Genomic DNA, 134,297 nt, shown 5'->3' with positions numbered 1-134,297 from the left:
TAATGTTTTTTTATTATATTATGTTAGTCACCATACAGTACATCCCTGGTTTCTGATGTAAAGTTCGATGATTCATTAGTTGCGTATAACACCCAGTGCACCATGCAATACGTGCCCTCCTTACTACCCATCACCAGCCTATCCCATTCCCCCACCCCCTCCCCTCTGAAGCCCTCAGTTTGTTTCTCAGAGTCCATAGTCTCTCATACTTCATTCCCCCTTCTGATTACCCCCCTTTCTTTATCCCTTTCTTCTCCTACCGATCTTCCTAGTTCTTATGTTCCATAGATGAGAGAAACCATATGATAATTGTCTTTCTCTGCTTGAATTATTTCACTCAGCATTATCTCCTCCAGTGCCATCCATGTTGCAGCAAATGTTGAGAACTCGTTCTTTCTGATAGCTGAGTAATATTCCTTTGTATATATGGACCACAACTTCTTAATCCAGTCATCTGTTGAAGGGCACTAGCGTGAAAGATGGTATTCCATCCCTTTACTGTCAGTCTGAATGTATCTTTAAGTTCAAAATGAGTCTCTTGTAGACAGCAAATGGATGGGTCATGTCTTTTTATCCAATCTGCAACCCTGTGGCCTTTTATGGGAGCATTTAGGCCATTCACTTTGAGACTGATTATTGAGAGATATGATTTTAATGATGCCATGTTGCCAGTAAAGTCTTTGTTTCTATACGTTGTGACTTTCTGTTCTGTATCACTCTTGGGGCCTTTTTACCTTTATAGAACCCCCCTTAATATCTCCTGTAGGGCTGGTTTCATGGTTACAAAATTGGTCAATGACTGGCGATTCTGGAAGGTCTTTATTTCTCCATCAGTTCTGAATCACAGCCTTGCTGGATAAAGGATCCTTGGCTGCATGTTTTTCTCTGAAAGAGATTTAAGGATGCCCCCCCAACCCTTTCTCTCATTCCAGGTCTGTGTAGACAGGTCTGACGTAATTCTGATACCTTTGCCTTTGTACATGAGAAATTTCTTTGCCCTGGCCGCTTTCAATACTGTATCCTTGGATCTAATATTTGCGAATTGCACTATGACGTGACGTGGCGTAGGTTTGTCGTGGTTGAGCTTGGGAGGGGTCCTCTCTGCCTCTTGGACACGAATGTTTGTTTCCCTTGCTAGGTTAGGGAAGTTTTCAGCTACAATTTGTTCAAATATCTCTTCTAGACCTCTGTTTTTCTCCACCCCCTCAGGGATGCCAATGATTCTGACATTGGAACGTTTCATTGAGTCAGTAATCTCCCGTAACCTACATTCTTGAGCGTGGATTTTTTTAAGTCCAGATTCTCTTTTAGCTTTCTCTTCTACTAACCCATCCTCCAATTCGCTGATACGTTCTTCTGCCTCATTCACCCTCACCATCAGAGTCTCTAGTTTTGACTGCATTGGTCTCATAGAATTTTTAATTTCTGCCAGATTCACTCTCATTTCCGCCCTTAGAGATTCTATATTCTTATTAACATTTTCGTTAATACTTTTTTCAAGTCTACACATCATCTTGACCATTGTTACTCTGAATTCCATTTCTGATAATTAGGTTATATCCATATCCATTAGTTCTGTGGCAGAGGCCACAAACTCTGTCCTTTCTTTGCTGGGGGAGGATTTCTCCTTCTGGTCATTCCGATGAGGAGAGGTTGCGGGGTTGTCCAGAGCCCAAATTATTGACCGGGACCCAGGCCGTGCACCCTTGTTTTATAGGGATCTTAGGGATGTGGGCTTCTTGATTTTTCAGCCTGCCTTCTGGGGGAGGGGCCTGCCACGCCGATACTCAGGCAACCCTGTTTGGGTAGAGTCTCCGTGTCCCCTGAGAGGGGGGATGGGGATGGGCACACTGTGAGCTGGTATTTCCAGGCTTTTGTTCTCTGGCGGCTTTCCCTGGCGGTCTGCTGTGCCTCTTCTGAGAGTCAGAGCAGGAATGGCCGAATCTCAGCCTCTGTCTCAGAACAGAGGGATTGCAGACTGTTCTCCACTGATGTTCTGGTCACTTTAACTCTGTTTCTGTTGGTGCTGCTCAACCCTGCAGCGTCCCGGGATGTGCGCCCCACACCCGGCGTCCCAGCCCTCACTTCCGGGGCCGGCGCATCTCTGTCCTTTGTGTTTCTAACACCGCCAGCCGCCCCCGCGTGCTCCTGGAGCTCCCAGTCTCAGTCTGAATCCATTGAGCGCACCGGGATTCCGGAGTTCCGCGAGATGCCTGGTGGCGCGCGCTCCCGGCTCACGGTCCCAGTCTGCTCTTTTGTGGGTGCCGGTCCCCGAGTCCGCCTGTTCCCCCGTGCAGGTGGCTCCTGCTTCCCAGTGTCCGAACGTGGTGGCTCCCTCCCCCTTCCGTCTGTCCTCCGATATCTGTGCGCGGTTTCATGGTTCCCTGCTTCGTACCTCAATACTCAGCACTGGAGATGTTCATTTGTAGAGATCCAGATGCATCTTCCTGCGTCTCAGGCTGATTCCGAGGATGTTCGGGCTGGTCTGGTACCTATCCAACTCGACTCAGGACCGGCTGAAAAAGGGGTCCCCTACTCCTCCACCATCTTAACTCCCTCTCTGGCCTCCATGATTTCTGAAGAGAAATAGGCTGTTAATCATATTGAGGCTTTCATGTACATCATGAGTCACTTCTTTATGCTTTCAAAATTCTTTCTTTAGCTTTGGCTTTTGACCATTTGACTATAATGTATCTGTGTGGGTTCCTTGAGTTTATGCTTCTTGGAATTTGTTAGCTTCTTGGCCTGTAGATTCATGTATTTAATCAAATTTGGGAAGTTATCAGCCATTATTTCTTCAAATATTCTTTATTCCCCCCCCTCTTTTTTGTCTTCTCTCCCTCTGGAAATCCCAGTATGTATATGTTAATATGTTTGGTAGTGTCCCACCAGTTCCTTAGGCTCTATTAATTTTTCTTCATTCTTTTTTCTTCCTGCTCCTGAGAGTGGATAATCTGGATTGATCTATCTCTAGTTTCACTAACTCTTTCTTCTGCTTGCCCAAATCTTGCTCAAAACTCTTTTAGGGGATTTTTCTTTTTTCTTTTATTTAGTTTTTATTTAAATTCAATTAATTAACATATAATGTATTATTGGTTTCAGAGGTAGAGGTCAGTTATTCATTATATCATATATATATATATATATATATATATATATATATATATATATATATATATATATGTCAGTGCTCATTATATCACGTGCCCCCTTAATGTCCATCACCCTCTTACCTCATCCCCCACCCCTCCCCTCCAGCAACCCTGTTTGTTTCCTATGATTATGAGTCTCTTATTGTTTTTCTCCCTCTCTGATTTTGTCTTGTTTTATTTTTTCCTCTCTTTCCCTATGATCCTCTGTTTTGTTTCTTAAATTCCACATATCAGTGAGATCATATGATAATTGTCTTTCTCTGATTGACTTATTTCACTTAGTGTAATACCCTCTAGTTCCATCCATGTCCTTGCAAATGGCGAGATTTCATTTTTTGATGGCTGAGTAGTATTCCATTGTATATCTATACCACATTTCCTTTATCCATTCATCTGTCGATGGACGTCTGGGCTCTTTCCATAGTTTGTCTATTGTGGACATTGCTGCTATAAACATTGGGGTGCAGGTGCCCCTTTGGATCACTACATTTGTATCTTTGGGGTAAATACCAAGTAGCGCAATTGCTGGGTCACAGAGTAGCTCTATTTTCAACTTTCAGAGGAACCTTCATACTGTTTTCCAGAGTAGCTGCACCAGCTTGCATTCTCGCCAACAGTGTAAGAGGGTTCCTGTTTCTCCACAACCTTGTCAACATCTATCGTTTCCTGACTTGTTTTTTTTAGCCATTCTGACAGGTGTGAGGTGCTATCTCATTGTGGTTTTGATTTGTATTTTCTAGGGCATTTTTCATTTCACTTACTGTACTTTTCAACTCCAGAATTTCTTTTTGGTTCCTTTTTATAATTTTTATCTCTTAGTTGATGATCTCTATTTGGTATGGCAGTGTTCTACTGGTTTCCTATAATTCTTTGCTCTTGGCTTCCTTTAGCTCTTTGGACATATTTAAGACAGTTGATTTAAAGTCTTTGTCTAGTAAATCCAATGTTTCTTCAGGGAGCTTCTTCAGGCTATTTCTATTAATTTCTTTTTACTTGTGAATGAGCTGTACTTTCTGCTTTCTTTGCCTACCTTGAAATTTTTGTTGAAAACTGGATGTTCTGAATCTTATAATATGGGAGCCCTTGAAATATTATTCTCCCCACTCCCCAGGGTTTGTTTTTGCTTCTTGGTGTAGGTGGTTGTTGTTTGTTTGTTTGATAGTCTAAAGTATTTTTGTAAAGTCTTTATTCTGGAATATCGCCAATGAAGCTTGTATTCCATTAGCGAAGTGGTCAACTAGTATTTTGACAGAAATTCCTTAAATGTCTGGGGTCAAGAAAAGAAAAACAGAAGAGGAAAAAGAGAAAGAAAAAAGTACTCTCCCAATTTTTGCAGACTGGCTCTGTGTTGGGGGCCTCTTTCTATGCTTAGCCATATCCATTGACAATTCTGCTTTAGCCTTCAGTTCTTGCTCACACAAATCCTGAAGGTCAGCCAGAAGTGAAAGCTTAGATCTTCTCAGGCCTTTTCTGAACATGTGTGCAGCTCTGGACATGCATGTGGCTTTCTAGATTTCCCAGTATACCTGAGAGCTGTTAAAAACTCTTATTCTCCCACATATTTCCTTTCGCAGCTTCTTCTTTCCCAGGTTTTTCAGCCTATCTATTGGTTGTCCTGATGTTTATCTCTTTCCCAGGCTGCTACAGACGTTACTTCTGCCTTTAAATGCTTTCAGCAAAAGCTACCCAGGAAGCCCTGGGAATGCTTGAAGTCAGGGGAAATAAAGGCAGGCCCTCATACCAGCCCTTGAGGGAGCCACTAGTCTGGTTGAAACACACAAACACAATCTTTGGGAATAAGGTCCATATTGCTCCCTCTGGTGGTGTCAACTTCTCCCAGGAGTGCCGGATGTCATCTTCCTGGCTGCTGGGGACCTGGGGAGTGGGAAGTTGCTGGGCAGGTGATCAGAAACACCACTGCTGTTATATGTAACTAATGAGTCATTGAAAACTGCATCAAAAATGAATGATGTACTATAGAGTGGTTAACTGAACATAATTATGAAAAATAAAATAAATTCATAGTTATGTAGCACCTTTAACAACAAAAAAAGGAAATTCAGTATCCTCATCTATTATATGGAAATAAAGGTTCTTTTTGTATCTAAAAAAAAAAGAAGAAAAGAAACACCACTGCACTTTTACTGTAACAAGCCACTTCTTTTCAATTAAGCTTTTCTCTGCCTTTTTAAAGTTGTTCACTGGATTCCAGAGTTCCACGAAAGTTGACAGTTCTTACAACTAATTAGTTGTTTTGTGGAGTGATGGAACCCTGGAATTCCCTAGTCTGCGGTTTTTGGTAATGTCACTCAACAAGCATAGTTGCTGTAAATTTGTTATCTTCCCGAGTTCTTATAAAGCTGATTTTGAGAGTGTTTGCCAGTTTATTTCCTGCTTTTGTGAAAAGAAGGACTTTTGGAGTTTCCTAGTCTGTCATTTTTGCTGATGTCACTCAAACACAGGACTTTTTTGTGTCTGGACAAATTGCCCATCCAGTTTTATTCCACCAGAGAATCATTGCTGGAAGGAAACAACGTCTGGCCACTCTGACTTCTATATTGGCCTAGTGTTGACTCTCAGCTCCAGCATTTTCATTGGAGGAAGTTGTCTCTTAAAGAAGAGAGGACTTATTAAAATGACCAGCAGCACTTCTATTAGAGCAATCTCTACATTTTAAAAAAAATCATGATTTAGGGGCGCCTGGCTGGCTCAGTCAGAAGAGCATACATCTCTCGATCTTGGGGTTATGAGTTCAAACCCCACGGTGGGTGTAGAGCTTACTTAAAAATAAATAAACTTTTAAAAAATAATTTAAAAAATAAAAATAAAAAGGTTATTTAGCTTTTCTTCTCTCCTTCTTGCTTTTCTTTCCATTAGCACATTTTCTTCCTTTTACTTGTCTGTGTTTTCCTATTTCTTTGCAGTTAATATGCATGTCAATTTTATAATCAGAAAAAAATCAAGCTTTTTCAAAAACAGGTAAATATCTTGTTTCATAAATGGAATAAAAGAAGTTTCACGAATGTGATAGGAAAACATCCAAGCTCCTTACTAATGCTCGTGAAGAATAGTTACATTTTTCAATTGTCTTTTCATCTGAGGAAAAATATAAACAGTTGCAGTATTATTTTATTATATTACACTGTTCTAGAATTGATAGTTAATAATTATTCTGCCTTTCTTTAGGTCATGGTAGTCATACATACCTGAAAGAATGGTTCTGTTGGGTTGAACTAATATTCAGTAAGCACTCTTCAGTTTATAACCTATTGGAATTATATTTAACTCAATGTTCATATTTAAAAAAGCTTATTTTTTTTCAGAGATCACAGTCAGGTTTAGAATAAGCCAACAAAGATTCAGGATTTCTCTTTTTCTCAGATATTTTCAATAAAATTTCATTTCCTCCCATAATTACCTGTATACTTATACACAGAAATAGTCACATAAACATTACTTACTTTTCTATAATAAAAAAAATTATCTCAAGGATATATTTCTGTCTCTGCCCTACATTCAGATCCATTTCTGTGTAGCTAAGTCAAAAGCAAATTTAACTTCAGCTTTCATTGACTTGGCTTACAATTATAGTTGAGTCTCACTGTTCAAGGCCTACACTATGAGTAAACAACTTTCCCAGAAAAGATCTCCAAATGAGGGAACATTCTGGGAACAAATAACAGAAAGAGATAAGGGTAAAGTTGATGTCACACTCTAGAAATTGAGGCTGTCTGTGAACCTTTCAATAAAAGCCTGCCTTTTTGGTCTTCTCTTCTGGCAGAAGTAGAGCTTTCTGAATCATAGTGAAATAGAAATTAGATGTTTATCTACTGCTCATTTCTCTGGAAAACATGATGTATTTTCTTCTCATTTACCAGTCATTTGCACATATTTGCTGATACTTTGATTGGTGGGTCATAACATGTCAGAAATTATCAACCTAAAAAAAACTATCAATCTTGGCTCACTGGAATAATGATAACTACTAGGGCATCAATAAGAACTATCCTATTTTATAGCTGCTGTGGGATTTATTTAATTGGGAAAAAACATAGCACTAAACTGGAATTTGGTAGATGTTCAGAGTTTATATAGCACGTGTGTATGTATAAGAGCTTTCGATTCTTTACATGGGCTGGACTTGAAGAAGTATAGTGTATAAAAAAATAGTACAGATATGTTAAATTTTGTTTATAGTCATGTTCCCTCACTTAGTCATGAACTTTATGTCTCCTTTGCAGTAGCAATTGGAACAGCTACCAATTTTGTAACCTGTGCCTTTGCCCTAGCACCCCCTGGGTGCACTGACTATATTAGGTAAGCAGAATTAAGATGCTTCAATCTGGGACTTCTGTTAGCATCATCATAATTTTTATTCTATCTTTCTCATTCTTATTTTAATTTTTATACTCCCAAATTAGTTCTAACTGATAACATTTTACTTCGGCCCAAGATTCCTTATCTCTTTATTTAGGAGAAATTTTAAATTTTATCGTGTTTAGAAGATACTATATATTTCAACGAATATTTGCCCTTATACAAAGCCCTCCAACTGTAACATTGCTTAAAGTGTTACTTCTGCAATAACATTTCTTTAGTTAATTAATCTGTCTTACATGCCCTTTGTTGCTTCTTACTTTGTTCCTAGGACCATTTTATTGCTATCAGCCATTTCTATTCCTATCAAAACACTAGGAAAAAAATCTGTATGTTATAAGGGAATTGTAGTGGTCTTGGTCATTTTTACCAAGAATTTTTCCAAGAGTTGCCTAGCCTATGTCTGGTTTATTTACTTTTTGTCTGTTTCACCCTAGTTCACGTTTATCTTCCTACTTTTTTAAAAAAATTTTTTAAAAGATTTTATTTATATATTTGACAGAGAGAGAGACAGCCAGAGAGAGAGGGAACACAGGCAGGGGGAGTGGGAGAGGAAGAAGCAGGCTCCCAGCGGAGGAGCCTGATGTGGGGCTCGATCCCAGTACTCCAGGATCATGCCCTGAGCCAAAGGCAGACGCTTTATGACTGAGCCACCCAGGCGCCCCTTATTTTCCTACTTTTTGAATGAGTGATTGAATATGCATGGAAAGATGGGCTGCATCCTAAGTGTTCTGGGCTCTACAGTAATAGTAACCTATGCCCAACAGGGGGAGCGGAATTCTACCCTGTCACAGATGGTGGAGAAACTGAAAGATCCAGATACTGATTGAAGAAACTAAAACATAATTTCTAGTTAAAATTACGTAAAAACAAGTATGACCAAATATGGTTTATTCCAGCAATGAAGGTGGTTAGGTATAAGAAAATCTATCATCATAATCCATTATATCACCAAATTAAAGGAGGAAGCCCCTAGAATCAGTATTAGTTAGCATACAATATAACATAGTGGTATATTAGTTTCAGGTGTACAATATAGTGATTCAACACTTCCATACATCACCCAGTGCTCACCGCTGAAAGTGCACTTCTTAATCCCCATCACCTATTCATCCATCCCCCCCACCTTCCCTCTGATAACCATCTGTTTATTCTCTATTGTTAAGAGTCTGTTTCTTGATTTGCCTCTCTTTTTTTCTTCCCTTTGTTTTGTTTCTTAAATTTCACATATGAATGAAATCTCATAGTATTTCTTTCTCTGACTCACTTATTTCACTTAGCACAATGCTCTCAGCTCCTCCATGACATTGCAAATGGCAATATTTCATTCTTTTTGATGGCTGAGTAATATTCCAGTGTGTGTGTGTATGTGTGTGTGTGTGTGTGTGTGTGTGTGTGTGTGTGTGTAACACATCTTCCTTATCCATTCATCAGTCAATGGACACTTGGGCTGTTTCCATAGTTGGCTATTGTAGATAATGCTGCTATAAACATCGGGGTGCATATATCCCTTAAAATCAGTATTTTTGTATTCCTTGGGTAAATAACAAGTAGTGCAATTACTGGATCATAGGGTAGTTATATTTTTAACTTTTTGAGGAACCTCCATACTGTTTTCCAGAGTGGCTGCCCCAGTCTGCATTCCCACCGACAGTGCAAGAGGGTTCCCCTTTCCCCACATCCTCACCAACACCTGTTGTTTCTTGTGATGTGGATTTTAGACATTCTGACGGGTATACGGGGATAGTTTTGACTTGTATTTCTTTCATGATAAGTGATGTTGAGCATCTTTTCATGTGTTTATTTGTCTTCTTTGGAAAAATGTCTGTTCATGTCTTCTGCCCATTTTTAATCAGATTAATTGATTTTTGGGTGTTAAGTTTTATAAGTTCATAATAGATATTGAATACTAACCCTTTGCAAATATCTTCTCCCAAAAATGTCATTTGTGAATATCTTCTCCCATTCCACAGATTGCCATTTAGTTTTGTTGACTGTTTCATGTGCTTTGCAGAAGCTTTTTATTGTGACAGAATCCCAATAGTTTATTCTTGTTTTTGTTTCTCTTGCTTCAGGAGACATATACAGAAAGAAGTTGCTAGGGCCATATTCAAAGACGTTACTGCCTGTGATCTCCTCTAGAATTTTTATGGTTTCAGGTCTTACATTTAGGTCTTTAATACATTTTGAATTTATTTTTGTGTATGTAAGAAAGTGGCCCAGTTTCATTCTTTTTCATGTTGCTATCCAGTTCTCCCAAAACCATTTGTTGAAGGTACTGTCTTTTTCCCATTGGATATTCTTTCCTGCTTTGTCAAAGACTAATTGGCCTTATAGTTGTGAGTTATTTCTGGATTTTCCATTCTGTCCCATTGATCTATGTATCTGTTTTTGTGCCAGTACCATACTGTTTTGATCACTAAACCTTCATAACAAAATTTAAGTCCAGAACTGTAATGCCTCCAGCTTTGCCTTTCTTTTGCAAAGTTACCTTGGCTGTTTGGAGTCTTTTGTGATTCCATATAGGATACCATTTAGGATTGCTTTTTCTAGCTTTGTGAAAACTGCTGTTGGTATTTTGATGGGGATTGCATTAAATGTGTAGATAGCTTGGGTAGTATAGACATTTTAACAATGTTTGTTCTTCCGATCCATGAGTATGGAATAGTCTTTCCATTTCTTTGCATCATCTTCAATTTCTTTCATCAGTGTTTTATAGTTTTCAGATTACAGGGCTTTCATTTCTTTGGTTAGGTTTATTCCTAGGTATTTTATTGTTTTTGGTGCAATTATCAATGGGATTGATTTCTTAATTTCTCTTTCTGCTGCTTCATTGTTGGTGTATAGAAATGCAACAGATTTCTGTACATTGCTTTTGTATCCTGTGACTTTACTGAATTCTTTTCTCAATTCTAGTAGTTTTTTGGTGGAGTCTTTGGGTTTTCTGTATATGGTATCATGTCATCTGCAAATAATGAAAGTTTTACTTCTTCCTTGCTGATTTGGTTGCCTTTTATTTCTTTTTGTTGTCTCATTGTTGTGGCTAGGAATTTCAGTGCTATGTTGAATAAAAGTGGTGAAAGTGGATATCCTGTCTTTGACTGTAGAGGAAAATCTCTGTTTTTCCCCATGGAGGATACTAGCTGTGGGTTTTTCATACATGCCCTTTATTGTGTTGATGTATGTTCCTTCTGAACCTACTTTGTGAGGGTTTTTATCGTGAATGGATATTGTACTTTGTCAAATGTTTTTTTCTGCATCTATTGAGACGATCATACATTTCTTATCCTTTCTTTTATTAATGTGGTGTGTCACATTAATTGATTTGTGAATATTGAACCACACTTGCAACCTAGGAATAATTCCCCCTTGATCGTGGTGAATGATTTTTTAAGTGTATTGTTAGATTCAGTTTGTTAGTATTTTATTCGAAGATTTTGTTTATTTATTTGACAGAGAGAGAGAGCACAAGCAGGCAGAGGGGCAGGCAGAGGAAGAGGGAGGGGGAGGGGGAGAAGCAGGCTCCCTGCTGAGCAGGAAGCCCAAGGGACACGGGGCTTGATCCCAGGACTCTGGGATCATGACCCGAGCTGAATCCCGATCAAAATACCGAGGACATTTTTCAAAGAACTGGAACAAATAGTCCTTAAATTTGTATGGAAACAGAAAAGGCCCCGAATCTCCAAGGAACTGTTGAAAAGGAAAAACAAAGCTGGGGGCATCACAATGCCAGATTTCGAGCTGTACTACAAAGCTGTGATCACAAAGACAGCATGGTACTGGCACAAAAACAGACACATAGACCAATGGAACAGAATAGAAAGCCCAGAAATTGACCCTCGGCTCTTTGGGCAACTAATATTTGATAAAGCAGGAAAAAACATCCGGTGGGAAAAAAGACAGTCTCTTCAATAAATGGTGCTGGGAAAATTGGACAGCTACATGCAAAAGAATGAAACTTGACCACTATCTCACACCATACACAAAAATAAACTCCAAATGGATGAAAGACCTCGATGTGAGGCAGGAATCCATCAAAATTCTAGAGGAGAACATAGGCAGCAACCTCTACGACATCGGCCAAAACAACCTTTTTCATGACACATCCCCAAAGGCAAGAGAAACAAAAGATAAAATGAATTTATGGGACTTCATCAAGATTAAAAGTTTCTGCACAGCCAAGGAAACAGTCAGAAAAACTAAGAGGCAGCCCACAGAATGGGAGAATATATTTGCAAATGACACTACAGATAAAGGACTGGTATCCAAGATCTACAAAGAACTTCTCAAACTCAATATGCGAGAAACAAATAAACAAATCAAAAAATGGGCAGAAGATATGAACAGACACTTTTCCAATGAAGACATACAAATGGCTAACAGACACATGCAAAAATGTTCAAAATCATTAGCCATCAGGGAAATTCAAATCAAAACCACACTGAGATACCACCTTACACCAGTTAGAATGGCAAAAATAGACAAGGCAAGAAACAACAATTGTTGGAGAGGATGTGGAGAAAGGGGATCCCTCCTACATTGTTGGTGGGAATGCAAGTTGGTACAGCCACTCTGGAAAACAGTGTGGAGGTCCCTTAAAAAGTTAAAAATTGAGCTACCCTATGATCCAGCCATTGCACTACTGGGTGTTTACCCCAAAGATACAGACGTAGTGAAGAGAAGGGCCATATGCACCCCAATGTTCATAGCAGCAATGTCCACAATAGCTAAATCATGGAAGGAGCCGAGATGCCCTTCAACAGATGACTGGATTAAGAAGTTGTGGTCCATATATACAATGGAATATTACTCAGCTATCAGAAAGAACGAGTTCTCAACATTTGCTACAACATGGATGGCACTGGAGGAGATAATGCTGAGTGAAATAATTCAAGCAGAGAAAGACAATTATCATATGGTTTCTCTCATCTATGGAACATAAGAACTAGGATGATCGGTAGGGGAAGAAAGGGATAAAGAAAGGGGGGTAATCAGAAGGGGGAATGAAAGATGAGAGACTATGGACTATGAGAAACAAACTGAGGACCTCAGAGGGGAGGGGGGTGGGGGAATGGGATAGACCGGTGATGGGTAGTAAGGAGGGCACGTATTGCATGGTGCACTGGGTGTTATACGCAACTAAGGAATCATCGAGCCTTACATCGGAAACCGGGTATGTACTGTATGGTGACTAACATAATATAACAAAAAATCATTAAAAAAAAAAAATGACCCGAGCTGAAGGCAGACGCTTAACGAACTGAGCCACCCAGAAGCCCCTCGTTTTTTTAGTATTTTATTGAGAATTTTTGCATCCATTTTCATCAGGGACATTCGCCTACATTTTTCTTTTTTAGTGGAGTCTTTATCTGGTTTTGGTATCAGGGTAATGCTGGCCTCATAGAATGAATTTGGAAGTTTTCCTTCCTGTTCTATTGTTTGGAATAGTTTGAGAATAGGTATTAACTCTCCTTTAGATGGTAGAATTCACCTGTGAAGCCATTTGGCCCCAGACTTTTGTTTTTGGGAGTTTTTCTTTCTTTCTTTCTTTTTTTTTTTTTAATTACCGATTCATTTTCTTTGCTGGTTATCAGTCTGTTCAAATTCTATATTTCTTCCTGTTTCAGTTTTGGTAGTTTATATGTTTCTAGGAATTTATCCATTTCTTCCAGGTTGTCCAATTTGTTGGCATCTAGTTTTTCATAATAATCTCTTCTAATTATTTGTATTTCCATGGTGTTGGTTGTTATTTCTCCTCTCATTTGTGATTTTATTTATTTGGGTCCTTTCCTTCTTCTTTTTGATAAATCTGGCTAGGGGCTTATCAATTTTATTACTTTTTCGACAGAGCTGGCTCCTGGTTTCATTGTTCTGTTCTATTTTTTTTTTAGTTTCTATATCATTTATTTCTGCTCTAATCATTATTTTCTTCCTTTTGCTGGCTTTAGGTTTTGTTTGTTGTTCTTTTTCTAGCTCCTTTATGTGTAAGGATAGGTTATTTGAGATTTTTCTTGTTTCTTGAGGTAGGCCTGTATTGCTATATACTTCCCTCTTAGGACCACATTTGCTGCATCCCAAAGGCTTTGAACTGTTGTGTTTTCATTTTCATTTGTTTCCAAGTATTTTTAAATTTCTTCTTTGGTTTCCTGGTTGACCCATTCATTGTTTAGTAGCATGTTGTTTAACTTCCATGTATTTGTGGGCTTTCAAAATGCTTTCTTGTGTTTGACTTCCAGTTTCATAGTGTTGTGGTCAGAAAAGGGTCATGGTATGATTTCACTCTTTTTGTATTTGTTTAGGTCTGATTTCTGATCTAATATGTGGTGTATTCTGGAGAATGTCCCATATGCATTTGAAAAGAATGTGTATTCTGCTGTTTTAGGATGGAATGTTCTGAATATATCTTTTAAGTCCATCTGGTCCAGTGTATCATTCAAAGCCATTGTTTCATTGTTGATTTTCTGTTTAGATTATCTCTCCATTGATGTAAGTGCGGTGTTAAAGTCCCCTATTATTAGTTTCTTTATGTTTGTTATAGTTTTATACATTTGGTTGCTCCCATGTTGAGTGCATAAATATTTACAATTGCTATATCTTCTTGTTGTATTACCCCTTTTATTATGATATAGTGCCCTTCTTTGTCTCTTGTTACAGTCTTTGTTTTAGAGTCTAGTTTGTCTGATATAAGTATTGCTACTCGGGCTTTCTTTTGATACCTGTTTGTATGATAAATGTCTCTCCACTCCTTACTTTCAATCTGCAAGTGTCTTTAGGTCTAAAATGAGTCTCTTGTAGGCAGCATACAGATGGGTCTTTTTTCATCCATTCTGACACCCTATGTCCTTTCACTGGAGTGTTAAGTCCATTTGTATTCAAAATAATTATTGACAGATATGTATTTAGTGCTGTTTTATTACATGTTTTGTCATTGTTTCTGGAGATTCCTCTGATCCTTTCTTGTCTTTGTCACTTTTGGTCTCTCCATTCATAGAGTCCCCTTTAATATTTCTTGCAGGGCTAGTTTAATGGTTACAAATTCCTTTAGGTTTTGTTTGTTTGTTTGGTAAACTCTATCTCTTCTTCTATTCTGAATGCTAGTCTTGATGGATAGCTTATTCTTGACTGCAGATTTTTCCCATTCAACACTTTGAATATATCATGCTACTCCCTTCTGGCTTGCCAACTTTCTGTTGAGAAATTGCCAGCTAGCCTATGGGTCTTTCCTTGTAAGTTAAGTTATACTTTTGACTTGCTGCTTTTAAGATTTTTTCTTTATCACTATATTTTGAAAATTTAACTACAATATGTCTTAGTGTTGGCCTGCTTTTGTTGATTTTTATGGGGATTCTCTGTGCCTCCTGGATCTGGATGTCTGTTTCCTTCCTCAGATTAGGAAAGTTTCACGTATTATTTCTTCAAATAAATTTTCTGCTGCCTTTTCTCTCTCTTCTTCTGGGGCTCCTGTAATATGAATGTTATTATGTTTGATGGTGTCACTGAGATCCCTTAGTCTATTCACGTATTGCATAATTCTTTCTCTCTTGGGTTCAGCTTTATTATTTTCTATTATTTCATCTTCTAGGTCACTAATTCATTCCTCTGCTTCTTTTAGCCTACTGTCCATTCCATCAAGCCCATTTCCAATCTTATTTATTGCATTCTTCATTTCTTTTTTTTTAAAGATTTTATTTATTTATTTGACAGAGACAGAGATAGCCAGCGAGAGAGGGAACACAAGCAGGGGGAGTGGGAGAGGAAGAAGCAGGCTCACAGCAGAGGAGCCTGATGTGGGGCTCGATCCCATAACGCTGGGATCACGCCCTGAGCCAAAGGCAGACGCTTAACCGCTGTGCCACCCAGGCGCCCCTGCATTCTTCATTTCTGATTGATTCTTTTTTAATTCTTTTATCTCTGTGGTAAGGGTCTCACTGATGTGTTCTATTCTTTTCTCAAGCTCTGTGAGTATCTTATGATTGTTGTTTTAAATTCCCCATCAGGCATGTTACTTATATCTGTTTCACCTAGATCTCTGGCCGTGGCCTTATCTTTTTCTCTCATGTGGGATGAATTCCTCTGTCTGGCATTTTGTCTCTGTTTCTGCCTTCTCTGTGTTAGAAAAGCCAGTTATGTCTCCTGCTCCTTCTTCATTGTGGTCTCTTCTCTTCCTTTATTCGTGGTTTGTTTTGTCCAAAATTTACTAAGAGATTTAATCTTAAGTGTTCTCACCGCACAGACACACACACACAAAACATAACTGTGTGAAGTAACATATATGTTGATTGTGGTAATAATTTACTAATGTATACATATATCAAAACATCATCTTGTACACCTTGAACATATACAAATTTCATTTGTCAAGTATGTCTCAATAAAGACGGTAAAAAATTGTTTTATCTTTGTGTATGGTGTAAGAGAATGGTCCAGTTTCATTCTTCTCCATGTGGCTGTCCAATTTTCCCAGCACCATTTTTGAAGAGATTGTCTTTTTTCCACCAGATGTTTTTTCCTGCTTTGTCAAAGGTTAGTTGCCCAAAGAGCTGAGGGTCCATTTCTGGGTTCTCTATTCTGTTCCATTGATCTATGTGTCTTTTTGTGCCAGTACCATGCTGTCTTTGTGATCACAGCTTTGTAGTATAGCTTGAAATCTGGCATTGTGATGCCCTCAGCTTTTGTTTTCTTTTTCAACAATCCCCTGGCAATTCAGGGTCTTTTCTGGTTCCATACAAATTTTAGGATTGTTTGTTCCAGCTCTGTGAAAAATGTCGATGATATTTTGATAGGGTTTGCATTGAGAGTATAGATTGCTCTGGGCAGCATAGACATTTTAACAATGGTTATTCTTCCAATCCATGAGCATGGAATGTTTTCCCATCTCTTTGTGTCTTCATCAATTTTTTTCATAAGTGTTCTGTAGTTTCTAGAGTATAGAACCTCTACCTCTTTGGTTAGGTTTATTCCTACGTATCTTATGGGTTTTGGTGCTATTGTAAATGGAATCAGTTCCTGGATTTCCTTTTCTTCAGTCACATTGTTAGTGTATAGGAATGCAACTGATTTCTGAGCATTGATTTTGTATCCTGCCACGTTGCTGAATTGCTGTAAGAGTTCTAGTAATTCGGTGGTGGAGTCTTTTGGGTTTTCCATGTAAAGTATCATGTCATCTGCGAAGAGAGAGAGTTTGACTTCTTCTTTGCCAATTTGAATGCCTTTTGTTTCTTTTTGTTGTCTGATTGCATAGGACTTCTAGTACTATGTTGAACAAAAGTGGTGAAAGCGGGCATCCCTTTTGTGCTCCTGACCTTAAGGGAAAAGCTCCCAGTTTTTCCTCATTGAGGATGATATTTGCTGTGGGCTTTTCATAGATGGCTTTTATGATATTGAGGTATGTTCCCTCTATCTCTATATTTTGAAGAGTTTTAATTGGGAAAAGATGCTGTATTTTGTCAACTGCTTTTTCTGCATCAATTGAGAAGATCATGTGGTTCTTGTCTCTTCTTCTGCTAATGTGATCTATCACATTGATTGATTTGTGAATGTTGAACCACCCTTGCATCCCAGGAATAAACCCCACCTGGTCGTGGTGAATAATCCTTTTAATGTACTGTTGGATCCTATTGGCTAGGATCTTGTTGAGTATTTTGGCATCCATGTTGATAAGAGATATTTGTCTGTAATTCTCCTTTTTGATGGGGTCTTTGTCTGGTTTGGGGATCAGGGTAATGCTGGCCTCATAGAATGCATTTGGAAGTTTTCCTTCCATTCCTATTTTTTTGGAACAGCGGCAGTAAAATAGGTATGATTTCTTCTTTAAATGGCTTGTAGAATTCCCCTGGGAAGCCATCTGGCCCTGGACTCTTGATGAAAGACCTAAATGTGAGACAGTAATCCATCAAAATCCTAGAGAAGAACATAGGGAGTAACCTCTTTGACATTGGCCATAGTGACCTCTTTCAAGACATGTCTTTAAAGGCAAGGGAAACAAAAGCAAAAATGAACTTCTGGGATTTCATCAAGATAAAAAGCTTTTGCACAGCAAAGGAAACAGTCAACAAAACTAAGAGGCAACCCACTGAATGGGAGAAGATATTTGCAAATGACATTATGAATAAAGGGCTAGTATCCAAGATCTATAAAGAACTTCCAAACTCAACACCCAAAAAAACCAAATAATCCAGTCAATAAATGGGCAGAAGACATGAACAGACACTCCTCCAAAGAAGACATACAAATGGTTAAAAGACACATAAAAAATGTTCAACATCACTAGCCATCAGGGAAATATAAATCAAAACCACAATGAAATGACAACTTATACCTGTTAGAATGGCAAAAATTAACAAGCAAGAAACAACAAGTGTTGGCGAGGATGTAGAGAAAGGGGAACCCTCTTACACTGTTGTTGGGAACGGAAGCTGGTACAGCCACTCTGGAAAACAGTATGGAGGTTCTTCAAGACATTAAAAATAGAGCTACCCTATGACCCAGCAAATGCACTACTAGGTATTTACCCCAAGGATACAGATGTAGTGAAAAGAAGAGGCACATGCACCCTAATGTTCATAATAGTAATGTCCACAATAGCCAAACTGTGGAAGGAGCTGAGATGTCCTTCAACAGATGAATGGATAAAGAAGATGTCGTTCATATATACAATGGAACATTACTCAGCCATTGGGAAGGGTTCATCCTTCGCATCGACATGGATGGAACTGGAGGAGATTATGCTAAGTGAAATAAATCAAGCAGAGAAAGGCAATTATCATATGGTTTCACTCATGTGGAACATAAGGAATAGTGTGGAGGACCACAGGGGAGGGGAGGGAAAACTGATTGGGAAGAAATCAGAGAGGGAGACAAACCATGAGAGACTCTGGACTCTGGGAACCAAACTGAAGGTTACAGAAGGGAGGGAGGTGGGGGGATGGGGTAACCGGGTGATAGGTATTAAGGAGGGCAGTTGTGGTGATGAGCACTGGGTATTATATGCAACTAATGAATCGTTGAACACTACATCAAAAACTAATGATGTACTATATGTTGGCTAATTGATCATAATAATAAAGTATTTGTGAGAAAAAATAAAAACAAAAATAAATAAAATTACAATTCCAGTATTATTGCTAACAATTATGATTATTGAACTAATTGAATATTTCTGTGTGATTCTTTTTGTCTTTGGAGTATAGCCCATCATTTTAGTCAAATTACAGCGCTTTAAGGAAAACTAGAATAATTCTTTGTGTATTTCTGCCAACAACTAATATATATTTAGAGTCATTTGTTGTATTTCTGTTTTATTTTGTTTTCAACTATTAGGGATTTTTGTTTAAGTTTTGTTATAATCATGAAAAAAAATTACATGATTCCAAAGTCAAAACTATGAAAGACACATTCAGAGAAGTTTAGCTTTCATTCCTTACCCCCAATAGTCTGTTCCTTCTTCTTTGAGGTAACCATTTTTGTTAGCTCTTAGTTTATACTTTCATTGTTTATTTTTGAAAACATAGATAGCTATATGTTCTCATTTTCCCCCTTTATTTCATGAAAAGTAGCATGCAGTCTGCTTTTTCACTGAACGGTATATACTGGAGGTCATGCCATAGCAGCATACAGAAACCTTTCTTATTTATTTTTACAGCTGCATGGTATTCTATTGTTCCAATGTACCAAATTTTACCCGGAAAATCTCCTATGATGGAAATTTGGGTGATTTAAGACTGGCTATGTGGGGAAAGGGTTTTGTGAAATATTAGAAAACATATATGTCGACCTCTGCCTCCAGTTCCTGGCACAAAGCTCCTAAAACCCTTGTAATTTCCTAAGTGATAAGAGCATCAGTAGCATTTTCTTCTCTAATACTTGTTTTTTAACCCCAGTTCCTGACACGGAGCTCCTAAATCCCTAGTAATTTCCTGGGCGATAAGACTGTCTTTTATTTTAACAAGGCAACACTTAGTGGACTCCTGAACGACTTCATGATGGGAGGTAGCCATCAGAAAAACCATGCCATGATTACAAGCTTGGAACTTTCGTCCTGGGCCCCCCTCCTCCAGGAGGGGAAAGGGGATGGAAACGGAATTAATAATCCATCATCTTATGTAATGATGCCTCCATAAAAATCCGAATCATATAGGGCTTAGAGAGCTGCTGGGTTTGTGAACACATTTGCATATTTGGGGGGTGGCACATCCCAACTCAACAGGGACGAAAACTCCTGTGTTCAGGACCCTTCTGGACCTTGCCCTATATTTCTTTTCATCTAGCTGCTCAGTCATAGCGTTTATTATATCCTTTATAATAAACCGTTAAACCTAATTACATGTTTCCCTGAGTTCCATGAGCCATTCTATCAAATTACCAAACCACAGGAAGGGGTCAGGGGAACCCCAGTTTACAGCCGGTCGGTCAGAAGTTCAGGTGACAACGTGGGAGTTTGAACTGGTGTCTGAAGTGGGGCAGTCTTGTGGGAGTGAGCCCTTAACTTGTGGGATCTGATGCCTACTCTAGATAGTGTTAGAACCGAATTGAATTGCAGGACACCCAGCTGGTGTCAGAGAATTGCTTGATGTGTGGAAAACCCACACAGCTGGTGTCAGAAGTATTGTGTGGTAACAGTGTGAGAGTAAAGGAGAAACACAGGAGGAAGAATATTTTTTTTCCGTACAGGTATTCTTACACATTGATGGTAGAAATATTTAGTATCATAGTCATGGGAAGCAATCTGGCAATATTAAAAATGTTAAAGATGCATATTCTATGATCCCATTTTTTTAAATTTTTATTTATTTTATTTTTTAAAAGATTTTATTTATTTATTTGACAGAGATAGAGACAGCCAGCGAGAGAGGGAACACAAGCAGGGGGAGTGGGAGAGGAAGAAGCAGGCTCCCAGCGGAGGAGCCTGATGTGGGGCTCGATCCCAGAACGCCGGGATCACGCCCTGAGCCGAAGGCAGACGCTTAACCGCTGTGCCACCCAGGCGCCCCTATGATCCCATTTTAAAAACAATCTGTGATCAAAAGCATATCTATCTGTCTGTCTCTCTCTCTATCTATCCTTACCTAAGTATGGGGGAAATAGATAAATACTAAGTTGTTAATATGTGTGACAGGGGTAGAAATGGAGAAGAGTTGGGGTAGCCAAGCCAGAAAGAAGAAAAGAAAAGAGAGAGAAGAAAAGGGGGGAAAAGGTTATATATGTTGGCTAACAGAACATGATTTAAAAAAATAAAAGTAAAAATAAAACTAAAAAAAGAGAAAAGTTGTGGTTAATAAAGAAAGCATCCATGTATTCACATTTACACACTTAGGTAAAATTGTGTGGATATATGTGAAAATATTTTTTAATAATTTAGAAAATAAAATGGGGGGAAAGACCCCATGTCCTATAGCAGTATAAAATTTTAAACATTTTTCTTTGTTTAAGGATTTTACTTATTTATTTGAGAGGGAGAGAAAGAGCACAAGTGGGGTGAGGGGCAGAGGGAGAAGCAGACTCCCTGCTGAGCAGGGAGCCTGATGTGGGGCTGGATCCAGGGCTGGATCTCGGAACTCCGGGATCATGACCTGATCTGAAGGCAAGACGCTTAACCAACTGAATCACCCAGGCCCCCAGCAGTGTAAAATTTTAGATTTCTAGGAATAAAATGCATGTAAGGTCCTATATGGAAAGAATTTTGAATCTTTAATGAGAAACATAAAAGAAGACTTGAAAGAAGTATGCCATGTTGTGTGAGGAGAAGACTCAATATTGCAAAAATATCCTTACTCAAATTATTTGTAAGTGTAATGCAACCCCAGTAGGATTTTTATTTTGGAATTTGGTAAAATATTCTGAATTTCATCTAGGAGAAGAAACAGCCAGTTTTTGGAGATAACAGTGAGGGGCACTCGCTCTACTAGATATGAAGATGCATTCTAAAGTAACAATAAATAAGATAGTATGGCAACAGCACAAGAATAGGCAGTGGATAGGGTGACCAGACATCCCAGTTTGCCTGGGAGTGATGGGTTGCCCAGGACACAAAACTTTCAGTGCTAAAACTGAGACAGTTCTGAACAAACTGGAATGGTTGGCCATCCTAACAGTAGAAAAGAATGGAAAGTCCAGAAGGAAAACTTTAATAGGCAAGGGGGAATGACAAATCAGTGGGAAAAGGAAGGATTTGGGGGCGCCTGGGTGGCTTAGTCTGTTAAGCGTCTGTCTTCGGCTCCGGTCATGATCCCCGGGGTCCTGGGATCGAGCCCCTCATTGGGCTCCCTGCTCCGGGGGGAGCCTGCCTCTCCCTCTCCCTGACCCCCTCTCATACTCTCTCTCTCTCAAATAAATAAAATCTAAAAGAAGAAGAAGAAGAAGAATTTTGTAAGAGAGGGTTTCAGAGAAATGGCAACTATTTGGAAAAAATAATTTAGGCCCCTACTTCATACCATATACCAAAATAAATTCCATATGGATTGGTGAATTAGATATAAATATGAAAAGTGAAAACATGGAACAGTAAGAAATTATATAGGTAAACATTTCCCTCATGTGGGTATAAGGAAGAAATTTCTAAGTATAAAGACAGTAGAAGATATCACAGAAGAAAATGTTGATATACTTGAAGATATATATATTCTATATAGAGAATTTAATTTTTATACACATCAGAAAACAGCACACATAAATGAGAAAAGCAAATTATAAATTGGAAGTAAAAGATTTGCAAAAATATATGATAGACAAAAACAGCCACAGCCAAAGGAGCCTAAGGACACATGACGAGTAAATATATTGTGGTATCTTGGATGACATTTGGAACCAAAAAAGGGCAATAGGTGAAAAATAAGGAAATATGAACAAAATATGGACTTCAGTTAATAATAATGTATCAATATTGGTTCATTAATTGTGACAAATGTACCATACTAATGTAAGTTGTTGACAGCAGGGGAAACTGAGAGTGGGGTCTATGAAACGTCTCGGTACAATTGTCACAATTTTTCTTTCTTTTTTTTTAAGATTTTATTTTAAGTAATCTCTACACACAACATGGGGCTCAAACTCATGACCCAAGATCAAGAGTCACATGCTCCACCAACTAGCGAGCCAGCCAGGCATCCCATTCACAACTTCTGTAACTCTAAAGCTATTCTAAAATAAAAAGATTGTTTAAAAAAAATATATATATATGATATAAATACAGAGAACAAACCGATGGTTGCCAGAGGTGCAGGGGTGGGGAGGATGGGCAAAATAGGTGAAGGGGAATGGGAAATACAGACTTCCAGCTATGGAATAAATAAGTCATGGGGATAAAAGATACAGCACAGGGAACACAGTCAATTGTATTGTAATAGTGTTGTTCGGTAACAGACAGTAGCTACACTTTTGGCGAGCGTAGCATAAAATGTAATTATATAGACTTGTGGAATCACTATGTTGTACTTAAACTAATGTAACATTGTATATCAACTATAGTTCTCTCTCTCTCTATATATATATAATGTGACTATATATGAAAGTTAAAATATGACAATATATTATATGTAACATGTATACACATATAACATATATAATATATATAACATGCAAACAAATTAGAAAAAAGAACATCTTTAAAGAAACATGAGCAAAAGCATATAAATAGGTTGTCAATATGTGACAAGAAATGTTCAGGGGCGCCTGGTGGTTCAGTCGTTAAGCATCTGCCTTCGGCTCAGGTCATGATCCCAGGGTTCTAGGATCGAGCCCCACATCGGGCTCCCTGCTCAGAGGGAAGCCTTCTTCTCCCTCTCCCACTCCCCCTGCCTGTGTTCCCTGTCTCGCTTGTCTGTCTCTCTCTCTGTCAAATAAATAAATAAAATTTAAAAAAAGAAAAAGAAAAAAGAAATGTTCAACCTTACTCTCATACAGTACCAATGGTAGGTAAATGATTTTGACCTTTCTGGAAAGGAACTTGCCAGTATATAAGAGCTTCAAAATGTTCATACTTTTTGACTTAGTAAGTCCACTTCAGAGTAACTGCCTTAAAGGGTTTATCTAACTTGCACACAGTGTTTTATGGGAGAATATATTCTTCACTGGGTTATTTGTGATAGGAAATAAGTGGAAAAGATCTACATGTTCAACATATGGGGAATATGGTGGTGAGATTTATGATCTGTACATACTCTGGAGCCATTCAAATATGTCGAAGAAGAGGGTAGCATAACAATCAAGAGCATAGGTTTTGTTTTGTTTTTTTTTTAATATTTGATTTATTAGAGAGAGAGAGAGAGTGAGCACAAGCTGGGTAAGGGGCAGAGAGAGAAGCAGACTCGCCGCTGAGTGGGGAGTGCGATGCGGGGCTCGATCCCTGGTCTCCACGATCACGACCTGAGCAGAAGGCAGACGCATAACTGACTGAGCAACCCAGGCTCCAAGAACAGAGATTTTGAAAACAGATCTGGATTCAAGAGAGATCTGAATTCAAGTTGAAGCACCATCATTGACTGAGTGATTTGGGGCAAATAACTTCATAGTCTTTCTAAGCCCCACTTACCTGTAAAGTAGCGGCAATAAGAGTTTCAGCCCATGTGGGTTTTGTGAACATTCAGTGAGTTTATTCATGTGTTCAGCACAGTGCTTGGCAGGTAGCTCAGTAAATAGTATGTCACAATAATACTAGGATGTAGGTTTTTACAGATGAGAAAATGGGATCAGAGAGAAGAAGAGTCACTTACCCAAGTTCACATATTCACATGGCGAGTAAGTGGGAACTGGATTTAAACAGAAATTTTGACTTCAAAACCCATGTTCATACCCAAAACACTAAAATGTTAGTTATTTATGCTGTTGCAGCTGCTGCTGCTTACTGACACGGGAAAATGATTATGGAAAAATACTGAGTAAAAGAATAGAATACAAGATTCTATGTAGTATTATTCTGATTTTTCTTTGAAATTTATATATTTTTATATATATGGATATATATATATGCGTGGATAAAAGGCTGGAAGAAAATATGCCAATATATTAAAATGATTATCTTTTAAGTAAAGCGTTTAGAACAATCCTGACACATAAAAAATGGAAAGTATTATCATTATGATCATTTGTTTTGATGTTCTGAAGATCTGCCAAAATGGTCTAAATGTGAATTTAGTAGTATTTATCTCGCTCAGGACTTGGACTTCCTGAATCTGGGAATTCACATCTTTAATTCATCAGCTCTGGAACACCCTCAGTCATCACTTCTTTGAATATTACTTTTTTTCCCCATTTGTCATCTATGTGTCTTCACCTCTCTTTCATATTTTTATCTCTCTGTGCTGTTTTCTGTGTATCAGTATTCCAGTTTACCACGTTTTCTCTCTAGCTTTGCTCAATCTGTGGTTTAATCTGTCCGTTGAGGTTTTAGCTTTAAAAGTATTTTTTTCATTTCTGGAATTATTTTTTTTATTTGATCTTTTTTTTTTTTTTTTGTCAGTGAGGGCCAAGTGGCTGAAGAAGAAGAACATAGGGATGTGGAGGCCAGAGTCCGGCAGGATGACGAGCAGGTTCCCCAGCACCATGGTCAGGTAGGTACATGCCCAGGAACAGGGCAAAGAACATGCCTTGTGGCTCTAGCCAGATGCGGAGCCCCAAGAGAAGGAACTCGGACACATTAATCGGGTTCTCCAACCTTACGTTCATCTTCTGCTGGGGATAAAAGGACAGTGAAAAAAGCAGAAATCAACAAACGTTGATTTAACAGCAGGTAGATTGAAACGAGATCCTTTCTACTGATAAAAAAAAGTATTTGGTCTTTTTAAAAAATAATAGTGTCATTTTCTCATGTTTTCAATTATATCTGTAATCGCTTTATACAGAGTTACAGTGTTAGACGATTCTAACACTGAAGAGTTATCTGAAGATTTGGAGTCTCATCTTGCTGTTGTGTCTTCAGGCATTGGCTGTGGTGGGGTATTGCTTCATGTGTTTTGTTTTTTTTTTTTTTATTCTAAATCATGCTCAGTGTGGCTTTACCTGTGGGGACCTTGTGGAAGATTCGTCCCCCTAGAGCTGTTTTATATTGCTTCTGCCAGGTAGTTCAAGGGATATCAACAGCTAGGAACCACTTTCTACTAACATTTTGACCTGGAGCTTTCTTGGACCTTGCAGGGTACGTTTTAAATCCCAAACCCATGTGAAAGCAGGCTTGAGATTACAAATCCTCATAGGGAGACCTTTTTTCTGCCTTCCCAGATACCAGGCTGTCTCCCCTATGCTACTGAATGAAGTTTTGTCTAGTTCACCCTTATCATAGGGGTAGTCCCTAAAAGTTTCAACTTTCTAAAGGTGTCTTAGTTCCAACCCCCTGTCTTACTTAGGCCCAAGGCTCTGTTTCCTGCCTCTGCACGGTCTTCAAAACCTAAGCCACCTGCATCCCACCATTAAAGCAGCTAAAGCTTCAGCTCCTGCTAAATGCTCTGGTTTGGGGTTTTCCGCCTTGTGTTCGGACCCCTAGTGATTTCCTTTACTTACTTGCAGACTCAGCTATACATTTGAAAGGACGCTATATTTTATTTTGTATTTCTCCACGTTTTACAGTATGGGAAGCCTTTCAGGTTATTTTCACCACGTTACTGGAAATGGACATGAAAAGTTATTTTTTTTTAAGATTATTTATTTATTTATTTGACAGAGAGACAGCCGGCGAGAGAGGGAACACAGCAGGGGGAGTGGGAGAGGAAGAAGCAGGCTCCCAGCGGAGGAGCCCGATGTGGGACTCGATCCCGAAACGCCGGGATCACGCCCTGAGCCGAAGGCAGACGCCTAACGACTGCGCTACCCAGGCGTCCCTGAAAAGTTATTTTTAAAGGAAAATACTCTTAGGATGGCAGGCAGCACTGGCTGAGCTGTTGCTCCTTTATTGAGAAGGCCACCCCATCTCACGGAAGCATGTAAATGGATTTTTTCCTGCCCTACTCCACTTTAAAATATTTTTGCTTGCCTAAAAAAGAAAACGAAGCTGTCAACCTACCAGTTACCTGAGCTCTGCTGCCTCTTTTATTATTCTTTTTATCCAAGTCTTGGTGCATTTGGCAGAATACCAGATTTCTTGCCAGTTTCTTGCCAGGACTATAGTGAAGGTGGGGAGGATACATCTCACATATGTGCATGTATTATGAATGGGTCATTTTTAATATGAGAAAATCGATCAGATGAATGATTCTCCAGTTTTTTGGTGAGCTCGATTACAAAAGTAAAAGCTGTTTGGCATGCCTTTTAGAAAGGAGAGAGTAATTTATCTCCTTTCACACGTTTCAAGAATGAATGTATAATAGAATATGGATACAGAATAGGTTGTAAATGGGTGAATCTTGACTGGTTGGTCTTCCTTATTTTTTCCCCCTCTTCTCTTAGTCTTCAAAACCCAGCCTGTGTCTCAGAATTACCTTTCTACCTTAAAAATCTATCCGGTCTCCATCTCTAGACTTGTCCTTCAGTCCTTGGCACTGTTGTGATTGTAATCTTTCTGAAACAGGTGCTTAAAATACTTTAGATATTCCCCACCACCTTCAAAATAAAATGCGAACTCCTTAGCATGGTGTAACTAAATAGTCCATGTGTACCTCGTGATTCTTATCTCGAGATTCTCCAGGATCAACCTTGCACTTCAGTTGCACCAGATTACTAGCACTTCCCCCAAATTCTACATATTCTTATTAGGCCCAAGAAATACTTAATGAAAATATTATTGGTTTTAATGAAAATATTATCAATGAGTTTGCTTCCATTAAAGCCAGGAAAGTAAACTTTAATAAATTCTGGTCTTGGCATAAATAAAATATTTAACCTTAGTGCTGTGAGTTTTAATGTATCTACTTTTCTCAATTTTTCAACTGCTTTAATGTTCTGGAAAAAAATTAACCATTCAGGAATACATAAAAACATGTATATGGGGCCCACATTTGTCCTTTTGCCTCAGGCTCCAGTATGGCTCAGTATGGCACTTTCGTTGATCTTGTCCTTATTTAAAATTTTGATATTCTGTTCATCATGGATATTTGCATTAATCTTCATTGACAAATACTGAATTATCTAGATTATGGAGGTTTTCTTTTTGTATCCTCTTTTTTTTTTTTAAACTCTAGGAGCCATTCTTAATGGCTCTTTTCTTTCTTTCTTTTTTTTTTTTAAAGATTTTATTTATTAATTTGACATAGAGACAGCCAGTGAGAGAGGGAACACAAGCAGGGGGAGTGGGAGAGGAAGAAGCAAGCTCCTAGTGGAGGAGCCTGATGTGGGGCTCGATCCCAGAATGCTGGGATCATGCCCTGAGCCGAAGGCAGACGCTTAACGACTGTGCCACCCAGGCGCCCCTCTTTTTGTATCCTCTTAAATTCTGTGCACACGGTGAGTGCCTTATTCATCCCACCTTTATCCCACACTTGCTTGCGATCCTCAGGTATATAAATAATCTATTTGAGACTAGTGGGCATCTGAAAGCATTGCAGTTGAAATGCAGAGCTTTGATTCCTGAAAGTGGTTTCCATCACACCTCTCCACTTTTTAGTACAGAGTTCAAAGTTCTGAAGTGGGGAGAAATGTTATTTTTAAAATAATACTTATTTTTTGAATAGGCAATACATTCACATGATTCAAAACTCAAAAGGCATACAGAAAAGATGTGAAGTCTCCTCCCATCCTTACCCTCTAACCACCTAGCCCCTCTCCTTGGGGGCAACCAACGTTTAACAATATCCTTCAAGAGATAATTTATGCTTATTCAAGCAAATGTATACATATATTTTAGTCTCCCCCCTTTTACACAAATGGTAGCATGCTGTGTCTTGAATCTTGCTCTTTTAATTTAACTATGTATTGGAGCTCAATCCATATTGGTATATAAAGGGGTTCCTCGTCCATTTTTATAGCTGCATTGTTAAGTATCTCATTGTAGGAACATTATTTAATCCATATCTCAATGAGAGACACTTGGGTTGTTTCCAATCCCCTTCTATTACAATGCTGCAGTGAATAACTTTGTCATTTTGAACATGTGAGTCTATCTACAGGATGGATTCCTAGAAGTCAGATTTCTGGAATAGAAGGTTTGTACATATATAATTTGGTAGATATTATTAAACTGTTGTCCATGGGGATGGCACCAATTTACAGCCCCACCAGTAATGTAAGGACAACTGTTTCCTTACACCGTCCACACAACAGTATGTTATCAGGCTTTTGCTTTGCCAGTCGAACAGGTGAGAGATGATATCTCAGTGTAGGTTTTTAAATTTCTCTTAAATATAAACATCATTTCACATGTTCAAGAGCCATTTGTATTTCCATTTCTTTGAATTGTCTCTTCATATCCTTTGTCCATTTTTCTATTGAATGGTCTTTTATTGATTTGTAGAGGCCCTTTATATAATAAGGAAATTAGTCCTTTGTTGAAAAGTTTCAAATATTTGTTTCCTGTTTTTTTTTAACTTTGCTTATGCAAGTTTTTGCTGTTCAGAATTTTTTCTTAAGTAGACAAAATTAACCTTTTATTTTATGGCTTTTGAGTTTTGTGTGAAGTGGGGAAGCTTGATAAAAGCTCACTCAAGAACAAAGATGGTGGGGCGCCTGGGTGGCTCAGTCGTTAAGCGTCTGCCTTGGGCTCAGGGCGTGATCCTGGCGTTCTGGGATCGAGCCCCACATCAGGCTCCTCCGCTGGGAGCCTGCTTCTTCCTCTCCCACTCCCCCTGCCTGTGTTCCCTCTCTCGCTGGCTGTCTCTCTCTCTAATAAATAAATAAATAAAATCTTTTTTAAAAAAAGAATAAAGATGGAGGGGGATCTTAATAATCACTATTATTAGTAAGGAAGGGAATGTGACTAAGTTGACTGTTCGAAATTTCTAAAATTCCATAACCTTTGCAATTTTCCCATATTTATTCTGTATTTTGTCCCCATGTCTCTTTCCCTAGAGTAATTACAACAAAACCCTTAATATGTTGAAAGCCTATGTGCTTGTCTTGAATAGGAAGAATGTGGTGAATTGGGAATAGCAGTTAATCTGGTATGAAGAAGAATCCCAAAGTGTTGGCAGCTTTAAGAGGAAAGAAAGCATCCCTGGGACCTGCCTGAGGGAAGAAAAAAGAAGAAAGTGCTTGAAACATGGGGATCAGCTCTTTTGACCTGGTGGTGTAACCTGCCACATGATGATAATGAAAGATAGCTGTTTAGAAAAAGAACTAGACAAAAAAAAATTAACAGAACTAGACAGCATTGATAATGTTTCCTTTTTCATGACAAGGTACAACTAGCAATATCATGACCACATTAGATTTTTAATTTGAACAACACTGGTTCAGTACACAAGTCAGTCAGTCACATTATATAGAAAATGGCTTAAGCCTTATGGAAATGACTGTAGATCTCAAGTACAGTTTAACAAATATTGCTGAGTCCCTGACTCCCGTTTCCTTCTTTTTCCTTTTTGTCATTCTACTCCTGTCTCCCTTTAAAAAAATCTTTTTAAAAAAGTTTATAGAACATTGTATTTGTGAGTAATCTTTAAAATATTTCTGACTTTAGAGGTATGCTTATGTTCCTTAAATTGGAAGATGGCAATAAACATGTCCAGGGGTTACCCAGACACTGGGACTATGGAACTGGGGATAGCCATTTGTGTACCTTCCTCCCTGCAGCCTGTTCAACGTGATCAGTTGATACCTTCCTCTCTCCCTACTCACCTTTGCTGCCCTTTGAACCTCAAAGCATCCTCTCATTGACACATTATTCTACACCTTACCTCTCTTCCTATCACCTATTTTATTCTTTTCCATATTCCAGATTTCCCTCACAGCTCCCCCATATTCCTAATATGTCCCCACTTGCACTATCTGACTCCAATCCTCCAGTCTCTTGCCTGAATTAGTGAAATACTCTTACTACTGTTCTGCCTTAATCCAGCTACCATCCAGCTGCTAAAGTGATCTTTCTAAATACACACATGACGGTAAGGGGAGGACTTTCATTTATTTTAAACAATTCTATACTGTTTGAAAGTTTTAAAATGTGCATGTAGTACTGTTGTCTTTTTTAGAAAGTACAAATATCATTATATTACTCCACTGATTAAAATCCTCCAATAGTTTCCCATTGATTGCGAGATAAAACTCAAAAATTCTTAGTATCATATGCTCCATTAGCTCTGTCACTTCAGTTAGTCAACTTCATTAAGTGACTTCTTTCCTCTTGTTCTCCCAGATAATGACTCCGCCAGGGTTATCAAAGATGCTCAGCTCTGAAAAATAGTAATAAAAAGCTACCATTTAAACATCTAGTGTGTGCCAAGTGCTTTACGTGTGATCTCATCTTTCAACCCTGTGAGGTGGGCATTATCATTTCAGTTTTATAGATGAACTGGAGATCAGAGGTGAAGTGACGTCCCTAAGGTCACACAGGTGTTGGCAGGCAGAATCAGGATTTGAACCCAGTTCTGCCTGACTCTAAAACCATGCTCTTCCACTATACCGTGCTATCTCTAGAATGAAATGATCCGGTCACTCTGGCCCTACCTTTTAAAGAAACAGTACTTCCTGTCTTGAGGTAGGAAGTTAAGGAGGTAGTTTAACGTAGCTCAGACCATGAGTTCTGGGGTCAAACTGCCTGGATTCAAATACCGTCCCTATAACTTATTAGCCGTGTAACCTTGAATAAGTTAATTTCTCAGAGCCCCAGCTTCTCCATCTGTAAATGGGTATGGTTATCATAGTTCCTCTCTCCTAAGAGTTGTAATTTTTAAAAAGATGACCCACGTAAAATACTTTAGTAGAGTATGTGGCGAATAGTCATGCATACCCTCAGCGAAGCACAGCTGTTACATTGCAGATCCATCTCAAAATTCTGTTGGCCCCTTTGTTCACCTAGTTCCTGATCAGTACATCTGAATCCTGGCTTGCTATATCCTAATGGTCCCTTCTATGTATTTCTGGGTAACAGAAAGTATCATAAATATATTGTATAGGCTTTGCCTTTTTGAGTGATTTTAAGATATAGCTTGAGGGACGCCTGGGTGGCTCAGTCGGTTAAGCGTCTGCCTTTGGCTCAGGTTGTGATCCCAGGGTCCTGGGATCCCTCTGCCTCTTGTGAATAAATGAATAAATTCTTTAAAAAAAGAGCTGTAGATACACAACACGAATTTATTAGTTCATACATTAAATGGCTACCTGCTGAAATGTTCCTCATTTGCTAAGGTGTTACAGAATGCAATGATTTAATTGTCAAATTGCTTTAGCATTTCTTATAGGAGTACTACAAGTAGTAATTCAATTATTTTATCGCAGGATTTGTCATTTTTGCTGTGTGTAGTGACCAGTTCCACTTGCTTGCCTTCATAGTGGGACCTCGTGATGGCCCGAGTAACCTCCTACTGTAAATCTGCTCTTCTGTTGGCCCACCTTCCCTGTCAGGTATGAAGTTTAGGCATTGCCTTGAAGCAGCTGTTTTAGGGAAGCCAGTCACAAAGCCAGCCCTCAACTGGATACTCTCGACTTGTCTTGTGATTGATGTAGCACTCAAGTGAACTATCTGCACAAGGCCCTGGATATACTTTCAGTCCCTATGCAATCATGGCCATGCAATGTGTCTGCTTCTCTCACACCCGTCATCACCTTCTCTGCCATTCTTTTCAAAGAATGGAAGCATAGGCCCTCATTGGTTAGTACCACCTGTGGTTTCCTTACCATAGTTCTTGGCCTGTTTTCCTCCATACCTTTTGAGATGTCCCTTGTGGTCTGTATCTGTTGCCCTTTTGACTAGAGATCAATTAATCTAAGCAATACTCTTATTCTTCCATGGAATAAAAATGCAAGTTACCAGACTTTTCTGCATCAGCCTCTTTTGAGTCCAGAAGATGAAGCTGGAAGAAAGTATGAAGAGTCTTAAAAGAAGCACTATTGGGTGGTCTTTGAAATAAAATCTTGATATGGCAAGATTTTCTACTAAGATACTAAGAGGAATGAAAAGTGGTGTTTTTTTTTTTTTTTTAAAAAAGGACCACTGATTGCTTTGCATGTAAATGCTATCTTACATGGGGTTTATTGACTTGTATTTTTTTAAAAGATTTTATTTGAGAGAGAGAGAGAACAAGCAGTGGGGAGGGGCAGAGGGAGACAGAGAGAGAAGCAGACTTCCTGCTGAGCGGGAAGCCTGATGCAGGGCTCAATCCCAGGACCCTGGGATCATGACCTGAGCTGAAGGCGGACTCTTAACCAACTGAACCACCCAGGTGTCCTCTAACTTGTTATAAAATCTAAACTCCGTCTAGAGATTTGTTACATTAAATAAATACAAAGTTCTTGTTTGATTTCGTTGTATCTGTTATCCCTGATGTTCATTCAGACTCATGGGCAGGGGCCTTAGGGATAGTCTTGGTCCAGTTTTCACAGTATGTTTAATAAAACCCTAGAGGTCCTAAGACAGTGCCTTAGGCACCACAGGAGCAGGTGAAGGGGGGTGGGGGTGACAACAGTGGGCCTCTTCCAAAGCAGCTTTGCTTTTCTATTTTATATATTAGGCTTCCAAGTCAGATTTCATTTCAGGGAAAGAGTGTGCTAATTCAATCCTTTTGTTTCATACTTGGACTCTTAAGCATTCTACTCTGAATATTGCAATGAGAACTTGGAGTGTTATGAAGGCTGACAGTACCACCTTTGTATCAAGACTCTGAGGTTTCTGAGATTGACAAAAGCAAACAAAAGCTCAAATTGTTGCTCTGGTATACTTAACCTCCTTGACGATGGGGACAAATGTTCTACCTTTTCTTTCTCCCATTATCTTGTACCCAGTAGTACTGAACACACACTTGGTGCTCAAGCATATTGTATAAATCCAACAGACCCTCTTTTTCATTATGTACATTAGCTGAGCAAGCAGTTAACATTGTAAAAGCAAACAGTTATGTTTGTGTCTAAATGTAACTAGAATATTTTAATACTATATGAAGGAAGAATAAGGAATGATACAGTTAATAGTAAAACAGTAATATATAATAAAAAGGAGGAATAAGAAGAATGAGTAAGAAGGCAAAGACTAAAGGACCCTTCCTTTATGACTGGAGGTTTTCCATGAACACACTACATTTTGTAGGGGAAAAAAAATGGGGATATACAAAGTATATGCTAGATACCCACCCTAAGGGCCTGATTTCTCCTGGACTTCAAAATGCCATTATTCTTACTACTGCACATGTTCTCCAAACAGCAGCCAGACCCTCCTAAAACTTGTTACATCACATCACTCATCTGCTAAAAACCCTCAAATGGCTCCCCGTCTTGCTTGCTAAAAGCTGAGTCCTTGCAATGGCGTACAATGCCCTACAGGATCAGTGCACTTACCCGCCTCCCAGCCCCAGTCCGTCTCATGCTTAGGTCTTGGACTTTCTTTCTCCTTACTCATTTTACTCCAGCCCTACTGACCTTTTGACTGTTCCACCTTAGCATCATGGCATGCTTCTGACCTTGGGGCCTGGGGACCTGCTGTCACCTCCACCTGAAATGATCTTCCCAGATACCAATGTGGCTTGGTCACTTAATTCTTTCAGGTCTCTGTGAACTGCCACGTTCCCAAGGAGGCCTTCTCTAACCATCTTATCTCAAATAACAGCAGCCCCACGAACATTCCCTACTACCCCAGACTCTGCTTGTTCTCCATGGCCCTCATTATACTGACATATTTATGGGTTTGTTACCTGTCTCCCCCTCTCTAGAACATAAGCTCCACATGGGCAGGAACTTTGTTTTTTGTGCACTCCTGAAGCCCTGGCACCAAAAACAGTGTCTGGTGCAAAAAAAATCACTTGAAACTTTTGTGAATTTTTTCACCAGGATTTTTAAAAATTTTCCTGTAGTACCTATATGGTAGAAAGCTAAAAGGACTTGAGGCTTCTAGAAGCATCTATTTCCCCAGCCTTTACGGATCTGAACTAGAGGCTTCCAACAAGTAGTTCCATGTTAGGTCTACACTCCAGTCTCTAGCATTTGAAGTTAGGAGGGGAATCCAGTCAATATAACCTCTTCTCAGGGAACTGACTATCAGCACTGAATTCCTTCCCTTCCCATCTCATCTCAGGGTTCTCCTTTCTCACAAAAAGGTCACACAGACATCCCTGGAATACCGTGCTGTTCCCTGCACAGAGCAAGTACCCAGACAGGCTACACTTCAGTCTTGGAACCAGCCTACACCAAATCTCTCCAGGGTGCAGGTGATAACCAGAATAGAAAGCCTTCTGAATCAGAGTTGAATTTTGTAGAAGCCTTTATTTCAGTGATCAAAAGAATGCAATAAATGGAGTCTACACTGATTAACATTAGGCATGCACCTCTACCTGAAACTGCTGTTAGTTTTTGACTGGCCTAAATCTTTATAACCTACTTAGGCACATCTTTGAACTTTTTGGACCCTGATATACAGGGTAAGCAAGCTTCTTCCTCGTGGCAGTTTAGTAATGAGAATTATGCTCACTGGCTAGATTCCTTTATAACTAAAGGCCTCTAGACACTCAGGCTACCTGTACTACCTCGAGACCACACCTTATACATTAAAGTAAATCACAGCATAAGGGAGGGAGGGAACCTAGTAAGCTGAGTGTATTGTATGAACATCTCATAGATTTTTTCCAGCACTGATAGTCAAAACACTAGATAAGGAGGCCTATAGTTAAGTACCAAATTACTCTTCTCCCACTGCTGCCCTTTCCGAGAGACACAAAGATGTATATCCAATCTCCCCAGAAATCTGAAATGAATCGACACAAATGACAGATTTTACCTTATGTGGTCCCACAATCAAATTACAGAAAGCAGTTCCACTACCAAAATTATAGGGAGCAATTAATGGGACTTTGAGAAAGCATAGTCCCACGTACAGTAATATGCATCTAGTCGAGTTTTCCATTCATCTGTCAATTGTTTTCACAAGATTAGCATTAAAAAACACAACCAAGTACACATGAGCCTCAAAACCCACACACACACACACACACACACACACACACAAAATTGGTCTTTGTTCATTCTCAGATGACAGGATGTCCCAAGAGTGACAAAGGTGGGAGCCAATTCCCCCATAGCCTTTTCTTCAACTATCCCATCAACCGCTCTTCATTTCTTGAACTACCTTCCTTTTCCAAAGAGGTAATGCTGAGATCAGTCAGAAAGGCTTTCTGAGAAAACTGGCTTGGATTTCTGGGTCTGTTCCAGTCGATTCAAGATGAATTGGCTTGTATCAATGAAGCGCTCAACGCAGTTCACAAAACAGGCCTCAGCCCGACTGTCCAACTTTGGCCCAGGCTTGTCCATGCACTTCTCCTGCTCAGGACAAAATACAGAAACACAAAGAACTTGAGAAAAAAATCGGGGCGGGGGAGGTAGCTTCTTGTTATTTAGAGGAAAAACTTCACCTAAAAACAGTATCTGATATGTTACTATTTCACATTTGGCATGTGGCAAGCAGTTATCTACAGCCTTACATTAAATCCTCACAACCACCCTACAAGATAGATACTATCATTAATCCTCATTTTACAAAGAGGGAAGCCATGGCAGAGATTATCTTGCCCAAAGTTACTGGAACAGAAAATGGTGGAGCTATTACAGAGCCAAAAAAGGGGGGGGCGGGGGCAAAATACAAGTGAAGTAACTTTCCCTGAATTTGGTTATAACTCCACAATGCTGCCACCATTAAATGCCTTTAGAGTAACTGCAGGGGAAAAAAAGGGTGAAAGAACCAGTCACGGCAGTAACACCTAAAACCTACCAAAGAAGAAAAGCAATCTATTACCCAAGATTCTATAACCTTGTCTACTTAAGCCAGAAGTTCTTGACTCTCAAGATGAATGGAAAATTGCATGAATTTTTCTAAAGGGCCCACAGCTTACAGATTCTTAAAGGAGTCCTAACCATACCCCCTTCTGGCCAAAATTAACGAATCACAGGTTTTTTTTTTTTTTTTTTTTTTTTTTTTTTTAGGAATCAAAGCACCAAGGAGTACAGAAGTAAGCATCTGTTGAGGGTTCAGAGTCCAGCAACACCACAAGTTTATGTGAAAAGGACTACGGAACTGATGACTGTATATAGTTCAAGATAAGTGATTCAAATGAATTTTGTCCCTTATTCTTTGCTGTGTACACAAGCCTCAGACTCTCCACTTCAAGGAAAATTATCCTCAGCCTCTGAATCGTATGAGGTTGTGTTTTTTTTTTTCCCCACAAGGCAGGGCGGTTATGGTGTCCTTGGCAGCCAGAGAACACTTTGATCCCAAGCTGCAAATGCCTTCCACCCTTTTGCCAAAGTCCCCTTAGAGGGCACACTCAATTCCTCAACCTTCAGACCTGAAAAGAGCCTGGTATTACACAACAATCCAACAAGAAAGCAAATAAGCGTGTGTGGAGGGGGAGAGCGTACGCCACTTTTACAGTTAGTGGGCTAGAGCCACTCATTTCTCACGGGCGACAGTTAAAGCAACTGGGTAATCCAGGTAAACCCTGGGAAGTCCAGGAACAGGAGACTCACTCCCGGGGAATCGGGGCTCCAAAAAAAAAAAAAAAAATCTCCAGTATTGGTGGCTCTCATCAGTCTTGGTGACCAGCACTAGGAAGCTTCAACCTCAGGTGCCTGAAGTGCTGTTTGGGACAGGGGCAAAAGTCGGCTATGATCCCAGTCCTCTGCACCAACAAAGCCAAGGTCTGGGGTGAGAGCCCCCCGAGAGGCAGAGTCACCTTTTCTACCTTCCGGCTTAATGTGAGAAACCTGAGCAAACCAAGGGGGGTGCTCCCGGGTCCTCCCCCTCGCCGAATCCCGGACGTCCTGGGGAATCCCGCCGGGCAAGGACAGGGGGAGAGTAGGTACAGTGGCCAGGTCCCAGCCCCAGGCTCCTTACCCAACAAAGTTCCGTCATCTGGTGCACCAGTTGCTGGAAGCGTTGCTTCTGAGTCTCCACCTCGATGAAATGTTGCAGCTGTGGGTCCACCGAGCCCAAACCCGCCGCGGACGAAGACGAGGAGGAATCCATCCCAGCACCGCCACGCGTGCCGAGACGAACTCCGCACCGACTCACCGACCTTCACGTGTCTCCGCGACGGAACCGGAACCACAACCTGCCGTCTGTGGGCCCGCCCCGGGAGCGCACTGCGTCGGCGCGTGGCCTTGCGCGTGGCCCCGCCCTCCGCTCCCCACCCCTACCTTCCCCACCCCCCCCGCCGCCCGCCGCTCCTCCCAGCCGCCTGTGCGCCCCCCTCCCGGCCACGACCCCGCGACAGCGCCCCACGTGAGCTCTGAGGCCTAGCGGCTTGCAGTCAGCGCCGCGGTGCTGACAGAGACGTTATTCCAAAAAGAAGGGGAAAAAAGTAAAAAAGGAAGTTACTTAACACCACGTGGCCGGGCTCCGGCTGGCCCAACTGCCCCGCCCCTGCCCACTTCCAAATTGGCCCGCGCTTTTCGTGCGGCGGCGCTGGTACTGCCTTGGCCCAGACTGCTTGGCCCGTCTCTTAGCCATCCTGGGGCTCCAGCTCTTTGACGGTGTTTTCCCTCCTGATGGAGGAGAAAGAGGCTCCGGTGGAATTTGTCCCCAAATTTCAGATTCATTCCGGTAATATCACATGCCTGCTGTGTGCCAGGCGCTGGTGCTTTGCTTGTGAGTTTGTCTCCGACCCAGAGCCAGAATTTTCCAAGAGTCAGAGGGGTTAAGTTGCTGACGATCTTGTCGAGTTCTCAAAGTAGGAAAATGCCAAGCCAATGCCATGCAGCAGTTTTCTGGAACCCTGAGATAGGATGCTTCAGGGAGGTTGCATGATTAATCGAGATAGCAAGAAACCTTCATGCTTTCCAGTAATTTTATTTTATCAAAACACCCTCCCCTCCCATTTTTATTGACACCATTTTATTCCTGCCAAATTCTGCCTCCCTCCCCCCAAGCTCTAATGCCTACCCAAAGAGCTGTTGGACCCCTTCTCAGGCTATTTACACCCCTCCCTCCCCAAAACTTTCCATCCCAAATTCAGTCTGTCTTAATACTCCTGTAAATTTTTCTCTTCGAGAACAATACCAGGCACAATAATTCCTTGGCTTTTGCTCAGAAGGTACTATCTCAGAGAATTAAAGAAGGGAGTCATTCCTAGATGTAGAGAGGGGCCTTTGCGTATTCATTGAGAGCACGAAGGCTCCAGGGCCTGTAAGCCTGGGATTTCCTCCGAAGAAGTGAAATTGGTGCTTGTGGAGGAGAGGAATGGAACCAAGAAGCTTATTGGTGAGCTCAGGATTCTTCATCCATGACATCTAGGATGTTGCTCAGAAGAATTTTGAAAGTGGGGCGTTCCTCTGCTTTCTAAAACCAAAGAAAAAGCAGTGTGTTACAGTGGGCTAGAATCCAGAATTCAAGGGAAATGCAATGTAAGCAGAAAGTTTTATTAAGTATATACTGTATGCCCTGTAGCATACCCCGTCAATTACACACACACACACACACACACACACACACACACACACACACGAAAGAAAAAAGAAAAGAAATAGAAGTGCTCCATGAAGTCCTTGTTCACTTTTCATCTTTAGTAACTCAGGTTATTAATGTGATGAGGACAATTTGCAAATTAAACTGACAAACACTGATTAAAAACTGAGGGCGAATTCATTACAGACTTGTAGGCCAGTGCATCATTATTTTGGATCCTCAAATGAAAAATGGCTACTAAACAAGTTTAAATGTTTGCCACAACTGAAACCTTGTAAACTTTCAAACACTGTTTTATCATCCTGAAGCGAAAGTTTTACAGAGGAATTAACATTTCAAGACCATGGGCTGCATCACTGAGCAGGGGTCCGGAGCACCTCGGACATTTTGTTACCACTGTCTGGCCTCTAGACTAAGGCCTGTGACAGGGCCCTGAGGTATTTAGTGATTCAGGACCTATTCATGCCAGAAAGGTTGTAATCCATCAGAACCAAAAGTCATCAATTTCTTGTTCCTTTCGATCAGTGGTTCTAAAACCTAGCTGAGTATCAGAATTTCCTGGGAAGTTTAAAAGGACATCTCTGGGCTCTGCTTCAGACATAGCCAATTGGAATCTCTGAGGATAAGGCCCAGTCATTTGCAGTTTTAAGAGTTCCCTGGGGATTCCGATATGCATCCAGTTTCACGAGTACTACTCTAAACAGGCTGTGGAGAAAGGGCCTGTCTGAAACATTTCAACCAGCAGAGTGAGGATGTTCTAGTTGGGAGGGAGCATAGTCAGTCCCCTTTAATCCTGCATGGCACAGGAGAGAGAAGGGAAATGGTTGTCCCTTTCTCCACGCTTTCTTTGTGACTTCACTCATTTGTGGAAGGGAAAGGAGCCGTGCTCTGATCCAAGGACCCACTTTTCACCCGACCAAGAGGGCTCCAGATTCACATATGTGCGTGTTGGACACTGTCCTGCCCTGCATTCATCTCCTACTAGAGATTTTGGTTGCCAAAGTAAGGTTGCCAAGGACCTACTGAAAAGTGGAGAAAGCACCTCTGAAAGAACCCAAGGTGAGAGCACCAGAATGTTTTAGTATAGCGGGCCAGACTTCTTATTTTCAAAATACCACATTTACCCACATACCCCATGATGCACCCCATTTAAAAAAAAATGATGACTACCTATTTTAGTTCCCTTTCAGGAGGGTGTTTTTTTTTTTTTAATTCCAGTTAGGACCACAGCCAGAAAAGGTTGGCAGCTCGTTAGTAAAGTAGAAGAAAGGGCTAATGACTTCCAAAGGAATGAACATAAATTTTAATGGCTTTTCTTTTTAAGTGTCCCTATGCTCATCTGAGGGCCTTTAGCTTCCTGCTTATGCGAGGTGACCTGGCCCCACAACATCCCCTCTCCCTGAAGCTGAGTTGGTAATGGGGTCTGCTGAGCTTACTCTAGTGAGAACTAGATGAGCCTGGGGAAGTCTCTGGACATCAAAGGACTGGGGTACAGGCTGTGTCCCAGAATGTGTGCGGCCGTCAGTGTGAGGCCAGCTGCCACATAGCCAGGGAGAGAAGGGACTGGGTGGCTGGCTGGCTGAATGGGAAAGGAGGCTCAAGGTCCCCTTAAAACACTTACCTCATGCCAGCAGCTGTACATGATGGTATATACCCTCTCTGAAGCTAGATGAGGCCTATAGAGACGTAGGCCTTGGGCAATGTGTTCAGCGGTTTCACTGTTAGTAAATCTTTCATAAGGCATCTTCCCCAGAGAGTAAATTTCCCACATCAAAACCCCTAGAAAATGAAAAAAAAAAAATGTAGTTAAGTCGATTTGCAGTCTCTTTGGGTAGTTGGGATCCTGGTCTTCCTTAGATCAACCTCAAATTTTAAATTCAGCTGATTCCCCACTCTGCAAATTTTACATTTTGTCCAAACTTCTGCTCTAGTACTGACCACGCAGGAGGGTAATCAGGGTTGTACTGGACAATTAGCTCCTCTGGAGTGAGACAGCCTCTTATTTGTCTTTGTAATTAGACGGTCTGGCAGAGTCCCTTGGTACATAATCAGTATGCAGACGCTGTGGAATACTGAATAAATTGTTCCTCTCAATATACTGTAAATTCTAAGAAGGCAGGGATCATGTCTAGGTTACTCTTTTTATCCTCAGGAACCCCTGTGGTGCCCAACAATAGTAAGCACTCCCTAGGGCTGAGAAGCATGAAAACAATCTCTCTGTGCACGTTGCAAAGTGTTAATTTCCTCTATTGCATTCCTCTTCCTTTGAGCTGTATAATTTCGACCACTTACCAAAAGCCCAGATGTCAGATTTGCTGCTGAACTTGCTATACATAAGGACTTCTGGTGGAGACCACCGGACTGGAAATTTGGAGCCTACTGAGCTTGTATATTCATCATCCAGGACATACCTGCCGAGGGTTCAGGACTTGTTACTGTTACGATTTGGGAGAGCTTGACATTTACTTACATTTTCTTGGCACAGTCACAGGAGCCGCACAAATACATGCTTGCAGGCCCCCCCAGTGTCTTTTACAAATGTTACTTTTAATGTATTCCTGTTTTCTATCCGATTCAGCTTTCCTGATTGACACTATGGTTACAACAAGGATGGAGTGAAATAAGATCTATTAGGTACTCCCTTCCTCTTCTCCATCCCCCTTTCTGGTTTACCTTTCCTTCTATTCTGCCGCTGCCAGTGGGAATTAGACAGATCAGGAAAGAAGGAGGCACAGGGTAAGGACAACAGGATTAACAGATCAAGATAAGGTATTGGGGATTTTAGCTTAAAAAGGTGGAGGGAGAAAGGCGAGGAATGGCCTATTACAATAAAACAAAAGGAGGAAAGAAGCGACTTAAAGAATCCAGAGAAAGAAAAGGAATAGAAAGAGGGTGAAAAAGACTAGAATGAGGGGGAAAACAAAGGGAGAGGATTCAAAACAATAATGCTGCCACAGTTTGGACTGTGCTATTTTTCCTTTTAGAGGGAAAGATCAAAAAAGGCACACTCACCTGGAGAGGCCGAAGTCAGATACTTTAACAACTCCTTGATCATTTACCAAACAGTTTCGAGCCGCCTGTAGTACAATAGTTACCAGTGAGACTCTGTCCCTGGCACACAGGTTAAAGGCACAAAGCTTCTGCGCACCAGGGGAAGGAAGCCAGAGAAGCCTCATCTCTTTCAACTCAAGAGACACTTTCCCACCCAGCAGGAGTCAGGTGATGCCACTGAGAAACTCTGATGCATTTCCACTACATCTAAAGCAAGCTGCTGTATAGACATAAGTAAAGCATCGAGGGCATGCAGAATGATTTCACTCACACTGATGATTCCCTGACACCCCATCCTCTACTGAATTGCTGAAGGAATGAGGGAGAACCGAAGGCAAGTGTGTTGTGTTTTGTTTTGTTTGCTTTTCTGCCAGTGGGACTAGGACAATTTGAGCCTTGGCCTGGCTGAAAGAAACAGGGGCACAAAACTCTGATGCCTCTAGAGGCCAGGCAGGCAAAGTGATAGAGGGAAGTGGGGTGGGTAGATTGCAGGAAAATGCAGAGCACACCGCTGGTCGGAAGGAGGCAAGCTGCTCCTTAGCGTGGCCTGTGAGAATGAGCCTGGTGTTTCAAGATGGTCAAGATTTTCAAGAGAAGCTGGAAATTCAGTTTTTCCAAATGTGTTTTTAAGTGTTTGCTAGCTAATATATAACATTAAACAACAACACAACAACAAATGTACCCATAGGCCCCCAGGACATGACTCTGCTGTAACCAGGTGATGGCCCAGTGCCAGGAGCAGCCCCATCGGGAAGCAGGGTTGCCCTTCTGTCCTGAAGGGCCCCACCATGTCCTTGCTGCACTGGGGGCCTGGGCGTGAGTGGCGGCTCCAGCTCCCACCGTGGCGAGGCCTGTAGTGTCAAGGCTGGAGATCCTCAGCTGGCTGATCCCCGGGACACAGGCTCAGCTAACTCTGAATGGTGTCTAGATAAAACTGAAATGAAGGTTCCGGCCACCCTCCTCATCCAGGTATGATACACCTTCTGCCGCTACTTCCACCCCCTCCATCCTTGGTCCCAGGCCAATTGTTCTGAGGTCCTACCAGGTCTCGGTGAAGGAATTGCTTTGACTCCAGGTATTCCATGGCCTCGCAGACATCCTTGCACATCTCCAACAGCTGCTGGGTCTGGAAGCGGTTGCGCATTTCCCTCAGGTAGTTCAGGAGGCAGCCATTGGCCATGTACTCAGTGATGATGAAGATGGGGCGCTGTTTGGTGCAGACGCCGTACAACTGTACCAGCTTCTCATGGGACAGATTCCTATGGGAGAGGCAACAAACCAATGCTCCCTTTCTGGCTCTCCATACTAATCAGAAAGGGGCAGGAGAGGAAGAGGGTTGGTCTGGAAGTAGAGCATCTGATAAGGGACCATGATAACAAGTCAAGCTTCCTCCTTCCCACCCTAAACCCCAAAAGTGCCTGATATTGAGGGTGGGCAGGGATACGGAGCCCAAACAGAACAGAAAATAAGCCCAGGGCTGGCTGAACACTGAGGCTAATCAGAATCCATCTTCCTTTTGAAAGTCTCATTTTTCACATTTATCCTCAAATCCTACCGAGCTGGTACACACCCAAACCAACACTATTATCCACCCATATCTAAGGCAAAGAAATGATTACCTTAGTAGTTAGTACTCCTGACAATCAAAGAGTGACCTCAGGCCCTGGTCCCAAATTTCTCTCACTCAAAGTCACCTTAAGTCACAGAGGAAACTGTCCTGGTAATTCCTAGACTCCAGCAACTGGATTGAGAGTTGAGTATGGGCTGTAACTCACATCATGACTTTGGCTTCTTCAATGAACTCATCCTCGGACATGGAGCCTTCTTTGATCATCTTGATGGCCACATCGTACTGGCCTCTCCATTTCCCATACTTCACTACCCCAAACTGTCCAGTCCCCAGCTCCTTCAAGAAGGTCAGGTCCTTTGGATCAATTTCCCATGATCCTATAACAACAAAGCCTCAATATGATTTCTGGGGAATCGTGTATGTATAATAGGTAAGAATCCCTACTAGGGGTAGAAATAGGCAATCAGTAAAAGGGAAATACTCAGTAGTACTAATCTATCTTTGCTCAGGTAAATCTCAGGGAAAGGATGGTTACTGGTTGGAGGAGTTGGAATTTTAGGTGCCAGGCAGCCATAAAGGAAGGAGAAACTAGACAGCCTCTTAAAATCCCTTTATGATTATGTTTTCTTTAATCACACAATTCAAAAATAATCCCTCTGTGAATCTATGTGTTTGCAGTCCCAGTAGGAGCCACCAGAGGGAGAAAAATTATTAAATAATTTGTTTGGCTCTGAATCTTCCTGGAGGCAGCTGGTGCGGAACTGTGTGCTGCAAGGTCTAGTTGGGTCTGCCAAATGTAGTCCTTGTCACTGGCCCATCCACCCTACCCTAGAGAAATAAGCAGTTACCATAGCCCAGGCCCGCAGTGGAAGGTGCATTCTTGTTTTGTTGAGACACTGGATATTTGAGCCTAGATATGAGCCCTGAAACATACAGAGAAGAGGGTCATGCTGCTGGTGCAGTGTAGTAGCTGGAATGCTGCACACACCCTCATGTAAAGCCTCACACTTCTGACAGTCATCTTTCCAGTACATTTTGAATCCCAGGAGATCTCCATGAACCCCAATGTTTCTGGAAGCTTCTCCTCTCACAAAAGAATTTTCAGAAGAAAAAAAGAGAGAGAGAAAATACTCACTGAAATACACTCCCCAACTAAATATATGCCCCACCTCCCAGCCCAGGCTTAGCTCACTTCCAACTTCTGCTTTTGATACTGAAAAGTGTTATTGGGATCCCATAAAATGACGGCCTTGATGCTGCCTTGTGTGAAGGTAGCAGATAGCAACAAGTCTTCTCAATGAAGCTTATCCCATGTCTTCATGCCTTCACCAATCTCCAAGTTTTCAAATGTCTACCCTACTTAGAAACTGTCTCCGGGTATTTTCTAACCTGTATGTTTTTTGAGGGCAAGGACCTTGACCAATACTTTCACTGTGTTCTCCTCCAGTACCAAGAAAATTGCTGAGTATATCACAGGAACTCAATGAATACTTGCTGATTTGTTAATTACCAGGATCTTCTAGGTCTTTCCTCAGCCCTAAGCATCAGTCACTATATAAGAAGTCTCTCCCTACTGGCTGTAAAGTCAGCCTTTGACTGCCTCTTTACTTGATCTCGACCTAGCATCATAGGGGTTTTCTTTCCCCAAATCTGCACTGCCCTGTGAGGCTTTTTCTTTCCCCTCGCCACCTTGTCCTGAATTGCTTCTCCTGGTTCTTGTCCCATCCTTCTTCTCTGGTGCCCCTGATACTCACCTGCAGAGTTATGCTGATGGTAGTTGATGAGCTCAGGGATGGTGCTGAAAAGGTGCTTCTCTGCCAGGTAATACTGGCTCTGCGGTGTGGAACACACAACATAATGGCGTATCACCCCTTGAGGGTCCCTGAAGGAGTGGAGGTTGAGTCAGCATCTTGGGAACAAGGGTTAACAGGACCCAAGAAGCGAAGTGAAATTGAATTTTGAGTGTAAAGGGCAGAGACAGCAGGAGGGGCACACCATAAAGCACCTCTGTCCTTTGTCCCCAGGGCCTTGAAACAGTAACACTCACCCTGTAGATTTAGCAAACACGGACACAGTATATTTTCCAGCTTTGCTGGAGTCTCTGACAATGAAACCTCCTTCTTTCCCCTGAAACAAAGAAAAAGACGCCGACTTTAAGGAGGAAGTGGTGCTCACACCTGCATTCCACCTGCCCGAACTTGAGAGAAAAATCGAAGCCCTAATTTTACTGCCAAGTTCCACGTTTGAGCTGCAGCATCATTGCCTTTGAAAGTGAAAAGTGTAGTTGAGACCCCCCCCCATAAAATGACAGTCTTGACACTGCCTTGCCTGGAGGTGACAGAAAGCAGCAATCCCTCACTTGTGCGAGGAGAATGTCATTTGCCTGTGGCCACACCCTTACCTCTTGCTTGAGCAGTTGCTCAGCTTGACTCCGGGTCATGTGTTTGGAATACCACCTGTAAAGGGAAAATGCTTCAGTGGCTCTTAGGCCATGGTGTTAGCAGCTTCAAGGCTAGAGCGCCTTCCACAGCTCATCTGTGCCAGTGGTTCCATCAGTTCACTCAACTCCTACTTACTGAGTACCTATCATGTGCATAGTACCCTGCAGCCCTTTCCCAAAGCCTGGCTGGAAATGAAGAGTAGAGGACAAAAGGCAGGTGGCAGAGGGGTACAGGGATGGGATCAGGGACAGGGCACCCAAGGATGATCCATTTCCACGATTAGGGAGAAAGGACAGTGACAGAAGTTTGACATTTTCACCCTTTCGAATGCTTCCTATCCAGTTGTCAAATCCTTTTCTTTGAGTGATTCTTCTGGATTTGGGGGGAGGGCATGGTGACCTCTCCAGCTCTCATAAGCAAAGGGTGCTTGGCATGAGGGTAAGACATAGCTACTAACTTAGGGTGGTGGCATCATTTGATACCACTGGCACTGACTTTAAGTATCTTGAAATAAATTTATTGAAAGTATAAACATATATACACTGTATTCGGTTCCTCTGGGAAGACTGTGTGGGCACATAAGCATACTCACTCATACATTTCTATAGAGTCTTCTGCTTCGGTGACATAGTTACTAGGGATGTAGCCTTCCTGCCTGCAGAGGAGACAATGTGGTAGATCATCCAGCACTTCCCATGCTTGGAGGGGGAGACAGATTCATGTGCCCGTATCTCTGAGCTCAGAACCAATCTCAAATGGAGCTATATAAACCACGCCCCTCCCTCAAAGAGGATCATGCCACTGATGCATCGCTAGGCCAGTGAAGTGTGAAGCTTCTGCACACATGGCACTGATTATATGTGCATGACAACATATGGGCCAGACCCTACCAGCTCAGAGATGTGGCCACAAGTAGAGCTGCACTCTGGGAAGTATTTGGTGGGACAGCATATTCCCTTTGGTGTGGGAAGAACACTTGCTGATTGGGACACCGAGTAGGGGAATTATGCTGCAAGATTCTGCTCACGTGTGGAGAGGGTGGGCAGAAAAGTTCCAGAAGAGCTAGAGTGGACTCACCCATTTTTATCCCGCGCTCTCCACCAGGGTAAGTTGCTCTCCTCCAGGATAAAATACTCGTCACCCTTTCGTAGCTGTAGATCATTTGCGTTCATTGGCATGTAATCATAAAGGGCTACAACCTTTTTCAGCTCACTTGCAGAGACAGGTGCTGCTGTTGGCTCAGGGGGCAGTGGCTTTTTCAAGATCTGTGTAGTTGGGGAAAAAAGTAGGGGGTGTTTGGCTAGATATCAAGCACCCTCTTCTTCTCCCCCAACTCTTTGGCTTACTAGAGACAACAGTCTAACCTAAAACAGGCTTTTAAAAAAAGGTTTATTCAGCATTCATTCAAAAACAATTTTCAAATACCTATGCTGGGCTCTCAGCCTGGAGTGCACATCAGAATTATCTGGAGAGTGGTTAACAATCCCAGGCAGTTTCCTATACCAAATATGTCAAAATCTCTGGGGGTGGGCCCCAGGCATCAGTATTTTTAAAGCTTCCTGGACAAAAACCATGTATAGCCACGACCAAGAAACCTTGGCACTAAACTAGTACATGGATCTACTGACTCTGAATCTTGGTTTCCTTGTTTGTAAAACGAGCATAATAACTCTTGTCCTGCTTACTTACAAAATACGAGAAAGTGCTTTTTAGACTTCGAAAAGTAACCAAAAAATCAACTTTTAAAATAATATATTACTGGTAGAATCAAGTATTGGGTATATGGGTGTTTACTGTTCAATTCTTACAACTTTATGTTTGAAAATATTTTTCATTTAAAAAAAACAGGCTTTGTTTTGTTTTAAACAGGTGATTGGATTAAATTATTGCCTAGAACTTCCTAAGAGCACTCTATCTTACAGATGAAGAGTGGTAAGGTTTGTTCTATTTAGGACAAATCCCATGTCTCCACAAGAACACCAATTAACACTGTCAAGTGCCATGGGAGTTCTAAGACTGGTGTTTTCAGGGTGTGACTGTAAGTTTCTTTTTTTTAAATTTAAACTTTATTTTTTAAGTACTACTCTATGCCCAGCATGGGGCTCGAACTCACAACACCAAGATCAAGAGTCACACGCTCTACTGACTGAGCCAGCCAGGCACCCGCGTAAGTTTCTATTTAAGCAGTAACAGCACCAATTTCCCTGTATACCTGGTCCTCCTCGGGTGTGGGAGGAAGGGGCTTTTTTGTCTTTCTGTGAGAACTCCCAGGTTTTAAACCTGCAAAGTAAGAAACCAGTGTTGATATAGAATGCATCTTAGGAAAGGGCCCAGGGACAGGTTTGATCAGACACTTAGCTTTTGTACACAGTGCATTTAGGAAAGTCAGGAAAAGTCTGAGTGGATACAGCCTTGTGCCAGGTCACATGGTTTGGAGAGCAGAGCGTCAGCGGGATTTCGGCCCCGACTAATCCCCTTTCCCAGGTCCCTTTGAACGTTGGCCAACCCTTTAAAGAGTGATGGATAGAATCAAAAGAGGGAGAAATTATATCGATCAGATCTCTTACTTCCATTCCTGTTCTCCAGAATTTGGCAGCCCATCGCATTTTTGGCTGTCTGAGAGCAGCAGAGATACTGCCCATCGATCCAGAAGCAAGGGTGGTATTTCTGTACCAGGTCACTGTTGTACCGGATTACTGTAACAGGCAGAAAAGAGAGAAAGAGAGCACATCTGACATTCTGAAGAATTCACCATTTGCATGTTTTCCACTTTGACTAAGGTTGGTGGTGAGCTTCGAACAACTGCCCCTTCCTCACCCACCCCGAAGGAAAGCAGACGACAGAACCAGTTAGCTCACATCCCTGGCCCTGGAAAGTTCTTGTGCAGTTCTCTGCAGTGGTCTGTCATGATATCTATCTCCTGACTACCAAGATAAGAATATCTGATGTCTCCAGAGCCCAAGAGCGCGCGCGCGCGTGCACACACACACACACACACACACACACGTATACATGTTATCTGTTTTCCCAGTAACCATTTCAGTCTTCTTGTAAGGCAAAGTGTTGACTATGGTGTTCTTTTCCAGATACAGGAAACAATGTGCCCAAGCCAAACTCTCACTCCAGTTCTCAGCATACCAATGTCCCAGCTACCTGAGTGATCTTTTAGAGATATTTGCTTTAGTGAGAATGTCTGCATCAGGCTTTCTGTGTTCATAGAATAGTCAAAAGAATGGGGTTCAGGAGCAAATGAAGTGATTCTGCCTCTAGAATAAACATGGTTCCATTCTTCTTAGGGCCACCGAGGTGGGTTGAGCTCATTGTGGGAAATAAATACAGCACCTCCATTTCCTTCACAGAGTCATGAGGTTCAAAAGATCTCCCAGAAGCCAAAGTACATTGTAAAGGATAGAGTGGTTTGCAGATAGGAGGAATTGGTATTGCTCTTTTTAATACTGTGACATCTCAAGAATCTTAGCATGAAGTCCATTAGACAAGTCATCCTGGGATCATGTTGTCAGATAACAGAAAAGCAAAGACAACGGAAATAATGGACAACAGCTAGCACTAGGGCAAAAAGACTTCAACTGGTCTAAGTTTATGCACATTTGAGGGGCATCTGGGTGGCTTAATCAGTTAAGCATTTGCCTTCGGCTCAGGTCATGATCCAAGGGTCCCAGGGCCAGGCTCCCTGCTCAGTGGGGAGTCTGCTTCTCCCTTTCTCTCTGCCCCCCCATGCTCTCTCTCTCAAATAAATAAAAAACATTTAAAAAAAAGACTATGCACATTTGAGGACCTACACATCTCAGTGTTTACTGCTAAGAGGAAGCCCACATAACTTTTTTAAAAGATAAAAATAAGACAAATTTTTCTCTGTAGAGACGAACTTAAGTTCTTAAGAGCTTGCTAGTCACACTCCATTCACTTAAGACTTTGGGGGAAGCCTAGAAGCTTCTGGTGGCCAGGTGCATTTTACAGGCAAATGAACAAAAGTGCTGTTTTTTTTAAAGTGCTATTTTGATGCTTTTCTAAACATGGATTTGAAGACTTCTAACCACTAGTCCCCTGCCCACCCTCACCCCTTAGTTTCTTAGCACTCCCCTTCACCATTGTATTACGTACAGGGTGGTGGGAGGTGCAAGCTATAAGGGGCTGCACTGTCTGTAGAGAATTTTATTTTACTTTTAAAAAAATATTTTAAAGTTATTTATTTATTTATTTGAGAGAGAGAGAGAGAGCATGCTCGTGGGAGCATGGGGGGAAGGGGCAGAAGGAGAGGGAGAATCAGACTCCCTGCTAAGTGTGGAGCTGGAAGCCGGGGCTCCACACGGGGCGTGATTCCAGATCCCAGGACCCTGAGATCATGACCTGAGATGAAGGCAGATGCTTAACCGACTGAGCCACCCAGGCGCCCGTCTATAGAGGATTTTAAAACAATAATAAAACCAACCAAAAGTCTGTCTTTTATTATTACCAGGTACTGTCAATTTTGAACAATGTTCCGGATATCAGCTAGGACTGATTGCTCTCACTACCTCCACTCTCTGTCCTTACCGCCCCCCACCACTATTCTTCACCCAGGGATTTGAAGACCCTCCGGTGCAGGCTTAGCCCCTGGTAGACCTGCCAAGAATCCTTCCTCAACACCTGGCTGCTCTGATAACTAAGCCCTGCTAATCTGCTAATGAGGGCACATAATGCTTTCTGCCCTCTCCACCTCCAGCAAATCATAAGGCGCTCACCCTACATTCCCAAATACTGCCTGCCCCTGAAGAGGTCCCTTGAAGATGACACCCTTTCTTTTGTTGGCCAATTCAGAGCTGGTCTTTCCAGCTACTTAGGAGAGAATTGCAAAAGTAGGGTGTCTGTTATGGGCTAAATGTTTGTGTCCCCCCCCCGAAACACATATGATAAAGCCCTTCAATGTCATGCTTTTAGGAGATGGAGACTTAGGGAGGTAATTGGGTCATAAGAACAGAGTCCTCATGATGGGAGTAGTGCCCTTATAAGAAGAGACTTGAGAGAGCTTTTCTCTCTGTGTGTGCCATATGAGAACACAGTGAGAAAGGAGCCATTCTGCAAGCCAGGCAGATAGTTCTCACCAGCAACCAAATCCACCGGCACATTGATCTTGGACTCCCCAGCTTCCAGAACTGTGATAAATCAATATTCGTTGTTTAAACCCCCTGGTCTATGGTAATTTTTTGATTACAGCCCGAGCTGAGCAACACAGTGTGCGAGTGAGAGGGCCAGGAAAGACTGCCGTACCAAAGCATAGGGCCGGTCCTGTCTGGGAAGCACTCATGGTTGGTGCACATTCTCCAAGTACTCGATGGGCTGCTTTCTCGTGTTCATATTTATCAGGATGATGGCTAAAACTCTGTTTCAGGTATGCATATTGGTTGTTGGGGTTTTGCCAATGCCACTCTTTCCCTCATTTTTGGTCGGGTCAGGCCTTTTGCTTATTTTTGACGTTGCAATTAGGAGAGGATCTATTGAGCTTGACCAAACAAAGATTCTAGAGCGAATGCAGACACATATCTGTGGTGCTATACCATTAAAGTGCGCACTGCCATGTTCAAGGAAATGGGAGAAGAGAGCCCATGGCTAAGTCCTCAGGGATGCAACCCCTGCATGGGAAGTGCCACTGAAAAAAGATGGCAGCTCGATATGGGGTACCCGAGACCCTACTTTCATTTTTTTATTTTTATTTTTTTAATTTAAAAAAGATTTTATGTATTTATTTGACAGAGAGAGAAACAGTACAAGCAGAGGGAGCAGCAGGCAGAGGGAGAGGGAGAAGCAGGCTCCCTGCTGAGCAGGGAGCCCGAGGTGGGACTCAATCCCAGGACCCCGGGTTCATGATCTGAGCCGAAGGCAGATGCTTCACCGACTGAGCCACCCAGGCATTCTGAGGCCCTGCTTTTATTTTTTATTTATTTTTTAATTTAATTTTTATTTTTTTTAATGATTTTTTATTATATTATGTTAGTCACCATACAGTACATCCCCGGTTTCCGATGTAAGGCTCGATGATTCATTAGTTGCGTATAACACCCAGTGCACCATGCAATACGTGCCCTCCTTACTACCCATCACGGGGAATGGGATAAGCCAGTGAGGCCCTGCTTTTAAACTGAGGTATAACTTCCACAATAATAAAGTGCGCAGTCTAAGGATACAACTAGCCACATTTGTCTACAGCCGTTTAACCACCACTCAGATCCAGCACCAGGGAAGGCTCCCTCATGCACTTTCATAGCCAATACCCCTGCAGAAGTAACCAGGACCCTGATGAAGTCCCCTTCTCATATTAGTGATTTTCAGTTGGTGCATTTCATCCTACAGTGGGATAACTTATCCCTGGAGTAGGATTTTACACCTGCTAGATTATTTCACAATTGGCATTGCCAGCACCTAGGGCTGGTCTGGTATTGTTAGGACTTGCACCTGAATCTCCTAGCAACTGTGGTATTTGTTGCAAGGTGCTTCCTATTTAGGTCATGTTGTCAGCCCGAGCAGGTTCAACAAGACATACAGCCAGGTCTAGAACAGCTGGAAATGAAATGCCTTCAGTAAAATGCAAGAGAAGAGAAGGCAAAATTGCACCTTAACCCACACTACCCATCCACACTAATAACCCAGTTGAAGTGGTGGTGTTTTCTATTTGTTTTGGCTTTATTTTTACTGTTGTAATTTTACTTGCCCAATTAACTTTAATAGTGGCGCATAACCAGCACTGTACGTTTGCCATCTGAGTCAGTAAACCAAGTTTACAAGCTGGGTATTCTTATCCTCTGTCATTGCTCATACCTTGAACATAGTGGACCCTCAGTAAGTATTTGTTAGGCTAATCTATGACTGGTTTTGAAATTAGTCGTTTAAGTGTAAAGGAGTCACTAACTTGCACATGTCACTTTTTTTTTTCTTTTCTGGTTCTCCCTCAGTATGTCCCACCTTTCCCTATTTCCAAACTAAATCCTAGCTGTCCATCAACATGGAGCCCTACCATCTATGGTGGTTGTTTACCTTACAGAAAAATCTTCTAACACAACTACTGTTCCCTTTCTGTGTGCAAGGCAGTGTGTGAGGCACTGTGGAGAGAACCAAGGAAGTGCAAATATATATGCACTCCGTGTGCTCATTTTGTACCCCTACGGCTAAAGTAGGCCTCTTACCTCAAAACATGCCAAGAACTGGACTTTGTGGTACAAGATATCACCAATTTGCAATCTCAACAGGACCTTACTCTAGAATATCTCGCAGCCAACTCCAGGTGTAATTTCTGGACTGGAGAACAAAGCAGCAGGATACTATGCAATAAGCTTAGGCTCTGGAGTCCTGCAGACATAGGGATGTGGTCAAGATCCCGGCTGCACCTCCCAGCGTGCCCATGAGTGTGGTCATGCACAGGTTACTGAACCTCTTTGAACCTCCGTTCCCTCATCTTTGAATAGGGGAATGATGTGTACTTCATAAGCTTATCGTGAGGATTAAAAGCTGGTACATTTGAAACACTTGGCACAGAGCTTGGAACATACTAAGTGCTCAGTACGTGTTAGCTATTACTCTTGTGTTCAGCCCAAGGCTGCTGTGAGAATTAAATGAGATAATAAATATAAGGTGTCTAGCTCGGTGTCTGCTACGTAGCAAGAATTCAATAAATGACCCCTTTCTTCATTTCTCCTCTCCTCTTTCAGCTTGAAAGATTTGGTGATTTTTATTTTGGCCAATCAGACTTGCACTCAAGGGAGTGACTAAGGATGGTACCGCGAGCCACCGAATATCAGAATCTAAATGTTGAGACAAAGGGCTGTCATGCAATAACCCAACCATGCTGTTATCAGTCTGCCATCCTTCCTGTTTCTCTAGGCAGCCTTTCCTGATGTCAACTCAACCAGTTAATCTCTCAGTCACTTGACATGTGGCTATATATACACACAAATATGTCTGCATGCATCCTGTGCCGCGAGCCTTTAGAGTCAAGTTTATCTCAGCACAATGTATGGTCTACGGCAAGTGCCGAAACTGTGTTCAAGCGTAAGGGTTCACAAAACAAGGAACATGAACTAGTGCCTTAGAAAATATTTACCCATAGAAGAAAGGGATAAAGAAAGGGGGGGTAATCAGAAGGGGGAATGAAACATGAGAGACTATGGACTATGAGAAACAAACTGAGGACTTCAGAGGGGAGGGGGGTGGGGGAATGGGATAGACCGGTGATGGGTAGTAAGGAGGGCACGTATTGCATGGTGCACTGGGTGTTATACACAACTAATGAATCATCGAGCCTTACATCGGAAACCGGGGATGTACTGTATGGTGACTAACATAATATAATAAAAAATCATTTAAAAAAAAAAAAGAAAATATTTACCCATAATGAAGAGATGTACAGTGCTTTCCTGTACGGTGTTTTACAGTTTTCTATGTGCTTTTACAGATATTACCTCATTTGATCATTAGGACAGGCCTGGAGGTAGGTATGGCCAGCATCATTATTATTTCTATTTCAGAAGAAGAAACTAAGCCTCAGAAGAAGCTCATTGGCCTACTTGCCAGAGGTCACCCAGCTTATTTGTGGTAGAAGAGGGCTTGGAAGAAGCTTCTCTACTCTGACTCCAAGCACTCTCGTGATCATCTAATTTTTGGAACTATGTATTTCACACTTAGGCTTTGAAATGTTGCAATGACCACTGAGTGACACACCACACCACCCTTGTAATTGGTGTGAAGAGCGGGACTGTTTTATAGATAGGGAAATAGAGGTGCCTACAATTACAGAATTGCACTAGAGAGATAGTGGTGGAACTGGGTTGAAACTCTTGGCCTAGCATGTTATCTTTTATTCATAAAATGGAATATGAAACTCAACTGTGTCACTAATATTAGAGAAAATGCAATCTGTCATCCTTCCCCCTTGTCGTCCTCCTTCCCCCCTCCCTCCTCTCTTTCCTTCCTTCCCTTCTACCTCTTCTCTTTCCTCTTTCTCTCACCTTCCATCCATTCTTCTTCTCCCTCTCCTTTTCTTCCTCCCTCCACCTCTCTCCCTCCTTCTGCTTGTCTCTCTCTCTTTTCCTCCCTCCCCTCTTTCTTCCTTTCTTTCTTTGGAAACTAGTTTATTTTCTAAGTAGTTCTCACCATTTTTGAGCTGGTGAATCCAACGCTTCCTCAGTTCTTCAGTTGGGGAGAAGACATAAAGAGGCCCTTCGTCATACACAACCTGAAGCAATGGACACACAGACTTCAGCAGTTAGGACTGAGAAAAAAAGAAGAAAGTCCTTGAAGGAGCTAATCTTAAGCTACAGCTTTGTATATTCGCAGTGGAAAACAAAGAAAGGCAAGGTCTTCAGTCGGCAGTAGAGCTGGGGTTGTGTGAGCTATCTGAAAAATTCCTCAACAATTCACACCCAGGGCTATAGGACTTAGAAGCTCTTAGCTTTTTAAATAGTCCTAGATCCTCTTGACTTGTGTTTCAATTTGTGGGTAAACTTAGCTTATAATATTTCCCCCAGCCTTGGTGGAGACAGGGTTTGTGTTTATTCAACAAAGAATGTTTTATGATCTTATTAAACCTTGGGTTTGTATAGAAGAGAAATTGAAGTAATGATTTGTATAACTTAAGTCTTTTTTAGTACATATAGATCATTCACTTGGATAACATGAAGCAAAATTTTAACTCATGCTTAATTTTTCTCCTACTGTCTAGGGGCCTCCCCTTGCCAAAATAAACCAAGTTTGGAACCACAAAAGAGTAAAGTTTATATTTACTTCAAAAAGAGTAGAGTATATATTAATCATTGTCATCAAATCAAACAGGCAGTATTTTTTTTTAACACTTTACATATCCAAGGCATGGTGTTAGGTGTTCTGGAGGTGCATGAGACATGTGGTTCCAATTCTCACAGACTTAACAGACATTACATAGTGGATTCTGAAATCACATGTAAAATAATGGGAATTATCTGCTATTTAGCCTTATCCACTAGCCCAGCCAAAAAACATCATCTTGTTGAAAGACAACAATAGTAGAAACTCTGTCTAAAACACTCCTCCTTCACAGGTTTTGTAAACTTTGATACCATCAGGGACACAAACAAGATCCTTGCACATTTTTCTTTTTGCTTGTTAGTCTTGCTGTGCTCATAAATCCATGACAGAAAGCCCCCTCCCCTGAGACTTTCCACTTCCTTTTCTGGCTTTCACTGTTTGCAGAGGCTGCTATATTCACAACATGTGACCTACAGAGTTTTCAGGACACAAGCAAGCCAAATTGAAGATTGATTCTGAAGCACTTGCTCTCTTTTACGGATTACAATGCACCTCTGAAACAGATGTCTATGTGGCTCTTCAGTTATTTCAGACTAGAATAGAATTTAGGTTTATGTGTAAGTCTAATAAGCCTTCCCCATACCGAACTTCCTAATAACTACTCCTTCCCTCCCCTTTTCTGTCTCTTCAACCCACATGACCACCATTAGACAGATAGGCAGAACCAGAAGGAAGTGAAATGCTCCCTCAACAAACAGAGCATCTTTCTCAACACAGTTATCAGAGACAAGATACACCATAATAGAATTACTGCCATTATGGATTCACTTTGAGGTGCAGGAACTAAAAGGTACCATGTTAAATTGGGAAAACAAAAAAGCAAACACTTTTAGCCCATGTCAGTCTCATTTCGTACTTCGGCTTCCTTGTCCACCTCAAATTCTGTTCACTGGGACCTAGTGTTCTTCACTGTGCCCTGCACCCCAACCATAATTATTACATTACAGGTACCTTTGAGAGCTGGTGAGAGGAAATACCTTACCTGGAAGGGGTAAGGGAACCTTTCAATGATTGAAATCTGCTCCATTTCACTGGACTCTTCACCCCTTCTCTGCAAGGAAAGATGAAAGCATATGCTACTGTAGAAAACAGTGTGGAGGTTCCTCAAAAAGTTATAAATAGAGCTACCTTACGACCCAGCAATCTCACTGCTGGGTATTTACCCAGAGAATACAAAAACACTAGTTCAAAGGGATACATGCACCCCAATGTTTACAGGAGCATTACTTACAATAGCCGAGATATGGAAGCAGCCCAGTGTCCATCAATTAATGAATGGATAAAGAAGATGTGGTATATTTATACAGTGGAATGTTATTCAGCCATGAAAAAGAGTGAAATCTTGCCATTTACGATGACATGGATGGAGCTAGAGAGTGTAATGCTAAGCGAAATAAGTCAGAGAAAGACAAGTACCATATGATTTCACTCATACGTGGAATTTAAGAAACAAAACAAAGAAGCAAACGAAAAAAATGAGAGAGTCAAAGCAAGAAACTGATTTTTTAGTATAGAGAACAATCTGATGGTTACCAGAGGGGAGGTGGGTGGGGGGTTAGGTTAAAGAGGTGATGGAAATTAAGGAGTGCACTTGTGATGATCACAGAGTGATGTATGGAACTGTTGAATTACTATATTGTACAACTGAAACTGATATAACACTGCATGTTAACAAACTATAATTAAAATAAAAACTTTAACAAAGAAAGCATAGTTATTGGTTGGTGCATTGTTCTTTTTTTGGATTTCCTTCTATACTGGGAGTCCTCTGCAGTCTTCAGAAGAATTTCCTGCACAGACAATGCTAATTATTAGAGATTGCTTCCTTTAACCCAGCAGGGACACATATCCATAGGCTCCAGCACATACATGTTCAAAAAGACCTCAGGCATTTCAAACCATCGAGGAGAGGGATGTTACTCAATCAGTGGTGCTGGGACAAATATTTAACCACTAATTTTGGTGTGTGTGAGTGGGGGGAGTTAGGTGGCTATTTCACACCATATGTCAAAGTAAATTCTGGATGGATTCAAAAGCTTAATATAAAAATGGAACTATGAGTGGACAGAGAAAAAACATAAGTGACTGAATATATATAAACTTACGGGAGATAAGACTTCCCAATATAATGCTAAAGGTTAGAAACATTAAGAAAAAGATGAACTAATTTGATGACATAGATTTTTAAAACCTAGAATGCTAAAAACGAACAAGTAAAAAACACCACAAACTTCAAGGATAAATGAAAAACTGGGGAAAATATTTACAACATGTATTATAGTTAAGGACTGATACTCTTAAATATATCAAGATCTCTTAAAAAGTACTAGCAATAAGGTAAACATTTCAATGGAAAAATGGGCAAAAAAATGAACAGGCAATTCACAAATGGAAAAATGTAAATGAACCGTAAGACATATAAACATTCAACCTTATGCATAACAAAAAATTGAAAAATAAGTCAGCAATGAAATACCACTTTTCTTGGCTGTCAAATTAACAAACATTTAAAATATCTGGTATTGGAAAGAATGTAGAGAAATAGAGATACACCCATACACAGCTTGTAGGAGTGTATGAAATCTAAATCACACTGCTAGAAAATAAAATAGAATAAAAAGATAAACGTAACCAAATTGTGCAGATTTAATAAAGAGAAGAACAATTTTACTTCTAGGAAGTTATTATAAGGAAAAGAATAGCAAAAGTTCATAAAGACGTATGCAAGGATGTTCTCAACGTGGTTATAATATCAAGTTGGAAACAAATGTGTACTAATAGGAGATTGGTTAAACAAACTGCAATGTATTCATAATAGAGAATACCACACAGCCACTAAAATCACGACAAAGACTTATCTATTGTCATGGGAAAAGTTTCCATATATTGTTAAAGTGAAAAAGTAGATTACAAAGCAAGATGTGCAGTATGATTCTATGTTTTAAATATATAACATAGGGGTGCCTGGCACACTCAGTGGGAAGAGCATGTGACTCTTGATCTCAGGGTCCTGAGTTTGAGCCCTACATTGGGTGTAGAGATACTTAAATCGATAACATTTTTTAAAGATTTATTTATTTATTTTAGAGAGAGAGAAAGTGAGAGTGCGAGTCGGGGGAGGGGCAGAGGGAGGGCATCTTCAAGCAGACTTCCGGCTGGGCATGGAGCCTGACACATGGCTGGATCCCAGGACCCATGAGATCATGACCAGGGCTGAAACCAAGAGTTGGATGCTTAACCAACTGAGCCACCCAGCCGCCCCTTAAATAAATAAACTTTACAAAAATAAATATATAATATATATATTAGTGTGAATGTATGTGTTGCTAGTAGAGAAAAACATCAGTTCTTTAGCTGACTAATGGGATTATGCATGATTTTATCTTCTTTATTGTGTTTTTTGTATTTTCTAGAGTTTTATAATAAGGACACTCTACTCTTGTAATTAGGAAAAAATAATAAATGATATTTTTAAAAAACTCGACTCAGAAATCCATAGGCGTTATGCCTTGGAGAGGCTCTGGGAAATGAGAGGAGAATGAAGAGTGAGTTGTTACAGAATCTCACGACGCAGAGCCCTAGGATTCTGGCTTTCAGACTAACTCAAGCCTGTAAATCTGGTCCTGGTATCTGAGAGAGTAAAACCAGTCATCTCTGATCAGTTTGAGAATTTCGTGTATTTGGGCTCCTGGCTGGCTCAGGGTGAGGCGCATGCAACTCTTCATCTCAGGTTTGGGAGGTCGAGCCCCACGTTGGTTGTAGAAATTCCTTTTAAAAAAATAAAATCCTTTAAAAAAAAAGTAAATTTGATATGTCATCATAAAATTGGTGTTAGAAGTTTTCAAGTTTAAGTGAGTTGTTCTGCATCTAGGGGGAAAATGCTGAGACTCAGTATAACCAATAACAGAGTGAAGAATTTTGTAAGGGAGTTCATTGCACAGCATCACCAGTGTATTTACAGAGAGCTGGAGTGTTCCAAGTTTCTTAACCACCCCATTCCTGCTCTGACAATAGTCTCTACTTACTGGAATCTGTCTTTCAGGGGGAGGATTTTTTTCAGGAACCACTGTTTCAACGCAGGTGATCTTCTCAACGTCTATTGAACCCTTCTTACTGCCTCTTCTCTGAGAAAGAGAATGAGGAAGAAAATGGAGAAAGATTAGGAGTGATTAAGCAACCAGATGTTTAGATTTTGTTATCTAATCATTCAACATAGTGAGGTGACACCCACACTCTATCCATCAGGACCCGTCATTTTGAAAAACCAACAACTTCCAGATCTATTAATCTAAACATTTTTGACTACCAGATAGAGGGCAAATACTATACAAAAGTGGATGACTGTGTGTCTTTACCATAAAAAATAAAGAATAATTTTCAACACTTGGATTTCATTCTCAACAACATTTGATGAATGATCACCGACTGCAAGATTCCATGGTAAGATTCCCCCCATGGCTTCTTAGCACCTTTGAGTTTTTTGCACCAGCATGGTTGTGGTTAGTTCTGGGCTAGGAAACATCTTCCTGAGTTTGAAATATACCTAGGTCCTTACCACCTCCCTCCTCCAACCAGAAAGTATCTACCTCCTCAAGGAAGATCTAAGGCCAAGTCCTTGAGACTCAGGATTCACAGCAGAGAAACTTACCCCACGTTCAAAGTCATACTCATAGTAGGAAAGTTTGTGCACAGTCAAGAGAAAGAGGCGCTTCTTGAAGTTTAAAGGCGATGTCTTTTTTTTCTGCTGGGATCGCTTCAGAAAGATGCTCTCCAGGATTACTGTAGCCATAGCTTCTTCTGTCTGGAGCTCACGTGTGCACTGTTGATAACGAAAGTTCTTGAGGACCCAGCACATTAATCCTCATCCCTCCTGGTTTCCCCTCAGCCTGGCCACCTAGTTTCAAATGGAACAGAATCATGCAAAGCTAACGAAGAGCCTTCTTCCTACCTTGACCTCCTCCTTCCACAGCCTCCATCTTTGCCAGTTTTCAGGTGTAATGGGTGCACACTGAATAGGGAGGACGGGTTCAGCATGAGTTCACATACACTGGATTTTTGTATAAGGCCAGGGAATGCTCTGGATGTCAAATGACATGTACCTGTGTGCTTGGTAATGTCTGGAGGCCGCTTTATACCAACCGCCCTTTATAATACGTGCAGAATCCATGAACAGCAAAAGTCTCTTTGCAGCTGTTGACTCTGATATCCCCAGAAGGGATAATGCAGGTGCCAGAACTCCACCGAGGCAGATATTGGACTTTCAGTTCCCAGTTTCCTAGACAGTGAGTGCAATTTTTTCAAACACTGTCCCACTGGGGTCTGTAACCAAGGGGTCTAAGAAGGATATAGGAGGCTGCACCTGCAGTTATGGACATATGCTAACTGCTGCCCAACTGATTTTGCCCATCAACCACTGACTGAGCTACAAAGGTAGCTGACCTTTGAAATAACAATTTTGGGGGAGGGAGCTGTTGTTTTGTTTGTTTGTTTGTTTTTCCCCCTCCTTTTTTCGTAGGTTGGTTCTTTTAAACATTGTCATACAAAAGTGATGCAACTGTCTTAGTCTTACGGATACCACCTCTGATTATTTATGAAGAGTAACTTGTTTACTCTCTCCAAACTTAAAATACTCTAGAAAGATTTTTAGGTAACTGAAGTACAGAAATGCAAAGACAGTTATGAAAAATCACCATTGGCTCTTTTTTATTCACACAAAACATGCTTTGTATTATTCACTTGAAGTTTATGCACAATTGCATGTTACTAATTCCAAACCTTCCTTAGAAAGATAAAGTGTAAATATAAATATGATCACAAAATGGGGCACTAAATAAGTACTGAAAAAATCACCAGCTCCCCTCAAATTTTGTTACAAGTGGGTTTTTCTTATGGGGGGGGGTGGGTGGATGACATTTTGTAAACCTAAACTCCTTATGCTTTTGGTGGCACCGTGGCTGCAGAATAAATAAAGTCAGCATCATTTTTCAACCTGCCAAGCACAGATTATTGCTCACACCAGGGAAGCAAAGGAGCGGTTTTTATCAAAGTCTGAGGCTGTCCCCACCGTTATTTTGCTCTTTCCTGTGGTGTTGAAGATTCTATTATCATACCGGGGAGACATTAAAAATAGGTTAAAGGAACACCAGGGATGCTCAGAATGATCACTTTCCCACTTATTCACCACGTTGATGCTACTGTCTTCTGGTGGTGGATTAATTCAATGGTTTATAAATGACCTTTTGAGAAAAATTAAGCCGAGGAGCAAACCTTTTCCCACACCACGCCACACAGTTCCCTGACTCCCTGGTTTAAATGGTCTCTCACAGGAGTGACAAACTGATAATACTTTACAGTCAGAGTACTTTCTAATGCTCAAACCCCACAGAGATTTCTGTCAACACTGAAATTATTCATTTATTCAGAAGTAGTGGTAACCAAGTAATTATACTACAGTCTCAAGAACTTTTAACTCATCAAGATCCTTGTAATAATATCACATTTTTTCCACAGTGAATTCCAATTAAGCACCTCTTCACAATCAAAAAGACTCAAATTACAGAAGATAAAATAAAGCCCTAATGAAAGTGAGTTGCATGACCAGTAAATTGGATCAGAAGCCTCCCAAACAAACTACATCCAGTTTTGCTTCTTTTAGCTGAATAAAGCATACCCATCATTTTACCTTTAGTTTTGTTGCAAGCTCTTGATGGACACATTCCCTGTTTACCCAGCATCCGCTTCAGTCTTGGCCTCTGCTCTTACTTTCTATAAGATAGGTCCTTCTGGAAGCTGCCTCTGCTCTTTTTCTCTTTTAGAACAAATCCAGTTTGTACAAGAGGAAGGCTTCCTCTCTTTCAAGTGTCTGTTGGGTTAGGGTTCAGTGCTGGTCTAAGTATGAGGAAGTAAGCAAGCCTCTCACTAGCCATCACCCCTTTGAGCAAAGGGTGAAATGGCCTCTACCGCTAGATCATTGAGTTGAAGGATTACCAGGATTTCCAAGGTCTGGTTGCCCCTTCTTTGACTGCTTTTCCCTTAATTCCTTGTGATCCAGTCCAGATACACACAGCCTGAAAATGTGGTAGTTCTTCCTTAGTCATCACTGATCCATCCACCAATAATGTGAAAGGAGGTGCATCTGTCTCTATGTCTTCCTGAAGGTTGGTGGGTGATGGACACTCTGCATTAGAGGGCAGTTGCAACTTCTTTGTGGAAGGTTCTAAATTTTTTTCTAACCATATCAGCCACTGACAGTCAATTTGACCACAAAAGATGCACTGTGAGGGCTGACCCTCCACTTCACTCAGAGAGTGGGGGTAGGGGTGGAAACCGGAAGTGATACGAATGTTACACACATACACACACACACACACACACACACACACACACACACACACGCTGTTGTTCATATAAAGAAAGAGGAGGAAAAATAATAGAAAAACACAGAGTTCTTCATTTAAAATATAGAATTCTAGCATTATAATGTTCTCTTTATTAAACTACAAATGCAAGGATTTTCATGTGGCCACTTTTGCAGCCTCCCAGCTCCCTATGGAGCAGCAGAATTCACGAAGAGGCCGCTTATAAGAGTTTAGCCATCTTACAAATTGCACTATGTCAAGGAATTGCTATGAAAAGCACCTTCGGGATCAGTAAACTAAACCACCTTCGGCCCTATCATTGCTCAAGCTAAGATAGACACCATTAGGGACAACACCAGAGCAAAATTAAGAAGGCTACACAGCCTGCCTATGATTGGGAAGAGTCCCAGAGATGCTAGTTAGAAATAACCAGTCAGCCATAGTTCAAATAGGTACTTAGCCAAAATATCCAAGAAACATCATTCTCTCTTTATTTCTCCTTTAAGGCATTACTTAATTGCCCAGAAACAGTCTGTCTATTCCCTTTTCTCCCCAGGGGAATGGAAGGAAACTCCTATTACTCTCAGTGCAGTCTACTCATCAGGCATTTTATAGTCATTATTTCATTTGTTTCTCTCAACACACAGCTGAGGAAAGTGAGACTCATGGAAGTTGTGTGACTCGTCCAGCCTCACCCATCGGTGCCTCCACAGCCTTGCTGTTTCTGTCATACCTACCTCAGAGAGAGATCCCTCCCAGAGAGATTTTTTTTTTTTTTGCCTTCAAAGAGTTTTGATGCTATCCACCTCAGCACCCTGTCATCCCCCAGGGCTATCATCAAAGAGCAGTTGGGACAGACTCCTTCGCGTCTTCCAGGAACTTTTGGCAAACGAGGAAATGGTGGCAAGTTCAGGGGATGAGAGAGAGTACAGGATCCTGGAGCATTTTCCTCTGCAATAATCCTCCAAGCTAAAAAGGATGATTTAGCCCTGTTAACTGTCAACTGTACTTTTTCCCACATGTGGACTCTTCTTTGTCCTGCCAGATTTTCTTACATTTTCCTTTAAATCTTCCACAAGGAGATCCTACCTGGTGTTGCTGTTTTCTTTTCAGGATTTGTTTCATTGTTGATGGGATAAAAGCACACGATTAGTTGGAACAGCCACCCACTCTTTGTCCCTAGGGCTGTTATTGCATACTGTGAATACACAATTTTGATTGAATGTACTTTCTTTTACATTATGAAATGTTGCAAAGAGACGGTACAGAGAATAACACTACACTCAGGTACTCACCAAGCTCTATAAAATCCTGACATTGTGCCATAATTGCTTCCGGTGTTTTTCAGAAATAAAATACTATCCATAGAGTCAAAACATCCTTGTATACTCCTCTACAATCAATCCCCTCCTTCCTCAGAAGTTAACAGTATCTTGAATTTGGTGTTTTTCATTCTTAGGCATGTTTTTATATTATTACTATGTATGTGACTATTCATAAAAGGTATTTAGTATTGGTTTGCATGTTTCACATTTTTATATAAGTGGTACATATTCTTCAGCAACTTGCTTTTCTTCTTAGTATAATTTTTTTAAAGATTTATTTATTTATTTTAGAGAGAGAGAGAGAACGCACTCCAGCATGAGTAGGGGGAAGGACAGAGGGAGAGGGTGAGAGAGAATCCCAAGCAGACTCCCCACTGAGCGCAGAGCCCCACATGGGGTTTGATCTCACCACCCATGAGATCAGGACCTGAGCCGAAATCATGAGTTGGACGCTTACCCGACTGAGTCACCCAGATACCCCTCTCAGTATAATGGTTTATGATTTATTTGTCTTGGTAACTCTAGTTCATAGATTTTGATCTATTTCTATACGCATAAAGTATTCTATATGATGAATTCATCACACTTTATTTGTCCACTCTCCTATTGATGGATATTTAGATTGTTTGTTTCCAATTATAAACAATGCTGCCATGCACATCCTTGTACATGTGATCATAGTTGCCCACTCTCAGAATGAATTATCAGTTACTCAAAGTGGCAAAGCCAGGTCTGGCTTATCTGTTGGCCTATGTGCTTTGTGTTATCCCTTGTTCGCATTTCAGTCCTATCTTCCTCATGTTTTACTATGGAATCTGGTAGAATTATCAACTGTCTGAAATTAGAGTAGACTACGAGGAGCTAAATTTAGTTTACCACAAATCTCTCCTCGGTCCCAAGAAGCATCTCTCAGGTTCTGATTGAGATTTTCACAGAGAATTCCCTGGCCTTGGAACCAGAAGGGAAGTCTTCTTTAGAATATAACCATAGCAACAAAGAAACCTAATTACTCTTGTTAAGTTCCCAAGAAGCTCTATTCAGGCACCGGTGAAACCTAATTACTTGATAAGCTTCATGGTCAGCACTACAGGTGACCAAATTTGTAGTGAAGCCTTCCAGCCAAAATCAGCTTTCTGGCTGCGGTGTTAACTGGGGAAATTCTCATCTGCAGGAGATGAGAATAATTTCCAAGAGGTCTCGGGTCTCTGGTTCTTCTTCAGCCATTCATCACATTAACGTTTGACATTAGAGCCAGATAGCCACTCCAAAGTTTGCACTCAGTATCAGATTGGTGGTAATACTTTCACCACTGTGCCTCCGCTCTGAGGGTGACTACTGGGGTGTCCGTCTTTCACTCTGGACTTGAGTGGCCCTTTGGCCTTCTTTTTCAGTTTAGTTTTTGATTTCCCTGGTTAAAACATTTGCTGTATTTTCTCTTTCGATATTAAAATAACACATGATCGTTATAAAAATGTTTCAAGCACAAGAATATTAAAAAAGAGAACATCAATTTACAAGCTCATTATACAAAGGATTTAATATCGGAGCATATTACCTTCCATTTTTTCCTGTGCATTTCTCTTAGGTTTGAGATATTACACATAGGATTTGTAGCTTACTTGTATTTCTTAACATTATCTATCCATCCATCCACTTGACACAACTTCTCCCCAAAATATCTAAAGGTCATGTTTAACAGTATTCCTGATTATTTTTCCATGATATTAGGACCTCTATATAAGCAGCATTTACCAAGTCAAGAAAGTATGTGCATTTTGATTTTGATATATATTGACAAAGTAGTTTCCTGAAGCATTTTACCAATTTCCACTCCAGATAGCAGTCTTTGAGAGCTTTTCCCATTCCTTTACTTAGTTTCTGCTCCATTTCTAGTCAGTTTTTTTTTACTGTTTTTATTGCCAACTAGTCTGTTTTTTTCATTGAGCCAGTGATCTTGAACTCCAGTGTATTCCAACCTACAACTTGTCTCAAACTTAACTTATCTTGACTCTACAATTTCATTCTTCTAGGGATGACCTAGTTGACTATAGTTTATTTTTGTTTTTAGGGAAGCAAGGAAGTGAGATCAGCTTCTCCTTGAGGTTCAGATAAGCAACATCGACTCTCAGGGCATCTGGTGATGTTTCTCAGAAAGTAAGAAGGAAAGCCTGGGATTGAGGCTTTTGTGTTTCAAACACCCTCTGTCAGTGCACATAAACCTCTACAGAAACTGAAAGTCACACGTGGCCAATTTGTTTCAGGGTCCTCAGAGAGGTTCTCTCTCCCCCTCCTCTGATGGCTTCATTTGCTTAACCAAGTAGGTTTGGAGTGAATTAGGTCAATATCTTGTCTCTAGCTTCTTGTTGAGCACTGACTCGCTGAAAATTCTAGCTCTACCTTATTCCCAGGAATTAGCAATCAGATCTCAGTATAGCATCTTTGGGCAAAAGCAGCAGGTATCTGGTGACTGTTTGGAGAATACCCGGACTGGTTTTCAAAAGGCATTATCTTCCTCTTACACCTAAGTCACTTCCTGGTATGGGTCTAGTCCACTGAAAGGAAAGTCTCTGTAGGAAATTTGCTCAAATGGAAATAGTAAATCATAGTAATGATAATTTCAAATTGCACTAAGACCCTTGAAGTGGATGGAAAATTGCCCTAGTTATCACCATAAAAAGTTTACAAAGGGCTCCAGACAAACACATCACTAGCCATAAGCAACAGAATTTGGACTTTAACACAAACAGTTTAAACAGTTTGACTCTACAGGGGGTCAGAATAGAGCAAACAGGGCTAGCCTTAAGGGATACTGTTTTGATAGAACGCTTTAGGTTCCACGAGTATTTGCATTTGGTGGCTTATTAGGAGGATGACATTGTTTTATCAAATAACTGAGGCTCCAGAGAGGCTATAACACCCTTGTTTTAGGGGCTTGGCATGCAAAATGAGGGAAGGAGCAGAACTAGCACACAGCTGACAGCACAGAGGACAGTCCCTCAGCTTTATAGACCCCTGCCTCTAGGCTTTTTGCTGCTGTCCTGTCTCTGGAAACACACAATATGCCTTAGAGATCTTGAGCTTGGAGATCTGGGTGATCAGGAAATTGGGCCCGGACTGGGGATGCCTGGGTGGCTCAGTCGGCTAAGCATCTGCCTTCGGCTCTGGTCATGATCCCAGGGTCCTGGGATCCAGCCCCGCATTGAGCCCTGCATCGAGCCCCGCATGGAGACCCCTGTTCAGCTGGAAGCCTGCTTCTCCCTCTCCCACTCCCCCTGCTTGTGCTCTCTCTCTGTGTCAAATAAATAAATTAAAATCTTAAAAAAAAAGGAAATTGGACCAGTATTCCATTTGGAGATCTAATAGCTCATCCAAGGATGTCTTGATCAGGGCCACTGCTCCCTTTTATTCTAAATGGCACACCATTTGCTCTAGGCAGACCCTCTCAGGCAGAATAAAAATAATAGCAAGCATGGAGATATTAGCACTTACTGCTGCCAGGCTTTAACTATTTTATATATATTAACATAGTTACTACTCACAACAATCCTGTGGGGAAGGTACTAGAAAAGTAGGGGGAAAGAAAAAAGGGAAAAGAACAGGGGAAGGAAAGGGCAAGAACAATCCAGCGCAATTCAACAATTGTTTATTAAGCTCTGACTGTTCCAGGGGATGCGGTAATGAACAAGATGGGAGGGGGGTATAAGAAGAGGGAATACAGGCAGAGAGAGGAGGAGGAGGAAAAGGAGGAAGGGGATGGAGAGGAGGGGGGAATGGAGAGGAGGAGAGAAGAGAAAAGGAGAGGAGACATGATGAAGACAAAAGAAAGCCGTGCACATGGCAGGTGATGGTAATAGGAAAAACCTTCCCCATGACCTCAGGGGTTGGCCACACTGTCTGGGCTGAGGCTGTTTTCTTCTGGCCCTGACTTTTACCCACATTACCACGAGGTTGGCGCACACACAATCTTTCCAATAAGCCAGCTCCGCTCCTGGCAACATGGGCCAGATGCAGCCCAAGGCAGGTAGCTTACACCCAGGGTTAGCCTGGGCTTTTTCCAGTATACGAAGGCTGAGAGCCTCTTGTGGCATGGGAGCTTTTACTGTTTTCTCAATCTGCCTCTTAGATTTTCTTCTTCTAAGGGGCTCTTGACACAAGTCTACCTTTTGGGCCTTCAGGCAATGTTTGACCAAATGACTTATTTGTATCGTACTGCCATCGACAAGATTCCTTTTCTGCCAAGTTTTGCAGGGGTGCCCACTTCCAACATTTGCTACCTGTTCAGATGGTCACCACATGTCCCTCTTTGCTCTTCTTGTCCCCCCCACAACCCGACTCAGAAGGAACCCTTACAGCCCCTTCTGATCATTGAAAAGGACTGGCAGGGCCTTGCGCTGATGACACTCCCACCCTCTGTCAGCCTCCTTTGCCAGCAGACTCTATGGCACGAGCCATGCTTTCTCTCCGGCCTTCGGTGGCGGGGGGGGGGGGGGTCCCATGAAAAGTATTTGCGGCGGCTGCCCAGCCCCTGCCATACCCCAGACCCACCTCAGTCCTGACTTAATGCAGGTAGCTTCCCAGATGCATTGAGATGCCAGGACTTTGAAGGTGTGACTCGATCTCAGAAGACACTGGCCCTGGAGACATATTCTTACAGTCCAGAGAGGAAGGACAGTCTGAGCAAACCCCACCCTTTCACAGCCACTCAGTTCCCTTTTTTTGTTTCCTGACTTAAACCAATGTCTTTTTTTTTCTTCTTCTCAGCAGCATGGTATCTGGTTCCCTGCTGCTGTCCCTGTTCCCCCCAACCCCCAGCTGTCCCCGCCCTTCATTTGCTTGGGACCTCTGACACTACTATCTTGAATGTGTTCTGAAAGAACCCTGCTCAACATTACCGGGGCCACTGAGACTCTAGATGGGGCTGCGTTGAGCAGACAGGTTATTGTGCTGACCTCCCTGAGGTAAAGGGACCACGTACCTAATCAGCAGAGACTGGAGACTTACAGGAAAGATGATAAATGCAGACCTGCGAAGACAAAGCAAAGGGTCTAATGAGGAAGAGGGTCTTTAGAGTTTCCAGTCCTTGAAGGCAGAGGAGATTCGGGGTCACACCATTAAACTTGATAACGGAAGATGGAGAGTGCCCACAAAAGGGACCCCAAAGTGCAGAGCCCCAGAGAGGTAGAGACAAGACTTCCCCCTGCTGAGTCATTTTCTAAGAAAGCATTTTTTTTTCCTACAGATAAAAATGTCTGAATGTAAGCCCACACAAAGACTTGTGCCCTTCCCCATTTTCTGTGGATGTTGATTTTCTCCCTTTCAGAGTCGGCCTCAGGTATTAACTCTTCACGTACACCTTTCTCTTTAATTCTGTAAATCCACGAGCCCAACTAAACGTGTTGCTTGAAGCCAGAAGGTGTCCTCAGCTACTTCCTAGCCTATGTTCTGGCCACAGTCATCCCTCGGAGGTTTCTCCTAGGAAACGCAGCCAGTAGTGGCTGTAGACCAGGATGTCAGCCGAGCCCCTGCTGACTGGTCTGCATGCCCACCTTGACACATCAGGCACGGCCGTATTTACTCGCCCCCCAGGTACTGGATCATAATGTTGGAGCAGATTACAGATCTCACTAGAAGTCTGTCAGAGTTTTTAAGGCAACAAGATTTTTTTAAAAAGCGTTCTGTAGGAATGGTAGCGGGGGTAATCCTCACATCTGCACAAGATAGATGGGCGGTAAGTGTTGCACGACCTCCCTGTTTCATTGACAACATATATCGTTTTACTAGTCACCTCTGAAGAGCTGCTCTAGTCGCCTGAGAGTCGGTCACAGACATTCTCTTTCCCTCCCCTTTTCTTCAGTCAGATGCTACCTGTTGTCACATGGCCTATCCCTTCTCAAGATCCATCTTGGGGTGGAGATTGGAAATTGATAGGCGTACAGTGGGAGATCTGGACAATGAAGAATGGGACAGAGTAAAATAAACCTAGGCACTTTTTCTTTTTTTTACCATCTGCCCATGAGCACTTCCCTAACACACTTGTGAGATGATCGAAGAGCTGCATCCAAATAGTGCAAAAAGAAAGGCCTAGTGTCACCTCAAAAGATTCCCAAGGTAATATAAGGTTCTGTTTTTGGTGGTATTCTGGTCAACACTTTTACTAAAGAACTTTGAGGAAGATACAGAAAGTAGCCTAGCTAATCTGTGAATGGTGCAAGGCTGTTGTGAGCTAGATTGGACGACAGAACCAGAGCAATCGGTTTGCAAAAAGATCTTCATCACCTGCTGTGATAAGCCAACTTCACCAGAGTGTATTTTACCAGAGCTAAGGGTCACACCCCATAATGGGGCACCGAGCTGAACTTCAGAAGATTCCAGGTGAACGTGGGATAGCAGTAGCATTTATGAAAATGGTTCAAAGGTTTTTGCTGATAGTAATAAAGAGAAATGTCATGGCAGTAACATGGCTGCCAGAAAATCCAAGGTCATATGAGGCTTCCTTGTAGAAGTAAAATATCTAGATAGAGGAAAGTGAATAGGCCACCTACTCTGCAAGGTCAGGCCAGATCTAGACTCTTGTGTTCAGTTCTGAGTGTCACACGTTAGGGAAAATTAATGAGCAGGAGCACGTCCAAAACAGAGACCAAGGTTAGTGAAGGGAATCCAAACCAAAGCCACATCATACAAGGTGTAATAGAAAGAACTGAGGTTGATTAGTCTAAGAGGGGCCATGCTCACTGTCTTCATATTTCTATGTTACTAACATCAAAAACCTCTAGAAACTCCTCAAAGGCCAATAAGATTGCCTAAGAGCCCAAAGAGAAGAAGAAAATGCTGAGACTACGGGCTGGCTGTTTGGCAAAGAAACTTTTAGGAAATGTAGTAGCAGGTAGGGGTAACGTTTTCCCAGAGACCAGCCAACAAAAAGGGGATGATCAGAGAGTCAGCTCTGGACCCATGGGTGTTCCTGGAGAGTTATGCAAGCAGGAGACCCCAGGCTTTCATAGTTCCTTAGCCTCTAATCCCTGGTACCCCTTCCTAAGTCCCTGCTCAGTTCTCTCTCTTCATCAACCTCTACCCTGCAGATGCCCCTGCTTGCCCTCTGTGCTGTCGTGGTTAGGTACAAGGCTGTGGTGCTAGAACTACCTGGGATGAAATTCCAGCTCCACGAAATAATCACCTGAGTCGTGCCTCAGTTTCCTCACCTGTTAAATATTAATAATGGTACACACTGCATTGGGTTGTTTGGATTACAATAGGTAGGATATGAGGTGTTTAGGAAAATGCCTGGTGTATATAAAGTGCTCAATAATTGTTAGCTATTATAATTTCCAGGCCACAACAGCCATATTGTATAATGGTAAAGAAACCCAGGCTCTGGAGTCAGATCACCTGTGTTTGTATCCTGGCTCCACTAAATACTATTAACATTGGGCAAAATGTTGACTAGCCTACAGCCTCAATTTTCTCATCTGTAAAGTGGGAATAATAGTACCACCTCCTAGAGTTATTGTGAGAGTTTTATGAGACAAACCATTTTAAATACTCAGTACCCTGCAGTCTTTCTCTGCTAGACTCTTGAAACCTAGCACATGACTTCTGCCAGGTACGCAAGGAAGGGAAGAGCAGCTGGTACTTTTTCTCTCTCCGCCTGTTGATTGCTATTGTGCGAGCCGAACGATTTCAACGTCACTTTTCAGAACCCAGGGCAGCCAACTTGCTCCTTCAATAAAAGGGGGGGTGCTTGAATGCCGACCGTTGGTACTATTTTACAAAGTACTTTGTAATTATACATTTATGAGATTATTTGATTATCTTGTCCCTCCCCTAGAACAGTGCCCAACACAGAATAGGAATTCAATTAACATTTGTTGAATGGACCGAACAGCCATGTGATAAATGAATTAGTGCCCTGGCTCCCTCCAAGCCTTCAGTTAACCAAAGATATTCCCAGTGTCCTTGAGGTGAAACGGTAATGGAACCTGGGTGTGTAGGGCCCCTCCATTTGCTCCTAGTCCCCGCTTCCCTCGGAGACAGGGCCAGGGACGCCCGGGGGTCTAGAACGAGCACTACTTCCCTCCTTTAACGCGGCTACCTAGCAGCGTCCGCCGGCGGTGATGACTTGAGGAAAAGCCGCAAAGCTGGAGGACCGAAGCACGTGGAAGACAGGATCCGCCTCAGGCCGAGCCATTCCTTAAGCTCTCACCCACGGCTCCGAAGCGAGTCCTCTCAGCCGCCGGAGGGCGGTGCTCACAGAGCCTTCGACTCTATGGTCATTCTCGCCGCCTCCCGTGAGCAAGAGCGACCAGAAACCTCCTATATACTTCCGTTTCCGGCCCGGCCTCTTTCTTTCCGTGCCGATAGCGCTCTCGCAAACATGGTAGGACCTTGGGGAGCGGGCCCGGTAACATCCAGTTTAATCTTTTCGCCTCCTTAGACGGAGGTCATCCCAGGCGGGCTCTAGGTCCACGGGTGGACTCGTGGTACCAAAGAAACCCAGTGATGTCGAGATCGACCTCGAAGGCACTGGGCTTCGGAGCCAGGAAATGAAGTGATGGGATCAAAGAGGTAGACTTAGTTGGGGGTGGAGGGAACACTCTCTCCACTTCGGGGCCCGGCGGAGGCCGCTGTACCACCTTCTAGTCGAGTGTTGTGTGCTAGCGAGGAGTCTGAGAGTCGAGCCCTCATGGGATGTCTTAGCTTCAGCTGGGTCTGTTGGGGCGTTGTGCAGTTGGTATTTAATAATGCTGCTTACCCTGAACTGTTTCTTTACTAGGTGAACGTTCCTAAAACCCGCCGGACTTTCTGCAAGAAGTGTGGCAAGCACCAACCCCACAAAGTGACACAGTACAAGAAAGGCAAAGATTCTCTTTATGCCCAGGGTAAGACGGTCTGAACGTAATTTGATTTCAATCATTCGGGAACTAGTATAATACATTAGCAGTCCCGCGCCTCCCCCAACCTGGGTTTTGTTATTTCTGCTGGAAAGATAAAACCTGTAAGACGACTTTTCCCTGTGGCGGTTATGATTTATTATCTTTGGTATACCGTAACAAATAACTTCATTCCCCAGGAAAGCGGCGTTATGACAGGAAGCAGAGTGGCTATGGTGGGCAGACTAAGCCGATTTTCCGGAAAAAGGTTAGTAGTAATTACTATCTGACGTGCTTCCCACTTACTGTGGTAAAGACCTTGCATTTTTCTCTAGCCCACACTGTACAGTGCAGGTGTGTGTTTTCATAGTTTCAGTGGAAACTCCCTTACCTGCAGTGACACGTCTAGTAGGCAGTGGAGCTGGGAGTGCAACCCGGGTCTGACTCTAGTCTACAGTCCTGCACTATCTCAGTGTTTTATTATTTTTGTCCTTCCCTTTTTGAAGAGGCAAACATCAAGTAAAGGGGAATGTACCCTGCCTTCCTATGGACTGAAGTTCGAGTACAGCAGTGAATCCTTTCCTTTGCCCTGTTCCCTGTTATACCCTAGTGAATCCTCAGCCCTTGCTTATAGCGAGAATTGCTCTTACTTTGCTTCTCAGTTCAGAAGCCTGCAGTCTGCTACTTACCTCATGACGTTTTAAAGCTCTTTAAAATCCTCATCTAGGCCTTCCACTGCTCTCCTGAATTCTCATTCAGGCCAGATGAGTTACTCTTCTGCCCTAGGTGATTGGCTACTCCTTAAAGTAGCCAGTGCCTGGAACAGCATTCCTGTGAACACAGCATTTCTTTTGGTGCTTTGCTCATTCAGCCTCATTCCAGAAAGTACTAAGGAATAACGTTAGTGTTCGTTTAGGTGCCGTAAATGGTTTGATCTCAAGGTGGTAAAGGGAATGCCAGATTGCCTTTCCACATTCAGCTAACTTGTTTAGAGGGTGGGGAGATTCTGCCTAGGCTTTGGCTTTTCTGAGAACTGCGAACGGGCAGAAGTAGAATTCTGATTATAGAAGTAGACTTAAAAAGTTTATTAGTGTACCTTGAGTTAAATACAGTCAAATGCACATAAATTGTAGACATAATTTTAGGTAGTCTCCAGAGAATTGATCTAAAGTAACAATTATTAACCCCATTTAATGAGAAATTTGTGTTTAGTTCATAGTTCCATGCACTTGGTTGACCCATTTTTGGTTATGGGGAGTACAACTATGTAGAGCTGGTGAAAGGCCACAAGCTCAGGGTGGTGTGATAAATGCCTATTTGATAAGAAGTTCTGTGGGATGTTTGATGGGAATGGAGAATTTGATGGCAATTAAGTATCCTACCTTTGCCATTAAATTTCCTATTAAATGCACTGATTTTTCACATTTCTGTTTTCTCCCTATAGTTAAAGTCAAATTGCCACAACTGTCATTCGCAAAGCTTCCCTTTAAGTAGTACTCAACCCAACAGTCCTGTTTTGAAGAAGGATTTTCTGCAGTAATTTATGAAGGGCTTGATCTCATTTTTTCCAGGCTAAAACTACAAAGAAGATCGTGCTGAGGCTTGAATGTGTCGAGCCCAACTGCAGATCTAAGAGAATGCTGGCTATTAAAAGATGCAAGCATTTTGAACTGGGAGGAGATAAGAAGAGAAAGGTATATCATTACGGGTGGAAGGTGCCATCTTTTCTATTGGGAGAGGTGAACATTTCTCCCCACTTACTGATGGTGGAATCAGGAACGGGGCAATACTCTTAAAATAACTAGATGCATAGCCGAAGGTAGAGGTTTTTGGTGTTGGTCTTGGCATGAGTAGTAGAGGGATAATGAGGAGACTTAAAAGGTGGTGATCCCTTGAAGGGGGATAGACCATGTACTTGAGGGAGTAGAGGTTCTTTGCAAAATAAAAAACTCACGTTTTTTTCTGTTCTGTTACAGGGCCAAGTGATCCAGTTCTAAGCCTCGTATTTTGTTACATTATGAAGACAGTAAAATCTTGAGGTTCCGTTCACTTCATTGGGTCGCAGTTGGTGTTGTAAGAGGGAAATAAACTAGTGCCATCAATAAAATTCCCCTTGTGAGGCAGTTTATGCCTGATGATTCTTCTGGGTACTTTGCTCATTTGGGATTGAATCTGAACTGGCTGAACTCACATCAAACATGGTGATTGTCCAGTTTGACACTTCAGTTACATGGGGTTTCATGGGATTCCTTTTGCTGTTAAGCAAGAGTTATTAGTTATCATGGGACATAACTAGAGTCCCATGGTAACTAACAATTATACATGCATAGTGAATGTAAAATTTACCAAGCAAAATAATTTCTCTCCTATAACCTTGCTACTTCATTTAATGAGGAATTTAGGCCCAGTTTTCTCTGCAGAGCATACTATATGTATTCTGTGTTCAGATTTAACTCTCCTAATTGACATATCCCCTCAGATTTCAAAGTAGACATAAATTCTCATGTTGAAATAACTGCAGAGGATATACTTCCTAGTGAATTAAGCTGCCTGGCAGAATTTAACAAGGATATCTGTCCATTTTTAAAGATGTCTAATCATGGCAAATTTTACATCCTTTTCCTCGTATGCTATTGTATACCTGATTCTTACTTTTCATACTTAAGCAGCAAAACTGGAGGTGAAGCATATAAGTGATACATTTTGGTAACCGGAAGTACGTCTCGGTGAGATGGAGCAGTTTTCTTCCAAATTGCCTTGTTTCTGTGGGTGATTGGGTTTGTGAGTTTTAGCAACTGATGATTACTCCTCCAGTTTTATTGAAAATAATTGGTAATCACCTGACAGGCAAAGGAATTGTTATGACATGCAGAGGGCCTTTGTATTTTGAGGGCCTTTTTTGCCCCTTGCTAATTTTGTGCTGTTGTGCGATCAGGATGGGTGAGCTGTGGCCTTGGGTTGTGTGGGAGATGGGTGATTGTGAAAGGGGCGAGGTGATGAGTTGGCTTGAAGCTTTGACTACAGATTGGTCCTCAGGCAAATCAATGGTAGGAAAAGGAGGGAATTCTAATGTCCAGAAATTCCTTGAAAATGATCCATTCCCCAGGGCGCCTGGGTGGCTCAGTCATTTAAGTGTCTGACTCTTGATTTTGGCTTAGGTCACGATCTCTGCGTTGTGAGATTGAACCCTACAACCCTATGGCTGGCTCTCTCCTGCACCACCCCCTAAAAAAAATGACCCATTCCACACAAACCCCAGTCTGAAGGTCATTGCCTCATCACATCCTGGAAAGGAGGCAGCTTAAAGGGGAGAGGGGAGGGTACTCTGGCCAGAGGTCTGCTATTCTGGCCAGAGATCATAAGGTATCAACTATTGCTGGTGAAAGTAAACCAACTGCATTTGTTGGATCTAGACTGCAAACCACCTTAGGATTTGGAAACCAGTGTGGTGTAGTGTTTCTTGACGAGATGGTTCCATAAAAATTCAGTAATGTGGCAACACAAGGTAATAGGTTGCCTCTGTAGGTTGTTCCTGCTGGGGTATTTTTTGCCCTTCATTTAAAGTAGTTTTGTTTTTATCTTCCTTTGGGCTAAGATTGTACCTAAGTAGTGCCATCCAAGCACCTCAGTAGGCAGTCATTTAAGGGTTAAAAGTCTGGGCTGAAATCTTGGCTGCGGTTTGTAGTGGGTAAGTTACCTGCCTCGGTTGTTGGTGAGGCTTCAAATGGCTCAATATACTTCATACATCTAGAACAGTGCCTGGCATATACTAAAGTGCCCAATAAATCACAGGTATTATTTCTTATCAATTTGTTTCAAAAGCTTTTCCCCAAAATGTTGTCTAAAGATCCCTCTGGAAGTTTTTATAAAGCTCCACTGTGGAAAATTTTATTGGACAGGACAGCTAAAGTGGGAATGGAAGAAAAGGGAGACGTAGGGGAGTCACTTTGGCAACAAAATACACATTTTTTCTTTCTGAAGTAGAGGCATAAACTCAGGACCCTGCGATAAAGACCTGAGCTGAGATCAAGAGTCGGACGCTTAATGTAACCGATGAGCCACAGGGGCCACAACGAAGTACACGTTTTAAAGAAGGCTTTTGAGTGTAGTCTAGGTTGCTGCCAGCCGAAGTAAAACAGTGCCTGTGGGATTTATCTTAGTTTTTAAATCTGAAGTCCACTGATAAAACCCAAGCTTTTTCTTCTCAGGCAGGAGCTGTGTGATCATGCAGTCAGGAATACAGGCCAACCCCTGACCCAAGGAAGCAATAGAGATGGTATGAAAACGAGGTCCACCGATCTCCTGCAGGTTTACCATAGCCACAGCCCAGGCTAAGTCCGAGAGTGGGCGTTCCCACACCTCAATGTTGTCTTCCTGAAAAGTAAGCCAAGAAAATAGGTGATAGCTTGGTAACTAGCAAGAAGCTGCCTTATTGGTAGTGGCATTCAGTATTATTGTCAGAACTACTGAGCACTTCCGGGAAAAATTAAAATCCTACAGCACACTTTAGAAGTAAAGTAATGGTTAGCAAAAAAGGAGCCTCATTACTGATTATAATATGAAGACTGAAAGTAAATATTCTCAAAAGACAAGTGCACATCCTCTTAACGTAACAGATTTAAGCCCAGGACAATGGTGGTACTTGGGCATAAAGCCATTCCATCTTAAACATTTGGATGAACTATAAACTAAAAGGCAAAAGAGGAACTGTTCCCAGCCAATTCTATTTTCTCCCATAGGACATTACTTACTGTACCTTTCTAAGCCGGTACCCCTGCTTGCCCAAGGGGTCCTGGTTGATGGCAATTACATCCTTATCCTGAAGGAGGGCTTTGGCTTGAGGGCTGATGTGTCGGAGGTCATTGGACATGAGTAACGGAGCGGCCATGATAGCCCACAGGGCCATCTGAGTTACCTGCTGGTCCCAGCTGAGGCCAAAGTTACCAATCACTAACTGGGACAAAGAAGAGCAAGAATTTAAGTGAAAAAAGGAAACACTTTTAAAGTTGCCTAGACATACAGAAGCCACTTTCTATGGCACCCTGCTCTGAGTATTCTCGGGTAAGGCCTGCTTCCAGGAATGTTGCCTTCTGATTTACCTTGAAAAATCAATTAGGAAACAGGCCCACTGCAGGGGCTTGAACAAGGAGGGCTTACCATATCTGGGTCATTCCAACCCCCTGGTCCTGCGACATCAACAATTCTCTTCTGGTTAGAAGATGTCCAGGCCAAGATACTCTTTACACTTTGCCAAGAATCATAAACATCCTCAAAATTTCTCCAGTGATTGCAGTACTGTCGGATTTCTGTGTAATTGGGCTGTGAAAACAAACATAACTCTTCTATTTACTTTCTACTGACATTCTTGCAAGATGAAAACAGTCAAGTTTAAAGGAGGCACGTGTAGCCTCTTTAGCGTACAGATTAAAGGTCTCTGAGAGCTAAATCCCTATTATAGAATTTCATTGTAAGAAGTCTGCTTCAGAAGTAGGCCATTAACTTAAAATTTCTCCTTAAAATGGCTTTAACACTTTATGCTGGAAATTTGCCAAATGGTAACTAAGTATGGGGGTTATGGAAGATTTTGATTTTTTTTCACAACTTACTGTATTTTCACACTTTCCTAAAATGGACACGTATCACTTCTGTAAACAGAAATAACTAAAATGATCTTTCTAAGTAAAAAAAGCTGCAAAATTACATAGGACTTGCAGGCATAGGATAAGGCAATCTAAATCCTAGGCACATAATTTGTTAATGGAACGAATACAAGTCTGAGATAGGGAGGTAGAGTATCAGAGGTTTACGATGTTGAGAAAGAGGGGAGAGTATTCTGCAGAGATTAGAAGGGAAGAACAGGAATTCATTCTATAAGTAATTATTCAACACTTACCACAAGCTAGGGATATAGTGATAAAGTCAGACAAGGTCCCTGCCTTCCTGGAGCTTACATTCTAGTGGGGGAGACAGACAATAAGCCAGTCAACAAATAATTCCACACAGTGCTAAGCTCTTACCAGGAAATTCAGCAGCTCGATGTGATAAAGAATAAATGGATACAGTGCTATTTTAGAGGAGAAGAGCTGTCTGAATATGTGGCATTTGGTTTGGGACTTCAATGTTAAGAAGGAGCCAGCCATTTAAAAATCTTGGAGGAAGAATGTACCAGGCAGAGAACAAAACGCAAGTGTAAAGTCCCTGAGGCAGCAGCAGGCTTGTGTGCTTGAGGGACAGAAAGAAAACCCAGTGCAGTCATGGAAAGAGTGAGGGGAGGTTGGAGGCAGGCCAGGACCTGAGATCAGTGGGGTGTGATTTTATTCCAAATGCAATGGGAAGCCAATTAAGGCTTTTTTTTCAGCAGGGGAGTGATAGGATTTACATTTTAACAAGATCACTGCGGTGCTCCTTGGAAAACGGATGGCAGGACAGTGGAAGCAGACCAGACTGATGGTGCAGTCAGGGCGGAGATGGTGGTGGCGTGGAAGATCAGGGTGGATGCAACAGAGATGGAAAGAAGTGGGCTGATTCAGGATGTGTTTTGTAGATAGTACTGATAGGATTGCTGGTGGACAGGCTGTGAACTGTGCGACAAAGGGAAGATTCAAAGATGACTGATTTCCCAGGTGAGGGTAGCTTAGAATCCAATTACAGCAGTGGAGAGGGTGAGAAGTGGTTGGATCCTGAGAGAGATGGTAGGATAAGCCTGTTAAGTAAGGTTGGACTTTGAAGGAGACCCTTCTGTCTTCTTTGTTCTCAAGTTCTGAAAATCTATCAGCAAGGCTCTGTTGGGAGTCTGTGCTCACTAGCTCACCTTACGAAAAGGCCACATATAAAGGGGCCACTCACAGGAATACACAATGCTTCTGCCAGTCCTGTTCAGGGCCAAGGACATACGCTTATAACCTGTATGAGAAAACAATGGGTAAAATAAGGGAAAGAAGGGAACTTCCAGCTGGTGCTGTGTATTTTAAAAAAAGGCTGCCAGGAAGGGCCATGGTTATATTTTAAACCAGCAGCAGAGACAGGTGGCTGCTCTGTGATTAAATTGTGTTTAGTCCCTCCCAGACTGCTGGGATTATTCTCAGGAGGTAGTGTGGGATGGTGCATATACTGACAAAAGGCAGGAATGAAGATGTTCTTTTCTCTGGGACTGACATTCCAGATGCTTTCCCAAATGCTCTTATGGAAAGTTACAATTACTATTTGTAATGAACTCGGAGCCCTCTTGAATGAAACGTGCACATTATTAGCCATGATTAGGCATGCATGGATTTTACATGCATGCATGAATGAATGCATGGACAAACTGAAAGAAAAGAAGAGGTAGGAGCTCTGACAATATTGAGAATAATTATTTCCAGTATTGTGACTGAGCCTTTAAAATGTGGAGGTGAGCTCTTTGGAATGCTCCACTTACCCTGGCCTCCAAGTTTCTCCCTTTGCTCAGGGCTAAATCATACCTTTTTCTAAATGTTCCACACTGTCACAGTAACAACCATCAAATTTTAGCAGATCAACTCCCCAGTCAGCAAAGGTCTTGGCATCAATGTCGTAGTGTCCAAAACTCCCAGGGAAGCCTGCACAGGTTTTATTTCCAACATCTGCATAAATTCCTAGCTTCAGTCCTTTGCTATGGACCTGAAATGAGAGAAAAGGATCACCACAATAGAAGGGCAATCATGAAGTAGAGAGAACCATTCTAGGCTCGGGGCACAGATAAGTATATTTCACTAGGTATCAAGGGCTTCTTTTTTCACAAACCCCCAAAATTATCCAGTTGAGTTAGCTGGGAGACAAAGTCTCTATCTAATGCTGCAGAGTTCAAACTATATATGTAAGCTACGATACAGAACTAAAGGGAAAGCTATCACTCTCATCTTTTTCTGGTGGGATCCTAAAAGTTGCCTTTCCATGGCAATGATACAATTATCTGGACAAAGACTCTCACCATGACCATACCTTAGGCTCTTCTGTGCCCTCTTCTCAAGTAGGCCTCACGTTATTTCAGCAAGAATCCTGCTAAGTCATCTCCCTACCCCTGATATCTGATCAAGTTCCTCATCCCCTGCCCTTCATGTCTAACTCCTTGGCCTGCCTGCCTTTAGCAAGAATCCTCTTGCCCTTGATGTCTCCTCTTGGTAATTTTCCATCCACTGACCCCCTGAAGTCCGCTCATTGACTATAAAACCCCACTTGTCTTTGTTGTCTTTGAAATTGATCTTGGCTCTGTGTCCTATTGCAGTAGTACTGAATACATCTGTCTTCATTGTCTTTAACTAGTGTCCAGCTCTATTACCCTTAATTTCCAGAATATATTCCTGCTATCTTCTACTTTATACTACAATTGTAATAACTGCTCAAAGCATATGGAAATATATGAACACATGTCAAGAACCAACTTCCCTTTTCCTTCTAGAGAATTCAGGGGTTTCGGCAAAAGGAGAACTTCTCCAGGACAGGCCTCAAGAGCTATTGCAAAACAAGGATCTGCTGATGGAATGACAATTCTACCTGATAAGCCTTACAATTTGATATTCAGATAAAAGCAGCTATTTTACTTTCTCAGTTTTTCTGAATAAGCTTCAGTACAAAAGTGCGTACAGTCTCCTGAATGAAAGAGAAATATCTATAAACTCACATAATCAGCAAGGCCTCGGATCCCACTAGGAAAGCGTTTCGGGTCTGCCTGAAGTCTGCCATTTGAATCTCTCTCAGGAGCCATCCAACAGTCATCAATGCAGAGGTACTCATAACCTACATCCTTCCAGCCATCCGACTCCATGAGTTCTGCCATCTGCATGAAGAGCTTCTCACTGTAAGAGAAATTCCAAAAATCGTTGTCATTCATTAAACAAATGGTAAGGCATCTTGGGGTTTTGCAAGTTTTTTCAACCCAGTTACTACCCAGTTCCGTAGTAATCAGTGCAAAGTAAAATGGACTGGGTCCTTTTTTTACTCCCCCCTGCCTGAATACTTCCACCCTAAGAACCTCACACAATGAGGCATGAGAAATACATGAAATTGAAAAGGTAATTAGAACTAAGAAGAAAGTTCTGTAAAGTAAGAAACTACAAAGTTACTATAATCAATAGCTTCCTTAGATATCAACAATAACCTGTTTGAAAAAAAAAAAGATACCATTCACAAGAGCAACTAAAAACACAACAGAAAAACTAAAATACGTAGAGATAAATTTAAGGCATGGACAGGATCCATAGGAATGTTCCCAAATGATTTCAGTAAATGGAGAGACGTTATTTTGCTCTGGGATAAGAAAACTCAATATTAAAACACACCTTTATACATTTTTAAAATAAGCTCCACGCCCAGTGTGGAGTCCAACGCAGGGCTTGAACTCACGCACTGAGATTAAGACCTGAGCTGAGATCAAGAGTAGGATGCTTAATCCTACTGAGCCACCCAGGCATGTTTTATACATTTAATAAAACCCTGAATAGACCCCAAAAGGACTTTTTAAGGAAGTTGGCAACATGATTCAAAATTTCACCTGAGAGGTAAAACACATGAACATTTTACGAAAGATAAATGAAGCTGGTACAGTACCAGTAGCATTAGAATACACAAATCAATGGAATTAAAGAGAAAGTTCCAAAAGAGATCCTTCCAGCCATCTGGTACCATGGAATCTAGTATATACATATTTTTTTAAAAGATTTTATTTATTTTTTTGAGAGATAGCGCAAGCAAGCATGCATGCATGAGTGGGGGTGGAGGGAGGGGCAGACGGAGAGGGAGAAGCAGCCTCCCCACTGAGCAGGAGACCCCAGGACCCGGGGATTGTGACCTGAGCCAAAGGCAGATGCTTAACCAACTGAGCCATCCAGGTGCCCCAGGAATTTAGTAATATATTAAATGTGGCATTCCTTATAGGAAAATAAAGTGCAGGTGGGTTAACGATTTAAATATTTAAAAAATCCATAAAAATACTCTAGAAAATGTAGGTGACTATATTATCTTCAGGTAGGTAAAGACTTTCTCAACATGATGTCAGGGCCAGAAATCATAAAAACCAACATAAGCTGGAACGACCATATTTATAATATATGACAGACCATACACACATACACACACAACCCCAAAACCAAACCCAAAACATTTCAACTAAAAAATAATTAAGTGGAAATAAAAACATCAGACAGGCAAAGTTTTAAAAGAATGACAAAAATGCAGTGGTAGCCAGGGTGTGGGGAAATAGACATTCTCATACACTGTTCTTGGGAATGTGCATTTGTAAACCTTTTGGGGAGGATATGTAACAAAATAGTTCGATATGTAACCTACCTTTGGATCCGGTAATTACACTTCTAAGGAAAGAATATTATGATGTACAAGGATGGTTAACACAGCTTCACAATAATAATAAAAAAAACTGAAGAGCTTGAATAGCTATGGACAGGAGATTGCTTAAATAAATTATATACATATAATTTGCATTTATGAAGCGTTTATTCTGTGCCAGGAAAACTTTATTTTCATTATACTCTACTACCTACATTTTTTGCAATGGTCATGCATTAGTTTTATTATCAGCTATAAAAATAAGCCAACCACCATTTAGAAAAAAAGGAAAAGACAAAAAGAAATATGTGATGCAAACTACATTCAGCATCCCAGCATTAAGCCACCATAGCTTTGAACTGTGTCTGTGAGGATCTGTGATTCATCTCCATTTATTTTGTGCACCAAAGCCAAGAGAGGTTATTTTTGGGGTCCGGGAATGCTCAAAAAATTTTCCATATAAATTAATGGTAATTACTTCTTCACTTTAAGCCATTTCCTCTTATGGAACACTCAACTTTTGGACAGCGGGGGAATCCTTTATAAAGTTCCTCCAGGTCAACCTTCGAGCCAGATGCCACACTCAAGGGCGAGGGGGTGGGCATATAGAGACTCCACGGTTCTTCTAAACTCCCTCCAGTTACAGCCAAGGAACCGCTGACCCAAAAAGCAGAAGCAATAGCACGTGTCTTAGTCCTCTGTCTCTCCTACTCACCCCAGCTATGGTCACTACCAAGGCCTGGCAGACATAGGCAGAACAGCAGTTCACAAGAAGGGTCTGAACAGAACTGGATGGTGAATGGATGAAGTCCCTAGTTGGGTGATCCGGCACAGACAGACGGAGCAGCAGGGGCTGCTGACCCAACTCCTACCGAAGTAGGGATCACGCCGGAGAAAGCTAGGGCTAGTTCCCAACCAGGGCCGTTTGCTGGGCATAAAAATGCAGAAGCAGTAGGGGACCCCTCCCTCAGGCTCAAATGTTCCCTCTGCGACCCTCTATTCCCTCAAACAGAGACAGACACACAGGCGAACGCAAGGGGGTACTCAGTATCTCCTATACCTGATACAGGAATCCGGCTCTTCTTGGCAGTCAAGGTTGCACATGAAGCGCTCCCAGTGCAGCCAGCCCATGGTAGGGGTTATCGCCAAGCCATTGTCCAGGGCCCTGGCCCCAGGAAAGCTCCAGAGAACCACGGCCAGGAAGCGAAGCGCCAGCAGGAAGCCCTGCTGCTGCACTCTGCTTTTCAGCTTCATCTCCGCCGTAAAGCAGTACGGATTTCCACCGGTAATCTGGGCTTTTAAGTTTAACTTTAGAGGCGGACCAATCACCGGTGAGTTATTAAATGATGACGATATTGTTTCTCAGGCAACTGGGACGGTTATCCCCAGAGGCGGACCAATGATCAGTCACGTAAAACGCACCGCAGCCAATCACGCTCTTCCATTCTTGATATTGGCCCGCCCTGTTTCCGTACCAGAAGGAAGTGCGGCACTTTAGAGATCCCGAGTCTAAGCCGAGAGTTGCTCACGTGACCGAGATCTCACATGACGTAGGTGATCACGTGATCAGTCGCTTACGTGAGCAGAAGTAGTTCTGGTCGTCGTCTACCGTCTCGCTATAGCCGTTTGAGGGAAGAAGGAGGAAAATTATCCGGTATCGTTAGAGGTTGGTGTGTGGGTGGGAACTGGGGGCCCGAGGGTGGTGATGATAAAGACCAAAGCAGGATCCGCGGGCCGCCTCCGCCTTTTCCGTTCCCTGCTTTCCCCTCCCCCGCTCCCCCTCCCCCCCATCTCAGTGCCGGGAAGCCGCCTTTGCTGCGCCTGGTGGGGAAATGGTGGACGTTCGTGACTGTATGTGTTTTTGTATATCTGTCTGTCTGGGCGGGTCTCAGGGGACCTTTAAGAGAAACTTTAAGGTGAAAACGCTTGAAAACCACGTCCCTGGATTAGGAAAAACAAATATTGAGACCAGTGGCCGGAGTGCTGGTCCATCCATTCAGGCACTTAGTCCCCACTGATTGTCTGTAGGGGGAGGCACCAAGTGAATTATATCTGTAGAGTCACATCTAGGCAAATGCTGCGTGCCTGACAGAGGCGCTCAAATGTTTTAACTGAATTGAATATTTAAATAACGTGTATTTTTCTACTTAATGACAGTCTACATGTTCAGTTTTGAACATTCAAAAAATAACAGTAAGCTATAAATTTAAAAAAAAATACATGTAATTCATCACCGGGAGATAGCTACTCAGCATTTTGGTATCTAACACACATATAAATACACAATTTCTTAACCCAAATGGAATCCTGGTTCCTACTTCAGCAACTTAGTCCTGGGGGCCTTTCTAGGAGATACAGTAATGAAGTAGAATCTCCCTGCCACTATAGAGGGGATGTTAATTTCTGGAGTGCTACAGGGACATGGAATGGGATTGGTCATCCAAGAGATAAGGCATGCAAAAAACTAGTCCATAAATCTGTCACTCAAACCTGAAGATGGTTTATAGGGAGACTGTTATTTGCAGATGCAGTGTGCCAGGCATATAACAGGCAATTAATAAATGTTTGTTGAATCCTCAGTGTAGTTTTATGGCATTTACTACACTTTGTACTTTCTTTCCAAGAGGCCCAGTGTTTCCAGACCATGTCAGATAAGCCATGCACATATACAAAATTAGAAAACTTTATAAAAGCAAACATATAAATGGATGTTTTTGCTGAAATAAAATTAATCCGTACAATTAAGAATGCACAAGAAATTGAAAAAATAACATTGAAAAAGCCAGAAGCCTGCCACTCAGAGCAATCACTATTAACATTTGCTGCATTCCCCATGTATATATATTTTTCTAACATTTTGTTCCATTTACGGTGATTTTTAAAAATTAAAACTACTACAAAGTATATTGGGTAAAAAGTGAAGATCCACACTCTACCCTCCAGTTCCTGTTTTCTCAGAACACAAATTTGTATTATGTGCTCTCAGATCTTCTTTGCATTTACATACATATATATTTTCATGCTTATATTTTAAAATAAGTAGGATCATATGCATATTTTATTAAACAACATTTTGGAAATCTTCCTAGCTCAGGGCTGATCTTTTTTCTTAACAGCTGCATAGGATTCCTTTTTAAGGATAAAGTATATTGTAATTCATTCAGCCATTCCCCTATTGATGAATAGTTAGGTTTCTAATTTTCAGCCATTACTAACAGTGCAATAGCAGTGAACATTTGTATTTCTGTTGACCAGGTTCCTGGAAGGAATTTTAGTAGGGTCAAAGGATATGTGAATATATATATATATATATATATATATATTTTTTTTTTTTTTACGTAGTTGAGATTATAAAGCAGCTGTGATCTTGGTTCATAAGATTATAGCATATGTAGTTACTCATGTTATTAAATATTTGTATAATTTTAAAATTAAGTGTGTAATATTCTTAAAATACCTTTGGAAGACTATATAGCTCTATAAATCTTGAATTTCAGGTCATCTCTTTAGGGCACATAATCTGAAATGGATTTACTGTATCAGAAGGCGTGATACATGTTTCCAAATTGCTTTCCAGAAATAACTGTATTTCACTCCTCTAGGAGTGTTCAAGAACCCCGAATATTAGCATTGTCTTATCCTCTCTGTTTAATTTTTACTGTCTTGGTGGGTGAAAAATGTTGATGAATTCTGGTTTTAACTTCGATTTCTGATGATTGATAAGGTTTGAACATTTCTCAGACACCTGTCCCGTATCCTAACATCTGTATCCCCCCATATTTAATCTGTTAACAAGTCCCGCAGAGTCCACTGCTTTGAATGCGTAGAGCACATCTTCCCTATCTTTTTTGTTTTTTATTTTATATTTTTTAAGATTTTGTTTATTTGAGAGAGAGTGTGCCTGCGCACAAGCGGGGGAAGGGACAGAAGGAGAGGGAGCAGACTCCCCAATGAGCAGAGAGGCAGAGAGTCCTGCTCGGGGTTCCATCCCAGGATCCTGAGGTCATGACCTGAGCTCAAGGCAGCCACTTAACCCACTGAGCCACCCAGGCGCTCTCCTTTCTTTTTTAAAACTAGGGTTGCCTTGGGGCGCCTGAGTGGCTCAGGTGGTTAAGCCTCTGCCTTTGGCTCCTGTGAAGATTCCAGGGTGCTTGCTCAGCTGGAAGCCTGCTTCTCCTTCTCCCTCTGCCTGCCGCTCCCTCTGCTTGTACTTGCGCGCGCTCTCTCTCTGTCAAATAAGATCTTAAAAAACAAACAAACAAACAAAAAAACTGCTGTTGCCTTAGGTGAATCCCTTATGCCTGCTTCAAAGTGACTGGGTTTCTAGCTGATCTTGCTGGTGTCATACCAACCCCCTCTGTTTGAGTTCCACACTGTTGCCAGGGTGATCTATTATTTGAAAGGGCTGTGATTACATCACTTCCCTCCCCTCACTCCCCTGCCCACTTCCCTCTCCTCACTCCCTTACCCACTCCCCTACCCTCACTCCCCTACCCTCACTCCCTTGTTTAAAACCCTTAGAAGGCCCTTAGCGTGTTTGTCTATCAAGTAAGGTCTTTGGGATCTTATGTCTACCTTGCCGGCCTTATCTCTCACCGTGCCTCGTCCTAGTTTATGCTCCATCTGTAATTTTTAAAATTTACTTTTGGATCCTTGAACTGGTGAATCTGTTTTATTTAACAATTCTGTGTCAACTGTTAGAATTGACCAACTAGTCCCTCTTTTATACCACCTTTTCACCCTGCCCAGAATTTTGTCATAGCGGGGATAATGTTTATTTGCCCTTTTGCCTTTAGTAAAGATGTATAATGCCCCTGTAGGACCATAAACCCTTTCTGGACTTACTGATCTTGTATCCTAAAGCCAAGTACTGGACTTGGCAGCTGAAAAATATAAAAGGAATCTGTGAATTATCCATAATGTCTTTTTTCCACTTATTTCTTAGGCCTTAATGTTTCCCTGATTTTATTAATTGGCATGCGTTCTTTATATAGTAAGGATATTAATGTATTGGTGTAAGTATCTTCTCAAGTGTGTTGTCTTTAAATTCTGTTTAATCTTACCTTTGATGTAATGAAGTTTTTCATTTTTATGTAATCAGGGATAGCCATCTTGTATTTGTTCACATCTTCCAGTGATTTTGTTGCTGTTAATTTTTTATGCCTTTTATGTTCTGACTGTGATGTTAATATATGTTCAGTGTAGAAAACTTAGAACATACAGAAATGTCCAAAGAAGATATTCCTTTAATCAAAAAGTTCCAATAATCCTACTGGCCAGAAATAACTACTATTATTGGTATCCAACACGTAATAGATATTGAGTAAATGGTGGCCGGGTGAATGAATTAAAAATTTGGTGTAGTCTTATTATTTATATGAATGTTTTAGAAAAGAGCTATCCATGTGAGTTTTATTAGTTTGCTTTTTTTCTCTTACTATATTGTGAACATTTTTCCATGACAGTAGTCTTCTAATTTTTTTCAGCTACACCGAAATCACATTGAGCCAAGCTTGCCACCAAGAGCCCAACAGTCACCATGATGCTGAGCACAGAAGGCAGGGAGGGGTTCGTGGTGAAGGTCAGGGGCCTGCCCTGGTCCTGCTCAGCTGATGAAGTGATGCGCTTCTTTTCTGATTGTAAAATCCAAAATGGTACATCAGGTATTCGTTTCATCTACACCAGAGAAGGCAGACCAAGTGGTGAAGCATTTGTCGAACTTGAATCCGAAGATGAAGTGAAATTGGCTTTGAAGAAGGACAGAGAAACCATGGGACACAGATACGTTGAAGTTTTCAAGTCCAACAGTGTTGAAATGGATTGGGTGTTGAAGCATACAGGTCCGAATAGTCCCGATACTGCCAACGATGGCTTCGTCCGCCTTAGAGGACTCCCATTTGGCTGTAGCAAGGAAGAGATTGTTCAGTTCTTTTCCGGGTTGGAGATTGTGCCAAATGGGATGACGCTGCCGGTGGACTTTCAGGGGCGGAGCACAGGGGAGGCGTTTGTGCAGTTTGCTTCACAGGAGATAGCTGAAAAGGCCTTAAAGAAACACAAGGAAAGAATAGGGCACAGGTACATTGAAATCTTCAAGAGTAGCCGAGCTGAAGTCCGAACCCACTACGACCCCCCTCGAAAGCTCATGGCTATGCAGCGGCCAGGTCCCTATGATAGGCCAGGGGCGGGCAGAGGGTATAATAGCATTGGCAGAGGGGCAGGGTTTGAGAGGATGAGGCGTGGTGCCTATGGTGGAGGGTACGGAGGCTATGATGACTATGGTGGCTATAATGATGGATATGGCTTTGGGTCTGATAGATTCGGAAGAGACCTCAATTACTGTTTTTCAGGAATGTCTGATCATAGATATGGAGATGGTGGGTCCAGTTTCCAGAGCACCACAGGGCACTGTGTACACATGAGGGGATTACCTTACAGAGCCACTGAGAATGATATTTACAATTTTTTCTCACCTCTTAACCCCATGAGAGTGCACATTGAAATTGGACCCGATGGCCGAGTTACTGGTGAGGCAGATGTTGAATTTGCTACCCATGAAGATGCCGTGGCAGCAATGGCAAAAGACAAAGCTAATATGCAACACAGATATGTGGAGCTCTTCTTGAATTCTACTGCAGGAACAAGTGGGGGCGCATATGATCACAGCTATGTAGAACTCTTTTTGAATTCTACAGCAGGGGCAAGTGGCGGTGCTTATGGTAGTCAAATGATGGGAGGGATGGGCTTATCCAACCAGTCTAGTTACGGGGGTCCTGCTAGTCAGCAGCTGAGTGGTGGCTACGGAGGTGGTTACGGTGGTCAGAGCAGTATGAGTGGATACGACCAAGTTCTGCAGGAAAACTCCAGTGACTACCAGTCAAACCTCGCTTAGGTGAAGGAACAGTAAACCCCTATTACAGAATAAAAGCTCTGCATTTATGGGAGTTGTAGAATGAGAGCGATGTCTAGTATATCCAGTATGATTGGTAAATGGGAAATATCATTGATTCTGATCACTCTTGGTCAGCTTTCTCTTTCTTTCTTTTCTTTCTTTCTTTCTTTCTTTCTTTCCTTTTTTTAAAGAAAACAAAAATTAAGTTTAACAGTTTTGCATTACAGGCTTGTGATTCATGCTTACTGTAAAGTGGAAGTCAAGGTTTTACAACTTCAAGCTCAGTAATTTCGAACAATGAAACATTCATCTAGGGTATAATAACAACGTTCGGTATTGACCATAACTGTTAAAACAATTTTCAGCTTTCCTCAAGGTAGTTATGTTGTAGGAGTGTACCTAAGCAGTAAGCGTATTTAGGTTAAAGCAGTTTCACTTATGTTAAATGTTGCTCTTATACCACAATACATTGAAAACTTTGGATGCATGTTGAGAAACATGCTTTTCTGTAATACAAATATAGGAGCTGTGTCTACGATTCAAAGTGAAAACATTTGGCATGTTTGTTAATTCTAGCTTTTTGGTTTAATATCCTGTAAGGCACGTGAGTGTACACTTTTACTTTTTTTTTTTTTTTTAAAGATCTGGGACAATTTTGAGATGTAATACCAATACCTTAGGAGTTTGGTCATGTCGTTTGTATGAGATTCTGAGGCTTTGATTTAAATCTTTCCTTGTATTGTGATTTCCATTAGATGTATTGTACTAAGTGAAACTTGTTAAATAAATCTTCCTTTTAAAAACTGGAAAAAATCTTGTACAGCGTGATTTGTTTTAATGTTCTAGCATACGAACCATTTCTTTTTTTATTATTATTATTATGTTCAATTAGCTAACATGCAGTACATCATTAGTTTTTGATGTAGCGTTCATCGATTCATTAGTTGCCTATAACACCCGGTGCGCATCACCAGGTTACCCCAGCCCCCCACCTCCTCCCTTCGGTAACCCTCAGTTTGTTTCCCGGAGTCCAAAGTCCCTCATGGTTTGTCTCCCTCTCTCACTCCTTCCCATTCATATGAACCATTTATTTGTCTATTAGAGCGCGTGCGCAAGCACAAGCAGGGGGAGAGGCAGGCAGAGGGAGAAGCAGACTCCCTGCTGAGTAGGGGGCCCGAAGCGGGACTGCATCCCAGGACCCCTCTGATCGTGACCCTAGCAGAAGGCAGATGCTTAACAGACTGAGCCATTCAGGCACCCCGAACCATTTCTTTGATTACAAGTCCTCTGCCCTTGAAATTTAAATTGTTTTTAATTTTTAAGTTTTTATAAACGCATTAGTATCTTTATACATACATTGTTGCATATATCATTATTTCTAAACTATATGCCTAGAAGTGGAATTGCTGAGTCAAAGTTACCCACATTTTTAAGGCTTTCGATTTACATTATCAGAAAGATAATGTATGGTACTTTGTGTTTGCACCAGGGGTGTATGCCAGCCCCCCCCCGCCTCCTCAGTGATGCATACTATTCTTGATCTTGGCTAATTTGTTAGTTGAAAAATGGTATCCCATTGCTATTTTAATTTGTTTCTTTAATTAATATTGAGGTGGAGTAATTTCTGTTTCTAAACTACTCATCTCCACGTCCACAGGACTATCGAGCTACTCTGGAGACTAGACTTCATCAAGACAGCATTCTCCCAAAGCCAAGAAGTAAAAGCAAATACATCACCTTCCTTTCGTTTAATCATAAATGGAAGATCTAAGGCACTTTTATATGTTTTAAAAAAGAAATAAACCTGTGTTATTATATAAATAATTCGGTCTCCTCCGTGAATTTATTAATAGTCTCTAAACAGCCTTTAGCGTTTTTCAGGGCAGTTAAAGCTTGTTCTTAACCACTGGTTCTCAAACTTTAGTGAGCCCCAGAATCATCTGCAGGGCTTGTAAAAACATTGGTTACTGGGCCTCACTCCTAGAGTTTCTGAAGTTCGGTAATTCTGGGTTTGTGTTTAAGAATCTGCTGATGCTCTTGGTCCCAATGACAACATTCTGTGGCCCAGCCCTCTCTAATAACTAAAGGCCCAGAATAGCAGCGTTAAGAGGCAATTTCCTTCGTGATTCCTGATTGCCTCCCCTACATTCCTGTGACAAGTAATTTAAACTTTATGTTAAAGTACAGGTTGCATATGATTATTTACAATATCTTGCACCTCCCAGGAAGACTTCAAACGCCTGTGACACCAGGGGTTATCTTACATTTCTGCATACGTAGTTGCCATTAACAATTATACCTGTCAATGACTTTCAGGCCCGGATGCCCTCAGGTCACCACCAGCTGCACCTGACTTCTACAAGTCGGTTTTGTGGATCTCCTGATCAGCCAGGAAATGGATTGTTATCTTTGGCTTTGCTTATAGCTTGGGGCCCAGAGAGATGCTCTGAGAGGGGAAGCAAATACCAAATTGGTATTACCTGACTCAATTTTATTCAAGGACACTTTTTATTGAGTATCATTTCTAGTAAATCATTCACACTGAGGGTACAGTGAGAGGTGCTCTGAGATTCTTTAATGACTTCTAATTTCTGTCACAGCTGCCAAGAGAGCAAGAAATCTGTTTTGACTCATGTCATACTGAGCCAGTCATTACCTTGCCCTCCTAAGCTCCTTCAGGAAGACTTTCTCAGGGAGTTCACAAGTAGGTGTTTTTGCTTTCTACGCCGCTCAGTTAATTTTCCAGAACGTTCTCTAAGTATGAGCACAGATTCTCCAGGTAGCCACTAGATGTCACCAAATGCCAGGAAAGGATTGGCTGAGACCTGTGCTCAAAGGTGTTTTCAGTTTCTTGCTGGGTAAGAACTCCCAAGCACTTAGGGAAGCGGTCAAAAGAGAGAGACCCAGGAGAAGGTTCGCAGTCAGCACTAGAGGTGTGGAAAGGGACAGAAGTACCTGTCAGCAGCAGCACAGATGTACACACACACACACACCTCTAACTCTCTCAAATCTAACACCCTAACACTACCCAGGAGAGTTTGCTGGGAGGTAAAGTGGGAAACCTACCCATAGCTCCCCAACCACCAAGCCAGGGAATTCATCGCAGAGTATAACCTGTGAGCTACCTGGCTGAAAGGCCCAGGCTGAAAGTTTGCAGCCACAACAATCATGGCCTAAGGGGGTCTCCGCTGATGGCTGATGCCAGTGGTTTTCAGAGTGCGCTTCCTGGATCAGCAGCCTGGCCTGGAACTCGTGAGAAATGCAGTCTCGGGTCCCTCCCAGACAGACTGAATCAGAAAGTCTGGGGGTGAGGCCCCCTATCTGTGTTTTAACACGCCCGGCAGGTGCTTCTGATTGCACAGAACCATTGGCTAATGTAGGCATCCCGCTAGTCACCCATTCATTTCTTTCTGCGTTCATTCACCCAACCGTAAAGGAGGTCACTAAACCAGAGACAATCTTATCTGTGAGCAGGGCGCAGCTTCTGTATCTTCCCCTCCCAAACTGGTATGAAAATGCGCTGCAAATTCACTTACAAATCAAGGTTCTTTTTCCTCGGGGAGAATTCCCAAGTTGTCAGCAAAAAGGGAGATTTTTCCAAGATGGGCCTCGAGGGCTGTTGAGAGAACAGATTGCCGCTGATGAAATGAAATTCCACTCACCGCACCTGACACTTAGCTGGGAGGGTCACAGGGGCCATTTCACAACCTGCTCTCGCAGTGACCATACTTCAGTCTTGTGAATGCAGAGCAGTCATGTCGGTGGGGTCACCAGGTGAGCTCGGTCCAGGGCCCCATGCGAAGGGTTAGCCTGTGCTTGGGGCCTGCCTGTGGGAGGCCGCCTCCCGCTGGCAGCGATCTGCAGGGACAGTGCTCAGAACGCACCTCCCGCCAGTATCTGAGAATGACTGTAACTTATTCAGTAATTATTTTGTGGACTATTTACCTTTTCCAGTGCTCTGTCTGACCAGGATACTAATTAACACATCTACCTGCATATTGTAAGGACCCTTTTCCAAAGTCCTTTTTCTCACTCCAGCCCTCCCTCTTCCTGCCCCCAATTCTTTGCACGGGGCTTGTTTCTCTTACACGCGGGACTGTTGCACGTCAAGCCATCCCCACTGTAGAGATGCGGAAATTGAGTCTCGGGCAGGGTGAAAATCAATCTTGTGTTTGGGAAAGAAGCAGAACGCTGGATGGGGAGAAGGAAATGATGTCTAACGAGGGAAAGAGGGCATGGCTCAGACCCGAATGGTATGGCATAAGAGTAGCCACGTCCTGGGACCTGCGTGGTGAGCGTGGCGGGAACCAGCGCTGGGTCCAGCTCCTCCTCCCTCGCTCCTCAGCCCGCAGTCCCCTTTCCCTGCTGCCAGCCCACCGAGAGGCAAGGAAAGGGTCGAGGGTGGGGGTGAGGCTTAGGAGGGCGGAAAGAGAGTTTGATAAAATTCGAATCCTTCCTTTCCCCTCCGGGTTTCCGGAGACCCTCCATCCACGCCCCCCACCCCCACCCCCTGTGTATTTTCGTTTTTCCGTAAAAGGGATAGGGGAGCGGCCGCTGGGGTAATGGCGGCCTGCAGGGCGGGGACCGGTGAGGGGGCAGAGGGGGAGTGGTTAGCGCTGCTTGGGGGTGGGAAACAGACGGGAGTCGGGGGGGAGGGGGGAAGGCCGGACTGTTAAGGCTGGTCCGGGAACGCGCTCCCCCTTCCAGGCCCCTCTCACTTCTTTGGGTCCAGCTGGGTGCTGCTAGCGGGAGGCCGAGGCCGAACCGGGTGACGGGGCAGGGAAGGAACAGCCTCGGGCACCCCTTCCGTGGGTTAACCCTGGTCTGTTCCCTGGGGAGTGGTGCTTCTTGCGCTCGGAGCTCCTCTGCCCCAGGGCAGCCTAGAGAGCAGGCGGGAGTTAGCCTCTGGTGGGCTGCGGGAAGCCACTTTTCCCTACGGGGATCCTCCCCTTGCTGGGCGCACGGTAGGCGCTCAGTACATGCTGATTTCAGTTGAGTGTTGATTCAACTGTTCTTGAAACGCTCATTGCCGACTGGATCGTGGACAAATAGCCCGCCAACTGTCACAACATCATATTGGAACTTTAAAAAGTTCTGAAAACAAGTTGCTTCTTTTGTTTATTTCTCAACTCATAGTATTTTGCTATGGGGGGGGGAGGGAAGGTTTCCTCTGCAGCAAAGCCTTAAAATACCCTATGTCTTCCTTGAAACTTCCTCCCACTCATCAGTTCACACCAATTTCTCTTTTCTTAAATCTTTTTGAGCGAATAATCAGGCTGCACAGTTGTTACTTGGTGATTCTCAAATTATTTCAGGTGTGGCCGTTTTGATTTTTGCTTGGCGGGTTAGGCTGTAGCTTTTTTTTAAGTTCTTTTTTAAAAAGATTTTATTTATTTATTTGACAGAGAGAGAGCACAACCAGGGGGAGTGGCAGGCAGAGGGAGAGGGAAAAGCAGGCTCCCCACCGAGCAGGACCCTGGGATCATGACCTGAGCCAAAGGCAGAGGCTTAACACTTAACCACTGGAGCCACCCAGGCACCCCTAGGCTGTAGCTTTTATCTTTAGGCAAATAGGAGGGTCTTCAAAAGTTCCTATGCAGTGGGAACAGGGGGGCTTGACTGCAAATGGGCATGAAGGTCTTTCGGAGATAATGAAAATGTCCTCAACTCAGATTGTGAAGGCTTGCACAACTCTAAATTTACTAAAACCATTGAATTGTAGACTTAAAACGGGTGAACTTTGTGAATATAAATTATACCTAGAAGAAACTTTAAATGCCAATGGAGTAATAAGAATAGTGGAGATATGATATACCTTGTGGGGAGATTAGTGGGAAAGGTAGGTTATAGTGCTAAAAAAAAATACAGTGGCCTAAAGGAAATGACAGATTTACATAGGTTTTTCTAACACCTTGTTTCATGTAGGCCTTATCCTAGAGCCCTGTCCTGGGATTTAATCCGTGATGCTTAGTTCAGTTTTAGCGAGAATTTTGCTAAGTCATCTCGCTACCCTTGATATCTGATCACTTTGGCCTGCCGTTAGCAAGAATCCCCCTCCCCTTTACGTGTCTTAGTAATTTCCTATCCACTGACTCACTCTGTTTCCTGGCTACAAATCCCCACTTGTACTTGTTGTATTCAGAATTGAGCCCACTTCTGTACTGAAGTCTCTTTTCCCCCTTCGCAATAGTACTGAATAAAATCTGTCTTTGCCACCTTTAACTAGTGTCTGATTCTGTTTTTCTTTCACAGAAGGCACTCTCAGTGCTTCTGGTAGTATATATATATGTCTGGCCTGCTGGGGAGGGGAGGGCAATTCTTTTTTAAAAGGCCACCTAAAAGTGCCTACCCACCCATTTGTTCACAAGATACTTGCGGAAGGCCTTCTTATTGCCAGGCACTGTGCTGGGTGCTGAGGAAACAGATGTGAGCAAAAATCATCTACATGGCCTGTTTTCTCATGGTGCTCACAATCTAGAGGGCAAGCCAAATAGCATCCAAATACCCACACAAGTGTGCACTTGCATTAAGAGCAAGTGGTGGGGAAGAAGGTTTAAGACCATGTGTTCAGAGATAGCGTGGTGAGTAAAAGAGACTGAAAGAATGCCAGTGTGTTTGGAGTTCAAGAGACAGTGGGAGAGCAGCATTATGGGAAATGAGACTGTGCCAGGATGCAGGGGTCAGGGCATACAGGACCTTGGAAAGCCAGCTTATACCATTTCATCTATATCCTAAGAGCCATTGGAAGCCCCATGGGGTGCAGGTAATGAATCAGATTTGTCTTTTGAAAATATCACCTTGGCTACAGTGTGGACAAAGGAGTGGGAAGGGCTCAGAATGTACTGAGAAGTCCCATTAAGAACCATTGCAACAATCTAGAGTAGAGGTGATGGTAAGCTCAACTGGGGTAGGTAGTCTTGGTTTAAATGGAGAGAATAGGTATATTTGAGAATTACTTGGGACATAAAAATCCATGAACCTCGGGGAGATTGGAATTGGGAATGAGGGAAAGTGAGAAGTCAAGGATGACTTCCCAGTTTCTGGCTTGTACAACTGGATGTTTGGGGGTATTGATCAGAGAAACTAGTAAGTTGAAGGATGAAGTTTGTGAGTTTGGTCGTAGATATGTTGTGTTGCAGATACCTTTGAGAACACCAGGAGAGCCATATCCATAGCTCAGTGGATGGATCTGGAACTCAGAAGAGGAATCCAACCTGGAGACATAAATTGCATATGGGTGGTGATTGAAGCCTTGTGTGTAGATAACATTGTCCAGGTCAGAGAGTATGAGAGGAAGAATGTAGGAGAGCGTAGGATAGAAAGTAGCCTTGAGAAATTCCGGGATTTAATGTGGAGTAGAGGAGGATCAGCCTGCAAAGAAGACAGGGAAGGAGCAGGCAGAGAGCTTTAAAAGAATGTTAGGAAGAACCCATGTCATTGAAGGCAAAGGAAGAGACTGTTTCCAGAAATAGGGAGTAGACTGTCAACAGAGTCTGTTGGTGCTGAAGGGTCAAATAAGATGCAGAGTGCTAAGCATGTGTTGTATTTAGAAATATGGAGGTCATTGGGAACCTTACCCAGATCTATTTTCCTAGAGTGACAGGGCAGACATCTAGATTGGGATGGATTGAAATGTGGTTAGTAGAGAGGGAAAGGCAAGAAAATAGAAACAAAGAGTATAGGCAACTATTTGAAGCAATTTGGCTGAGAAGGGCATGGAAATGTCAGGGTAGTCATAAGATTGGGATTAGAAGTCCAGAGAAGCCTTTTTATTTAAACAAGGAGAAATTTTGCAGATGTGTCAAGTTTATAATGAAGATTCTGCTGGGAGTTGCATGGTTGAAAATACACAGAGGAGAGGAGGGATAAATTATAGGGTACATTTGCTGAGAAAGAGGAGGGTCTGGGACCAAAAGCACAGGTGGAGGATGTAGTGTTCGTAGGAGAAGAGAATATATCTGTCTAAACTGAGCAACGGCTGACAGGATGTCGGCTGGTGTCAGACATTTGGTGTTAGGGAGATGAAGGCACTCCCTTCTGAAGGCCCCCCCTACTATTATTTCTGCCAATGAGAGTGTGGTCATCTGCCTGTAGAGAGCATAGAAGAAAAGGAGGAGGCATTGGAAGTTTGAAGAGAATGGAGAAGGTTTAATCAGTTGTAAGGGTGAGAGTGTGTTGACCAGAGAAATGTAGAAAGAACATGGAGCAATGTTGATGGCCCATCTCATTCAGGTTGTTGATAGCAAATTTATCATGAATCAAGCTTTACTTGTTCTAAGTGCTTTTCCAAGTGTCCCAGTGTTTTATCTTACTTAATCCTCAAGGCAGCCCCATAAGGTAGGTATTAGTATTCCTCCCTTTTCAGAGATGATGAAATGGAGATACAGCAAAATGATGTCAATTGTTTAGTCAAAGAGCTCAGGTTGGAGCCAGGTATCAAACCAGATAGTCTGTCTCCGAACCCATGTCTTAAGCACTACACTAAGATAGGTCCCCAAAATAGGTCCTGATCACACCTTACTATTGCTAAATATAGATCTATGCAATCATATTTAATGACTGCACTGTGTTCCATTGTATGGATATAGCACATGTTAGGGTGTGATATACACATTTTTCTCTTAATAGGCACAAGCTCGGTTTCCAAGACAGGAAGGAACTGTGTTGTGTGTTCCTTTACCCCCACTGCCATGTAGTAAGAAGGCTCAGGAAGGCTGGCAGAGAACATGTTTCTTTGTTTTTGTGAGGGTTTTTTGTTTTTACTTTCTGCGCCTGATTAGAGGCTCCACTCAAACTAATCATCACAGTATATTGAGCCCTGATTGTCTCATAGAGGAAGACTCCATGGATTTGTAAATTGGCTTTATGCTTGACAGTCTGCTCAGTTAATTTTCGAGAAATTCTCCAACTATGATTCTGCATTCTCAAGCCAGCCAATAGTTGACACTCAATTCCAGAAAGAAGATGGCTTATTTGAGGCCGACTTACAGGAGTAATCTCCCCTCTTTCTGCTTTGCTGGATTTTTCCAATTTTCTATAGGGAGTATATGTAGCTTTCATTTTGTGGGGGAAAATGAAGTTAACTTGCCTAAATCGAAAGCCAAGTTATGCAGAGGATAGGGATCTAAGATTCTGTGCTTTTCAATCTACTATAGCTAAACTTATGCTTACTCTATGATCCAACAATTCCATCCCTAGGTATATACCCAAGAGAAATTAAAGCATATGTGTATATAGACTTGTACGTGAATGTTAATAGCAGCTCTTTCTGTAATTGCCCCAAATCAGATACAACCTTAATATGCATAAATAAATGAGTAGATAAACAAACTGTAGTACAATGAGATTCTACTTAACAATGAAATGAATAAATCCCAAAATAATAATGCCGAGTGAAAGAAACCAAACCAAAAAGATAGGAGCATATACTGTATTATTCCATTTATATAACATTCTAGGAAAGGCAAACTGATGTATATTTACAATAATCAGATCTGTGGTTACTTCTGGAGGTGGGGATGAACTGGGAAGAGGCCCAAGGGAGCCTTATGAGGTGAAGGAAATGTTGTATATCTTGGTCCTACATGGGTGGATACATATGTAAAGCTCACTGAACCATACATTTAAGATTTGTGCCCTTTACTGTGTGAATGTTATACCTCAATAAAAAGGTTAAAAGAAGATGCAACGGCTTTTGTCAGTCCATTTCCTCCTCCTTTGACCTTTTCTTCTCTTTCTCCTTCTCTCCATCCCTCTATTTCTTGTGTCTTTTTGGGAGAGAGTTGATGGCGCAACTAGGCACTGATGCCAATTCTACCCATAATCCTGCCTATCAAATGTTCACATCCCCATCAAATGGAAAATAGAGAGGACAGTTTATTCAGGGAGCAGGATTTAAAAAGTCTAGGGTTAAAGGATGGCTTCTGGGAATGAACATTTCTTCCTCTTCCCTTGCACTTGGGTTAGAGATGTATCCTTGGGCCCTCCCTTCCGTTGTGGTCTTTCCCTAACAGCTAATGTCTTTGGAGTCAGGGAGATTTGCCTTGGAATCCCTGCTGCACCACCTATTAACTGACTCGGGGGGAATGACTTAAGTTCTGTGGTTCTCAGTTGTTTTTTTTTTTTTTTTTCCATTCAGAACATGGGTGTAATAATCCCTACTCTCTGAGCTTGTTTTAAGAATTCCATTATGGTAACTACACTTATGGTGGTGAGCACTGTGTAATGTATAGAATTGTCAAATCACCATGTGGTACATGTGAAACCAATATAACGTTGTATGTCAATTATATTTCAATGAAAAAAGTGCAGTGAGATAATACAGGTAAAGCACTTTGCCTGCCACAGAGAAACCTCTTGATTTGGGAAGGCTCTCTGATTTCCCTATATGCGTGTGAGCTTGTGCGCTTTGAATTTATGGTGACATCTGGCTCTGCTCTGTTGGGACATTAAACGACCTCTCTTGTTGTTACTACTACAACAACTAAGAGGAAGACTTATACTTGTAGTATGATTCTTAACCCTGTCCTTGGCCTCAACAGCCTCTTTCTTACTAAAGAACAATGGAGAGGGCTTTTTCAGTGGCTTCCACAACATTCCTGGATGGCTGATTCGAGAAAGCTAGTTGTTGCTATCCTGTTACATAAGTGAAGACAAGAGAGACATCTTGACTTCGCCAAGATCCTATATAGTTAGTGCTAGGTCTAGCACGGACAAGTGCTCTGTATCTCCCCTTGTTGGGGACATGATAAAACATGGCAGACACCAAAGTAAACAAAAATAGAGCTAGAATTTTTCTCTCTACCCCAGAGAGACTCCACCAACTCATTCCTACCACATGACCATGAAAGTCAACCATAACACACATACCTACTTATTTCCCTCCTTACTGACGCATTTTAGAGAGCTTTGTATGCTATTAATGCTATTGAGTTGATCTCCACGTTGTCTCTTTTAGGGAAAGTTTGGTGGGAAAAGAATGGATGTTTGTTGAATGACTGCTCTGTGTCAAGCATGGAGCTAGTTGTTTTATAGGAGGTCTAAACAATCCTGTGAGATAAGTACCATTATTGGATCTTGGAGATGAGGAAACTTGATTTTGGAAAAGAGAATTCATTTCTAGACAGTCACTCAGCTAATATGCAGCAGAAGCAGTAATCCTTATCCCCATCCGTTGATTTGATTTCTTTTTGCTTTATATTTGAATAAAGAGCATGTGACAGATAGACCACCAGCTTTTCTCTGTGTCAGCCCTATTGCAGTCACCATCAGTCAAGATGTCTGCCTGAAGCCAAAACCATTCAGCTTAACCATAGAAACAAATCAAACACTGATGGCCCATAATTTCCAGTCAAAGCTTTGGCCAAACATTCATCTATGTATTCATCCCTTTATTTATTCCTTCAACAAATATTTATTGAGCAGTGACATATACTAGGCCTCCTGTGAGTGTGACTGTTAATCCCGGTGTGGAATCATCTCTCTTCCACAAAGGAAGCATGGCCCTTATAGGGACCTGTGTTAGCAGCGAGCAGCTTTGGGTTTAGGGTAAGTGGGAATAGAGTCTCAGAAAGAAGAAAAGAAATATTTACTGAGCATGGATTGTGTCAGATCTACGGGATTCTGGGAAACTTATTAACCCCAAGGGGATTCCTGGTTCACAGCTTCACGCAGCGGCATTTTGGATGGCTTCCATGGAGGTGGGGTTCTGAGGCCAAGATGCTCCCCTTTCAGGTCCCCCCTCCCACTTCCTGTACTCCTGGGTCTCAGATGGTCATGCTTGTCTATGTATCCAAAACCTACTTTTTAGTATCTGTGTATTTCCTCCCATGCTGTAAGGATATCTTATTCACTTGAAATGGTCAGGTTTGTAACTGGAAGTCCTCCCTAATTTAGAGGGGCTGTCAGGATATACAGTGTATCTGGGAGAAAGAATGAGTTGGTTCTCCCTCCCCTGGATAAGGCGATGAGTATAGAAATCTATCACTATGACCAAGGTTTAGATTAAAGATGAACTGTGCCTTGCACAGAAGTGTCCCTTAATACGTGTTTTCTATATTTAGTCTTAAGCATAGTTTTATGGCTCTGTTATACTCTGTACTTCCTTCTCAGAAGTACACAATGTTTCCTAAACCACTGATAAGAAGTTAAGGAAATGGGGCGCCTGGGTGGCTTAGTCGGTTAAGCGTCTGCCTTTAGCTCCGGTCATGATCCCAGGGGATCACGCCCAGTGGGGAGACTGCTTCTCCCTCTCCCTCTGCTGCTCCCCTTCTCGTACTCTCTCTCTCTCTGGCAAATAAATAAATAAATAAATAAAATCTTTAAAAAAAGAAGTCAAGGAATTGCCCCAAGTTTGGTCTCACAAACTTTATGTACTGAAATCCTTAAAGGCAGATACCGTGATTACTTTTTTCCCTAGTTTTGTGAATAGTTATTATTTGTTGATCATGCAGTAGCTATAATGTTCTTTATAGAAATTTATGAAAGTACAGGAATATATATGCCAAAGGAAATTACCGTTGACATTTTGGCATATTGTTTCCAGTTTTTAAAAAAACGAATCTCGAATATATAATCTTCCTTCCCTACCCCAGCTTTACTGAGATAACGTTGTGTAAGTTTAAGGTGTGTTAGTTTAAGGTCTTAATTTAGTATATTTACATATTGCAAATGACCCTTGAGATCACCTCAGAGAGCATTTTACCTGAGAGTCGTCTTAGAAAACACCAAAATGAGGGGAGTGGAACAGAGGGTAGGAAGGGAACTAACATTTTCTGAGTGGCTACTATGTGCCTGACACTGTGCCAAATGTTTCCCCCAGGCTTTCTCATTTAATGCTCTCCATGTTATTGTAAGAGTCCTAATCCTAACTTTATTGAAAATGAAGCTGAGGGCACCTGGGTGGCTCAGTTGGTTAAGCCTCCGATTCTTGATTTTGGCACAGGTCATGGTCTCAGGGTTGTGAGATCAAGCCCTGCATTGGGCTCTGTGCTGGGCGTGGAGCCTGCTTAAGATTCTCTCTCTCTCTGCCCCCCACTTGCTCTCTCTCTCTTTCTCTCTCTGTCTCAAAAAAGAATTAAGCTGAGCCTCACACTGGTCCCTAAAATTGTAAAAGTTCACATAACTGCTAAGAGGCAGAGCCTGCCTGCAAACCCCCAGGTCGCCTGGCTCCAAGCCCATGCTTCCCCCATTCCACCATGATGCTAAGCTTGCTGAAGGGCTCAGTAAACAGGCAACCTACCATTTCTTTCATCTTGGCAAATCCCACCAAACCAGGGGATTCATCGCAGAGTATAACCTGTGAGCTACCTGGCTGAAAGGCCCAGGCTGAAAGTTTGCAGCCACAACAATCATGGCCTAAGGGGGGTCTCCGCTGATGGCTGATGCCAGTGGTTTTCAGAGTGCGCTTCCTGGATCAGCAGCCTGGCCTGGAACTCGTGAGAAATGCAGTCTCGGGTCCCTCCCAGACAGACTGAATCAGAAAGTCTGGGGGTGAGGCCCCCTATCTGTGTTTTAACACGCCCGGCAGGTGCTTCTGATTGCACAGAACCATTGGCTAATGTAGGCATCCCGCTAGTCACCCATTCATTTCTTTCTGCGTTCATTCACCCAACCGTAAAGGAGGTCACTAAACCAGAGACAATCTTATCTGTGAGCAGGGCGCAGCTTCTGTATCTTCCCCTCCCAAACTGGTATGAAAATGCGCTGCAAATTCACTTACAAATCAAGGTTCTTTTTCCTCGGGGAGAATTCCCAAGTTGTCAGCAAAAAGGGAGATTTTTCCAAGATGGGCCTCGAGGGCTGTTGAGAGAACAGATTGCCGCTGATGAAATGAAATTCCACTCACCGCACCTGACACTTAGCTGGGAGGGTCACAGGGGCCATTTCACAACCTGCTCTCGCAGTGACCATACTTCAGCCTTGTGAATGCAGAGCAGTCATGTCGGTGGGGTCACCAGGTGAGCTCGGTCCAGGGCCCCATGCGAAGGGTTAGCCTGTGCTTGGGGCCTGCCTGTGGGAGGCCGCCTCCCGCTGGCAGCGATCTGCAGGGACAGTGCTCAGAACGCACCTCCAGCCAGCTGTCAACCAGCAGCTGCTAAGAGAATGTGAGCCTTCTGGAAAAAGAGATGGGTTGTGAGAGACAGCATCTGAGAATCACTGTGATTTATTCAGTAACTATTCTGGAACCATAAGCCTATAAGGGCCTATGAGGTGTTGGAACAGGTACTACCAGGAATCCTAGTCCCAGTGCTGTCACTGGACTAGCCCTACCTCCCTAATAACAAGACTTTGTTTCTGGGCTGACATCATTGTGTCTGGCTCCATTCTCCCTCAGGATGAATTTCCTTTCGCATCAGACCTCTGTACCCCCGTGCAGCCCAAAATAGTCTTGTGGCAGGCCTCCGCGTCAGTTCTTCAGATGCGCCTTGTCTCAAGCAGTGGACAGAACTTGAATCCTTTCCTGGAGGTTCCTGAGCCTCTACTGGGAATAGACTTTGATTGGGTCAATTTCATCACCAACAGCCACCAACAGCCCCCTGGGTTCCCCCGAAAAATATATGAATCATAAATACCTGCTAGGAGTCTCCTCCGCCCACACAAGTGGACTTGGGCAACTCTTTTCTGCAGTCTTTCAAATCTGCCCAGTTCCAGTAGGTTCCTGAGTATGGGCATATGCGTCAGCCTCTGCAGATGAGATCGCTCCATGCGGCAAGGCAGGTTTCTGACCTCTGCCATGCTGAAAACTTCGTAAATTCAGCAAATGAATGATTCCCTGGATATCAGACTTTCAGCCTGCCCTGGGCCATGCCCCCTCTGTGTAACTTTTTTACTTCTGGGCACATCCCACCTGCCCCACTTGGTCCTGACTACAGGGCCCTGCCTAAAGTTTGTGCAATTCAGGGACGGGAGAAGGCATATGTTCTAAGAATGCACAGGATCTGTTCAAACCTGACCATAAGGCGGGTTTACCTAAGGCACATGAAGGACGGAAGTGAGCCAAGTGAAGCTAAATGGGCAAAACCAGGTTTGTGTCCATGGCAATTGAGAGGGGCAAGAGGAGATCATGGGTGCTGCATAGACGAGGGATATACCATTGTGAAAGCTCACACGCATGTTGGTAGGAGGTGGGGGTGGAGCTGGAGGTGGGGCGCAGCTGCTTCGGTATCCCAGGCTTAATGCTTGGGGGTTATTTGGTTCTGAAATCCAGATATTGGGGCAAGTCAGGGTTACACAGGTGCTAGTGGAGGCCCTGGGTAGTGGAACCATGGCTACTGCAATCCCTTAGACCAAAATCCATTTTAGAATGAAATAAATAGTGCTTAGCAATCAGACAGGTATAGGTCAGCATCCTGCGTCAATCTTTTATTTGATCTGTGACTTTGGCCACGGGACCCTATTTGAGTTGGCTTCCTCACCTGTTACATGGAGGTAGTAATAATATTGCTGTATGATATTGTTACAATTTGTGATTTGCTGCACGTAGCAAGCCGGAACAGTAGCTGTCACTTACCAAGGAAATTCCAAACTCACCTAATAACATTCATCAACTGGCAGTAGATCCATTTGCAAGGCAGCCATCAGTTTTGTGTCAATGGTGGCACACCCCCCGCCCCGGAATTGCCAGGTGCCGGTTCAGATACAGTTTCCTGCATCCTATAAACCTTTGGACTTACACCTGAATTTAGAGAGATAAGAAAGTGACCAGGAAGGAAAGGCAGGCATGACTTTGCAGACAGAAAGAAGAGGATTAAAGCAGGGCAGGAGCAAGGCAGGGACACCTCCAGAGCCCACTGAGACCCAGGATCCCTTACTGAATGGAGGAAGAGATGGCTTGGAGGCCAGCAGGACAGCGAGCAGAGTCCAGCTACACCTGTCTCTGGCCATGCACAGCTGCAATACGTCATCGTGGTCAGCTTTCACTTTACTACAGGAAAGAACCTCTGCTGAGGTTCTAAGCCATCACATCCACAGAAAGCAGCAATGGAGGAATGTTCTGGAGATCACTCCACCTTCCCAAGATTTTAGTATCTGTGCCATTATCAATAAAGGCTGATCAAGCCTTACATGTTTATGATCGGGTTCTATTTCATCCAGCCTAAATCCATGATAATCAGCAAAAAGGGGCTTTCTTCAAGATGAGCCTACTAAGTCTCCCACCCTACAAGAAAAGACCAGAGAGAGCTCTACATCATGGGCATTTTCTGTCATATTCCTTTAAAAAATTTTTTTGAAGACTTTAATTATTTGAGGGTGATAGAGAGCACAGAGGGAGAGGGAGAAACAGACTCCCTGCTGAGCAGAGAGCCTGATGTGGGGCTCGATCCCAGGAGCCTGAGATCACGACCCGAGCTGAAGGCAGACACTTAACCAACTGAGCCACCCAGGCATCCCGTTTTTGTTTTTGTTTTTAAGATTTTGATTTATTTGACAGAGAGAGAGAGTGAGTGAGAGAGAGAGCATGAGCAGGGGGAGAAGGAGAGGCAGAGGGAGAAGCAAACTCTCAGCTGAGCAGGGAGCCCGACTCGGGGCTTGATCCCTGGACCCTAGCATCTTGACCTGAGCTGAAGGCAGACGCTTAACTGACTGAACCACCCAGGCGCCCCTTCTATCATATTCCTGAGAGCCATTTCCCAAAAGGCCTCAGCACAGAGAAACCCCAATCCAGTTGTCAGGATGGGAGGGAGGGTTGTGTCAGGACTCCTGCAGGGAGCCTGGCTCAGAGTTTCCATGGGAGAAAGGTTGGGGACTCCTGAATATGCTGCCCTTTCACTGTGAAGCAGACGGCCTCCAGTGGTCATGGATCAGGGGTACTAAGACCCCACTTCCTTGCCACCTCCTGCATGAGGATGTGTGTGCTCACCCAGAGACTGAGCCCAGGAGTCACCTCCATTCATTCATGACCACGCACTGAGTGGCTGGTGTGTATCAGGCAGGGTGACGATGCTGATGTTAACAAGGAGGTTGCTTTGCCTGACTCTATTAGTTGCCTGAGGCTGCTGTAACAAGTTATCACCAGCTTGGTGGCTTAGAACAGAAGCTTATTCATGCTCACATAATTCTGGAGGCCAGACATTCAACATCGGTTTCACTGAGCCAAAACCAAGGTGTTGGCAGGGCTCTACCTGCTCCAGAGGCTCTAGGGAGGAATCTATTCTTTGCTTCTTCTCAACTTCTGGTGGCTGTTAGCATTGCTTGGCTTGTGGCCAGGTTACTCTAATTTCTATTTCCGTGGTCACATTGTGTTGTCTTCTTCTTCTCCTTCCCCTTCCCCTTCCCCTCCTCCTCCTCCTTCCCCATCTCCTCCTCCTCCTCCTCCTCCTTCTTTTCTTTTTGCAAAAATGTAACTTTATTTCTCTATAACTAAACTCAATATATCTCACAACTACCACCCCACCATCCCAAACCTTTTTAATGAGAGCCGAAAGCTAAATTTGCCAATTCAGGATAACCCAGTTACTTCTGGGTTAGAACTTAGTTTTTTTTAGGATAAGTATGCTGACAAATTCAAGATTCTCTCTGCCCTATTCATAGTCCTGCCTTTTTCCCAGGGAGTAATCTAACCTGAAAGTAGAAGACTCATGGGAGCATCAGGATATATCCTGTATTTGTCCCCCTTCTATTTGGTCTTTGTTTGTTTGTTTTTTTCATTTGTTTGTTTTGTTTTGTTTTTCTTTGTCCTCTTCTTCTGTGTGCAAATCTCCCTCTGCCTTCCTGCCTCTTATAAATTCATTTGTAATGGCATTTAGGGCTTACCCAGATAATCCAGGATAATCTCCCCATGTCAAAATCCTTAATTTAATTACATATGCAAATTCTCATTTTCCAAATAAGGTAACCTGTGCATGTCCTGGGGATTGGGATGTGGACATATCCTTGGGAGCCATTATTAGATTACCTCACTGACCAATGCCTCTTGACTGGATACCTAGAGGTCATTGAGAGGACACTGTCCCAGATGATCTGCTTCTTTCCTTTCCCACATCAAGGGAGCTGTCCTTTCAGTAGAGAGGGCTCATCAAAGAAAGCAACCCATCCATATTCCCAGTATTCTACCTCTATAAAGGCTTCCCAGACTTCCCTTCACCTCTGTCATTCTCTTCCAAGTAACTGTACCCTGTTAAAGACACTCTTTTTGACCAAACTTTGGTCAGACTCCTCCGAGCCTCTTCTGACATAGGCCATGACCTTGGCTTCCTGCCCTTGTCCTGTCTTTAGCAAGATTCCCCCTCACCTTGATGTCTCCTCTTAATAATTTTCTATCCCCTGACCCCTTCACTCTACTCGCTCACTGGCTGTAAATCTCTAGCTGTCTTTGCTGTATTTGGAGTTGAGTTCAATCTCTTCCCCCACCAACTGCAATAGTGTTGAATGAAGTCTTCCTTATTGTTTTAAGAAATACCAGAATAATTTCTCTTTAATAGTTCATAGTTGCCCACATCAGTTTTCCTGAAGCTGGATGTAATCTTATCACTTAGACACTCTCAGAGGCATCCTACTGCCTGTCAACAGAAGGACATACTGCTTGCCCTGGCTGTCACTTCCCTCCATCCCCCATCCCCTAAGGTCTCGGAATAACATTGTTGTCAGAAAGTTGTGAGTAAAATGTAAGTGTTATATATGTACACACCTTTATTTGAGATTAAGTTGAGGAGTTAGGATTCTAGAAAATAAGACATGATGTACAATAACCACAATAAATTAGATCTTGCATAAGTGGAAGGAAACAAAATATAACATTTGTATGTCATGATCACTTGAAATAATATCATTATTCTTGACTTTCTTATACCAAAGTACCCTTATTCCTGCCCCAGACAACAGTATTTTAGCCAAGCTGGATTTTCTGACATTATTTATAGAGTCCTGAGATAGCATTCAGTGACCTCCATGCCATGGATTCAGAGTACATTTCCAGTCCTCTCTTCCCAAGCCCTCTGTGCTCTTGGCAAACTGCACCATTTTCTGTTTCTTGAAGAGATTCCTGCATTTCTCACCCCTCTTTAACATGCTGGCATTCAGTTTTCACAGGGCTTGGCCCTCACACATGATGTCATCATGACATGATGTCATTACATGATCAGGTCAACCCCACAAGGAGCATTGTTATCCTCATTTAATTAATTAATTAATTAATTATTGTAGAGGGGGAGGAACAGGAGGAAAGGGAGATAAAAAATCTTAAGCAGACTCCCATGCCCAGTGTGGAGCCCAACGAAGGGCTCGATCTCACTGAGATCATGACCTGAGCTGAAATGAAAAGTTGGACGCTTAACCGAGCCACCCAGGTGCGCCATTATCCTCATTTTAGAAAAGAAATCAAAGAGGGAGAAAACCAGCCTTATCTTTGGTAAAGAAGCAGGTTTCTGGAGATGAGAGAGGCATGGAGGAAATGAAGTTATTCTGGGTTCAAAAGCAAAATGAATATAAATCTTTAGTATATATTGAAGTCACATAAATGATGTTTATTATTATGAAGTCCCATTAGCAGCAGTGGCAGGAATTTCCCCTTCCCTTCTATCTCTGTTTTTGGATCCCCTGCCTTTACTCTTATCTATTTTGTGGAGGAAGAGTGTTGAGGGAGAAGAGGAGGGGAAGGCCTGGTGAGAAGGGGCCTATAATTGGGCTGGAGCTACCAAGTAGAGGGTAGTTAAAGTAACCCACCTTTCCCCATGCAGAGTTCCTTGCGTGGTGCACAATGGGTGCTCAATACAGGTTTATTTCCAATTGACAGTGGCTTTATTGTTTGTGGATTGTGATGACATGCTTGCATTTTGTTCTAGAAGCTCTCATTGCAGAGTATATCAAGGACACATTGTTTACCAACTGTTACAGCACTATCTTCAAATTTATAGAAGGGTAAGTGAGTTGGATAGGAAAATTTGCTACGTATGATGTTGGCTTTTCCATTTGTTTCCAATTTAGTATTTTTCCATTATATCAGTTTACCCTCCGTTGGTTAGAAAAAACAATTTTATTCTCTGCAGAATATACTGCAAATGTTTTACCTCCTCTTTGAAACTCCTTTTTACTTCTCTAGACACCTTGATTTCTTGTCTCTTGGTTATTTTTAAACAGATTTTCAGTCCTCTTTGGTTGGTCTCTTACAGTGTCCATTGTGTTAATTTTCCCCATTCAATTTTACCCCTAAACAAGTGCTATAGCCGCCACAAAAGCTGATTAATACATTAAGAAGAGTAGATGTGGGGTGCCTGGGTGGCTCAGTTCGTTAAGCATCCGACTCTTGACTTTGGCTCAGGTCACGATCTCAGGGTAGTGGGATCAAGCCCCATGTCTGGCTCTGCGCACTCAGTGGGGAGTCTGCTTGAGATTCTCTCCCTCTCCTTCTGTCCCTACCCCTGCTTGCGCACTCTCCCTCTCTCTCTAAATAAATGAATAAAATCTTAAAAAAAAAAAAGAAGAGCAGATAAGTGATGTCTCTTATGGAAAGAATTGTTAAGCAAAACCATGGGACGCAGAATAGCAACTTCATACATTGCTTTTAGTAATATATGTAAGTCTGCTTTTTTGAGGGGAGCAAATTATTTGAAAAGTGTCTTATTAGTTGTCTATTGTTGCATAACTACTTACCCCCAAATTTAGCAGTTCAAAATAATAAACATTTATTATCTCATGTGTTTCTGAAGGTCAGCTGGGAGTGGCTAAGATGGGTGATTCTGGCTCTGGTTCCCTCATGAGGTTGCAATTAAGATGTAGGACAGAATAAAAAAATCTTTTAAAAAAATTGGGGGGCGCCTGGGTGGATCAGTAGGCTAAGTGTCCAACTCTTGATTTCGACCCAGGTCATGATCTCATGGGTCATGAGATCGAGGTTCGAGTCAGGCTCCTCACTCAGCAGGGAACCTGCTAGAGATTCTCTCACTCTGCCTCTACCCCACTTGCGTTCTCTCTCTCTCTCTCACTCTCTCAAATAAAAATAATCTCTAAGATGTAGACCAGGACTGCATTCATTTGAAGGTCTGACTGGAGTTAAAGGACCCACTTCTATGATACCTCACAGAGCTGTTTGCAAGATGACTCAGTTCCTCACCATGAAAATATCTTCATAGGGCTGGCTGAATGTCCTCATGATATAGCTACTGGTTTCCTCCAGAGTGAATGGTCTGAGAGACATTATGACTTAGTCATACTCTACCACTTATGCCATATTCTTTTAGCTGGAAGCAAGTCATTGTTGAGGTTGTCATGGTTATTTTTTCCTCATAGTAGAAGCAACGACAACAAAACTCTGACACAGTTGCTTGGGGTGTTTATAGAGCAGGGTGGGAGGTGTTGCGGGGCTGTCAGAGAGCAATCCGATGATGAAACAAATGCAAAGTGGAGAAGCTTTAATGGTGGTGGCCCTGGATTGGGAAAGGCTCTCTGGGAGCTGGGCTTCCCACCTGCCAGGTACTCAGTATCTACTCCCTCCTGTCTGTCTGTGCTTGTGCCTGTGTTTTGATAGGTAAAGAATACCAGGCCAAAATATGCTCCCAGAGACATGGGTGAATACAATATGCACCTCTGATAGTAACCTAGAGAATCCAAAAACTGAAAGGGAATCTCACCAATTCATTTGAAAAGAATGTAATGGCTTTTTCTTTCAGCCCTAGTTCAATCAGAACAATTCATTGTACCACAGAGAGATGGTATTGAATGTACATTGATGTACAAATTAGTGGTTATTTTCCTTTTTGCTCTTAGATTTCTAAAAGCTATCCATAGCATGGTTGGGTTTTCTTTTTTATTTTAAGATTTTATTTATTTACTTGAAAGAGAGAGAGAGAGAGAGAGAGAGAGCGGAGCAGGGGGAGGGGCAGAGCAAGAGTGAGAAGCACTCTCCCCACTGAGCAGGGAGCCTGATGCTGGGCACCATCCCAGGACCCAGGGATTGTGACCTGAGCTGAAGGCAGACGCTTAACCTTAACCGACTGAGCCACCCAGGTGCCCCCAGGTTGTTTGTTTTATTCTGAATTAATTTGTTTTCAGAAAGAAGGTAGCAGGGAGGGAGGAAACATATTTAATGAACAATTACCACATGCTGGACACTTTATATAGGTTTTCTCTTTTAATTTTTTTACCACTGCTCTGAAAATAAAATACCATTATTTTCACTATTAACTGATTAAGAAACGGATAATTAGGGGCACCTGGGTGGCTCAGTGGGTTAAGCTTCTGCCTTCAGCTCGGGTCATGATCCTGGGGTCCTGGGATCAAGCCCATGTTGGGCTCTCTGCTCAGTGGGGAACCTGCTTCTCCCTCTCCCTCTGCCTGCCACTTCCACTGCTTGCTCTCTATCTGTCAAATAAGTAAATAAATTTAAAAAAAGGAAATGGATATTTAGAAAAGTTAAATAGTTCTTTTAGGATCACTTAACAAATGTGTGGAAGAAGTAGGACTCAAACCCAGGCTTTGTTTAACTCCCAAGCCTGTAGTGTTTCAAGTGCTTTCTTTTCAGATGGTGAGCTTTCAAGCTTCAGGGTCAGGTTGATTTAAATTGGCTAAGTCGTAGAGTTGGTTTTTTTGATTTAATGACAAAATGAATGTAAATCTCTTCATGTTACATAAATAGTATTTGCTATTATGAAGTGCCATTAGCACTAACACCCTAAACTCCATGACTCTAAGGGCCTAAATACTTGGTTTGAGAAAATTCAATGTTCTGTAGACCAGTGTTTCTTAAACTTAAATGTGTATATGTATCACCTGGGGCATCTGTTTAAAATGCAGATTTGGATCCATTAGATCTAGAACACAGCCTAAGATTCTCCAGTTCTGAGAAACTCTTCGGTGATGCTGATGTTGCTTGATCTCAGATCATACTTTAAGTAACAACACTAAGGAGTAGTCCTCCAAGGACTAGTCGTTGGAATTCCCAGGGGTGCTTCCAGTTGTCCAGGAATTTGTAGTCACAGATCAAGGATGGCTAGCTGAATTAGAACTCTTAAGCTTCTGGCTACAGCTATTTGAGAGTGGTTCTTCTCTGCACCAGAGCTCTGCTTATGATACCATTTCTGCCTCTTGTATATGAGTGGATTTGGAAATATGCTATGCCAAGTATTACTGGATCTGTATGCCATTGCAGACCCTTGCTGTTAACTGTAAGAGGTGGCTGATGAAAAATGGCAGCCAAGAGCAGGGTGAATCAGAGAGGCAAACACTACAGTCTTTTCTGTGGTTTGATAGGATGGAGAAGGAAGGAACCCTGGACCATGAATAGCATGGTCTATTCTGTAGGGCACACCTATAGCTGTGGTGTAGATGAAATACCTGCATCATCACAACTTGATGGCACAGGTGATAGAAAGTATCCAACTCACTCCCCATGCTCTGAGTCCACATTTTTCAGGCAAATTTGATGGCAGCCAGGAACTGTCTTCTCTGCTAATATTTCTCTGAGGGTTTGCAAGTGTTTCATAAGCATGCATTCTGAAAGTCATTCATTCAGATGACGAATCTTGCCAAAGAGTAGTAATACTAATTAGTACCTTCTGTGAACTACATAGATAAGATTTTAGAGATACAGTATCTCTACCCTCAAGAAAATTTCAGCCTGGAGGGGGAAATAGACAAATAACCTACGGTAAATAGTGATGGGTGTTAGGATATTATCGGAGCCCACAGCACAGCCATCTAACACAAATTTGGGAGAAGGCAGGGCAGTAGTGTGCTGGTAAATGTTTAACAATCAGTTCTCTGAAAAAATAAAAGTCCTGATTTGTAGTGTTTGCTGATTTTCATGTTGTAAATGCTATCATCATGGCCAATTTCAAGCTATTAACTTGATGTCAGTGAACATAGAGTTGGGAAGAGATATGCATAATAGGCTCATGAAAGTCAGGGCAAGCTAACTCTAGTACACCACTGGGGTAAATAAGTCTTCCCCGAGTAAATTATGTCTAAGAAAAGATTTGAAAAGAAAGCAGAAGTTAGTCTATCAAATGTGGAGGACAGACAACAGGATTTCAGGTAGAAGGAACAGAAGATACGAATGACTCAGTGTGGTAGGAAACATGGTTGCTTTGGCAGTAAGCGATGATAGTCTGAATTAAGAATGGGAATGGACACAATAGCCAAACTGTGGAAGGAGCTGAGATGTCCTTCAACAGATGAATGGATAAAGAAGATGTGGTTCGTATATACAATGGAATATTACTCAGCCATCAGAAAGGATGAACACCCATCATTCGCTTCGATATGGATGGAACTGGAGGGGATTATGCTAAGTGAAATAAGTCAAGCAGAGAAAGAAAATCATCATATGGTTTCACTCATATGTGGAACAAAAGGAATAGCATGGAGGACAATAGGGGAAGGGAGGGAAAACTGAATGGGAAGAAATCAGAGAGGGAGACAAACCATGGGAGACTCTGGACTCCAGGAAATAAACTGAGGGTAACAGAAGGGAGGAGGGGTGGGGTGATAGGGTAACTGGGTGATGGGTATTAAGGAGGGCATGTGTTGTGATGAGCACTGGGTCTTCTACGTAACTAATGAATTGTTGATCACTACATCCAAAACTAATGATGGCTAATTGAACATAATAATAATAAAAAAAATTTTTTAAGATAGCACAAAAATGTCAAAAAAAAAAAAAGAATGAGAGTGGATAGTGTTAGATTTCCCAGTACACAGTTTAAGCACATACCATATAGCATGAGCAAGTGGAGATTTATAGCCAAGGAGTAGGTAGGATGGAGGTCAGTGGATGACAAATTAAGGGGAAACATCAGGGTTAAGGGTAATTTTGGCTAAACCGATCTGACAGGATTCTTTGCTAAAGACAGTGCAGCGAGATCAGATATCACCTGGGGGATGGTAGAAAATGAGGAACCTAATCAGATATCAAGGGTGGAGGATTCTGGAGAAACAGGATGGTTCTTGCTGCTTACTTGTAAAATAAGTGAGAAGATGGGCTTAGAAGGTTCAGGAGCCTAACTAAAGTTTGGTCAAGCAAACAATATTAATTACTCCTCTTTTTTTAAAAAAAGATTTCATTTATTTATGTGACAGACAGACAGCCGGCGATAGAGGGAACACAGCAGGGGAGTGGGAGAGGAAGAAGCAGGCTCCTAGCCTAGGAGCCCAATGTGGGACTTGATCCCGGAACGCCGGGATCACGCCCTGAGCCAAAGGCAGACACTTAACGACTGCGCTACCCAGGCGCCCCTATTAATTACTCCTCTTGGTCGAGAGAAGAGACATTTTTCTTTACCTTGAACAATGTAAGTTCACTTCCCATTAAGGAACAGCTGAATTATCTATTGCGACTTGGTAGTAGGGGGTATTTGCTGGATGATGCTAGCAGTCAAGCATTTAATGAGAAAAAATTTCTATGAAAATAAAAGAAAAACAAAGATTAGTCATTTGAAACTCAGTTTCTGAGACCAGAAGACAGCTAGTTGAGAAGATTTTAGATGTTAGGCTCAAAGTATTTTTAAATGGTGGAGGAAGGACAGCAGTGGTAATCTAATGGATTTCCTGGTTTGCAGTTTGAATGTTCATGGGCAGGGCATTATGTTTCAGTGAACTCTCTGAGTAGCTTACATAGTGACGGGCACCAAGGTTGCTCATACATCATCTGTGGTGGTGATTTCCTTGAAGGTCTTACTAAGTCATCCAACTTCAGCTTGCAGGGCTTTGGGAAAAGGACAGTTTTGGTTCTCAAAGATTCCACTCAGAGGAAGAAAACTTGGAAATGTTCATTTGGAGAGTTGTAGCCAGACACTGGATGAAACTAGAAAGAATTCAGGATCACATCCAGTTTACAAGTAGATAACAAAACCCTTTAAAGACAATGAACAGGGCTAGAATTTTTACCTACAAGGGTATGCTATAGTTTTCTATTAAACATAATTTTTTCCTCAATATTCACCCCCATTTCTATCAAAGATCATCACAATAATTAGTTTGAAAAATAAGCCTAGTCTCATTAAACTTGGCCTGATTATTTACATAAGTGTAAGAATAGCGATTGACCACGTAAACTCTTTTTAAGGTCGCTTTTCTGGAACTTTTCAAAAGTATCTCAGATTGGACTTTTAAAAGCCTCTCAAGGCTATGAAGCCAAGCCAAGGCATAGCCATCAGACTTTACATGCAATGTCTATAGATTCTGGTGAGTTCCTCTTTTTTGAGGTCCCCCAAATATTCTGAGGTTTCTGGGCCTACCAGTAATTGACCTTCCTTATTCACATTGCAAGGCTGGGAACCCTTGCAGATACCAGGTGGCTTTTCCAGGGGCTTTATTGGCTCCATAAAGATGCCAGGTGGCTTTTCCAAGGGGTATAATTCCTCCATAAAGTCAACCTTAGTTCCTTAAATCTGTCTGATCATATCTAATTCTATGCATATTCTCAAATATGACTTTTCAGCCAAATATATATATTTATATAAGTTTATATATATATGTGTATGTATACACATATATATACATATGTGTGTATATACATATATATACATATCCAATGTTTCCAGTTTTGTCCTGTTTCAAAGGACAACAGATTCTTATTGAACTTATGCAACTAACTATATTGCCATAAAAATAAGAATACTCACTAAGAGTTTCCAAATTCTGGAGGGATCAGGAAGAGAGAAAAAGGAATTGTTTCATCTTGTTCGCAAAAGTATACTTTACCAAATTGCTGTAAGTTATAGATAGCTTAAGAGAAAAGAAAAGGTTTCCTTAGATCTGGAAAACAAAAATTAAAGGACCAGCAATGTTTCAAACAAAGAGTCACAAAAAAATTATAATTATCCTCATCTGTTCATTCAGTCTTATGTAATTAATTCAATTCTGGTTCTGCTTACTCTTGAGTTAGTTTTATGAATCTATCAGCTTCTTCAGTAGTTCTAGAAATTCTTACTCATCTAGTGGCATCGTCCCAAGGTTATTCAAGTGATGCCATCACAGAGCATTCTTGCCTTAGCTGACTGAGAAGAATGCTTTCCAAGAAGAATCAAATTCTTTCAGAGAAGGATAACTGTGAATCATAAATGACTTAAAATGGCCATGGTTACAAATCTGTTGAGAGTTCCTTTGATAAGGAAATGTAGTTATTTCTGTGAAGTACATTTTAACATAAATAACTAGACAAAGAAGATATCGATAAATTTCTGTGAACTTCAAACAATTTCTGGAGCATCTATATTTGTAACATGTATCCATTCACATATAAGCTAAGAAGGTTTATCATCACTTATTTGACAATGCTTTTCATATAACAAATAAAGCTAATTGGTTTAATATTGTTCTTTTACAAGGTGAGAGACTAAGTCTTTTGAGAATTTCCAGGGACCTTCTGGGAAATCTTAAAATTAGTTTGAGCTCAAAAGTACTCCATCTAGAATTTTATTTGGGAAATTTGTCAAAAATGTCAAAAGGTTTGGACACTTGGCTAAATAGGATCACAGATCATTGCGAAACAATACTTAGCTATCCATTTAACCAAAGTGACAATTAAAAGATTTCAAAGACAAATACAAGAAGTTACATAGCTGTTAAAAATATTAGCTCTTAATATGACAAATTCAGTTTTCTTAAGTATTCAAAGATTTGAATCAAGACAACATGAAGCACAGGAAATTATTTTGATAAGACACAAAATCTTGGTTTCCCAGGCAGATTAGTTAAAAGGTAAAGAAAAACCTTTTTATGATTTCTTTTTTAAAGAGAAGACCAATAATCTAAGAAAACTTGGTCATTTTTAATAGAAAACCAAATTCTAGTTTTGCACCAGTGTTCTGTGGATAGTGACTAATTTTAAAAAAACTTATGAATTTACTCAATCTTAGCAACTTGACCACACATAAAATTCCTTTTCCTCAAACTTTCTACAGCTTATTTTTTAAATATCCATTCAGTTTTTATCCTATTCTTTCCTTTTTCTCATTCTGGAACAATCAGTCATTCTAATTTAGGGCAAAATTACTTTTTTTCTTATAAAAACACATCTTATTTTTCTTGCATACAGAGTTTTTTCTCTTTTTAATTTATTTTTAAAAAATATTTATTTACTTGAAAGAGAGAGAGAGTGGGGTGGGATAAAGGGAGCAGGAGAGAGAGAATCCCAAGCAGAGCCCCCACTGAGCACAGAGCTAGATTCCACAACCCCAAGATCACAACCTGAGCCGAAATCAAGTCTGACGCTCAACTGGCTGAGCCACCCATGCTCCCCAAGTTTTTTCTTTACTCTTACTATTCCTAGTAGTTTCATTTACATATACTAATTAAAATTTTTAAGCATTAGTAACACCCTCCCTTTTCTCTGTAAGAGAAAACTAGAAAGTAAGCAATTGTAAACTGTTTGCCACAAAGCACTATTCTGTGGCAGATTTAAGAATATATCATTTTATAATTTCTAGAGGCATATATCTTTTTCATAGTACAATTTCTCATGTTTATTAGCAGACCCAAATATATTTAGCTTCTTTAGACCATATAAAAACAAGATGTCAAAAGGGCGCCTGAGTGGCTCAGTTGGTTAAGCATCTGACTCTTGGTTTCAGCTCAGGTCATGATCTCATAGATCCTGGGATCTAGCCCTGTGTCAGGCTCCGTGCTCAGCGGGGAGTCTGCTTGAAGAGGGGAGTCTGCTTGAAGATTCTTTCCCTCTGCCCCTCCCACCCCTCAATTAAATAAATAAATCTTAAAAAAAACCCAAAATGCCAAAGGTAAATACATTTAATTTTATGTTCAGCAATTAACGTTTCAATATTTCATCTTACTTGGAAATGACCTAGGTATTTAATGAATATCCATTATTTAAGTTAACTTAGCATAGCTTTAAGGTTTCAAGTTATTAAAAAGATTTTTGTAAATATTTTTAAGTAGATATAAAGCATAATTATTCTTGAAAAGTTGATTTGTAAACTTTTTTAAGATTTTATTTATTTATTCAACAGAGACAGAGACAGCCAGCGAGAGGGGGAACACAAGCAGGGGGAGTGGGAGAGGAAGAAGCAGGCTCATAGTGGAGGAGCCTGATGTGGGGCTTGATCCCAGAACGCCGGGATCACGCCCTGAGCCGAAGGCAGACGCTTAACCGCTGTGCCACCCAGGCGCCCCTGATTTGTAAACTCTTATCCCACTTACATCTATTTCATTTACTTGTTCTTAACAATTATGCTTGAACTGGTCACAAAAATATCATGAGACATTAAACAACGTTATCCATCATCTTCAGTTATTTTTCTTGTTGACAGATTAGACAAGTGTCAAAAATATCATTGAAGCAAAGATCATAAGAAGTTAAGCATATGGTTCCTCTATTTTTTTCTTTTTTTTTCCACTGACATGCTTGACGTGTATCAAGTGATTGATTTTCATTTTACATTTTGTTCTTAGCCTAGATTTGTAGTTTTATAATTTTAAACATCTGGTGGAGATAACATAAACTTGTTTGATTAGTAAACCTAGATAGAAGCAATTTTTATGTCTGTATCATATTTAATGTTGACAATTCTGAAGACGTGCTTATTTTGATTTTACCAATAATTTTAAAACCAGCTTTATTTACCAAAGATTATCCTAGGTCATGTGAACTTTAAAAACACAATTGGATTAGTTTCTATATTTCTGAGAGTTTGGGGAATACTTAATTTATTTAAGTGCTCATTTATCACTAAGCCAATTTGAATAGAAGTCCTTTAAGCGATTTTATAGATTATTTTGGTAATACCATCCAGAGGTAAAAAAATAACACTTACACATAACACACATGCATACATACATAAATATACAGACAGACGCAGAGGTCTTATATCTTTTACTCTAAAATTTTAGCCATTAGTCAGTAAAACATAGTAATACAAACTCATTTGTTTATATAAAATAATTACCCCTCATCTTATCTTTGCTTTATATTTTTGTTTAAATAGTGTCTCTGGCAAACAGAACAAGTTAAGGTCACCTGTTTACTAATATTTCGAAGCAGACAAAAAATAATTTAAAAAAGTGAAATGAGGAAGGAGGAGCAGAGGTGATGGTAAGATAAAGGTTTTGGAGGAGCCAATTCAGAGGAAATCTTAAGTTTCCCGAAGAAGCTTTTGAAGTTTCAAATTGTCCTTAGTAAAAGCATGCCAATAAGAAAAGAAGGAGATAGAGTTGGTGGAGCATATTGTCAACAGGGTTTAAAAAAAATTTTTTTTTCCAGTCTCAAAGAGGTTTTCATTTATTAGTAAGAGAGTAAACTTACACAGTATAACCTTTGTAAAAGCCATACCCTTCGTTTTTTTTTTTTTTAGGTTGCCTACTTGACATTTTTTTATTATGTTCAATTAGCCAGCATATAGTATATCATTAGTTTTTCATGTAGTGTTCAACGATTCATTAGTTGCGTGTAACACCCAATTCTCATCACCACACGTGCCCTCCTTAATACCCATCACCTGGTTACCCCATCCCCCATCCCCCTCCCTTCTGTAACCCTCAGTTTGGTTCCCGGCTGGTATCCAAGATCTATAAAGAACTTCTCAAACTCAACACCCAAAAAACAAATAATCCAGTCAATAAATGGGCAGAAGACATGAACAGATATTTCTCCAAAGAAGACATACAAATGGCCAACAGACACATGAAAAAATGTTCAACATCACTAGCCATCAGGGAAATACAAATCAAAACCACAGTGAGATACCACTTAACACCAGTTAGAATGGCTAAAATTAATAAGACAGGAAACAACAAGTGTTAGCGAGGATGTGGAAAAAGGGGAACTGTCTTACACTGTTGGTGGGAATGCAAGCTGGTACAGCCACCCTGGAAAACAGTATGGAGGTTCTTCAACACGTTAAAAATAGAGCTACTCCACAACCCAGCAATTGCACTAGTAAGTATTTACCCTGAAGATACAAACGTAGTGAAAAGAAGGGGCACATGCACCCCAATGTACATAGCAGCAATGTCCACTATAGCTAAACTGTGGAAGAAGCTGAGATGTCCTTCAAAAGATGAATGGATAAAGATTTGGTTCATATATACAATGGAATATTACTCAGCCATCAGAAAGGATGATTACCTAAATTTGCATCGACATGGATGGAACTGGAGGGGATTATGCTAAATAAAATAAGTCAAGCCGAGAAAGACAATCATCATATGGTTTCACTCATATGGGGAACATAAGGAATAACACGGAGGACCATAGGGGAAGGGAGGGAAAACTGAAGGGGGGAAATCAGAGAGGGAGACGAACCATAATTTTTTTAAATTTAAATTCAATTTAGTTAACATATACTGTATTAGTTTCAGAGGTAGAATTTAGTTTTTCATCAGTTTCATATAACACCCAGTGCTCATTACATCAAGTGCCCTCCTTAATGCCCATCACCCAGTTACTCCATCTCTCCACCCCACCCCCCAGCAACCCTCAGTTTGTTTCCTATAGTTAAGAGTCTCTTATGGTTTGCCTCCCTCTCTGTTTTTACCTTATTTTATTTTTCCTTTCCTTCCCCTATGCTCATCTGATTTGTTTCTCAAATTCTACATGTGAATAAAGTCGTATGGTATTTGTCTTTCTCTGACTGACTTATTTCTCTTAGCATAATACCCTCTAGTTCCAACCACATCATTGCTAATGACAAGATTTCGTTCTTTTTGATGGCTGAGCAATATTGCATTACCACTTCTTCTTTATCCGTTCATCTATCGATGGACGTCTGGGTTCTTTCCATAGTTTGGCTATTGTGGACATTGCTGCTATAAACATTGGGGTACATGTGCTCCTTCAAATCACTATGCTTGTATCCTTTGGATAAATACCTAGTAGTGTAATTGCTGGGTGGTAGGGTAGCTCTATTTTCAACTTTTTGAGGAACCTCCATACTGTTTCAAGAGTGGCTGTACCACTTTGCATTCCCACCAAGAGTGTAAGACGATTCCCCTTTCTCCACATCTTCGCCAACCTCTGTTGTTTCCTGACTTGTTAATTTTAGCCATTTTGACTGGTGTGAGGTGGTATCTTGTTGTGGTTTTGATTTGTATTTCCGTGATGCCAAGTGATGTGGAGCATTTTTTCATGTGTCTGTTGGCCATTTGTACTTCTTCTTTGGCAAAATGTCTGTTCATGTCTTCTGCCCATTTCCTGACTGGATTTTTTTGTTTTTTGGGTATTGAGTTTGGTAAGTTCTTTATAGATCTTGGTTACTAGCCCTTTATCTGATATGTCCTTTGCAAATATCTTCTCCCATTCCATGGGTTGCCTTTTAGTTTTGTTGACTGTTTGTTGTGCAGAAGCTTTTTATCTTGATGAAGTCCCACAAGTTCATTTTATCTTTTGTTTCTCTTGCCTTTGGAGATGTGTCATGAAAAAAGTTGCTGTGGCTGATGTCAAAGAGGTTGCAGCCTATGTTCTCCTCTAGGATTTTGATGGATTCCTGTCTCACATTGAGGTCTTTCATCCATTTGGAGTTTATCTTTGTGTGTGGTGTAAGAAAATGGTCCAGGTCATTCTTCTGAATGTGGCTGTCCAATTTTCCCAGCACCATTTATTGAAGATACTGTCCTTTTTCCATTGGATATTCTTTTCTGCTTTGTTGAAGATTAGTTGACCATAGAGTTGAGGGTCTATTTCTGGGTTTTCTATTCAAAACTGACGTTATTATGTTGCCTTTCCATGCAGGCTGCTGTTTCTTTAAGGGCAGAGACACAGCTATCAGTGGCACTCCTGGCTCACCCAGTGCTAAGTCAGCTGACTTTTACAGCTCCAGGCTCCTAGTCCCGCTGGTTTTACAAACTCACAGAATTCAGCCCATCTGATTTTTAAAGCCAAAGGTTATGGGGTTTAGTGTTCTCCATGTGAGGTCCCTGGTGGAAGAGCCTGTTTCTCCGTCCTCTCTGCGCATGCAGCTTCCTCCCTCCTGCAGGCAGCCTCTCTCTGCCTTTCTGACTGTCCTTACCTTTCAGATGCAGCTTCTTCTCTATAGTTAGTTGTGGAGTTTGTTCTGCCAGTCTTGGGATCTCTCTCTGGTTTGTTGACTTGGATGTGGATGATATCTGGCTGTAAACATGGGATGGGGTGAGCTCGGGGTTCTCCTGCTCCACCATCTGCCCAAACTCTTGCAATTATTATTTTTAATGATACTGAAACTGGCCACTGTGACTCTTTCCAAATTGATTGCTGAGTGCTTTTGACATGATCCCAATTATCCTTGATAACTTTCTTGATTTCTGATATAATTAATACAATAGCATGAGTAAGTAATTTGAAAAATTTGTGACATATTAACTGCAGGACTGTGACTCTACTCTACCATTTAGTTATGTTTCATATAACACGATGTGAAAACTCCCCTTGCTTCCAGTCTATGGAATGCAGTCAAAGCTTCCTTTAATTCAATATCCCACTAATTTCTGGCTTTATAGAAAAACAAGCTGCCAGCACATGATTTCACTTCCTAAACAAAGCATTTACACTGATCTAAATATATATTTTGGTATAATAGTATAAGGCTGAATTTAATCCTTTTAAAAATGTGTTTCTGGAGCTACTAAGAAGTTTACATTTTTCAAAATGGTTGTTAAAAACCATTCCTCTGTACTGTAAAAGATGAGATGTACTGGGACGGCTGATAAGACTTGGTGTAAGTATGGCAGTGGGACTCAACTTCTTTCTGTCTTGCTGCATCAGAGACCATGCTTTCCTTTTTTTTTCCTTCTTTCCTGTAGTCTTTAGTGTTTTTGTTAGCCACTCCACTGAATTTCCCCCTTTTCTCCTCTTTTCTGTCATGTTTGCACATTTTCCCTAATGGTTTATCTTTTCTTGTTGCTTTTTGTTTTTGACTTTCTTTCAAATTTTGCAGAAACGGGTTTGGCTACAACCTGTGGCTCTCCTCTTGGGCTCTTTCTTTACTGTTTCTTTAGCTGAATTGACCTTAAAATCTGGGTGGTGGCCTAGGGGCACCTGGGTGGCTCAGTCAGTTAAGTGTCCAACTCTTGGTTTCAGCTCAAGTCATGATCCCAGGGTTGTGAGGTGGAGTCCCCCACCAGGCTCTGCACTGGGTGTGGAACCTGTTTCATATTCTTTTTCTCCTTCTCCCCCTAGCCCTCCCCACCTCTTTCTCTAAAAAAAAAAATTCTGGGTGGTGGTCTCATTAGGGAAGATGGGTGTCTAGGTGCCTGTGGATCTTTACAAAGCTGAGCCACCTGGATGTTGCCACTCCCACAGCTTGAATTGCAGATAGAAGAGGGTTGGGAGTCTGCCTGTTATCTTGATTTGATATAAAAGATCATCTATCTATCATCTTCTATCTCTATCATCTATGTACCCATTCCTCCTTCTCTCCCGTTTTAGATAAATGGTAGCATACTATTTATACTTCTCTCTTCTTCGCTTTTTTCACCTTAACAATATATATCAGCAGATCACTCCATAGTAGTATATAGCATACATATTCCTCATTCTTTTTACAGCTGCATAATACTCCAACATGTGAATATATTGCAAGTGATTCAAACAGTCCCTTATTGATGGGCATTTGTTTTTTTAACCTCCTGCTGTTACATACAAAACTAAAATGCATAATTTCATACACACGTCTTAATTTTTGCCAGGGTACTTTTGGGATAGATTTCTAGACGTTGGAATATGGGGTCAAAGGATAAATACTTACGTAATTTTACTAAATTTGACCATTTCCCTTCCACTGGGTGGTACGATTTTATATTCTCACTGTCAAAGCATAAGAGTTCCTGTTCATAGTCTCACCAAAAGACTATGTGATCCAACCTTTGAATTTTTGCCAATCTGGTGAGAAATTGTATCTCATTTTGGTTTTAATTTATACTCCTTTTATTATGAGTAAGGTTGAATATTTTTTCACATAGTTAAGAATCATTTATATATCTTTTTTGAGAACTGCCTTGATAGTTTAAAAATTATTTAAAATAGTTTAAAAATTAATTAAAAATTATAATCAGTGTGTTTTGATCTAGAATAGTCTTTTTAAAAAATGTTCAGGGGCGCCTGGGTGGCACAGCGGTTAAGTGTCTGCCTTCGGCTCAGGGCATGATCCCGGCGTTATGGGATCGAGCCCCATGTCAGGCTCCTCCGCTATGAGCCTGCTTCTTCCTCTCCCACTCCCCCTGCTTGTGTTCCCTCTCTCGCTGGCTGTCCCTATCTCTGTCGAATAAATAAATAAAATCTTTAAGAAAAATAAAAATAAAAAATGTTCAAGTTCCATCTTTGGTCAGTAGAAGCCTCTTCAGGTTATCTCCTGTGTCCTTTTGATATGACTTCAGTATTTTAATTTTACCTCCCCTCACCGATAATCTTTGACAGCTTTTTTGCTGAATGATATGACCAGAGACCCTAGCCTTATCTGGTACATTCAATATATGGCATCAGCCATTTCTCCAAGCTGCTTATGGAATAATAATTCCATCTATAAGCCTCATATCCACATGCATATTCAAAGCACATATCACTACCTGACATTATAGTGTATATGGTATTTCACTGTTAACTGTCTGTTCCTTCTTCTGTATTCTAGGAATCTAGAACATAAGCCGCATGGAGGGCAAAGACTTTGTTTTGTTCACTAATATGTCTCAAGCACCTAGAACAAAGCTTGATGCACAGAGGTGCTCAGAACCTGCTTCCTTGCATTTACCAGAGATCATGATTGCAGCCTTTTGCCTGAGGAGATGGGTGATCACCCAGAGACTGAGCCTGGGAGTCGCTATTATTTATTTATTAATTCATTCATTACAATGTCCTGAGTGGCTGGTATATTACAGATGGTGTTCTAGGCAGGATGGCAATGTCTGCATTAGCCCCGAGGTTCAGAGTGGCTGTTGCTGCGTTGCCCGACCGGTGCCGTGACTGGGCACTGATAAAGCTCTAGCCACACTCATCAGTCAGGAATAATTCCCTCCAATGTCAAACTTGTGCTAAACTCATAAGGCCCAGCAAGCACCTGGAATAAAAGGAAATGGTGGGAAAAATTTCTTCCCCTCAGAACTCACATCCATCAACGAAGACATGGCACCAAAGCTTTATGCATTATGTAAATGAGCGCATAATTTACTTCCTGCTTACATTTTCAGATGCTGTCTATGATAGCTAGGTTCCATGTAGTTTATGTCAAAGTCAAATTTTTTTATGTGAGAGGGAAATTAAGGTAGGCCAGGGCTTAGTATTTGTTGAAATGTTACTCTGTGCCTGACATTATAAAATAGTTTTCTCACTGTATTTTCTATTATAGTCACCGAGAAGAAAAAGTAAGGACAACAAAGCACATTTTTAAAAGAATTTATTTTTACGGAAGTCTTAGGACATTAAAAAAAGGAACTGGCATAAGGATTTTTTTATTCTTTTCCCAGCTCCAGGAGGTAATTCATCTTGCAACACGGGAGTATCAACAGATACCACTTGCAAAGGATTTCCCATTTATTCCTCACGCCACTGTGGTGAAGTGGTGGAATTTTTCACATTCACTGAGGAGACTGAGGCTCAGAGACGCGATAAAATATAAAACCGTCAGTCATTTCTGGATTAGAGCAGAAGATTTTCAACTTTGCCTTTTGTCACCTGTAGGATGTGTAAAGGCTAACTGCTGGACTGCATCTGGGTGAGGCCCAGGGATATGCACTTCTAACAAGTTCCCAGGTAATGCTGATGCTGCTGGTCCAAGGACCAGTTTGAGAACCACTGATGTGGCTAATAGAAAAATAAACAAAAGTGTCATTTAGCCTTTACAGAATACCTAGAGAATCACAGTGACCCGAGAGGGCTGGTGGATGTACATGGCTTGGTGCCAAAGGGGACACGGTGTGCGGTGCACCCAGGCTCATTATCTGGGCCATACTCTCAGGCAGTGAGTGGTACTATGTCACTCCCCTAAAGCACGAGGGGACCAGTCACTGGTCTATAAAATAGCTCATGTGACATGGTGATTTCATCCTGTCTCTCACCCTGGAAGGCCCTGTGTGCGACGGACTGAGCACCAGGCTCCCGTGATCTCCCTTGATCTTAACAGCTATGTGAGCTACTTGTTATTAAATCAGTAATTCAGAGCAGGCTATAGGAAATTAGGAGAGGTTAAGTAAATTTGTAAGTGCCTGCTTAGTAGTCAAACCTGTTATTATGCTAAAGGTTTCCCCTTGTGTTTTGAAGCTTCCAGGGCTTTGATAATCTATTTTTTAAATAAAGATTTTATTTATTTATTTGAGAGAAAGAGAGGGAGAGAGTGAGCAGGAGCGGGGTGAGAGGCAGGCTCCCCGCTGAACAGAAAGCCCAATGTGAGGCTCTTTCCCTGGACTCTGGGATCATGATCTGAGCTGAAGGCAGACGTTTAACCCACTGAGCCACCCAGGCATCCCTGAAGCTTCCAGGGCTTTGAATGCTTTAATCTCCTTGGGCAATTGATGCTGGTCAGGGTATTGTTTTTTTTTTAATAGTGAGTTGTATTACTTTTCAATTATAATATTACTGAAAAATTTTAAATGCTCTATGGCAAATAAATCAGCAAAGCTTGTCTGAAATGGTTAGAGTAAATATTTGCAAATCTGGGGCTAATTGTCAGGCTATATGAAAGCATTCCTAGTAATCAGTATAGAGAGATGGGGACATGATATTGCTGTAGGAAGCCCTTAAAAGGCCCCAAGGAGCCATGCCTCCTGGCATTCATGCATGTGAGTAATGCACAATCTCCTCTTACTGTGTGGACTGAGTTAGCAGAGATAAGTAGTCAAAGCTGGAATTACTCTAAAGCTTTGCCCTTTGTGTCCAAGCCTCCAGGGCTGAGTGCTCTAATCTCCCTGGGGACTGACATTTGATGCTTGGCAGTGTATGGCTCAGTTTCTGTTAAATGGAGTGTATTATGGACTTATGTACGTACTTATACATTACATACATTTACCATTTGAATCTTTCTTTGTGTGTGTACAGTTCAGTGATATTAAATATATCCATTTTGTTGTACAACCATCACAATCATCTGTCTCTGGAACTCATTTCATCTTGCTCCATATCCCTTATACAGTAATTTCCTATGCTGCCATCCTCCCAGCCCCTAGCAACCACCATTCGACTTTCTTTCTCTATGAATTTCACTATTAGAGGTATCTCATAAGTGGAATCATACAGTATTTGTCCTTGTGTATCTGGCTTCTTTCACTTGGCATAATGTTTTCAAGGTTCATCCATATTGTAGCATGTATCAGAATTTCATTTCTTTTTAAGGCTGAACAGTATTTCATTTTATGAATATGCCATATTTTGTTTATACATTTATCCATCAGTGGGCATTAGGATTGCTTTCATCCTTTGGCTATTGTTGTTAAAGAAAAACAGAGCTGGGATGCTTGGGTGGCTCAGTGGGTTAAGCGTCTACCTTTGGCTCAGGTCATGATCCCAGGCTTCTCCCTCTCCCTCTCCCTCTGCCTGCCGCTCCCCTTGCTTGTGCAGGCTCTCTCTCTCTGTCAAATAAATAAATAAAATCTTTAAAAAAAGAAAAAGAAAAACAGAGCTGTATAGTATTTAAAGTGGTAACAACAGATTTTATTCAGGAACTATTGTGATGGGGAAAGAGACTTCAGTGTAGAACTGGACTCAATTCTGAATACAGCTGTAAATCCTCCTTGGAGCAGGGTGGAGATCAGGGTGGAAAACGGAAGTGGAAACCTCAAGGGTGTGGGAGGGATTCTGGTTAAACTGACCTGGCCAGGATCCTTGTTGAAGGCAGGCTGGGTGATTGGACATCGAAGGTGGGGGTTCTTGCTGAATGGACTTAGCAGGATTTTTGGTAAAATTAGGCTAGGCAAAAAGGAACATGTGGGAGAAAGGTTGAGAAGAGGGTTCAGAGGTGCATGACTAAAGTTTGGTCAAGGAGAGATCTTGTCAGTGTGAATACTACTGCTATGAACATTGGTATACAAATGTCTGAGTCTCCACTTTCCACACCCTCACCAAAACTTGTTATTTTCTGCTTTTTTAAGTTTCTTTTTAAAAAAGATTTTATATGTTTATTTGAGAGAGACAGAGAGAGTACGAGCGGGGGGGGGGGGGGCGCAGGGAGCCCAACTTGGGATCATGACCTGAGCTGAAGGCAGACTCTTCACTGACTGAGCCACCCAGGTGCCCCTGCTTTTTTAAAAAACTATCCATCCTAAGGGATATGATTATTTATTTATTGTGTTTTTTTTTAAATAGGAAAGCAAAGTTTTATTTTATTTTATTTTTAAAAAGATTTTATTTATTCGAGAGAGAGAGCATGAGGACGAGCGGGGTGAGGGGCAGAGGGAGATGCAGACTCCCCGCTGAGCAGGGAACCTGATGTGGGGCTTGATCCTGGGACTTTGGGATCATGACCTGAGCCGAAGCAGATACTTAACAGACTGAGCCACCCAGGTACCCCTTATTATTTATTGTTAACATTAATGTTATTTTGTAATACTTTCAGATTTACAAAACTGTCTAATTTTAATTAATAATAGTCACAATTTAAAACACTGTGTGCGGCAGGAAAAAATGTAGAAGTTATGTGAAAAGGAGAGATAGTATTTGCAAAATCTATGGGGTTCGTATTTGTGATATGTTAAGCAGATAGGTCCATGATGTCAACAGAAAATTCACGTAAAGGGCAATATTTGTGCACAGTAAACACTAGTTAATGAAATGTTAGTGAAAATCAGAGATTTTCATATTAATGAAATAGGCAAATTGCAGAAGAATACGTGTAACATGATTACAATTTTGAAGAACATGTGTGCTTTAGTATATGTTATGCAGTTTTCTTTATATGGAACTACATCGATAAACTACATGCAGAGAAACACACCTGGAGAACGTTCACCTGTCTATTTTCAGCGAATATCTTTGGGTCAGGGAGGGAGGGTTGGGTAAATGGGATGTACAAGATAATGTAATTTACACATATAAGTTGTCATGTTTAAAATTTTGTAATCAGGAAAATTTATTTAGATAAAAATTGTAAAGAGCAAAAATACGTAACCCGAGTGACAAGATTTATGTACACATATATTATGTTTTGGAAATGTGTTCACAATATACTGGTTCGTTGGAAAAGAGTAAAGTCACTGATTCGACAGTGTATCTGTGAATGTGTATGTCCATGTCTCAAACTTCTTCCCTCCAGATAATAATGCACGCATATATGCAGCTTTCCCTTTAGCTCAGGCAGGAGACAGATGTCTAGTTTTAGGGCTTAGAGGCGACAGAAGGTTCTATAGTCACAGAGATTGTTACCAGTGGATGGTAAATTCTAAGAAAAGCTGGCTGAGACCAAATGCAAGTCCCTCCCTTATTTCCTCCTCTCCTTGAAAAACCTCCTGTCCTTAGCCTTTCAGTACTGCAGCTCTGATTCTGATCACCAGGTGGCATCTGTCCCCATTTTTGCTCTTAAATGAAGACATAAAAATTTATATTTATTTCTTTATTTTAAGATTTTATTTATTTATTTTTGAGAAAGAGAGAGGGAGAGAGAACAGAGTGAGAGAGAGAGAGAACATGAGTAGAGGGAGAGAGAGAAGCAGGTTCCCCACTGACCAGGGAGCCGGATGCAGGGCTCAGTCCCAGGACCCTGGGATCAAGACCTGAGCTGAAGGCAGACACTTAACAACTGAGTCATCCAGGCGCCCCTCTAAATATTTTTTTTTATTACTGGAGTATGGTTGACATACAATGTTATCTTAGTTTCAGGCACACGGCATAGTGATTCCACAATTCTATACATTATGCATGCTTGCCATGATAAATGTAGTTGCTATCTGTCACCACACAGTGTTATCATAATATTATTGACTATATTCCTTATGCTGCACTTTTCTTTTCTTTATTTTTAAAGATTTTATTTATTTATTTATTTAACAGAGAGAGAGACAGCCAGTGAAAGAGGGAACATAAGCAGGGGGAGTGGAAGAGGGAGAAGCAGGCTCCCAGCAGAGCAGGGAGCCCGATGCGGGGCTTGATCCCAGGACCCTGGGATCACACCCTAAAGCGAAGGCAGACGCTTAACGACTGAGCCACCCAGGCACCCCTCTTTTCTTTTTTTTTTTAAAGATTTTATTTATTTATTTTTGCGCACGCACAAGAGAAACACAGAGAGAGAGAGAGAGAGAGAGAGCACAAGCGGGGGAGGGAGGGGCAGAGGGAGAAGTAGACTCCGCATAGAGCAGGGAGTGTGATGTGATGTGCGGCTCCAGCCCAGTACACTGGGACCATGACCTGAGCTGAAGGCAGCTGCTTAACTGACTGAGCCACCCAGGCGCCCAGCCCTATGCTGCACTTCATCCTCGTGACTTATTTATTTTATAATTCCAAGTTTGTACCCTCAATCCTCTTCACCTATTTCACCCATCCCTCCACGACTGAGTGTGTACACACAGACACACACACACACACACAGTCACACACACACAGCCACACACACAGAGGAATATTACTCAGCCATAAAAATGCATTCTTAGAGAAGAAACAAAATGTTATTTTTAAAGTCTTTTATTAAATAGTGTATATATAATGAATCATGGAACTTTACATCAAAAACCAGGGATGTACTGTATGGTGACTAACATAATATAATAAAAAATATTATTATAAAAAAAATTAAAAAATAGTGTATATAGGATGGCACAAATTGTGCTCGAAAATGTTTTTTCATATACAGAGACTTAAAGACTATCAATATGGTTTCATATATACTTTATTCATTGATATCTCTCTTTCCTTCCCTCTCTCCCTTCCCCCGTTCTCTCTCTCTCTTCAACAAGGTCTGCTAACCTGTCCATATTGTAGAGAGGGCCCTTTGGGGAGAAAGCAGGTGGCTTAAGCTCCAAGTACCAAAGCCCTCTAATGGCTTCCCAAATCCTCCATCTGCTTCTTTCCAGGCCACTTTACACACAGATGCCCAAAAGTTTCTTTGCAGCTGACTCTGGTATTACCACACAAACACCCTCAGAGGCAATCTGCTACCTGCCAACAGAACTGCAAATTCCTTTCCCCAGCTGGCATTCCCCACCTGGTGGATCCAGACTACACATCTAGCCTTGTCTACCAAGTGGTCTGTGCGCTGAGCAACCTGAACCACGGGCTGCTTCCTCAAGGGACCCCTGCGTTTCCCGTGTGCCTCTTTGGGTGGGGAGCAACTTGCACAGAGAGCTTTGCCTTTGCACGTGCACGGTGGCATTAGAGACTCAGATCAACCTTTTGAGGGAGGATCATTATCCACATATTAAACAGGTAGAAACTTGAGTCCCAAAGCGGGTGAGAACCGGCCTTGTCTTTGGAAAAGATACCGGGGTTACAGAAGTAAGATATCCAGTGGTGGCTTAGTAGTGATAATGACCTGTATTGTTTTGGTCTGTAACAAAGAGGAATAGGTACGGTGCTCACCACTACTCAGTGCGTGCTACGTGTAATAGTTTTATTCTTCCTAGAATTTAAGTGATACGGGTTCTCTGTAACGTTCGGAAAGTACAATAAAACCAAAAGAGAATTGGAATAAACACCCACAATCCTGCAACCTGAACAGCCCAACCCTTTTCAGGATTTGCTGACATCTAGTGGTAGAGTCAAGAATATCAAATTGTATCTATAAATGAAGATAGGTCAAGATAGGATAAAAACATTTCCAGGTTACATCCAGCCTGGGTTCTTACCCTGGCTTCAATATGCCTAACTTCCCAACTTTATCACATTGCTTCCCCTTTCGGATGATGAACTTCTAGGGATCAGGATTTGCCAGTGTTACAGCTGTTTTGACTGGTGCACATATGTCATGAAATGAGGCATGCATATGGACACCAGTTCATCAACTTTTCTTGATGAGATGACGAAAGAGAGATAAAAACCCTTTACTTGTGGTAAAGAGCCGAGGTAGAGAAACAAAATCACTTGGTTTCCAAGGCAATGATGTATTGAGGAAAAAACACAGGTTTTTTGAATCACAGATGGGAGTGAGGAATACAGCCAAGGGATCTAAAATTTATTTAGGAGTGCTCTATACCAGACAGAAGGAAAATGGAATTCTAAAAAAAAAAAATTGAGCAATCCAAAAGAGGGCAAGAGAAAAGAGAAAAAATAATATAGTATAGGCAGAAAAAATAGAAAGCAAATAGTAAGATGGTAGATTTATGCCCAAATAGGCCAGTAATAACATCATGGGGAAACAGCCTAAACATTCCAATTAAAAGACAAGACTTGTCCGACTGGATTAAAAACATAACTACATGGCGCTTAAAAAAGATCCACCTTCAATATGAGCCACTATCCATTTCTCTACCTCTACACAAATACTGAGAATTATAATTCTGATGAGAAAACATAATATTTCACTGTTGTTTGAATTTGTGGATTCTTTTTTTTATCAACTGTGGAAATAGTTTGTTTATTTATTTATTATTATTTTTAAATAATTTTTTATTATGTTATGTTAGTCACCATACAGTACATCCTTAGTTTTTGATGTAGTGTTCCATGATTCATTATGAATTTGCAGATTCTTGATCACTAGTAAGGTTAACTTTTTTTAAAAGAGAGCCTTTGGGGGGTGCCTGGGTGGCTCAGTTGGTTAAGCGTCTGCCTTGGGCTCAGGCCATGGGATCGAACCCTGCATGGAGCCCCTGCTCTGCGGGGAGCCTGCTTCTCGCTCTCCCTCTGCCTGCTGCTCCCCCTGCTTGTGCTCTCTCTTTCTCTGTCAAATAAATAAATAAATAAATAAAATCCTAGAAG

At 41.7% G+C, this 134,297-nt stretch overlaps 5 protein-coding genes and 1 long non-coding RNA gene across 10 annotated transcripts; 2 read left to right on the top strand and 4 right to left on the bottom strand.

Moving 5' to 3' along the window:
- Positions 1–35,274: 35,274 nt before the first annotated feature.
- TIMM8A (translocase of inner mitochondrial membrane 8A) lies at positions 35,275–37,637 on the bottom strand. Its single transcript, XM_045800000.2, has 2 exons — positions 37,411–37,637; positions 35,275–35,840 (listed from the first exon to the last, which is right to left on the bottom strand). The coding sequence occupies exons 1-2, from the start codon at positions 37,540–37,542 to the stop codon at positions 35,679–35,681; spliced, it is 294 nt and encodes a 97-aa protein (XP_045655956.1). The 5' UTR covers positions 37,543–37,637; the 3' UTR covers positions 35,275–35,678.
- Positions 37,638–38,351: 714 nt separating this feature from the next.
- Positions 38,352–72,773, bottom strand: BTK (Bruton tyrosine kinase). Of its 4 annotated transcripts, XM_045800006.2 has the most exons (20): positions 72,645–72,773; positions 69,531–69,578; positions 60,521–60,691; positions 59,898–59,996; positions 56,855–56,923; positions 55,183–55,264; positions 48,609–48,737; positions 48,254–48,321; positions 47,119–47,306; positions 46,634–46,696; positions 46,002–46,056; positions 45,648–45,727; positions 45,355–45,482; positions 44,449–44,523; positions 43,806–43,977; positions 43,073–43,289; positions 41,992–42,056; positions 41,272–41,390; positions 40,601–40,758; positions 38,352–38,853 (listed from the first exon to the last, which is right to left on the bottom strand). In XM_045800006.2, exons 3-20 carry the CDS (start codon positions 60,659–60,661, stop codon positions 38,782–38,784), a joined length of 1,980 nt encoding a protein of 659 aa, XP_045655962.1. In that variant the 5' UTR covers positions 60,662–60,691; positions 69,531–69,578; positions 72,645–72,773; the 3' UTR covers positions 38,352–38,781. The 4 variants fall into 4 exon arrangements, with proteins under 4 accessions (XP_045655962.1, XP_045655958.1, XP_045655957.1 ...); XM_045800002.2 differs by lacking the exons at positions 69,531–69,578; positions 72,645–72,773 and adding an exon at positions 69,101–69,253; XM_045800001.2 differs by lacking the exons at positions 69,531–69,578; positions 72,645–72,773 and adding an exon at positions 69,101–69,239 and having other exon boundaries at positions 60,521–60,766.
- Positions 72,774–72,818: 45 nt separating this feature from the next.
- On the top strand, positions 72,819–75,545 carry RPL36A (ribosomal protein L36a). Its single transcript, XM_045799997.2, has 5 exons — positions 72,819–72,929; positions 73,326–73,431; positions 73,623–73,690; positions 74,994–75,116; positions 75,399–75,545. Exons 1-5 carry the CDS (start codon positions 72,819–72,821, stop codon positions 75,417–75,419), a joined length of 429 nt encoding a protein of 142 aa, XP_045655953.2. The 3' UTR covers positions 75,420–75,545.
- On the bottom strand, positions 74,484–85,003 carry GLA (galactosidase alpha). Its single transcript, XM_045800009.2, has 7 exons — positions 84,782–85,003; positions 82,061–82,235; positions 80,883–81,060; positions 80,234–80,325; positions 78,580–78,741; positions 78,179–78,376; positions 74,484–77,796 (listed from the first exon to the last, which is right to left on the bottom strand). Exons 1-7 carry the CDS (start codon positions 84,973–84,975, stop codon positions 77,533–77,535), a joined length of 1,263 nt encoding a protein of 420 aa, XP_045655965.1. The 5' UTR covers positions 84,976–85,003; the 3' UTR covers positions 74,484–77,532.
- Positions 85,004–85,254: 251 nt separating this feature from the next.
- HNRNPH2 (heterogeneous nuclear ribonucleoprotein H2) lies at positions 85,255–91,423 on the top strand. Of its 2 annotated transcripts, none has more exons than XM_045800007.2 (2): positions 85,255–85,387; positions 89,208–91,423. In XM_045800007.2, the coding sequence occupies exon 2, from the start codon at positions 89,261–89,263 to the stop codon at positions 90,608–90,610; it is 1,350 nt and encodes a 449-aa protein (XP_045655963.1). In that variant the 5' UTR covers positions 85,255–85,387; positions 89,208–89,260; the 3' UTR covers positions 90,611–91,423. The 2 variants fall into 2 exon arrangements, with proteins under 2 accessions (XP_045655963.1, XP_045655964.1); XM_045800008.2 differs by having other exon boundaries at positions 85,256–85,375.
- A 1,738-nt stretch (positions 91,424–93,161) lies between these two features.
- Positions 93,162–95,127, bottom strand: LOC148106904 (uncharacterized). Its single transcript, XR_015723403.1, has 3 exons — positions 94,699–95,127; positions 94,147–94,226; positions 93,162–93,537 (listed from the first exon to the last, which is right to left on the bottom strand). It is a non-coding gene; the product is annotated as an uncharacterized LOC148106904 (long non-coding RNA).
- Between the last annotated feature and the right edge of the window lie 39,170 nt (positions 95,128–134,297).

Source organism: Ursus americanus, chromosome X, assembly GCF_024610735.1.
Source record: "Ursus americanus isolate L20-20 chromosome X, mUrsAme1.1.p, whole genome shotgun sequence".
Taxonomy (NCBI): domain Eukaryota; kingdom Metazoa; phylum Chordata; class Mammalia; order Carnivora; family Ursidae; genus Ursus; species Ursus americanus.
The sequence above is the reverse complement of the archived record's forward strand: the minus strand, read 5'-3'. Positions and strand labels throughout refer to the sequence as shown.

Bases quoted from the DNA above. Each gene is read 5' to 3' on its own strand.
- TIMM8A (XM_045800000.2), bottom strand. From the start codon at position 37,542: ATGGATTCCTCCTCGTCTTCGTCCGCGGCGGGTTTGGGCTCGGTGGAC. The intron at 35,841-37,410 runs GTAAGGAGCCTG...TGTCCTGAGCAG, and splicing joins AGATGACGGAACTTTGTTGG to GAGAAGTGCATGGACAAGCC.
- BTK (XM_045800001.2), bottom strand. From the start codon at position 60,727: ATGTGCTGGGTCCTCAAGAACTTTCGTTATCAACAGTGCACACGTGAG. The intron at 45,728-46,001 runs GTAAGGGTGTGG...TCTTTGTTTCAG, and splicing joins AGCAACTGCTCAAGCAAGAG to GGGAAAGAAGGAGGTTTCAT. The intron at 43,290-43,805 runs GTGAGTTACAGC...CCTCTCCCATAG, and splicing joins GAAGAAGCCAAAGTCATGAT to GAATCTGTCCCATGAGAAGC.
- RPL36A (XM_045799997.2), top strand. From the start codon at position 72,819: ATGGTCATTCTCGCCGCCTCCCGTGAGCAAGAGCGACCAGAAACCTCC. The intron at 73,691-74,993 runs GTTAGTAGTAAT...CATTTTTTCCAG, and splicing joins AGCCGATTTTCCGGAAAAAG to GCTAAAACTACAAAGAAGAT. The intron at 75,117-75,398 runs GTATATCATTAC...GTTCTGTTACAG, and splicing joins GAGGAGATAAGAAGAGAAAG to GGCCAAGTGATCCAGTTCTA.
- GLA (XM_045800009.2), bottom strand. From the start codon at position 84,975: ATGAAGCTGAAAAGCAGAGTGCAGCAGCAGGGCTTCCTGCTGGCGCTT. The intron at 81,061-82,060 runs GTGAGTTTATAG...CTCTCATTTCAG, and splicing joins TCCGAGGCCTTGCTGATTAT to GTCCATAGCAAAGGACTGAA. The intron at 78,742-80,233 runs GTGAGCTAGTGA...TTGTTTTCACAG, and splicing joins ATATGTGGCCTTTTCGTAAG to CCCAATTACACAGAAATCCG.
- HNRNPH2 (XM_045800007.2), top strand. From the start codon at position 89,261: ATGATGCTGAGCACAGAAGGCAGGGAGGGGTTCGTGGTGAAGGTCAGG.